A 139,174-nucleotide genomic window follows, 5' to 3' on the forward strand; every position below is an offset into this window, starting at 1 on the left:
TCCTGCAGATCGATTCCCCATCAAGGCTTTTGGATCCAAAGCCAAATCATCTCCAATTCCCTTTTACTCCAGGTTTGCACACAGGGGGTAACGTCCTGCAGGCTGTGGCAGGGGCAAAGGCTGATTTGTTTTTTCTTCATGACCAAAGACAGAAGGAAATACCAGAAAGGGAAGAGGCCAAAGCATTTCCCACTCCCTGGACTGGTGCCTTCCTTTGACAAAAGAAGGAGAACATTAATGGTCATTTTAAAAATGAGAAATAAAATGCAACATTTTTCACCTCTTGATGAGAACTGCTGTGCATGTTGCAATCAGCTACAGCAGAAATGCTCTGATTCACACCTGGAATTGTCATGGACAACAAAGATTTGATTCCAAGCCCTTCCTCAGGCTCTGACAATGCCACTGAAGGACTTGCAGGTCCCACCTCCACTGATGGAAGGGACACCCAGGCACAGGCTCTGCCTGCATAACCCCTTGGTTGGGGCAGGTGCTGCACACAGAGATGGGATGCCCAATTTTTGTTCCCCCATCCTGTTTTCCACATGGCAGGAAATTGGCATTTCTCTTTGTTCATGCTACCAGGACACAGGGCTAATGCTTTTCCCAGGAATTGATCCTAATCCCCCACTCCTGCTCAGAACAAAATTTGCACATCTGAATCACATCCCAGGGGATCCTGAGGTGCCTGCAGTTTCTCACAGGAACAAAGGTACCTGCCATGGCAGAAGCAGGGCCAGGAGAAGGGATGGCTCCCATTGAACTGGTTGCCTGAAGAGAATTAATCTGGTAAACACATGTTCTGAAAAAGATCCATTTGGATATGAGGGCTGATAGGAAATGCCACCTGGGTATCAAATATGAAGCTGAAATATGTCTATCAAGCCAGTCCTCTTTGATCCCCAGCAGTCACTCATCATTTACACATCACAGGGGGATGCTCAGCTCCACAAGGCACAGTCAGCCAAAAAGGAAGACAGATCAGCTGGGTATTTGTGTCTTAAAGATGGGCAGCCATTAAAGAAATAACAAAAAATAACCGAGTCAGCCTCCCAAGGGCAGCACCACCCTGCACTCAGACACATGTTTTACACAACTATGGGCTCCACTGCTCACCAGAGTTGAGAGATGTTTTCATTCCTGATGTCCTCTGGGCCCTGATTTCTCTTACAAACCCATCCCTCAGCATCTCTCCTGTGTTATTCACAGCCTCTCAGGAGCTGCACTGCAGCTGGATGGCAGGACAGTGCTTTGGGGACATATTTTGTGTCCAGGGACCTCATTCTCCCCATTCAGCCCATGTTTCAGCAGGATGGGCTCCTGTAGCTCCCAGACAGCAGCACCTGGTGCCAGGTTGGCACCACAGCACATCGGGCTGGGGGCTGTGGGGAGCAGCTTTCCTGCACCTCCCCAGTGCCAGGAGAGCCCAGGAGGGGTGTAAAATACAGACTTGCTCTACTTACACAATCAAAAGGCAGTGCCATGTGATGGGTTTTTAGACTATGTGGTTAAAAACACCCTGAAAGGAATATAATTTAAGGTTCAATAAGCAGAAGTGACTCAGAGGAGGGAAGAGCCATCAGCCCACTCTGACAGCAGCACCAGGACACAACACAGTCTCTGTACACAGAAACATAGAATAGTTTGGGTTGGTAAGGACCTTTAAAGGTCTTTTATTCCAACCCACTTGCAGTGAGCAGGGACACCTCCCACCAGCCCAGGGTGCTCCAAGCCCTGTCCAGCCTGGCCTTGGACACTTCCAGGGGTGGGTCAGCCAGAGCTGCTCTGGGCATCCTGTGCCAGGGCCTGCCCACCCTCACAGGGAAGAGTTTGTCCTAACCTTTAGTCTAACCCTTCCCTCTGCCAGTGGGAAGCTGTTCCCCTCTATCCTGTCACTCCACGTCCTTGTCACAAGTCACTCTCCATCTCTCTTGTAGCCCCTTTAGGTGCTGGGGAATATCCAGCACAGAACCCCAGGCTCACATGGCTCCTTTGAGGTCCAACGTTCAGCTGAGCTTTGCCCAAAGACTTTGGCTCAAGTTTTCAAACCCCTTGAGCAAACCTGGCCCCAATTTTGAGCTGATTTGAACTCAATTTCAGCTGATTTATAGTTCACCATTTAAAAAATAACAACAAAAATGTTTTTTAAAATGGCCACTTCGACCATAATTTATGTGAGGCCAGATGGAACTTGGTGTTTTTAATTAAGTTTCAGCTGGATTTTGTAATTTTAGGTTTTTGTTCAGAGCAAAACATGGAAGAAGGAATGGAAAGCAGCAATTGATTCACATAAAACTTAATGGGAGGGCAGTTATATAAATGTCTTGCAGCAGAGCAAAGTCCTTCCAGGTACATCCAGCTGCAAATGGGACACAACAGGAGAAGTCCCTGTACTCCTGGCCCAGGATTTCTTTCCCAAAACCATCCCTGATTCCGTGGTCCCCTTGCATCAAGTGTGCCATACACAATGCTGTATCCAAGCCATTTTGTCACCATCTCACATCTCCTTTCCTTGAGATCCTGGTATTTTAATAGCCAGGATTAACTCACAGCAAAAGCTGAACCTTTGACATTCCTTCCTAGCAAGTAACTCACAAATTGATGCTACTATTTGGCTGTGCTCAGCGGAGGCCACGTCAACACTCACAAAATTTGCTCCTCCCTGAGGTTCCAAGGCTGGGCATTTTGGTTTGGTTTTGTTTTGTTTTTTTAACAGGAGAAGAATATCTGGAACCTTTTAATGGATTAAAAATAAGTTGCAGTTGATCATTTGTTTGTGAGACAGAAAAGGCTTCAAAGATCCCTGAGCGGATTAAGGAGTGTTGGGATGATTCACAGACTGAGAGAGGCCACCAGGCAGGAAGCGTCTCAAATGACTTGCTCTTTTGTGCCCACTTCAAAGCCCCCCTGAATGCCTGGCAGACCCCTCCTGGCTGCCCACCTGGAGGTCCAGGGTGGCAGCAGGGACATGAGGGGTGCGTGGTTTGGGGAGGAAGAGGAGGACTTGCCTTCCTGCTCTCCCCTCTGTGTTGTGTCTGCGATTTGCAGCTTGTGCCAAAGTGTGTTTTGTAGCCACAACCTTCTCCTGGTGTGGTTTTCCTGCCTTGCTTTTCTTTCTTTGTCTCCTCATCCCTGCTTTATCTTCTTTTATTTTTCTGCCTGAGCAGGAGGAAGCCGTGTGTGTGTGTGCATGTCAAAGTCTGCAGCTGGCCCAATGCTCCTCTCTGTTCCTGCCTTGTCCCCAGGGCACCAAGAAATGCCATCCCAGAGGGAACAGGCTCCTGGTGCTGATGCAGGAGCAGCTGAGAGCCACCTTCAGGGAACTGGATTTATGGCCCACTGGGACAATGGGAAGAATCCTACTGACAGAACTGGGTTGTGGGTGAAGGCTTGGGCTGATTGACTGAGGATAATCTGAGTAAAGGACTGGAGAAGAAAATTATTAGTTGTAAAATTGCTGCTGGCACTCCTGAACCCACAATTGCTCCATTTTTCTTTCTTTCTACCTTTATTCTGAAGGTTCTGGGGATAAAATGGAGCTTTCTGCAACCTTAGTCCTCCAAACCTGGGCAGGGATGAGCAATAGTGAAGGTGTGGGATAATTCCTAATTGCAGTTACCCAAGAGCAATGCCAGCCATGGGGACCCAAGGGGGCTGTGGCTCAGGCAGAGGGTCCAGAGCTGGCCAAGGGACACCTCCTGGCTCTGAGGTTCTTGGAGCTGACATTTCACAAACTCAGGAAGGTCAAACTTTGTATCACAGAAAGTTTCCCAAACACATCCCACCCCTGGAAATGTTCAAGGTGAGGTTGGATGAGGTCCTGAGCAACCCAGTGGTGTCCTTGCCCATGGCAGGAAAGTGGAATGAGATGATCTTGAAGAGCCCTTCCAACCCAAATCATTGCATGATTCTATGAAACTCTAGCTCAAAAGCTGCCAAGAAAAGGTTGGACCACAGGGGAAGAGACAGAGAGCTCATGAGATCCTGGAGGCCAAGGACTAAGCCCACTGGTCTTTGCAGAAAGGCTGCAGGAGATGCAGGCTGTCCACTTTAATTCAAGGCAGATACACAAGCAGCAGCCACATGCACCATGTGGCAGCAAACCCTCCAGAGTTCACAGCCAAGGATGGTGATTTAATGGAGTGTCCTGTGAAATTAGCTAAGAGAACTCTGCATAAAGGAGGGGAGATATTGGATATACAGCATGTGAGATCATTATGTTACAGAGACTTTCAACACCATCTCAGAAGGAACACTGAAAAAGACCTTACAAGAGACTAAAAAAATCCTGCACCTCTTAACATCCTGCACTTTTAACCGAAGGCTCAGCTCGCACAGAGAGCAATGCTTTTCATATTTAAATCCCATCAGCACGATGGCAGGGCAGCAGGAAATATCTCCAGGCTTTGGAGCCCAGCTGGGAGGGGGAACACTTGAAAATGGGGTCAGCTGAGAGAAGAGGCTGACAGAAACCCCACTATGGCCACCAGTCCAGTGTCTGGCTGTGAAAAGGCAACAAGTCACTCTCTTCTACCAAGTGACCTTCATCCCAAGGTGGACCTGGTGCTCCAGATGCTCTGGGGAAGAGCAGGAACTGCTCTCTCAGCACCAGGGCAGAGACCCCTGTGGTTTAAGAAGGTTTAGAGCAGACTTGAGTGGAGCTGTACTAGTGATGGGAGGTTGTGCAGGTCCATGACTCTTTTCTCCAGTGATTCCAGTTCTCCCAGTGCCTCTCCCTCCTGCAGCACTGGTGATGGTGGCCAGCACAAGAGCCAGCAGGTCCCTGTGCCAAGTGCTCCAGCCCTTCTCCTCTTGGATTCATGCTCACAGTGCTCTCTCCTGGATTTTGGCACTCCAGCACAGGCAGCTTCCAGCTACTGGAGCTGATGCTGCTTTTATTTGCTGCCAGAGAAAACTCCCAGCCCACAGCCCTGACCAGCCAGTGGCTTTGCAGCTTCCCAGCTCTCAGAGGTCTTTCAGAGTAGCTTTTTCTTTCGAGTTTGGTGAAACCACTGCCTGGTGAGATCTGTTCCTTCTCTTTGGATCTGGGTATTTCCTCACAGGAGCACAACTCCCTCTGCTCATGCAGAAAGTGCTCACAAGTCACCCATTGCACACAGGCAGTTTGGAAGGGACTATCCTACCCCTCAGCCCTGCACCTGGGCCCTCCTGTGCACCTTTTTCCTGGGAATCACAGCAAGGAGAATGCCCAGAACGAAGATGAACATGCATTTGGTCCCACCCTGCACCTTCTGCTTCAGCTCTGCACACACAGAGACTGCCAGACACCTCCCTCACCCCCCCAGGAGGGCACTGCCAGACCACAGCCAGGGCTCTCTAATATATCTCAAAAGTTTACCTTTCCTAACAAGGCTAAATAGATGGCATCTTAATTAAATGGGAAAAGTACATCAAGTTCATTAACTAATTACAAGGGAAAGTCCCTGCAGCAGGTGCCTGGATTGCCTAAAGTGCTGCTTACTCTTAACTGCTAACTTTGAAAAGGATTCTGCTATTAAAGCATTATTTTGTTCCAAAAGCACAACAGAGTCATTTATTTTTTATCATGCCTCTCCAAGCTCACCCCTTGCAGTTTTAGCAAAGCTGATGTGTGAGAGGCAGGTGCTGGGGACATGGACCATTCCCCAGTGGCACCAGCTGCCTTCTGAGGGACCATCCAGTGCCTGACACACTTCCCCTGGTTTCAACTGCTGCCTCTACAGCTCTGTCAGGAGCAAAATACCAACCAACCTGAGGGCTGAAGCATGAACTTATCAAGCTGCCAAGAATAAACTCAGCCAATACCCTCCCCATGATCAGAAGGAGACTGCCCTCCTTTCCTTTCCAGTAGGAGCTGATAAGGGAGGAGGAGGAGACAAATCTTGGGGCTATTCCTCATTGCACTTGAACATAGGACTTGAACTAGAAATTCCATCCATCATTGCTCCTGAACCAGGTGGTGAGGCACAGCTGTAGCGTTGGGGCTGGAATATCTAGAGATTGGATATTGGGAAGGAATTCTCCCCTGTGAGGGTGGACAGGCCCTGGCACAGGTTGCCCAGAAAAGCTGTGGCTGTCCCATCCCTGGAAGTGTTCCGGGCCAGGCTGGACAGGGCTTGGAGCAACCTGGGCTAGTGGAAGGTGTCCCTGCCGATGGCAGGGGGTGGGAATCAGATGACATTTAAGGTCCTTTCCAACCCAAACCCTTCACCCCAATAATGTTTCCTCCCTGTTGACTGCTAATAAGAACTGAAGAAGTTTCAGAGAACTGCAAAAAAGGACCCATATTTACAACAACCTGTCCCAACCCAGACTTCCCAAAGCCTGAGGAACATCAAATTCTCTCTGAGGAGCAGCAGCTCAAGCTCATCACCAGCCCTTGAGAAGGAAGCAGCTCTCTCCATAATTGCCCCTATGCATGAGAGCTCTTCAGGTGTCTGTCTCCTGAACTACAGACAGCAAACCCTAAAGAATGTCCCTCCTCCCCTCTCAAGGCTGAAGGAATGCCTTAAAACATTTCTAATTGTGTAATCTCAGCTGTCATATGACCTCAGTGACAGAAAATGGCCCCACTCAGAGGCAACTGCTCAAACCTATCATTAGCTCTTTCCTCCCACCCCCCAATCCCTTCTGAATAAACAAACAAACAAATGAAAACCCCCACAGCCCCTAAGGGGTGTTGTTGTTGTTTTCCTTCCCCCAGAAAGCCTGAGGAATTGCATGGTCAGGGAACTCCAGCTATTTGAGGAGAAGTGAACCCCCAGGAACAGTCCATGCCTCTGCTTACGGGAGCGTTATCAATAAGGAGAGTCATAAATCGCCCGCGGAACAGGAACTTGGAGACCAAAGCCACGTAACTCAAACAGGCTCAAAGCAAAAGAGTCTCTTTAGTGTGAGGGTGGTCTGTGTAAAGTTAGGAGACACCTGCTAGCAAGTCCTGAGACACAAGCATCTGTGTAAACTTGCCCCCTCCCTGCGCCCGCAGCCCTTATAAGGTGTTGAATGAAGCAGTTTCATGAAAAAGCCTCTGTTTGGGGCAGTTCTAAGGCTCCCATGTACCTAAGGCAAACAGAGCCGGTGCTGTGCAGCCCTGGGATGGATTACCAGGGCCCACAGGGAGGCCTATTAATTATGGTGACACGCTGATCTGCTCGCTGAGTGGTGGCTTGGGTTGGGTGTCTGGGAGATAACAGCCCTCTCTGTGTGAGGGTTTGGGGGAGCACGAAAAAATCCAGAGGATCCGATCAAACCAGAGCATGAGGGGGGAACCCAAAGCTGAATGAGCATGTCCAGAGGGCTGAGTGCTGGGGGGTCAGCCCCATACACCCTGGGCATCCCTGAGCCTGCAGTGGTACCCCCAGTCCTGCTGCAGCACCATGGGGAGGGTCAGGGGTGGCAGCACAAATTTGGGCCATCCCACTGTGGTCCTTCACCCCTGGTATGAGCAGCCAGCAGGATTTCAGCACTGGTTTATTTTTAATTGGAAAGCAAAAGCCACACAGTGAAACCTTCACATGCAAGGCCATCACACCTTCTTGTGAATTAAACAGTGGAAATGCTTTAGTGGTGGCAAGGCTGAAATCTGGAAATGCCAATATTTCACCAAAGCGGGTTTTAATAAGCAGAAGTGTCATTTGTATTACTCTGATGTTTCTAGCCATAGGTGAAATCTTCTCATCATCAACTCTCACTATAATATGTGCTTATCTTAAAGGACATTTACTTTCCTGTGCTTATGGCCTGCATTTGAATTGTCAAATGACACTTTGCTGAAATTATTAAAACCGAGAGGTCACAGAGAACCTGACTTGAAAGTGGGAACACACATTCTTTTGTCTGAGCAAAAGTGCATATTTGGAATTTTAAATGCAACTTTTTTTAGAGGAAGAATCACTTTTCTGGCAGCCAAGTACAGATGTGGCATTTGAAAGAGGGTTCTGCTTTAATTTTGTGACAAGTGCTGTGAATAGACATTGCTCTGCTGTGAGAGGGAAGGGATGGGGCAGAGCCCTGACCCCAGTGGGGAGCCAGGGGTGGTGAGTGGGGTCTCACCCTCATCCAGCTCTCTCCACTGGTGTTTCTGGTGGGTGTTTTAGAGCAGGTGAGACCAAAGCAGGTCTCAGGTGACCTGGCAGCCTGGTCCCTCAGGGAGGGAGGAAGGAGAGGGGAGCTGTGTGCAGTGCTGGGTGCTGTCCCTTCCCACCAGCCTCCAACCTCTGGCTTTAGTCCCCAGCCCCAGTGGACAGCCAGGCTCCAGCTGCTGGGATATCCAAACTGCCCAGGCTGAGGAAAGGCAGGCAGTGTCTGGCTTATATACCCAGACTGCAGAAATGCTTCCTCTCTGAGGGATAAGGCTTATCTGTTCCCCTTGCTCATACTTCCTTTTAGGGTGTTCACTGAACAGATAAGGAGGGGAAAGTAAAGATGTTCAACATCTCTCTCAAAAAAAATCCTCCATGGGATGTGCCACAGTGCATTCCAGGACATGCCTGGCTGTGAGGCCAGACTGTGCCAAAAATGCTGAGGCAAGGAGCAGTTTGAGAGAGGATGAGGATGAGGAGCTCAGAGGAGCTTAGAGCACACCCTGTGTGAAAACAAAAAGCCCCAACTTCCCCGGGCTGGTGTTTGGTCTGAACCGTTTGCACCAAAGCTGCAGAAGCTGCTTTTATTCTGCGAGAGCTGCAGGGAAGAACAGCAGCAGTGCTGGGGAAAGCCTCTCCACCAGCCTCACTGCCCGTTTCACAGAGGGCTGGAGTAGGGAAGAGGTTCCACAGGACAGCCCAGGCAGGATTTGGTCCATGTGCCTTCTTACCATGTGTGTGCAGCGAGTCCATAACCACCCAGAACCACCAGCCCTTTCAAGCCTCCAGGAGCCACAGAATCACAGAATATGCCAAATTGGAAGGGACCCACAAGGATCATCAAGCCCAGCTGCTGGCCCTGACAGGACCATCCCCAAAGGACACGACATGTGCATAAGAGTGTCATGCAAACAGCAGGGCTGCTGACCTCCCTGCCTGCCTGTCCCCTCCCACCTTCCCTTACTCAGATGAAAGTGTTCAGAGTTTCAGCTCTGTGTTCCTGAACACAAAACCCTTGAGGCAAAAGGTGAAGATTCAGCTTGCTACTGCCCTGAGGTGAGTGACCTCCTGCTCCCTCACCTACAGGCTCCACGACTCGGTGTCAAAAAAGATGCTGCAGACCCAACCCCTGAAGGTGAGCACCAACAGTGCAGAGGTCACCTTGAAAAGGAGGGGATTGAGGAAGCCTGCACATGATGGCAGAGCAGAGCTGGGAAGAAATTTCCCACCATGAGGGGCCCTTCCCTTTTTTCCCCTTCTACCATGAACAGAGGTGAGGTTTGAGGTGTGCAGACTCCAGCCCTACCTCGCTCCAGCTGGTTACAAGGGGCAGTGGCACCACCGTCACTACACTTACCAGTGCACCTGCAAACATGCTCCAGGCTCTGGCCCAGGCTGTTCCCCTCTGCCTGGGTGATTCAGCTACACAACCTGAACTCTTTCACACAGATGTGCTCTCCATTTTGCTATGAATCCAGACGCTTTTCACTAACACAACACAACCTGACTTAACTACGACACGCTCCATCCTAGTGCCTGCCCAGAGAGAGGGATGCTGCCTGCCAGCTCCTCGTCCTCCTCTCCATCAGCAGAGCCTGCTCCTCAGCCCCATTTCCACCCCTCCTGGAGAGCTCCTCGCTGCTGATCTGAAGTTTGGATGCAGTGTTGTTTTTATATATAAATGACATTATGACAAATGATGAAGGATTAAATTACACTTCAATCATGTCAAACCAGTAGGGATCGAGGTCCCAGTGGAAAGTATACATGGAGTTCCTCAGCTTCCTGATTTGAATGACTTTGTTCTTCTTCCAGAGAAAAGGAGAGGGGGGGGGACGAAGGAGAAGAGAGGGAAAAGGGAGGGGGGGGGGGGGGTGGAATTTGGCCTAAAATGAAACATTTTCCTTTTAAGTTGAACATTTGAAAATGGCTGGGAGGAAAGAGCTGAAACACTGTAATGGCTGATACTGAAGAACAGCCTGGGACTTTTGCTTTCCGAGAACAGAAGCCAGGGAGAGAACTGTGGTGTGAAAAAGGCAACGCTGTGTGCCTTGAAGGGGAAGGTGTTTGCAGCAGCCCATCTCCTGCAGACACTGCAAACCCCCTGCAAGGCACTAACCCAATTAGCTTTGCAAGAGCTGTGCTGTGCAAAGGCAAAGGCACTGACAGTGGTTTTGGTAAAGGCTAAAGACAGCTCCACTCTGCCTTGCACTCCATCAGAGCTGCTTTATTATCTTTGTTGTACCAGACCTTGCAAAGGTTGGCTCCAGAGCCTTCAGCACTGCAGCTCTGTCCAGCCACAAACCTCTCTCCACTGTGGTGAGCAGATTCTGCAGACACAGCTATTCCACAAAGGAGTTTTCCTGCAGAGAGACAGACAGACTTGAGGATTTGCACTAAGTACTTTGTCCTAGAGATTGTATTAAATTCTGATTTCTGGGTGCAAATTTGGAGTATTGTGTCCAATTCATCCCGTCAGGCTTTGGAATAGGTTGCCCAGGGATGTGCTGGAGTCACATGTCTCTGGAAGTGTTCAAGAGGTGTCTGGACGTGGCACTTGGGGACATAGTTCAGGGGTGATTAAGGTGGTGCTGCGCTGATGGTTGGACTTGATGGTCTGGAAGTTGTCTTCCAGTCTTGATGATTCTGTGATTCTGTGATTCTGTGATAAGTGAAAGCCCAAACCAGCCAAGCAGAAGACATCAGCATCTCCTTTGGCTTGATGGTTGCCTCTGAGAGACAGCCAGATTGATGTAGCTGTGACACACTCCAGGTTGGCATCAGTGTGATGAGCTCAGACCATCTCAAAGGCTTCCTGGCAGTTGAGAACATTTCAGTGAACAATTCTGACAGCTTTGGCTCTTTGTCTGCATGTGAACATTGTGATGTCTGAGCCACAGCAGGTAGAAGACCCTTTCCCACCTCCTCATTTGATTATTACTGTCCTCAAATAGAAGTCACCCATTAACCTGCAGAAGGAGCAGTGGACAATTATTACACTATATTTATGCAGTTTACATTATTCTGGTCATAAAATGTGTGTCAACCTTGTGTGTACCTGCTGGGAGAACGTCTTCCATTTCAGAAATGAACACTCTAATCTTGTCAGAGGTAAAGGCAAAAAGAGCACTTCAGTGGGTCTGAAACACCAATCCCATGGCATGGCAAAGCCACTTCCCCTGAGAAAAGAAGGAAGCCCTCAAAACCACACAGGTGAACACCTGCTCAGGCCTGCACCTCAGCAGGATAAAATCAGAAGATCATCCCTTTCCCAAAGCCTCATTGCTATGAATTTGCTCCCTGTGATAACAGGATTTTCAAAGTACTTTAAAGAATAACTTCAGCCATAATTGCCAGGAAACCATTTCTTACCTATGGTTAATGTCCAATCTGCTCACGTTGCAGCTCAACTTTCTGACACAGAAATCAAGAACACTTGTAGAAATCAAGATCCAAATTGGTTCATCCTCTGAGGATAATAATGACTTAGAGATATGTATAAATTTAAGTGGGTTTGAATAAGGACAGTGTTTCAAAAAGCTCTCGAATTGTTACTTTGAAATAAGCCATTATTTTCTGCTTTTTTAAATTCTGGTCTTTAATAGGGGATGAGACCCAGTCTGTCAAGAACCAAGGAGAGTTTTTGATGCAAATGAAAAGCAGCATTTAAGAAGTGCAAGTATCCCATAATAGAGCTCAGAGCAAATTACCCGCTCCCAGATCTGCCTGGAGCATCCAGAGCTCCATCCAGCCCCGGAGATCAGAGCAGGGGGTTTAGAGGCTCCTCCAGTGCTGACCTCAGGGATGACCTGGTTTCTGCTGGTGACACCTCAGGGCTCACATCACAGCCCCACATTCAAGTGTCTCCAGTCAAAGAGGGCAGAGAGTCCAGCCTGGAGTCAGACCCAGACACCCAACGTGGACAGCTGGGGTGATGGCAGGAAAGGGATGGATGGGAGGTGAGCTCCTGGTGGCTTCTTGGGCTGGATTTGCTATCCCTGCCAAAAGCCCAGAACAAACTCTGTGTTTCAGTGGGGTTTATAAGGAAAGCCATTCTGTCCTCCAGTTCCATACCTGGAATAAAAACATGTGACAAGGAAGCACTGCTGGGATGAACAGAAGTGATTCACACATCCCTCAAGGAGTTTAGGATCTTCGTGCTCAAACCCTCCATGGACACTCACTTCTGGCAGTGCCAGATCTTCCCAAAAAATTGTCTAGGGAAGAAACTGTTCTCAGAGGAGGCAGCAGAAGGACACAGATCCTCCCTTTGCTTTCCACAGAGAGAGCAGTGGAGCAGAACTGAACCTTCCTCACTCCCAGCCATGCCAAAGGGTCTTCTGAGTTGCAGGGTCACAGTTCTCTGACCCAGGAGAGCAGAGCCAGCCTTGCCAAGGAGGAGCTGAACTGATGGGGATGAGCTGGCAGGTGGGGATGAATCATGAAGTTATGAAGTTTGAAAAAGCCCTTTAAGATCATCAAATCCAACCATCAACCCAGCACCACCACCACATTCACCTCTAAGTGCCACATCCACTTTGAACACTTTGAGGGATGGAGAGTCCATCACTTCCTTGTGCAGATTATTCCAATGTTTTATAACAAAATTATTCCTGCTATCAAATCCATCCCTCCTGCTGGTGGATCCACAGAGGATGAGGCTGCCCCACGTGTAGGGGGGCTGCCCCATGGCACGTGTGTGGGAAGAGGGTGGGATCAGGGAGGAAGGTGGGAACAGGGAGGATTCCTGATTCAGTGGAGCACAGCACAATGGGAGAGCATCAGCAGAGCAAAACTGGGAACTGGCCCTGGACAAAAGGCCCAATTATCCATCCTCCTGCAAACAAACAGCCCGTCAGCCCAACTTTTTCAAAGATGGCTCAGAAAAGAAAAAGGCCACGGGTTCGGAGGGATCAGCCTAAGTCATGTACATCTATTTAACAAGAAAACTCATTGATAAGCAAACCACCTGATGCTTGCACAGCAGAAAAGAAAACACCTGGTTCTGCCTGTGGGTTGATAAGCCAATATCTTTAATCTTTTTTTTTTTCTCTTGATGACTGAAGTACACACTCTGTGCGGCCCTATGCTCCAGCCACACTGGTAATAGTAACAAAGCTTTGATGTCCCCCTCATTCAACAGAATGTTGTTTAGTTCAAAGCGAAGAACAGAGGCAATTCTTTGCTTTTAAATTATTAGCTCCCTAAGTCTTCTGTAATGATATAGTTTGACTGAAGTGTGCAGTTTATTAACTACATAAAGACGATATTATTAGAGCGGAGAAAGGCAGCCGAAAGTTTTGCCTTTCAGCTCAGCAGCAGGGGCTTTTGATACTTTGATCTCAATCAATGCTAAATGTCTTTGTGAGATAGAGGGAGCAGCAGAAATTACCTTTGGCACCATGACTACATCAATTATTTAGTACTTTTTCTTATAAATTAAAGTGTTCTTCAACTTTTACCCCAATTTTTTCTTCCTCTTCTTCCTTTTTTATTTTTTTTCCCTTCAGTTATTGGAGAGGGAGAAAGGCTGACTGGAAGAAGTCTGGCTGTGAGCATTAATAAAAATGCCACTGACCTTTCCCAGTCTTGGTCTGGGAGGGTCTTCTCTGGGTGAGGAGATGGACTCACATGAACAACAACAGCAAAATGGAAATTTGGAGTAATGTGCTGTTTAACCAAATGACTGCGTAGACTGTTATTCCAAATTTGTTTATATATAGACAAAGTTCTGGGTTTTTTCCTCTTCTCAGTGTATTCTAGTATTGTTAGAATGAATACAGCTGGAAAAATGGGACACCTGACCAGAAAGATGAAGAAAGAGCTTGTAGCAACAGGATGGGAGGAATGGCTTCAAACTGACAGAGAGTAGGTTTAGATTGGATATTAGGAAAGAATTCTTCCCTGTGAGGATGGAAGACCCTGGCACAGGTTACCCAGAGAAGCTGTGGCTGCCCCATCCCTGGAAGTGTCCAAAGCCAGGTTGGAAGGGCCTTGGAGCAAGCTGGGCTAGTGGAAGGTGTCTCTGCCCATGGCAAGGAGTGGAACAAATAATATTTAAGGTCCCTTCCAACCCAAACTATTCTGGGATCTTATGATGTCCCATTTCCAGGAAAATCCTGCCAGTATTTAAAAGCGATGAAAAACAAAGCAGAGGGGTCAGCAGGAACCCAGTGTGGTGGGACCAGAGGTGAGTGAGGATAATACAGCTCAGAGCTTCTGCTGGGTAACAACAAATGGGTAGCTATTTCAGGGCAATTTTTGCTCTTCGAATACTTCAGGGAAGAGACTGGAGCAGAGCCAAGGGAGGAGGGTATTCCTGCAATTTTGGGGACAGAAGTTGGTGGCTGGGTTTAGTTCTGTGGTGTACCAGAGTGTGTTAGAAACCACTGGAACCAGAACCTCAGCTGGCAACACAAGCAGTGGGACTATGGAGGTGCTGAGGAGATGGCTTTAAACCAAGATTTGAAATACTGATCTCTGGCCAGAGAAATTCTTTTTGAGAGAGAAAGTAACCAGGTCTTCGGAGAGGTGTTGAGGCATGAACTGTGGGAACTTCAATATATTTATATGTAGAACGTGTTGGAGAACAACATGATTCATGGTGATCAAAGTTTTGCAAGAAGCAGGACTTGAGACAGAGTGCTGAGCTGCTATGGCAACATGAATTTTAAAAAGTAAACTGACTTGCAAGAGCTTATCTTTTTCTCTTTAGTGTGGTGCAGAACAGATCTGGGAGCCACTACCTAAAGCAGAGGTGTTCACCTCTGCTTCTGGGTCAGGCATGTTGCCAAATGCATAAAACACATCCCTCGTGGCAACGGGAACATCAGTCCTAGCCTGGGTTTGTCCCTGAGGCTCCTGAACCCCAAGAAGAGGCCAAGTCAGTATAATTCTTTCTTACTGTGTTTTTCCTGACTCAGATGTTCAGGTGTTGGGGGGTGTGTGGGATGAGCCTCTCTGGTTGGGCTGTTCCCTGTTCCGGAGCCGGGCAGGCTGTAATTCAGAGGTGAATTCCACCCACGGAGCGGCGTTTCCAAGAGCACCGTGACGTGACGTGGGCTCGGTTTGCAGCTCGGCTTTCAAGCCACCCTCAGTGAACGCAGAGGCAGCGCAGTCAGGAACTCTCCTGACAGCTCCTTTCCGAAGGGGATGCTGTGAAAGGCTGTCACGCTCTGAGTCAGCTGTTCTGCCAGGCCTGGTATTCCAGGCAGGAAGAGCCTGCTCGCGGAGTTATCCCAACCACGCCGCCTGCCAAAACCGCACTGGGAATCCCATGGGAACAAGCCCTCTCCTGAGCCAGCTGGTACTTCCTGCTCCCGAGGCCTGATCCTGCTGGATGCTGAGCATTCTTTGTTCCATTTTTAAATTCGTGAGACCTGAGCAATGCACAGTCCGAGACCTCAGAGGAACAGCAGCCCCTCGGTGCGTTCCGTATGGCCCAGCAGGAGAGTGGGCAGTGAAATGTCAGGCCTCAGGGCAGATATGAGATGGTGGCTGTCTGGAAAGTAGATCTTTAATGTGGATATTTTAACCACGTTCTCCAAGCTGGCCGTGCACTTCTCCTCTGTACCCCAGTCCTGTGGCATGGCCAGAAAGGGGCTCCCCCAAAACTGGCAGCCACATCCCACCCCTGGTTCCACTGAGAGGCTGAGGATCTGCAGCATGGGATTCGCTCCCATCCTATCCCAACAGTGTCCCCTTGAGGTTGGTGGCTGAGGCAGCCTGGAAAGAGGTGTGAGGGAACCCCAGGAGCTGCTCTTGTTTTCCAGGCTGGCCCATGCAACAGATCTCAGCAGCCGTGGGTCAGCCTGAGTGGAGGATGCAGGAGGAGCCCACCCCACCGTGGGGTGTGGGACCTCCACACCTGCGAGTGGAGCACTTGGAGATCTGCCAGGTTAAGTGTCTTTCTTCCAAGTTCGCTCTATGAATATCCGTGTTCGGCCACCACAGCCCGTCCTGCAGCACATCAGCTCGGCCCAGGAGCGTGGGAGCTGGTCCAGCACAGTCCCGAGGAGCTGGAGCGGGGCCACGGCTGCTCCGTGGGGCTGTGCAGCTGCTGTGCACAGAGACGGCGCTTCCTCAGCGCTGCCGCCGCCGCCGGAGTCTCCTTTCTTCTGCCAGCCAAGCAGCAGGGAGTTTGCTGAGAAACTGCCCACAGGGAGCCATCACTTTTTCCAGTCATTAACCTCACACATCCCTCACATTATCGGAATACCTTGGATGTCTGAGTTGCTGCAGTGAGCTGATTCCTCCAGGTGACTGCAGGCAGCATTAAGTGGGCTCCTGCACAGCCAGGGGAGTGAAGTGTGGAGCTGAAAGCGCTCCCGACTCTGGCATGCCAGGCCTCCAGCGGGGCACAGCCTCAGATGTCACCGTACCAGCACAGTGAGGCGGCAGGAGGCGCCTCGGGAGCTGCCATGTCCAACCTGCACTCAGCACGTACCTGGGGGGTCTGCGGAAGAAGGGAGGAGAGCAAGGCATGGCTTGAGATGCACAACACAAGGGACTCTCCCCTGCAGGGGAAAAAATACAGGAGTTCTCAAGTTGAAAGATATTGGGGGTTTAATGGTGGGCACTGCCAGTGCTGGCCTCTGGGATAGGGGTGGGCCTGCCTGTCACTGCATCAGGGTGTTCCAGCCCTGACAGCAGCAGTTTTGGCTCCTGAAGTCCCTCCTCTGGCATAGAAGATGAACATGAGGAGTAGAAGGCAAGGAGGTGACCAACAGGAGCCCGAAAACAATGAGAGAAATACTAAGAGTAGAACTGATCTTATCATATGTACATAACACTGAATATCGTATTAGTAACTCTTACACATCACAATGTCTTCCTGTTATGTCTCCTGGATTATATGATGTCAGTGTTCCATTGAGAGTGACTGAGGAACAACATTAACAAAAATAAATCACAAAGACATGACATTTGGCTCATCCTTTATAGGTGCCACCGCCAGTGACTGCAGAGCAGGACCAAGTCCCTCTGACAGAGCAAAGACAGTGAGAGTCATTGTGCATTTCTACAACAGAAATATCACAGGCAGTGTGGGGCATCTGCCTCCTGCCCGACCCGCAGCTGCCCTGGGGAAGAGTCTTTGGAAGGAGAAACAGCCTCTTGGCTTTCCCAAACTGCCTTGTGATGAGAAATGTCACCCCAGGCCTGCGGGAAATGGGGAGCACTGAGCGTGTGTGAGGAGAGGTTTAAATCCCACAGCAGGAGTGAGGAACCACAAGAAAAGCTCCATTTATAGTCAGAAAGTACAAAACAGCAACATCAGAAGTCACAGGTCATGGCCAAGTTACAGAACAGTGACCCACAGAACACACACCAAGGAAACTCCTTCACAGAAATGAAACACCACCTTCAGACACCGACATGACACAAGGAAGGCAACAGTCTAACGTTGGTATCAGCACAGGTAAAGGCTGTGGCAATACATCAGTCTGAGTTTAGAGAGTCCCAGAATCTGGTTTGGATCTTCCCAGGTGTTTCTGGGCTGCAGTTCAAGCTATGATTTCAAACCCATGCACTGGGAAGCTGGAACTAATGGAGGGGGGCTCTGGAGCCTTTGCTCTCCTCCTGCACTGCTTGCCCTCTGGGATCAGTTCTGGTTTGGATGAAGGAATGATGCTATGCCACACAGCTGCTCATGAGGGGGCCCTTTATTTTCATCTATGTCTTAATCAACTTGCTTTAAAATTAAAAGATTGTTATTAATAAGAGGTGGGGCCAGGCTGGGGGCACAAACATGCCCCAGCTGTAGCACTGAAGCCTGAGTCCTGCTGTGAAACCCCCTGCCAGCCCTGCTCCATTCTGTGTGCTGACACCTCATGGCCAAGCAAGAAACTCTGGCAAGAGCTTTTCCAGGACATACACACACATACATCCTCCATCTGCTCTGAGGCAAGAAACGAGGCTCATTCGTCTGCTACGAACAGGTCTGAATACACCAAAAATAGGAAAGAAAACCAGTCCAGAAATGCCTCAAGTTCTTGGATTACAAACAGATGGACACTGCAGGGTCTGTTACCCGGAGCTGTGGCGGGCTGAGTGTCCCCGATGCACAAGGATGGCTCTGAAGTAGTTCTCCAACATGGTCCATGTGCTGAGCCACCCACGACAAACATTGTGGCCGCAAGCCTGGGAAGAGCATCCCTGTTGGGGCTGGTTGTTACCCTGCTCTGCCCTCCTCCATGGGGGTCTCCCAGGGGCAGATCAGCTCCTTTGCAGAGTCCTTGCGAGCTCGGGGGTGTCTGTGCTCTCCCTCCTCGGAGCCTGCGGGGCACACTCGGCTCTCTGAGGGCGCATCCATCCTGACTTGGAAGAAGCTGTGTGGTGAAACAGAAACTCATCACACACACACACGGCACTTCTTGATGTGCTCTGAGGCAGCGAATGTGCAGCGCCGAGCTCGGCTTTGAGACCTCCACTGTTCAAACCCCAAAGCCCAAAGCCAAATGCCCAGGCATGAGCCCTAAGAGAGGGAAAGAAAATGAGGGGAATGTGACTCCCACCCCTTTGAAGCTGGAAAGCCGTGTGACACAGCTCCAGAGCCAGGTGGAGCAGGAGCCCCCAGGTATGTGCTTTGGAATTTATAATGTGGACTCATCCACTCGGTCAGCAGCAGAGGTGGGTTGAATGAGAGTGGGGACATGCTGCTCCTAGTGAGGGACATGGCCAGGGTTTGCTTCCAACAGGGACAGCCTCTCCAGGCAACAATCCTCCCTCTTAACACATCCTGCCCTGGAGCAACAAATGCTTCAGGACTCTCCCTCAAGATTTCTCCTCCTTTGCCACTTTGGCACTTTGAGTCTCCTCTGACTTGAAATCACTAAAACCAAACCTGAGCCAGTGCTTGAGGACAAACAAAAATACAAACAGTTTTCCAAATTCAGGGATTAAAAGTAAAACTTGGGGGTTTGTACCCAAAAAAAGGAGGTGTGAGCATGGCAGAGGCACCACTGGAGTGGGTTCCTGCCCTGTTCCCACCAGAAAACACATCCAATGGCAACAGCAGATGTGGAGACACGGGGAAGAGACACTTTCAGAGCCTGCCTGGGATTTGGGGCAGGTGGCACAGATGGCACTGGCAGGCTTTAGAAGCAAGGGTAGAAAAGGTGGCTGTTGGGCAGGTTCTTGGGGACCTCAGGGTAATTATAAACCACAGTGGTCCTGGAGGTGAGGATATCCAGGTGCCCGTGCAGAGCTTACCTGCTGACCACCTTGGCATCCGGGCGCAGCCGCCGCTCCTGCTCACCCAGAGGCTGCACCTTCCCGTGGGGCACAGCTGGGCAGCGGGGCGAGAGCACAGCCAAGGTGGGTGAGGTCCAGCAGCCCCTCCACAGGAACCGGCCCAAGCACCTCCTGCTGCTGGAGGGGAAGGGGCCAGGGCTGAGTCTCCGGGGGTCCCGTGGGGCGCCCGCGGTGCCATCTCTGTCCAGGGCCACGCTGATGGGCGAGGGGCAGCCAGTGCTGTGGGGCAAGGCTGGAGGGCCAGGTGGGGTGGGAGACAGGGTGGGCAATGGAGGGGTGCTGGTGCCAGCGTGGGCAGCCTGGGGAGGGGCCTGGCAGGTGAGGTGGGATGGCTGTGGGGAGGAAAAGGAGACAGGCTTTGTCAGGCCCAGGTGGCAAACTGGTGGCTGGTGTCCCCAGGCTTCATCAGGAGAAGAAATCCTCTCTTCCTTTGCCAGGGGAAACAGGGCTCAGCTGGGAGGCAGCTGACAGCCACCCCAGCCAAGCTTGTGCCAGTGTCCACATCCTGCAGCTCCATCCCCTTCCCTGCCCTCCTGCAGGAGCATGGATGGAGGTTTCACAACTTGCCTTTGGAAAGCAATGGGGTCATTGCTACCAGCCTCAGTGGGTGCTCACAGATCCAGCCCCACACCCACTGGGATGCTGGAGGAGACACCAGCTTGTATCATTCCTCACAATGATTAGCTCCAGGCATGGGGCAGTCTGTCATCTCGAGAATGTGATCTTGGTGATGAACAGCACCACCACGTCACACCCAAGGCACCACCGCTCTGGCTGCTGCCATGGCCAAGAAACAGACACCAAGCCCAAGCCCTGAGGACTGGTAAAGCAAATCACACCTTGTGCTGAAGCCCCCAGTGTCCCTGGCTGGGGCTGTGAAGGCTCCAGCTCAGCTCATTCAGCCCTCAGGACAAGCATAGTATTGGACAGGACAAATACAAGACAAGCAGCAGAGGACAAGCTGCATGCTGGGTCCCCTTCCATTTCCTAAGGTCTCACTCCCACAGAAATGAAGTGCAGCTCAAATGTCCAAGGAGAAGAGCTGAGGGCAGAGGCACACACAGAACATGTACACACACATGCAGTGATGACACAGTGAAGGATGAACACACTGAGACACAACAGAGAAGGATGAACTTGGGTTTTTTTCCATTTTCTACATTTATTTTTATTAGACAGATGAATGCATGGAAGCAATGGCCAAGAAATGAAACAACATATTGCTCTGATTTCCAATGGGAACAAACAATTTCCAGCACAAAGTGGAGTTCAGCTTGTACCAGGCAACCTTCCTCTTCAGGGACTGAGCAGCAAGGAACGGGGAGCAGAAGGCTGGGCTGTGCCAGCTCCATCAGCCTGTGGCAGAGCAGAGCCAGCTCCTGTGTGTGCCAGACAGGTGTGCCACAGGCACAGTGACTCCTGAGCATGCCAGGCTAACCCATGGCAGGGGAACAGCAATGCAAAGCAGAGATGATGAAAAATCAGAGAAAGGAACGTATACAGAGAATGTAACAAGCAAAGCAGCAGACAAAATAGAAGTAGAATCAGAGGGACTGACTGGAACACACAGATTTGTTATTTATTATTTATACCCTGACTTGATCTTCCACATGTTACTACATACTGGCAATCCCAACATGCTCAGTGCTCCATGTTACACAAAGTCTGGAGAGACTGTAAAGCTCATCACAGCCAAGTAGCTTTGGACCAGCCCTGCCAGGTTTTGGAGTATCTTTCAGTGCTCTTATGTCAAGGTAGGCTAACGGTGCTCAGCACCTGATGTAACAAAGCCTTGGGGTATTAAGCAGAATTAAAGAAAAGGCTGATGCTGCTACCCTGTAGAACACTGCAAAATGTGCCTTTTCCACCACCAGGGGTAAGAGCAGAGACTGAGCATAGACCTTGACATCAGAGTGAAAGTCTCAGGCAACTCAGTTTCAATTCCTCTAAGAAGGTCTATCACTGATAGTTTAAGGAAGGTCAGGAAACTCTCCCCAGCTCAGCTGCAAGTGAAGGAGACAAGTTCTGCAGTGACACCAGCTCAGACTGTGCAGCCCTGATTCTGCCTCTGATAACACACATAGGGAGGGCAGGAGTCACTGCTCAGGCTGCTGGGGACACAGTGACATCCTGACAGGGAATTGGCCTGCTTGGACCCTGGGACACCAGAGCTCCAAGGGGCTGGTCTGCATGCACCCCATTATCTGAGGGTCCCCATTCCCATTCAGCTTTCTCCAAAAGTGGTGGATGCTCCATCCCTGGAAGTGTTCAAGGCCAGGTTGGACAGGGCTTGGAGAAACCTGGGTTAGTGGAAGTGTCCCTGCCCATGGCAGGGGAGCTGGAACAAGATGATGTTTAAGGTCCCTCCCAACCCAAACATTCTGGGATCCTGTGATTCTATGATTCCCATTTCCTGTAAAATCCTACCAGTATTTAAAAGGGATGAACAATACAAACCAGAGAGAAGCAGCTTCCTAGACCTTGGTGCTTCTACCCAGTCCTTCTACTTCCCTAAAATTTTAACAAACAAGGAAGTTTTTCTGCACCTCCAATTACCTTTACTGGGCTTTGCTGGAATCTTTGCACTTCTGGTAATCATTGGCCTGGTCGAGACATGCTGGGCTTTCCCAGCAAGGCCTGGATTCTCCCTGACCTCTTTAGCACTAACACAGTATTTTAGTTTGCCTCATACTACAGAGCAAATAAAAAAAATACTACTTAATTGAACCAGCTCTTAACAGTTCTACCCTGTTCTCCCTTGCCTCAGGGTTACAAGCCAGTGACAACTGGAACTACCTCCTGTTGGGTTTTCTAAGAACAGAAAATAGAAGAGCAGGAAAAAGACAAGACAAGAGGTGGAAAAATTTGATAAAACCTCTCAAGGCCTCATGCAGGCTCTGGCAGAGGGGGTGGCTCTGCCACTGCACACCCAGCTCACGGCACAGGGAGAGCAGAGCTTCCCACTCATCATCTCCATCGTGCTGGGGAGATGTGGGAGTGTCATTGGAATTCAAAGGGTCAACTAAACCTTCAGAAATGCCCATGCTGATGATCTCACAAGAAGCCTACCTGGATTTTCTGCCTGTGCCCTCCTTGCACAGGCTGGGAGGTGGAGGGTAGTTGGAGTGAGGGATGTGGTCCTCTAAGGGGGTGCCAGATACCCCACTCAGGAGGGTGTACATCCTCCCAGGGGATGGAGGCCAGCATGGTCACCCTGAGGTGGGTCACCTCTCCCTGCTCCCCACGGGGACATCACCTCTGCTCCAAGAAAGGCTGGTTTGGACTCAAAGGACTGGGACAGCAGCACTTGATTTTGGTGCCATCCCACCTGCTGGAAGAGCAGGAGGCAGGGAGAGGTAGCTGAGCTGCCCAGCTTTCTGGGGGAATCTCAGGGCAGCCAGAAATCTCCTCTCCGAGGTGTGCAGGGAGGGGAACCGGGGTCCTGCCCCCCGAGCCTGGCAGGGGCAGCAGCCCGGCTCCACCAGCACTCCCTGCCTGGCATGCCTGGGAAGTGACATCTGCTCTCCAGAAGCCATGGCAACGTGCGGGAAGCCGGCTGATGGCAGAGCCAGCCTGGGAAACCTAAAGCAGCACTGACACCTTCAGGAAGGGGAGGCGAAGCTCAGCACCAGCCTCGCCTTGTCTTTTCCCTGCGCTGTGCCCTGCGGGGCTCAGAGCCTACTTGGGAGGAGGTTCCTTCTGGGGCTGGTTCCTGCGATCCAGCTTGCTCATGACCTGCGTGATGTCCACGGTCGTGGCGGCTTCCCTGGCTTTGGCCTCCTCCTCCTGCTGCCTCAGGATGATGGGGCTGGGGCTGGAGCGGAGGTGACGGCGTCCGAACAAGCCGGTGCTGGGCAGAGAGGGAGGGAAAGGAGCAGGGTGTTAGTGAGGACAAGGGCACCAAAAACTCACCCTCTGGTAAGCAAAGTTATCAGGAGGGCAAGCTCGGACACAGAGATGGTCCAAATGCAGAGGAGGTGGTTTAAAGCAGGGCTGGGTGACTCATTGTCACATGTCACCTACAGAACTGCTAAAAGCATAAAAGCAGTCCTGGTCCTGCTCCTGAGGGACTCCAGTGCCCATCCACTCTCCTCCTGCTCTTGTAAGGGTTTGCTCACAACTAACACTCCTTCTGAAGCCAAACAGTCCATCAGTGGAATTTTCTCTAGTGCCCTCAATAAGATCAAGACAGGGACCTGAATGGGTGTTTCTTTGTCTGTGATGCCCAAAAAAACCACCCACTACCTGCTTACAGCAAAGCCACTTCCAGCAGCAGTGAAAACAAGTGTCAACCCAGCTCAGGATGAGGCACCAGCTCTCCAGCTTAAGGAGATGCTGAGTAGTGAGTGTCCAGAACAAGCACTGACAGACACAAAGGCGATCACCATGATCAACCAGCATCTGCCAGTGACCTTGTGATGTGTGGCTCAGGGGAAAACCAACCTGCAGCAGGGCTTTTTCCACTGACTTGAAATAGGCTTTAAAAGAAACAACAGTGTGAAAGTCCATGATTCCTCTTTCTTGCTTGCTACGTTGACAAGTGGAAGAGGAACAGAGAAAGGAGCACACCACCCAGTCTGGCTCCGACACTGCACGCTCAGCTTTAGGAGCAACTGCAGTTCAAATGGCCCCAATTTACTGTTCAGCCTTCACCTTGCTCAGGAAAAAGGCCATTTCTAAGGCCATCTACCTTGTGCCAGCTGTCACTCACAAGCAAGATGCTGTTTGTTCCCATGTGCCTGTCACCTTCCCTACACTGGGGATAAGTGGCTTTATCCAGACAGAACTGAGCAGATCCCATGGAGGATCCTGAACCCTGGCTCTGTCTCTGCTCTGGCAGTCAATGTTCCATGGGCAGAAGTTTTCTCACAGTGCTTTCTCCTGCCAGGAAAGGAGCCATGATTAATTCAATAATCACAGCCCTTCCAAACAGACCCAACAGAGAAGGCAGCTGAGAATTGTCACGTCTCTTCCAACTGTGCACAAGCCACTTCCAAAGGGCTCATGAATAAACAGCACCATCAGTCTCAAAGCAAAGCATCTTCTCAGTGAAAAATTTTATTTAATTAAGAGAACATCTAAATCATAGTAATTTTGCTGCAAATTGGGCTTTTTCTACCCTTACTACAACAAGAAAAACAAACCCCACAATTACAGCCAGTTTCACTTGCCTTTTTTTGACAGTCTCTTGTGGCACAATAGCCTTGGCCAGCATTTCCTTGTATATTGGAGACTTTAAATAGCGGCCATAGGAGTCCTACTAGGAGTAAAAGAGAAACTGGTAGTTATGGGCTGCAAACACCCTTATTAAAATCACCACCAAAAACAGCTGCTCAGGAGCCAGGGAGGCTGGGAACTGGATAATCTCCCCCAACAGCCCAAGGGACTTTGCATCTTTCAGGCAAATGTAGCTATTTAAACCAATACCCTTTCATCTTGGTGTAAAATTCCCAGGATTTTCCATCTCACAATAAAGCTCTGAAGGTAAGACCCAGCTCAAAAGATCTGAACGGAGCTTAACCCAGGCCAGCAGGGTCTCACAGTCACTGCAAGGTGAGGAGCTTGTATTTCAGGAACCAAACTTTTCATTAAGGGTGAAAAATCAGTCTAGTTCTGCTGCTCTCAGGGCAGTGTGCATGAGCTGGTGGCCAAGCTGGAACTGGAAAGCAGGACCTCCAGCACCACCCTGGTGACACGCTGCCTTAGAGGGAAGAAAGAGCAGCAAAATACAAAGGCCTGAAGCAGCACTTGTCTCACTCAGCAAATTCGGGGGATTTTCAAACAAAGGCTCCTTGAAAGAGAGAGCTTGATAACACACAAAGGCACTGGAAAGGCCCAGAGGACTGGAATCCCCCTTAGGCTTTGGGAACAAGTAACAAACCTTTTTCATCAGCATGTAAATGTGGGTCTGGGCAGCATCTAGAACATAACGGTGAGGGTGCTTGAGGCCCTTGACTGTGATGCCCATTGTGGTGCCATCGATGTTAATCCAGCGTCGAGCCCCTGGGGCCAGGAAGAGCCTGGAAGGAGGAGGGATCCACAGTGCAATTAGCAATGGAGAATTCATGGAGATTCCTGTCTATGCATGAAAGGAAAAGTCCCTTCAGCTCCCCACTCAATTTGCTGTCCTGATCTTGGGCAATCTCCTCTTCATCAGAGACATGCAGTGACTTCCTCTTGAGCTGTGAGCACATAATATGAACCAGATTTCTGCTCACTGGAAGCAAAAAGGGTCTTTCCACTTTCCTCGTGGAAGCCCCAAGATCTTTGCTATTCCCCACTGCTATTTAAATTATATGCTACTCCTGAAGTGTAATAGTGGAGAAAAGAGAGGAAAAGCATCCATATGACAAAACAACACTTCTGCTTTCACCTCCAAAAGTTCCTTTCCTAAGTGGGGACATAAGACAGCTACATCTTACACAGAAGTTTCAGGAATAAATCATTTGGAGAATAAGAGCTGGTGGAAGGGGATAGGACTCATGCACAAAGAGTTTAAGAGTGTAAAATTTTACACTTACTTGTAAATTTCTTCTGCTTTTTCTTTGACCTTAGATTGGTCTCCATACTTGAGATCCTCACAGGCCTCCCAGAAACTCAGATTCTCTCCTGCATAACGAGGACACAATCAGCAGAGAGTGAGACTGAAGAAAATACAATCTCACTTATTAACTCCTAAGCTAAACTTGTTTGGCTCAGTATGTGCAGGTCCTAAATCAGTATCTCCAGCTCTTCAGCCAGCTGGAAGATCCTCTTGGGACTGAAGGAGGAAAACAGCTTTCCCCTGCTCTCTGCCCACTGACATCTGTAAGAGCTTGTGAATTCAGCCAGTTCCAGCTTCTCCAGGAGGAGTCATAGAATCCTAGAATGGTTTGGGTTGGAAAGGACCTTAAATATCATCTCATTTCACCCCTGCCATGGGGAGGGACACCTTCCACCAGCCCAGGTTGCTCCAAGCCCCATCCAACCCTGCCTTGGACACTTCCAGGGATGGGGCAGACACAGCTTCTCTGCCCAACCTGTGCCAGGGCCTTACCACCCTCACAGGGAAGAATTCTCTCCTAAAATTTAATCTAAACACACCGGGAATGTCCCGGGCTGTACCGTGTATCCCGTGCCACTAGATGGTACCACCTGCCCTGGCTGCACAGCCCTTCACTTGGTGACACTGTCCCTGCCTCAGCCCAGGGACAAAGGCAGGGGCACAGAGACACAGCAGACCCACCGCTGAACTCCTTCTTCAGGAAGAGCTGGAAGTTCTGCCTCCCTTTGGGGTCTCGGATCAGCTCGTTGAAGTTGAAGGCCCATCGCTCCACACGCATCCTGGTGGGGACCTCCACCCTGCACAGGGACAAAACAAACAGCACTGCCAGTTTCGTGTGGCCCACCTAATTAGCAGATTAATTAAAACCAAAATGCCCTTTGCTGGAATGCCAAGAGACTTCTCAGCACTCTCTGTTTTCCAGAATGGTGTAATGAGCTCCTGAAGTCAACCCACTAAATAAGTTGTAATTAAACAACTTGGTCCGCAGCGGGATGAGGATTTAAGTGGGATTTATGCTGCTCTCTCAGTGACAGCCCAGCTTTGCCCTGAGGTTTGACTCGGTCCCATTCTGGAGGAGGCACTGGTTGCTGCCCAAAGCTTTGCTGCTCATAAAGGCATTCAGTGAAGGCATCCTCTGGGGTGGCCTAATGGGATGGAATCACTCTAACAGGATTGAGGCGTTGTTTGCTTCAAGCCCTGAGATGCCACTGTGTAATTAGCAAATATTGCCCAAAGGAAAACCCAGGAGAGAAGGTACAGACCACCAGTGTGTGCCTCCAACCCAAAGTCTCTCCAAAGAAAGCAGCCTGAGGTGAGTAAAGACCAAGGCAAGCAAGTGAACCTGAATTAGAGTATCACTGTCAGCACCTACTCCAGGTTAACACTAAACCAAGTGCTACACCTGAGTGTAACTGGTCACATTCCACTCCTGTGCTAGTAAAGTGGAGTTCACTCATCCAAGGGGAAGATTGGACCCACTCAGCAGGGGCTGAGTGCACACTCCCATCATCAGTTCAGGAATTTCTGTAATGTTAAGGAAGGCTCCACTGGAAGAAGGCAGTGCTGGAAGTTCAACATGGAGCATTCCCAACAGTTTTTTTGGCATGGCCCAGCTATGTTATAAAGGGAACACTTCCCTGCTCATGATCAGAGAACAGATATCACAACAAGATCAGTGGTTCCCTTTCCTGATTTCTATCAGCATAAAGGTCAGTGTAAACCCAAGCTGGCAAAAGAATACAAATACACACAGCTTTGCATTGAGGTCCCAGAACTCAGGATCATCTGTTATCCAGGGGTTGCTGGGGAGACATCCAGACAGGATAGGATCATTGGAGAGGAACTGCTCAGAGTACTTCACAAGCCTGCAACAAATCCAAAAGTCCAAATAGTCATTTGAAGCCAGAATTGCAGCCAGCCCCATTACAACCACAGAACTGTTTGCACAGATAAAGATCTTCTCAGAGGTGCAGCCCTATCAGCACACGGATCTGGAACGTGACCCCTGCCTTCCTAGAAAACCGATTCATTAGCTCAGTTAATGTTTTCCATTTCCCAAACAGAAATCCCCTGATTCTCTTTCAAAGCAGTGAATTTGCCAGTTCAAGTGTAAGGAGATAAAAGTCTCTCTTCCATCACCTCCTGTTGCCTCTTCATTTCAGGGAAGTGGGACTAAGCCCCCCAATGGTTTCTGTCTCCTCCAGCCAGCTGGCAAGAGCCTGATCCTGTACCATTCTGGGAGCAAAGTCCCAGAGCTGAGGAACAGAGCTGAGCTCTGTGTTCAGTCAGGTGGGTTCTCCCCAGCCTTCCCACAGGCTGTGGGAGAGTCCAGGGAGCCCTGGGAGATTGAGGGAGTCCTGAGGGCTCATCCCAGCTTCTCCTTTCCTCCCTCACCTACCACACAGCTCATTCCTCTGCAAATGGCTCTGAGGGCTTGGCAAAGCAAAACTGTCTCTATCCCAGCAGGAACCAGACAAACACTTCTCCTACCTTCTTGGCCAGACTTATAATTACAACCCATTTCACTAATGTCCCGGAATTTCAGCTCTCTCCTCCCTTTTTCATTCTTGAAAAAATCATCTGGTTTCTGCGTTTAAAATTCCTTCCAGGCCAAAATGCTTTCATGTGCTCAGAGCTGGGAGAGCACTGCCCAGAGCCCCGTTGCTAACAGGCACCTTGGCACAGCCCCTGCAGTTATACAAAGCTCCTGCACAGAGCAAACCACAGGCTGGCACACAAGAGCTCAACCCTGTCTTCCCACTGGAAATGCCAAGGCATCCAGCACCTGCAGAATTCACTCCTGTCCCAGTATTCTAATCAAGCAAATCTAAACCTGTCAGCTCAGGTAAGACAGCACTTTCCTTTTGATGATTAGTGCTTTGGAGCTCCTCCTAACTCAATGCAATGCTCTGAAGCATGAACGCTGTCTACTTGCTGCTCATCAATAATGATTTGATTTGGACTCATTCCTGCAGCTCACATGGAGCTCCAAATTGCCTGAGGATTTTTCATCTAGGTGATAGGCATTATCCCATCAGAAGTAATGAGTGAAAAGCCCCATTGCCAAACAGTTAAGGAACCCAAAATTCCTGTAAGGTAGCCAGGTGTCCCCAGCTTCATCTTGGAAAATTGAGGCAGGAGTTTTAAGTGATCTGAAAGTCAGTGACAAATGAAATGAGCTGAACTGCTGGTGCCCTGCAAGTCACGGTTCTCAGAAGACAGACTCTTGCTCCCATTTCATTCATCCATGACTGTCTTCTCCAGGGAACAGGCCTGAGCCCCTTGCTTATCTTGGAGCTGGTAGGAATCTCTGGTGGCAATGACTGTGGAAACCAGACAGGTGCTGTCAGCTGCACCTCCAGGCACCTGGGCAGCACACGAGGCTCCAGGTGAGAAATGCTTCTGGCAAACACACTAATGGCTAATGCCAGGACTGCATGCTCTGCACTTAACTGGCTTCATCAAGAGTCTGATCAGAAAACACTTCCAGTGGGAAGAGAAATTGCTTATTAATTGCTTGGATTTTCATGTTCCTTTGTAATACAGACCAAGCAGTGATTTCCCAGCTCTGCTTCCTTCTGGTGAACATCACCATCAAACAGGAACATCCATGGAGGTGAATCCAGCCCAGCAGGCTGGGGACCAGGAGAGGAGAGTCAGCCTGTCCCCTGTGGTTACTCATCCCAACAGGACAGACACACTGCTGGATCCTCAGGAGGCAGCTCCACACAGCTGCTCTGCCAGACTGCAGAGCTGTGTCCCAGCATCACAGGCCAACCCTGAGCAGACTGAGCATCCCTTGATTTCAGAGGGAATCTCAACCCAGAGGCTGGTGCTGCTCCCAGGGGGTCTCTTCATCCTGCCTGAGACTCTGTTCCCTCCTCTGCCTCGTGCCTCCTGGCCCAGACAGCACACAGCCCAGACAGCCCAGCATGAGGCCACCCCTGGATTCCCCAGGCTGAGTCACCAGCTGCCACAGCAGACAGCTTCATCATCTCGTTAGGAGATAAGCACTGAAGACTAATTAATGTGTGGACAGAAGGAAATCGGGACTTACCCTCCAAGAGAGACAGAAGATTTCACTCTGGTCTTCACAATGGCCTGCTGATAGTACATGATCTGAGAGAGATCAGACGTGGCCATGGTTAGGAGCATGGAGATGAGAAGACAAGGCCTATTTGAACCTCAAATATGCCACCTCCCAGCTAGCAAGGCTAACTACAGCAGGGACTGCTTCTTCCCTAATTATTGGGCGTCCAAGGAATCAGAGAATCCCTAAAATGTCTCAGTAAAATCTCTGTTTTCACTGAGCTCCTTGCAAACATCAGAAAAGCATTTTGCAATGTGCAAGAAATTAAAAAGCACTCCCCATGCTATATAAAAATTGAATAATAGCTACCATCCTTGGCACCTACAAATGCTCTGGATGATTTAGCATGTAATTATCATTGATTCTTGGCTGTCTCTGCACTGGCGCCACTGGATGTATCTCCTACGATTTCCCCACCACTAATTTGGATCTATTGGGTTTAGCCCTGGTGTCTGTCCTTGCTTGAGCCTTCCCATCACTGGGAGAGCTGCAGTGGGAGGTGCAGAGGCAGGGAATGTCCTGAAAGCACACTGACCAAGAGCTCCACGGGGCAGGGACTCTTTAAAGCATCCCCTGCACGGAGGGTTAGAGCCCCCATCCTACACTGCTGTAAGCAACACAGAGAGGATGAACACCTGGAAGTGGGGGAAGCACCACTTACCTCTCTCCTATAAGCTTCCATAGTATTTTTCTGTAAAAGAAAGAAAATCATTAAATTGGGATGGGTGCTTACACTTGCTTTTTTTCTTTTTTTTGAGGCACGGAAACACCGTTGCAGGGTTGCCACTGTGCAGTGCTCTCCAATTAATTCTCATTACAATTAAAATCAAACACAGCAGCTGAGCTAATCAGGGTATCATCAAAGCTAAGAGCATCTACACACGGTAAATTGTCCCATTAGCTGTATTTACTGTTTAGCATTGCTTCTCCCATCACAGGCTGCCTGTATGCCTTCAATTAAGGGGTTATTCTAATGCAGCTAAAATAGATTCATTTACGAGACACAGATTAGATCATTCAATATTCGCTAAAGGAGACAGGAACCAACACATTGCAAAATATAAACACCACAATTAAAAGCCTCAGAAGGAGTATCTGCTGTGCAAAGGGTGTTTACGTTGTGATTTGAATAACTCAGAGTATGTTACATGTCACCCACAAATGAGCAAGCAATTGAAGGCAAGAAATTAACTGCGGGGTGTTTATTCACACAGCTCCCTTTGAAGCACAGTTACTTTGTGTGGAATAAACTGCAGAAGGGAGAAGGAAAGACAGGCTAAGTCAGGATGCTCTCAGCAAGACTTTAAAGGCTCAGGCAGTGTTTCAGTTCTTCAGTTCATGTTTTAGCCAAGATCTGCAACTCAAAATTATTCTATCAAACTGACCCTGTGGCAGGCAGGGGTCTTGCAGAGCGCCTTGGTGAAGCTTGTGAGAGATGAGGGATGAAGCATCTGGCACCAAATGTCCCTGTATGTCCCTTCATCTCCCAGACAAACTGCCCCCCAAGCTGCCCCTATTTTGGGAAAGGCAAGATGCTCTCCCAGGGCTGTTCTGTGAGGCGACCACTGTGGTGCAGATCTGCTTTCGTATTGTATTTTAACCATCATCACTAGCCCTTCTCAGGAGGAAGAAACTACTCTCTACATGGAAATAAAATATGCCCATTCTGCTGAAACTTGCTTGGTTTTGAGAGGCACACTCACCTTTTCAGCAGCAGGAGCCAGATATGCAGCAGGTCAGTCAATGTATCCAGCACTACCATGGAGCCAACCCACCTGCCCCCAGCACAGACCCAGCCTGGCCCAAACAGAAATCCTCACAGTGGCTTCGAGAGGAGAGGAAGCTTTTCCTGCTGGAAATACCATGACCAGCTCTGAATGTGGCAGCACACATCAACTCAGCAGGGAGGAGCAGGACAGCAAACCTCCCTTGCTGATTCACAGGCTCCTGGGATATCTTATAAATGATGAAGGACACATAAGAAAGGAACAGCTTTTCCCCCTTCTCTGCTCTTTGCTGCACCCTGATGCCAGGCCACCTTCCAAGCAGACACCATTTCTTCCCCCCATTTCCACAGTGTCAATTTTTCAGACAGACTGTAGAAATGGAAGGCAAAAAAATCACCTGCTTGTGCAGAAACTTTGCTGATTTACTGTTCTAGAAGATTCCTCTTTAGAGACCTGTGTTTCTGTTCCAGGCCAGCTGCTTTCTGCACAGCAGGAGTTCACTCTCCTTGGGGAACCCGAGGTACAAACCTCATCAGCTTTACAAGTGCCAGCTGAAGAGTTCCATTTAATGGAACCAATGTTTGGCTAAGGCATTAACACATTAAAATCATTAGATGTTTTTTAAAAACCCCATTTTCTTCCATTTTTTTCTCAGGTGGGCCCCAGACAGGCCTGGTGCAGTGGGGTGAGGAGAGGTGGGTGCTGGCACAGTGGCTTGGAGGCAGCTCATGTGACAGTAAAGTTGTGTTATCTTCTAGAGGGGTCTGAGAGGTTGGCAGCACACCACACACACACGAGACAAACAGCTGTGGGAGAGAAAAGAAGAACACAGTAAGAGAAATGTCATATGGAAAAGGAAAGGCACAAATTAAAATGCCATCACAATAGAAAAATTTTATGTGGGTGAGGAAAAATCAAAGCTAATGCCATGTCTGCAAACAAGGAAAGATTTTTTTTTTAAGTACACCCTACACCAAGAATCCCCATCCTGCCACTGTCTGAGTGTGGAGGGATGGGCCTGGCAAAACCAGGGGGTTTGCCAGGGTGCTCCAGGTGGGGAGGGGATTTGGCAAAGCTCACACAGAAAAAGGGGCTGAGCATCACTGAGCAGCAGCACCCACTGAACTGAGCACTCTATGAGGCTGCAGGTGCTGGCTGTGCTCAGCCCTTCCCAGTTCTCAAACCAACAGTAACTGGGAAGAATCTCAGCTATTTCAGCCCAGAGCTGTCTATCATTTCATTTCCCTTTCTCACACAGTGCTCCCACAATCAGTTTCCAGCTTCAGTGCTGGCTCAAGTGACCCTGAATACTCTCTGCATCCCACTGAGCGCTGCCAGTTGTGCCCACCATCCCACCCATCCTTACCCCCACTACTCCCTGCAGCAGCGCCAAAGTGCCCTGCACCACCCACCCACTCTCCCTCACTTGGAAGGAAATTATATTTGGAACAAAAGACTCATTTCTCATAATGAGATTAATTTTGCAATGCCCTTAACAAGCGACTTATGGCAATTAGCGCAGATGAGCTCCCCAGCCCCTCAGGCTTCAAACCAAAATGGCAATTAGGGAAAGGCCTGGGTCTGTCTCAGGCGAGTGCCACAAGCTGTTACACATCCACAGCCTCCTCCTCCTCCTCCCTGGGACACATCATGGCACTCAGGACACCCTGTCTTGTCACACCCCGCTGCCTCTGGCTGAGCACTCCTGGGGCACAAACGCTGCAGAGCTCAGCTGGGAGCCAGCCAGGACCTTCTCCAGAGCCTGTGTCTGGGACCTGATCCACAAGGCTGATGCCATGAGCTCCTACAAGAGCTGGGATAGCTGCTAACTCCCAGCTATCCGTTCACATGGACCTCCTCTGCTCTCAGCATGGGTCTTCCTGACCACACTGGGGAGATGATGGTCATTATGGTTTTGCTTGTCTGGCCACTATTCCCTGTTTACAGAGCTCATAAGCAGCTGGAAAAAGCTTTGAGGTGTATGCCCAAATGGAGCTTGGAGAGAAGAACAAGCACAGGTCATAGTTGTCCAGAGCAGGGACTGGGACAGTGCAGATACTGCCCACAGCACTCCCTGCCCGTGCTCAGAGCTCGTCAAGCTGTGAGGCTGATCCTGGGAATCCTGCACAGCACAGACACTCCCCAGAGCTCAGTGCAAGGGAAACATGTGGGTCTGACTTTCCAGCACTGCAAACTGCACCCCACACACACCCTGTGCCCCTGCAGACACCAACACCCCTCCTTGGGTGCAGACGTAGCCTTTCCCTACACACAGCCAGCTGAGAGCCCACGTGCCAGAGGCAAATCCCGAGTCTGGCACAAGATCATCTCAACACTCATCCCCACTGTGCTGGTGCATCCAGCCCAGCAGCTGGGAATAAAATCTCCAACAGTCCAGGTGTCCAGTTTCACTCAAATGGCCATTTTCCCCCATCTTTTTCATGTGCCTGATCCTGTTCTTTCCAAAGATGTGATGATGCAGCAGAACTTCATCAGGCAAACTGACAGGGACTTGGGAAATTAAAGGCCAGCAATGACTCACTGATCTGTGGCTGATTTGCTGCCAGGACATTTCATTCGACAGCCCCTGAATCCAGCACAATGATTCTGGGGGGAGCTAAAGCACCTCTCAGAAAGACTCTGGTCACAGGAGGCAAGAGCTGAGCGTGAACCCGCAGGCACTCAGCAGGTCTGGCAGTTGCCTGGTAACTCTCTAAGCAGTGAGGCTCAATCATGACTCTCAGAACTGGGTAACAAAAGGCTAAAGCATCACTTAATTAGCAGTTCGATGGATGGCTACTTCTGCCTTACTCCTCCTGCTGAGCTACAACCCTTAACTCATTATAACAGCAAGGGATGCCCATGGGTCAGTAATAAAAGTTCCCTTCAAAGGAGTTCAAGCACCTGTTTATCCCCAGAGGACTATCAGTCAAGGAGGGAGCAGCCCACCAAAGAGCCTGAGCAAGTGAAAGATGCTCATGCCAATATCAGCCTCAAAGAAGTCATTGCAATGGCAGAAATTAATTATTTTCTTTTCTTCCTCAACTCACAAGATAAAAAGCCCAATTATTTGGCCAACAAAGTGAAGGTGGATTGAGCAGGAACACAATTCAGAGCTCAGCCCATCCTTTCTGCTCACCAGAGGCTGTTGAGCCACAGATGTCTGTGAGAGCAGCCTGCCAGAAGCTAAAAACAAAGCTGCCAGTCCAAAGGTGACTCCATGGGGTCTTTTGGATGTCTCATGTGTTGTCAGTCGTTCTCTCAAAAGCAAAAGGAGGAGCAAGAAGAACTTTCCCTCTTTAGCTCAGCCTTCAGAGACCAGCTTGGAGGGGCAGTGAAGTCACCCCAAAGCTGGTGTCCTTTGGCTTATGCCCTCCTTGGAGTCTCCACTGATGGGGGAACTGACCATCTCTCATTCCAGGTAGAACTGAGCAGAGATCCCTCAGCTCACTTCCTCCTGGAGCCTGGAGCTGGCTATGGGCTTTCAGACGGTTTGCAAACCTAAAATCCTTTCCATGTCAGCTGTAAAACTGTGGGCGAGGAGTTGGCTTACTCCTCTTTCCTCCACTTCTTTACTCTTAAGATTAAAAAAAAAGGCTTTCAACAGCTGCTACTTACAGCAAGAAAAAATAAAATACACCCCAAGCGTACACTTTGCTCCTTTTCAGTCTCTATAGCAACAGAACACAGCTGGCCAAAGCAATTATCCTGCCTCTGGCTGCTGAGATGTTTAAAGGCTGTTACAAAAATGGGAAGTTGTGGGAATACCTTGAGTGTGATTACAGTAACATTTGCATTTAATTGCTGAGAGATGCTTTGACTTTGCTTCCCAATGAACACCGTTAAGTGCACAAATACAGGATCACTTCAAAGGACTGATGGAGGAAGGGAAGGGCAGCTCCAGCTCCTCATCCACTGACTGCATCTGTCTTATTGTGGACTCCCAACCAGTTCACCCAGTTACAGCCTCCAGTTTCAGTTCTTTAATTTGCTTTCTTTAAAGTCCATAATATGCATTTTTTGGGCAACATTTTGTGTCTCCCATCCACCACAACAACTTCTTCATCTTCTTACCACACATTAATTACCCATTTGGAGGTATTCTGTCATTTTAGTTTAAACCTGGATCTTTCCACTGCCCTCACAATCCCACACAATTCATTCAGCATTAATAAAAAGGCAGCAATGAGTACCTGGAGATAGAGGATTCCTTGGTTCAGTTTCAGCAGCCAAGAAAACATGTCCTGTGGCCAAGCACTCTCACTAACTGATGTGGCAAGAAAGCTGACAATGTATTTTCAGACTAGAAGAAGCTGCCAAATCCTATTTTGAAGGCTCCACCTCCCAGAAGAGATGGCCTCAACCTCTGGCCTGTTCAGCTGTTCCAGCTGAGCTGACACGCTCAGCCTGTGATGCCCCCACAAAAAACCAATCCCAGGGACACTCTCTGTGTCCTCCCAAACAAATTCAGCGGGTGTGAATAAAAAAGCAAACAACTGTCTCACCTGGTTTACCTTATTTTCATTGGGATCAGTTACACGGTCTACTCCATACTCCAGGACGTCTTGCATGCCTGGCTGTGATGAACAAGAAACATCAACAGCTTTGGAACTCTTTTGGCTTAAAGTCTGTGGTTCACACAAATGCATGAGCAGACCCCTGACCCCAAAGGACTCCACTGCCAGCAGTGCTCTGGGAAGCTCTGCCCCCTGAATCTGGGAATGCCCCGCTCCAAGCATGGGTGCTGCAGCTGGATCTCTCTCCTTTGCACCTCTGAGAGCAACAGAGGAAAAGTGGTGGGGACTCAAAGAAGGCCTGGACTGACCTACCCCTTGGCACACAGCCCAGGGGGCAGTTTGTCCCAGGTGGCTGCAGGGAGGGCACCACCAAATCACTGAAGTCACACACCACCCTCTACTTACAGGGGTTCTGTTCACAAGCCAGTAGGCTCTCTCCTGGCAGTCCAGGGCGTACCTGTCCTCCTTCTTCCGCTCCTTCCCTGCCCTGCAAAGCCAACAACAGGGGAATACATGAATTTAGCCCTCCTAAAACCAGTGGGCTGAGAAGCAGGGCACACCTCCAGCCACCCCTGCCCCACACATCCCAGCCTGACTGAGCGATGCTCCGGCATTGCCTCCTGACCACATCTTGTTTCAGCTAATTCTGGGCTGCAGCTCATGTTCACATGGCCACACACGGCTTTGGAGAAATCATCATCTTCCTGAACTGAGCTGGGAGCAGACAAATCCCCTTCTGATTAGGCAGACAGCCCTTTGGTAGCTTTGTGCTGACAATCCACTACTTGCCATCAGTCCTGCTGCTTCACGTTTATCCATCTCTGATGTCCCCAGGCAAAATATGAGGATTGCCACACAGAGATACATCCTGGACACGTCTCATCCCTGTCTCACAGCAAAGTGGGGCTGTTTCTCACAGAAATTATTTGGAAATGGCACCAAGGAGTGTTCCCAGGCACCAAAACCCAAATCACCTCTACAATTAGACAGAAGAGGCATTAGCATGGTTTGGGCTTGGACCAATTAATTCTTTCCCAGAAAAGTCCTGGGCACAATTTTGGACTTAGCATGGGGAAAGGAGCATTCCCAAGAGGCTGTTTGCATGTGGCCTCCCTGCTGTGGTTGGCAGGGTGGGTGTTGTGCCCCAGTCTGCCCCAGCAGCACCAGCACAGCCGCAGACGAGGTTAATCTCCTGGTTCAGACACAGCCTCGGTATCTGACTTTAAAACTGCATTTGGCATCTCTTAGCCCAAGTCTGACCTCAATTTACAAGAACAACAGTCTTGTGTTTAATGAGACAGTTATCTGATGAGCTGTATTCCCACGACTTGGCTGCCATCCCAGGGAAGACAGAGAGGCTGCTGAACAGCAGAGGCAGTGCCTGTTGTGCTGGGAGGTGAAAGAAGGTAAAAGGAACCCACAGGGAGTAGGAAAGATCCTGTGTTCAGAGGAGTAATCCCACCTCATGTTCACCAACTTTCCTGGGAATCTGAATGATTTGGCTCCTAAGATCAAGCCCATTTGGCTGGGTGTCTCAGTATGCATTTCACAGTTTTCTCCAGAAGTCCCTGCTGGGAACATTTGCTGCCTCTTGATCCAGGGCACTCCATTCAGCTGTGAGATGTGCAAGGAACACCTGACACAGCCCAACAACAGGCCAATGTCCAGTGGCCTGACACACAAATGCTCATGGACAGGGCTGAGCTAAATGAAGCTGGTTCTAATGAGGGCTTGCCCACTGCAGCATCAGCCCTTGGCTTCTTCAGGGAGCCACATCAGGTGCAAAATCTAAACCTCCTCTAAAAGTCATTTTAAAGCTGCAATTGATGTTTTTAAAGTGTAATTTCACTGTGCACCAAGACAGCCAAGATCTTCTCCTTGTACCCTTCCCAGTGATGCAAACAAGGGAATGCAAGTCAACTCACTTGTACTGCTCCTTGGCCTGCATAATAACAAAATCCCACTTGTAGTTTATTTTTTGATTGAGCATGTTGTAATGTTCCTGGAACAAAAATAAAAAAGCAGTTAGTGTGAAAATTCTGGCCAGGGCACTCCCAAGCCAGGGTTTTCTTGCCTCTCCATAGCTCAAGGAAGCCAAGCTGGTAAATGAGCCAGGAAATCTGGATTGTTCTGAAAGCAGTTACAAGAATTGCAACAGTTCAAAAATCCCATTGCAAGGAGAGCAATTACCCCTGTTAAAATTATAATTGATTTCACAGTATTTATCTGTACTGGCTGTTTTTACACTTGCAAAATTTTGGCTTTTGATACTGCTGGAGTAACACCTCATGCAATTCAAGAGGTGATTTTTTGCTATTCCCCATTAGCAATAGAGGGCTAAAGCTGTAACAAGTGAAGGGCTTGTAATGGAACAAGTGCAGCATCTCCTCACCTTTTCATATTCTTCTAAAATCCCTTTCCTCTTGATGTTCTTCTTTGCCAAATAAATTGCTGTGCAACAAGAAGCAAATTAGCAGTCAGTTACACTTAGACCAACAAGTGCAAGAATAATTAAAAATTTACCCACAGGACAAACACAGGAGTCTTTGTCTGCTACAACATCTTCCTGATCATAAGCTCCAAATCTCACAAAATCCCACTGAAGAAAAAAGAACTTGGTGCTTTCACTTTGCCATGGATGCCCAGGCTGGGAGCAGCCAGGCAGAGCAGGCAGCGTGTGCCTTCTTCAGGAATACCCTTCCCTTGGGAACTCAGCCAGGGTTTCATGGATCAGGGGGTACTGGACCAAATCTTTCAGATGTTGGGGTTCTTCAGAGTTTGACCTCCAAGCCTTCTGAACACAGGCCAGTGTTTTGCTCAAGTTCTAATAAAAACATTCCAATCTAAAATGGGCTTTTTTATTTCCCCAGAAGATCTACAGCATATTGTAGATAAAAACCACAGAGGACAATCTGGGTATAAACAAACCAGTCTGTGAATTGCACAGCCCACAGGAGCAAACGAAGCTGATCAGCCCAAGTTTCATGACCAGCTTTACATCCAGCTTTACATTTAAAAGCATCATAAAAGCAAAAAAAAGATTTATATGGAAAGAGCCATCAGGAGACATTAGAAGCCACTGTGCATCCTATAAAGACAGAAGCACATCTGAATGCAGGGCTTGATCCAAATGTACAGGAAGATAGTCTTGGGCTCAGATCCAGGAATACACTTAACTACTCAGGGAAATCTAATCCTGTGTTTAAAGTCTTCCCTATCCAGCAAGGCAATTCAGATGTGTTCCTGTCTGATGGATCTTAGTGGAACATAAGAGCTTAAGCACTTTCCCCCATCAATGCCACCACAGGATGGTCACACCCTCAATTCACCACTACTGAGAATTATTCATAGAATAGCAAGAAAAAAATGCAAGGGTTGGTCATTGCAGGTGGAGACACGGCACAAGGCCATGAAGAGCAAATGTGGTGCAGGACTGTGTGCACAAACCCACATTGCCCACACCTCCCAAACATGTGCAGTGCAGAACTCACCATAGTCTGTGTCATCAGCAGCCCAGCTCTGCACAGGCCAGAAATAGGGAGTCTGCAGAGAAAGGAGTCAGTGGTTGGTGCACAAAGATCTTAAACTCATGCCAAGAGGCACCTGGAACCATCCACACCAGAGGGAGCCTCAGGTCCTTAGTTGCATGTCAGCTGGCACTGCAGGGCAGCCACAGAAGGAAAATCCACTGCCAGTATCAAATCCACTCCCCCTCTCCCACCAGGTAATATGGACAACCTCTCCCTGCTGCCCAAACACTCAGACTGAGATGCTGGAACCTGATTTGGCACCATGTGGGAACCAGACTCCTCATTCCAAGTACCAATGATGGTCCCCTAACTTTGCATCCTAATGGAAACAGTCCAACCACGAGCTCTGAAAACATCCCATTATTACTGTGTTGTTGTATATTCATTATTCAGTGATCCCAGACCATTCTACTTCCAACCAGCAATTCCATTTGCTACTTTAAGACCTAGAAGGGAACACACATTTGGAAGAAAGCACAGCTATTATTAAGCTGAACAAGTACATTAACTTAGTTGAATAAACTATCACAGTTTCCCTGTAAAGTGCAATCCCAGACTTCTCAGTGGATCCCTTCCTCCTGCACAGCGTGGACTCACCACTACAGTTCCCAGGGAACTGCCCCAGCTGCCTGTTTTTAATAAAAACTAGTGCTGAACTCTCTCACAACAGCTTAGAGAAGCTGCAACTCACTTGAAACCTGTAGAGGCTGCCATCTGCCTTCAGGGTGAGGTTCTTTGGCTCCTGCAGAGGGTAGATGTACCCATATTTGACAAACAGGTCTCCCAGGTGCAGTGCCTCTGAAAATGGAGGGCAGATGTTTAGATTGCACAGAAACACTACACTGGAATTAAAAGTGAGCTCCTACACAGGAGAGAAGAATTCATCTTTTTAAAAGGTTTTGTCTATAGAGACATTAAAGTTTTATAACTGGAAGCTGAGAAAGCCTCAATTTTGACACTTTTACCCACCTTCTGCAGTGATCTGCAAGCGCTGAAGAATCCACTGCAATATATCATTACCTGCAAAGCAAAGCAAACATCAGGGGCTGGAAATCAGGAGTGTGCCCAAACCCACGGGTGAAAATGAGACCTGTCCAGCCCTCACCCCTCGCTGTGCTCTGGATCCCACCGAGGGCACAGACCCCCCTTTTCACAAACATACCTACAAATGCACCACAGAAGGAAGCAGAGATAAAATGCACTGCTGGTCTGCCACTGGCCATGCTGTCACTCCCCAAACCAGCATCATCTCCTGGGATAGGGAGCCCGAGGCAGGCAGTGACCTTGGCATGGCACAGCGAGAGTGTGCACAAGCACACATGGCCCGAGCAACACCTAAACCCTCATCAGTGGCTTAGAGAGGGCTTAGGCAACACAACAGCTTTCACATGCAGGGAAGGTGAAGTGCCTCAAGCAATGCAACAGCCTTCACACCCAGGGAGGGTGAAGTGCTCCTTGTCTTGAAAGATTCACTGCGAAGAACATCCAGATGCACAGAGCACAGTCCTGCCTGTTTCACAGAAAACCAGTGACTGGTCCTCTAAGAGTCCTTGAAGGAATAGAAGGGATATCCAAATCTCAGATCCAAGCTGCAGTGGTAACAAGATTTATCAAAGGGAGACAAAATTTCTGCATTCACACACATTTTATCTCTCCCAGTTCTTTTCTTGGAGTGTGAGCAGTCAGCACCCACAGTCAGCATAAATCTCCAGCAGTTTTAGTTTTATGTTCTGGGGGCCAAATTTCATGAAACCTCTTTCCATTTAAAGAGGGCAAAAATGCACTTTTCCCCTGATCAGTTACTGGTGTTTTCCTCCAAACCTCCCCTAGGATTGCAGACTGAGGTGTCGACCTTTCTTGACATTGCAGTGATGACTTAACTTTCTAATAGGGGCTCAGAGCTCTTATCCTACTACCTGCTTCCTGAAATAGATGAAATTAAAGGATTATCTCATCACTCATTTCTAGACAGCTCTCTCTGTAAGCACTTTCCCCCACAGGTGCACATTTAACATCGAGGTTTATTTGTGAGCCATTTTACTGACTTTTACTGAATTTAACTAGTTAGCTTCCTGCACAGGCAGATCCACTCTCTCCAGAGGATCCGTGTCCACTGCTCCAATGCCTTCACCACACCCTCACTACACATGAATCAGTCTCTCTTGAAACACCCAGAAGCCAATCAGTATCCATGCAACTTGTACAGCACTAAAAATATCCCAGTTTAGAGAGTGGTGAGCACCACACAAGGGGACTGGAACTCACTTGCCTCTCAGAAGCTGACTAGAATTTCTGACTTCTGCAAGAGGGAACTTGCAGCAATTTCAGTTAAGGAACCAAACCCAGCAGGCAGCACGCAAAGAGGATGAGTGCCAGGGGGTACTGTCCCTCCACATCAGCTAGCCATGGACTTTTAGGAAGTGGTATTTTATGTTGGGCAGACATTAAGAGAAGTTCTTGTTCCCCTGCACTTAATCTGTGTGGGACACCATCTTCAGCACAGGGGAATCTTCCCTGCAGTGCTGCCTTAACTGCTCCCTTACAGCTCTGGGAGGCAAGGCCAGCTCCTCTGTACATGCAAACCTCCACCAAATTCAGCTGCATAATAACTGTGTGAGCCAGGATGTGGTTTGGACTGCAGTGCATGGAGGGTGCAGCTGAGAACCAGCTTCAGATGTGTCTGAGTTCTCCTGAGCCCTTCACTGACTGACTTTACCCACTGCCAAGCAACTTCAGTGCCTCTGCTCTCTCATTTTTTTAAAAAAATGGGGCAAACAATACACAGGAAGATTCAGACTTTGCAAACACAGTGGGAAAAGTCTCCTGAGTTGCCTGGAGCAAACTCACTGGTTCCAGTGGGAGTTTTTGTTCTGAGTTTCAAAGTGCTGCAGAAAGACCAAAGCAGGAGGAAGAAGCTTTGGTAGAGTGTGTGTGAATATTTACAGCAGAGGATTCCTCACAAGAGCTTTTGTGGAGGCCTGGCAGTGCCTGGTGAAGGGAGCAGCAGCCACAGGGAGGCTGGGATGGGGGCTGCCTGTAACACCCTACATGACAGCACAGCTCCCCTCTGCTGCCTCCTCAGCCTGCTTGAAGGAGGCAAAGCTGTCATTTAGAGGCACAGAAGTGGGTTGAATATTTTGTGCTTTTCCTGCCTACGAAAGGAAAATTACTAGCAGCAAACATTAAAAGGCAGACTAATTGTTTATTCCTCATTTCTGAAGTCCCATCTTTCAGTCTGCCTCCAGGCTGCTTATTTTAACGGGGTTTTAATATTCATCTTTATTTGTGATCCAGCCTCACTGGGAATATGACAAGTCTGGAGACTGCAGCACCTACTCACCTCTATGCTGAAAGAAAGCAAAGCCACTTGAATTAACCCCCCAAGAGAAACCTGAAAGTGTGTGGTTATCAATCTTTGTGTCCCTGATTCAAAGAGTAGGAATGAACTGAGACACGAGTGAGAAAGAGATAAAGGGAGCAGGTTCATCTCAAAGGATGTACAGCAAATATTTCTTGGGAACACAGGCTCCAGCATTGAGCCAGCCACTGGCAACCCTGCCCGTGGGGTCCACACACAGCTTTCTTTTCTCTGCTAACCTTCCTTGGCCTGGTGCTTGCCCCTGGGAAGCTCTTACCTGTCACAGCATGTGGGATGTTGGCAATCATCACTGTCTGTGTCTGTGTCTTGATGCCCGTGTCTGGATTCTGCATCTCCATCATGAGGGCTTCAATCTGCAGAGCACAGAATGGGAAGGATTACAGGAATGGGAAGGAGGGAGCCCCAGGACCACTGCAGCATTCCTGAGGGGTGGGCAGTGGGGTGCCACAGGAATGGATACAATGGCCACAGCCCTCTCCAAACCTGCCCTTGCCATGAGAGATGCCACCTCCAAACCACACCAGCTCTCACACTGACTCACAGGGTCACTCCCTCTCACTGGACACACAGCCAGGGTTAGCAGATGAGGGACAAGATGTAATTGCTCCATGAGAGCTGAGCTAAGACAAAATAAAGAATAAAATCTCTAGTACCAATAAATGTTCCTCTCTGGCTCAGTGGGCTATTTGCTGGGCCAATTAGATAGAAAAAAGGGGAGGAAATAGAATCTGTGCTTCTATTGCACAAATCCCCCAGCTGTGCACAGACTTGTAGATATTGCACCATGCACCATAAATATAAGCAATATTTGGCTGGAGACCAAACAGCAAAGGTTCTGTTTCTGGTCTGCAGATAATCACCAGGCAGAACTGTGGAAGACCAAGAGAAACACATCACTTTGCTCCAGGGCTGAGCAAGAAGCTCAGATCTGGGAGGGGATGAGAATGGTCAGTCCTTTGAGACAGCACAGCCACCTCCTGAGCCAGGGCTTTGGAAAACTGGCCAGGGAGTGATTCCAGCAGGGACCAGGACTTCCATGTGGGAGAACAGTCTGCCAACAAACACAGACTAGAGCCCAGCTCACAGGAAGGAGGTGCACAAGGAGGTCACATGGAGGTGCATGAGGTGCACAGGGAGGTGCATGAGGGGCTGTCCAGACGTTCCTGTGGATGGCTGCACCCCCCAGCCCAGGGTCCCAGCCCTGTCTGTGGGCAGCAAAGCTCAGTCTCTCCAGGGATGGGGCAGAGACACACCATCTGGAGCAACATCCTCCTATCCAGCAGCATCTCCCACCCACAACTCCCAAGGGATGCTGATGACTCGTTTTTAACAGAGGATGAGTCTCACCCTCAGGGCCAGACTTCTTCTCTTTCTGGTTTCCAATTATCCTTTCTTTTTAAAAGATAAAGATTTTCAAGGGTATTTTCCTCCTCTTTCACTCAACATCCTACTAGCACTACCCCAAAAGCACAAGAGCCTCTGCTGGTACTTGGGATCCTCTGCTCAGATGGGTTGGATGGGGCCACACTCCTCATCTCCCCATTGTAGATTATCCGAGTGCCATGAGAGAACTGGCTTTGGGGATGATGCTCTTCTTTCTGTCTTCTGCTTCCAGAGATACTAAATCAAAACTGTTTCAACAGGACCAATTTGGTCTCTCTACACATTCATTTTGGGTGAGGCTGTAGCTTTTTAACTAGGAGTAGAGGATTTAATGAGTGTGACTTGATGACACTTATGCATAATGAAGGGCATTGTCTTCACAGGCACCACAGTGACTTTGTCCCCAAGTCTTGCCAAGTTCAGTGAGGATTTAAGCTGTAGTGACAGGGTGCACTCTGAGCTTGTCAGTAAAACTGGATTTTCAACTGTTTTCAAAGGCAGTGACAAATTAATACTAAAATGGAGATGCTGGTAAAATTTCACACAAATATTTGTATAATACTTATATAAAATATAAGGGGGCAAGATCACCTCAAGCACAGAGCACCACGAGGCATAAGAGCCACAGAGGTCTCCCTTCAGATCAGCCTCATCTCAAAAGCCACAAAGGAGCAACAGGAAAAGTGTCTGTTGCCCATCTGATTGTAAGAAATCACACAGTTCACTGAGTGCAAAGCAAAACTCAAACTCACATATGATAAGAAAAAGCATTACTGCATTTCAAGAGCATGTGGGAACTCAAATGATCAGTGATTGGTGGAGTGTTCGTGGTTCTGGAGAAGAAGGATGGATCCAGCATGGATCCAGGGACAAGTGGGGCATGGAGAAGTGAGGGTAAATGACCACTGATGGATTGCTTGGTTGGGTTACCCTGGGGGCATTTTCCATCCCTGTTTCTCTGAGCTTTGAACACCCACCACCTCCCAAGGGTCAGGCATCTGCAGTGCAGCAGCAACAGGCTCCAGGTACTGAGACTGTCATACAACAGCAAAACACTTCCAGGGTGAGGAGTTCAGCCCCCTCAGCATTAACTCAGAGGCATCTTTGCTTCAGATGTAAGAAAGATCAATTTTCCCTGCAGGCTCCAGTTCCCAGCCGATTGCCCACTCCTGGTGCTATAACTAAACATCTGCTGCTTTCTCCATCGTGGGTATTTGTTTGCTTCTAGCCCCTCTCACTGCTTGCTACTATTTACAAAGATCAGCTCTCCCTGCTCAGATTTCCAAGGCAACAACACAGTCCTTCATCCCAACTCTGGCCCCTGAAGGCTCATTCAATTGTTTTCTAGACTACAACTACCAACCCTGCTTTGCATATTGATGGATGGTCAGAAAAATGGGAAGGAATGAAAAAAATCCATTGTTAGCCACCTAAAACTTCCTGCTTTTTCTTAATTAAAGCTGAGAGGAGGAGGCCTGTTCCCACCTAGTGATCTCTGAGCCAAAGGAAGTAAATCTGTGAATGGGGAGGGCAGGGCTGTACCTGGCTGAGCACAGTGGTTCCCACCAGGACTGCTCAGATCATGTCAAGCTTGGTGGGATGCTCCAAAGAAAACCATAGCATTGACAACCCCACACATGGACAGGGAAAGGGAGGATGGGATGAGGTCAAGCTTGGCCTAAGGCTCAGCCTCAGCCATATCCAAGGTCTTGCTTAAACAGAGAGCAGGAGGCTGCTGGATTGCTCCTTCCAGTAAAAACTCAATTCAGGTGCTGACAGGCCTTGGAAAATGCCTAGGCAGGTGAGAGCCAGCAGCTCCTGGAAGGTCTAAGCCCAAGAAGCCAAGGCAGGCTAGAAAAGCCCCCAGCCACACTGTGGACCCCAGGATGGGCCCTCCCTGGTTGCTGCACAGCACTGGGAGAAGCCACGAGGGACCAGAGGAAGGAAAAGGCAGAGGAAAAAGGCAAAGAGCATCCAGTCCATCAGCCCTCTCTACAAAGTATGAGACTCAATGCAGCTCGTGTAGTACAACAAGGAAAAACACAGAGCCCTGCCTGGTGCTGCCTCCAGCTTTGCCAGGTGATGCCCAACAGGGTTAGACCCTAACTATGGGGCAGGCACAGACACCAACAGCCTGGGCTCATGGAAGGTCTCCCAGCATTCGGACAAAATGTATTTCAGGGGCTTCTGTCCCAACAGACTTTGTGCCTGCAAAGATAGTTTTTGAGACTAATAAAATAGAATAAAGCAACCTAAGTGTTAGGATGAGTATTTGATGGATGAGAAGGTGTTGCAGGGCCTTGGAGGGGGCTCTCCAATCCCCCCTGGGTTCAGCCATGAAGATCAAGCTCCACATCCAGCCCAAGTCGTGCAGAGCAGCCTCACAGCAAGAACACAGCACTACCCACCACGCCTAAAGCAACCCCCTGTCCTCTCCCCATGTCAATGGCAGGATTGCTGTGATCATGAACTTCATGCTGGGGAAGCACCACAGAAAGGGGCATGGCAGCTGCAAAGGCACCCCAGGCCAGCAGCCTGACAGCACAGCAGGAAGCCCCTGTGTGTCAGCTGGCTGCAGAGCATGAGCACAGGCTTAAGCAATTAAGAAAGCTTCTCTCTAGGATTTTAGCTCCTCGTGGATCTAAGCCTGTAAGGTGCTCACTGGATGCTGAGCATCCTCAGTTCCCACCACTGGCAACCAGTAAAGGTGCTCGGTATATCCAGACAGGCTGTCTGCACACAGACCACACTGCCATGGAAGAGTCAAGGCTCCAAACAGCTTCCCCAAGGTCTGGAAAAAACAGGGGAGGACTGAAAGCAGAGAGCCAAGGCCTTTCTGCTGACCACCTGGGAGCTTCCTTTCCTACTGCCAACAGGTCTCAGGCTTGCAAAGCATGAGCACTACTAAAAGCCCCTCACTGCCCATAGTGTGAGCAGTGCCTGCTCTGTGTGTGAGTGGTGAATGCTCCATAAGAGCCATTTGCTCTGTTCTGACAGATCTTCCCACCTGAGGAACTGGGAGCACTTTGCAAAGGCTGCTGCCCTCCTACAGAGCAGCAGAAGCACAGCTGCTGGCTGTTGTTTTCTCAAAGCCCACAGCTTCTCTTCTGCACCCCCGCATGCAACTCCACAGGGTATTACTCAGTGCAGAATTTGGCCCAGAGTATTTCCCTTGGCAGGGCTCCCCAGTCAAATTTACCCTGCAAGACACAGCAACGAAGAAAATACCCTCTTTACTTCCTCTGGCATAAAACGTAGTGCTTGTACTGCCAGGCTTATACCTTAGCATTGAACAGTCCCAAATTCCCCTCCCTTTACCCCTGGAATCCTCCTTAGGTCGTGGGCGTTGAGGAGAGCTGACTACAACTTGAACAGCCACTCACTGGCTGTACTTGTCACAGGAAATTCAGTTAATTCCACTCAACAGGATAAGCCAAAGGCAGGAGAGGTGGGTGGGAGAAAAGCTAGCTTAACACTCTGTTTTTTAAAATCTGCAGATACCAGTTATACTACAACTGGTGACGCTTTTGAATGAATGATACAGGAAAAAAACCCCCAACAAATGCTTTACAAAATTATGTTTCACACCCAAAAGCGTGGGCATAGGTGTGCCCACTCCTTCTACTGCTTCTGGTCACAAACACGCTCGTTTCTGAAAAACTGGAGGGAGGCAGAGAGCAGACATTGGCAGGAATACACCTTCTGAAAGCAGACAGGAGCTGAAAACACCGGGAACCACACGCTGGACCAACCAGCCCAGAGCTGCACTGACTGGCCTGGCGCTGCAGCTGACGGGTTTTCCCCTGGGAAACGACACCTTTGAGGGTTTTGGGGAAAAAATAAAGAAGAGGGAGGAAACCTGTCAGGAGAATCAGTCAGCTGAGGCTAAGCTGCAAAAAGAAACAAAATTACAGCGCTCTTTCCTCCGACACCAGCACGCGCTGCCCCCCAGCCCGCCCCCCGGAGCCAGCTGCGATCCACGGGGCTCTGCAACAGGTCATGGGGCTCCGAACTCCCGGGGATGGGGCTGTCACCCTCGGACCCCACACGCCCAGAGGTGCCCCGGGGAGCTGCGGTCGAGCAGGATGCTGTGAACACAGCCCACCCCGCCCGAAGCACCGCCAGCGCTGCCCCGGGCACCGCATCGCCCCGCCCGGACTGAGCGATGCCCATAACGGTGCGGCTGTGCCGGCGCTGCTGAGCCCTCACCTTTTTCAGGAAGGCCATCCGCGGGCGGTAGCGCTGGCCCTGGTCGAGCCGTGTGATGGTCATGGTGGCGGGGAGCGGTACCGGGGAGCGGTATCGGAGCGGCGGCGGCGGAGCGGCCCCGGCAGGGCGCACCTGGCTGCGGGCACCGACACCCGCCGGGGGCGGCGCCAACACTGCGCGCCGCAGCCAATCAGCGCCCGCCGCCCCGCGCTCATTTGCATGAAGTCGTGAGGCGGCCGCGTGGGGGCGCTCGTGAGAGCGAGTGGCGTAGTGCGATGGAATGGGATGGGATGGGATGGGATGGGATGGGATGGGATGGGATGGGATGCGATGCGATGCGATGCGATGCGATGCGATGCGATGGGATCGGGTGGAGTGGAATGGGATGGGATGGGATGGGATGGGATGGGATGGGATGGGATGGGATGGGATGGGATGGGATGGGATGAGATGGGATGGGATGGGATGCGATGCGATGCGATGGGATCGGGTGGAGTGGAATGGGATGGGATGGGATAGGATGGGATGGGATGGGATGGGATGGGATGGAGTGGAATGGAATGGAATGGAATGGGATGGAATGGAACGGGATGGAGTGGAATGGGATGGAATGGAATGGAATGGAATGGATTGGATTGGAATGGAATGGAATGGAACGGGATGGAGTGGAATGGGATGGAATGGAATGGAATGGGATGGAACGGAATGGGATGGAATGGGATGGAATGGAATGGGATGGAATGGAATGGATTGGATTGGAATGGAATGGGATGGAATGGAATGGAATGGAATGGAATGGAATGGAATGGGATGGAGTGGAATAGAATGGAATGGAATGGGATGGAATGGAATGGAATGGAACAGAATGGAAGGAGGGGGCCAGGGCTGACTGCAAGGGCTTGTGTCTGGGTTTGAAGCAGGGACGGGGGCTGATGGAGGTCCATAGTCCAGGCGTTGCAAACACTGTGCCTGGGGCAATGCTGGTAGTGCTTTGGGTGGGGTGAGATGTATTCACAGCATCCTTCTCTGCCACAGCTCCCCAGGGCACCTCTGGGTGTGTGGGGTCCAAGGGGTGACAGCCCCATCCCCAGAAGTTTGGGGCCATGACCCGTTGCAGAGCCCCGTGGATCCCAGCTGGCTCCAGGGGGCAGTCTGGGGGCAGCGTGTGCTGAAGTGTGTGATGGAGAAAATAAAGGTTGAAGGTCTGTCTGGAAGGATCCGGGTGCTGGCAGCTGTCCAGGAGAATTGAACTTGGGAGTCACACTGGAGATGGCCCTTCCTAAAGGAGAGTGTTTGCATAGAGCAGGTGGTGTTAGGGAGGGGGAGGCAACAGCTGGCAAAGCCTTGTGTGCTGCTCATTCCTCTGGAGAGGGAAGAATCTCTCCCTAAAGCACTCCTGGTGTGGAACCAGGCTAAACACGGGTGCCAAGGATTGTGATTTGTGCATGTGCTGCCCCTTGAGTGCCACCAGCCTCAGGCAAGTCAGCTGCAGATGCAAGAGCCAGCTGGGCAGTTTGGGGAGTTGGTGGCTTTTCCACGTGGGGAAATTGTGACCAACAGTGACAAGAGGAAGACCATGGGTTAAAGTGCTTCCTCAAAACTGAGCTGTCTCAGTCGCATGGGTGGGGGAACATTACCCGACTGGCAGCACTGGAAACCAAAAGCTACACCTTCCTGGTTTCTCCAGAAAATAGTGGAGTTTCCTCCTGCTGCCTGGGGCTCGGCCTGCCAGCACAGCTGGGCAGGAGGAGAGGCTGGACCCTCACTCATGCAGAATCTGATGTGCCAGGGCTTGGATGAGGCATTCCCAGGAATTCCTGCCAGCTGTGCAAGCAGGTTGCCCTTTGCACATCACACACCTGTATGTGGGGTGTGTGTGTGTGTACCTCCCCTCACACCACAGAGAACACACACACAGCAGTGTGTGCTCACACCTGGGTGTGCATGGAGTGCCACCTGCACACACACAGAGGAGGCACTCACACCACACTCTCCATGAGCTGATCACCCCCAGTGCTGCTGGCATTCTCCCATGTGTCCCCTGGACACACTGGCACAGGCTGGACAGGCACAATTATACCCATGAGCTCTTCAGACTTGCTGAGCTCCACAGATCCCGGTAATTTTAAATCCTGCTGATCCTCCAGACGCCCCTCATAGATCAGGTGTGGGTTTTTTCCATTTCTAGTCTTCTCTGACAAGCTATAATAAAGCATCTGGATATTTCTCTCTTTATTATAAGGCTTCTTGGTGTTGCTGCTATAGGAGATGTCCAATGTAAATTTAGCTTTGTGAACGTCTGTGAATGACCCACAGCACCAAACACACAGAGATGAACCACATTTCACCTATGCCCAGGTGAAGCACCCCAGTACTTAATGCTCTTGGGCAGATCTGCCACGTGAAGCACAAGGCATGTAAATCAGATTATAGAGGCTTGTTGAGGGCAGACACTCCTGGGCCTCTAATCACGAAACCCACACTTGTGGAAAGCAAAGAATTCTACAGTCCCTGACAGTCTGACTGTTTCTTTGGGAATTTGTTGGTAAAGAAAGCAAGGGACTTGAACAGTTGGAAGAGTAGTGGAGAACAGCTATAGAGCATCCCTGGTGACTTCTGACTCTCCAAGATCATCCTGGTCTTCCTGATCCATAGATAATGTACAAATGCATTCCCTGGGAGTTCCCTTTACCTCTCAGTACCCACAGTCTACAGTAAATGCAGTGCTATTTATGTACCTGCAAGTTTCCACAGATGTTCATACCCCATGCAGGAGGTCAATGCTATAGTGGAAATACACTCATAGTCATCACATCACGGGGCAATGGTGCATATCCATGGGCTCTCCAGAGGCCACAAATCCCTCCCAGCCTGCACACAGCTGGGGAAAGGTCTGGTGAGAGCTGGATTTTGTCTCTCTGCTCTCCTTATGAAGCCCCATAAGCTGTGATCATTCTCAATAGACCCGCTCACAACTCTCGACAGTTTCTCTCATGGAAAGCACTGTGGAGGGAATCCCCCCTTTTTTTAAAGATCACATTTCCTACGTGGTTGCCCCTTCTTCACACATCAGAGGTTGAATCATGCAACACAAAAGGCATGTGGTGAGTAAATTACCTTTCTATCTAAGGAAACTGGGGACAGCCCCGAGGGGAAGGAAGGGGTAATGTAAGTGAAGCAACGAGCATGGCAAGTGGAGGCTCAATTTCAGCACACAGTTCCTTCCAGAAAGGTTTCAAAGCAGTTTACAAAAAAAAAAAAAAAGGTAAAAATTGTGCAAACTGTGGCATAAAGATGTGACTTAACCTCAGGTCTCCCAGCAAGGCGATGGTTAAAGGAATATCTCCAGGGTCCATTGTCCTGCCTGGTGGGGCACAAGCACTCAAAATGAGAAGCTTCCTTAGCAGTCACATGGGAAGAGCTGTGAGCACAAATGGGTGGCATTTGCTTCCCGTCACTCCTGGGCTTTCCAGGAAAGCTAAGGAAAAATGTGGCAAAGAGGAAGGAAAAAAGCCCAACAGAGACAGACCTTACACACTCTGCCGTAGAGATGAAGCCTGGCTGCTGGGCTGGGAGGATGCAGCTGGGTTAACACCTGACCTGGATGATGCTGAGCCCTCTCCAGGGAACACTGTCATCCTCAGCACAGGAATAGCCCTTCCCACTGTACAGCAGGCTGAGAGCCACGCTCCTGTGCCAGGAGATTGGGAATGGTGTGCTGGGGGGTGTTGGAGAGCTCTACAGCCACGGGGAGTGGGAGGGGGAGAGCAGACAGGAAGTCAAGGGACTCCCCATGACTGAGGTGACTTGACTGTAGAAACTCAGAGTAATACAAAGGGTTAATATGTCACTTTGCTTGTCAACTTAAGGACATCCTCAGTGTATTTCTGTGTAGGAAGCTGAGTTGTATAACCTCGCTCTATGTAGGTGTAATTGACGGTAATTAATTTTTTTACACAAATGACATAAAGAACAATTATGCTCAGGGCTGGGTTGAACAAAGTCCTTGGGATTTACAGTCCCTGCAGCTCCCTCAGCCTATGAGTTGTTCTACCCCTTACCTGAAGGGCTGCCTTTGAAAATACTGTCTATGCTCCTTTTAACTCATTACAGATGAAGATTTCCACTCTCTTTTACTCACTGTCTCCGTTTGGCCCTGCCTGAGGCCAGATCCAGAGTGTTTGCTCAGCCTGGTGCCACAGCCCAGCAGCACCAGGAAGCTCTCCTTAGACAGGCAAAGAGGAAGTACGGGCCAATTTTTCAAAGTATTTTGAAAAAACTACTCTCTTGCTGTACCGAGAACAAAAACTGCTTAGCTGGCAAGCACCATCCTGCCCCCCTGGCCAAGGGCTGACCTCTCTGGGCCACTCGCCTGGCACCTTCCCTGCAGCAGCAGAGCCAGCTGAGCCTGGGGTTTGTTTTCATACAATCACAGAATTCCAGAATTATTCAGGTTGGAAGGGACTTTGGAAATCTTGCAGTACAATATGCCTGCCCAGGCAGGGTCACCTGGAGCAGGTGACACAGGAATGCATCCAGGTGTGTTTTGAATGTCTCTAGAGAGACTCCACACTCTCCCTGGGCAGATGTTCCAGTGCTCTGTCACCCTCAATATAAAGAAGTTTCTCCTCATATTGAGGTGGAACTTCTTGTGCCTTAATTCATGGCCATTGCTCCTCATCCTGTCACTGGGCACCACTGAAAATCTGGCACTGTTCTCTTGGTGCCTGCCTTGGAGATATTTATATGCATTAATGAGATCCTCTCTGTCTTCTCTAGACTAAACAGGCCCTGGTGAAGTCAGGCCAAGGCCGGGGACAGGGATGAGGACGCAGACAGGAGTGGCCATTGCTGCTACCATGTCGAGTCCTGTGCCCAGTTCTGGGCCCCTCAGTTCAGGAAGGAACTGGAGCGTGTCCAGAGAAGGGCACGGAGCTGGGGAATGGTCTGGAGTGCGTTTCCTAAGAGGAGTGGCTGAGAGAGCTGGGGGGCTCAGCCTGGAGAAAAGGAGGCTCATGGGGAACCTCCTTGCTCTCTGCAACTCCCTGATAGGAGGCTGTAGGCAGGTGGGGGGCGGGCTCTGCTCCCAGGTAATTAACAGTAGGATGAGAGGACATGGTCTTAAGCTGCACCAGGGGATGTTATGGTGGACATTAGGAAGAATATCTTCACAGAAAGCGTGATTAGCTTTTGGAACAGGTTGCCCAGGGAGGTGGTGCAGTCACCACCCCTGGACATGCTCAACAGGCACCTGGACCCGGTGCTGGGTGGATGGTTGGACTTGGTGATCTTAAAGGTCTCTTCCAACCTTGATGATTCCATGAAGTCGTTCTCCACCTTAACTTCACTCTCCATTACTGAAGCACTGCAAAATCATGATCATGTTGCATCTATAAACCTTTAACTCCATGACACGGCAGCACAGACTGAATATGAGTGTATTGAAGAAGAGAGTGGATGTGGAGGTATTTTTGAGCCTGGATGTGGCACTCAGTGCCACAGTCTGGCAGACGAGGCAGCGCTGGCTCAAAGGTCGGACTTGATGATCTCAGAGGTCTTTTCCACCCCGATTGATGCTGTGATTCTGCAAAAGGAACTGTGCCCTCCGGGGCTCTCGGAGTGCCCGGACAACAGGGCGGGCTCAATGCGGCTGTAGTGGGTGACACCGATGTGTCCCCTCCCGACCCAGCACACACATTTCCCGCTCCCTCCATGCCGGGACTGCAGTGGGTGACACCGCTGTGACCCCCTCCCAGCCCAGCCCAAACCCCCTCACTCCGTTCAGGTGACACCGCTGTGCCCCCTCCGGGCTCGACACACCACGAAACCCCCTCACTCCGTGCCGGGTGACACCACAAACCCCTCACTCCGTTCAGGTGACACCGCTGTGCCCCCTCCCAGCCCAGCCCAAACACCCTCACTCGTGCCAGGTGACACCGCTGTGTCCCTTCCGGGCCCAGCACACACATTCCCCGCTCCCTCCGTGCTGGGTGACACCCCTGTGTCCCTTCCGGGCCCGACACACCTCGAAACCCCCTCACCCCCTGCCCAGCACACCACAAACCCCTCACTCCGTTCAGGTGACACCGCTGTGTCCCCTCCCTGCCCAGCACACCACAAACCCCTCACTCCGTTCAGGTGACACCCCTGTGTCCCTTCCGGGCCCAGCACACCACAAACCCCTCACTCCGTGCCGGGTGACACCCCTGTGTCCCTTCCGGGCCCAGCACACCACAAACCCCTCACTCCGTTCAGGTGACACCGCTGTGTCCCCTCTGGGCCCAGCACACCACAAACCCCTCACTCCGTTCAGGTGACACCGCTGTGTCCCCTCCCTGCCCTGCACACCACAAACCCCTCACTCCGTTCAGGTGACACCGCTGTGGCCCCTCCCTGCCCAGCACACCACAAACCCCTCACTCCGTTCAGGTGACACCGCTGTGTCCCCTCCCTGCCCTGCACACCACAAACCCCTCACTCCGTTCAGGTGACACCGCTGTGGCCCCTCCCTGCCCAGCACACCACAAACCCCTCACTCCGTTCAGGTGACACCCCTGTGTCCCCTCCCTGCCCAGCACACAAACCCCTCAGTCCGTTCAGGTGACACCCCTGTGTCCCCTCCCTGCCCAGCACACCACAAACCCCTCACTCCGTTCAGGTGACACCCCTGTGTCCCTTCCGGGCCCAGCACACCACAAACCCCTCACTCCGTTCAGGTGACACCGCTGTGTCCCCTTCCTGCCCAGCACACCACAAACCCCTCACTCCGTTCAGGTGACACCCCTGTGTCCCCTCTGGGCCCAGCACACCACAAACCCCTCACTCCGTTCAGGTGACACCGCTATGTCCCCTCCCTGCCCTGCACTGCCCCCTCACCCCTATCGCTCCCTCCCCGCCGCTCCCTCCCGCCATTTCCCGTGCTGGGCGTGGCTCCCGCGCGCGCGCCCCGCGGCGGGCGGGGCGGGGCGGGGCAGGGTGGGTGTGGCGTTGGCGCATGCGCGGCGCGGGAGCGCGCGTCGGGCGGGCGGGCGGGCGCTCCCCTGGCTGGCGGCGCTCGCTAAGATGGCGGATTTCCTGCCGTCCCGCTCCGCGCTCGCCGGCTGCTTCCCCGGCTGCCTCCTCACCAGCGGCGAGGCCGAGCAGCAGCGCAAGTCCAAGGAGATCGACAAGTGCCTCAACCGCGAGAAAACCTACGTGAAGCGCCTCGTCAAGATCCTGCTGCTGGGCGCCGGGGAGAGCGGCAAGTCTACCTTCCTGAAGCAGATGCGGATCATCCACGGGCAGGACTGGGACCGCGCGGCCCGCGAGGAGTTCCGCGCCACCATCTACAGCAACGTGATCAAGGGTGGGTGGTGAGGGCGGCGGGGCCGGGGCCGCTCTGCGAGCGCCGGGCCCGGCCGGGCCGGAGCGGGGGGAGGCGGCTCGGGCGGGTCCCGCGGGCCGGGGAGCGGCGGGGCCGCCTCTTCATCCTCCTCATCCTTCCCATTCTCCTCATCCTTCCCATTCTCCCTATCCTCCTCATCCCCCCCATCCTCCCGCGCTGTCCCGGTGCCTCGTCCTTGCCCCGGGCCCGGCGCTGTCTCCGCACTGGGCTGATCCCGGAGGTGCTTTGCCCTTCGCTGCTTGCTGGGCTTTGCCCTTCTCTGCTTCGCTGCGGCGGCTCCAGGGAAGGGCTGGGGCAGCAGGAGCGGCTGGGGGAGCTGGGGGGGCTCAGCCTGGGGAAAAGGAGGCTCAGGGGTGACCTTGTCGCTCTCTGCGGCTATTTGGAAGGAGATTGTAGCCAGGTGGGCGTTGGGCTCTGCTCACTGGTACCAAGTGACAGGACACGAGGAAACGGCCTCAGGCTGCGCCAAGGGAGGTTCAGATTGGACATCAGGAAGGATTTATTCACAGAAAGGGTGATTAGACACTGGAACAAGCTGCCCAGGGAGGTGGTGGAGTCACCGTCCCTGGAGGTGTTTAAGGAACGACTGGACGTGGCACTCAGTGCTCTGGTCTGGTTGACAAGGTTGGCGTTTGGTCATAGGTTGGACTCGATGATCTCAGAGGTCTTTTCCAGCCTAATTGATTCCGTGATTCTGTGATTTCCTGGCAATGCGACCGCAGTAATGGGCGGTAATGGATGGGGGAAGATGCACCTGGAAGTGCGTGAGGAGGAGCCGAGCCCTGGGCTCTCAGCGTTTCTCTGCACTGCACGAATCGTTGCCATCGTGTTGGAAACTCGGCTGACACATCAATTATCAGGAGCCCACAGGCAGAGCCACCTCTCATAGATGCTTTGCCAAAACCACCACACTCGATTTAGGAGTGGATGCTTCATTTCACTGCTGTCATCCCGACTTTATTGATCATCCTCACTTGTTTTATCCCTTCCCTAAATTGCTCATCAGGTTTTTAGTCTGGACAACGTCTTAATGAACTTTCTCGAAACAGGAAGGCCTTGCCAGGCCTCAGCCCCTGAAAATGCAGTGATTCTCATGGAGAATTGTTTTACAAACCTGGAAAAACTACTGATAGCAAGGCAGGAGAAGTCACGAGCACGTATGTTGGCCAGGGTAAAGTTTGTTAATAAAGGTACTTCGAACTCACTGAAAGTGCACACGTAGGAGCTGCAGGTCTCTTGGAGGCTGTTCCTGCAGTCACAGATAGATTTGACAGATACCTGCCTTTGACGAGTAGGAAATTCATGGAAAGAGACAGCCTGGTATTCAACAAGTATGTTACTATACACTCATTTGTTACCACATTCTGATTTCCTTGATATCTCTCCCCATACTTTTGCAGTTGCTTACTCTTTCTGGACTTTTCTTCCTGATTTTTTTATCTGTTAATTTAGTACTATAAATCATTTCCTTGCATTTCCTTATCAGTATAAGCACAATGGGTTTAAGTCCTTTTAGAAGAACTTTAAAAGAACTTTAAAACTTTCTTTCCTAGAGAATATTTGCCAAAACAACCACAAAAGTGTGGGAAAGTCTCCAGGTGATACAATTCCTGCACTACTTAAGCTGTAAAAATACACTTTTTAGAAAGTGCAGTGATTTTAGTAAATGTTTTCATATCTCTGAAAATGTTTAAGGCAGTGATAGAACTACTCCCAGTGATAGAGGTACACTATAATCTGATATAATTGGATACCAAATTGATAGGAACACACAGGTTAAGGAACATTAAAATAAGCTGACAGGTGGTTTAACATATTTTGTCTTCTATTTGTGCCAAGTGAAAGAGTTTGGTAGCACAGACTGGGGAATTGGTGATTAAAAATGGCACTTTTTCAAGAGTTAAACGTGCACTGTGGATGTGACCGTGTTGATTGTGGTCATGTTCTTCATACAGGACCTGAAGGGAAGTTCTGGCCAGGTGGGGGTTGGTCTCTTCTCCCAGACACTCAGCAATAGGACAAGGGGGCACGATGGGCTCAAGCTCTGCCAGGGGAAATTGAAGCTGGAGAGCAGAAAAAAATTCTTTGCAGAGAGAGTGCTCAGGGATTGGAATGGGCTGCCCAGAGAGGGGGTGGATTCCCCATCCCTGGAGGTTTTTCAACTGAGCTTGGCTGTGGCACTGAGTGCCCTGATCTGGTAAAGGGACTGGAGTTGGACCAAGGGTTGGACTTGATGATCTCAGAGGTCTTTTCCAACCCAATCCATTCTGTGATTCTATGGATGTGGCACTGAGTGAGAATCCACCACATCTTGATCCAACCCCACTGTGATCACCAGCCCAGGGCACAGAGTGCCCTGGGCTGGTGATCACAGTAGGGTTGGATCAAGGGTTGGACTTGCTGATCTCGAAGGTCTTTTCCAACCCAATCCATTCTGTGATTCTATGGATGTGGCACTGAGTGAGAATCCACCACATCTTGATCCAACCCCACTGTGATCACCAGCCCAGGGCACTCTGTGGGGTTGGATCAAGGGTTGGACTTGCTGATCTCGAAGGTCTTTTCCAACCCAACTGATTCTATGATTCTGTGTCTGAGTTTTGGTATTACCTGCAGCTATAGTGGTTTGAGTCAATCCAGTAGGAATTGGATATTCCTTCTGAGCTTTGTGCAGAGTGTAAGTGCATTGTTTGCCTGTGCAGATTTGCAGGCTGGTGAAACAGTAGATGCTGAGAAACTCTGATCTCAGTGCTGTACCTTGTCATTCAAGGTGTGAGAGTTCTCGTGGACGCCAGAGAGAAACTCCATATCCCTTGGGGAGATCCTGCCAACCAGAGCAACGGGGACAAGGTGATGGCCTTCGACACCCGCGCCGTCACCGTGGCACAGGGCATGGTGGAGACCAACGTGTTCCTGGACTACCTGCCGGCCATCCGGGCCCTGTGGGCAGACAGTGGCATCCAGCACGCCTACGACCGGCGCAGGGAGTTCCAGCTGGTAAGATGTGGGCTCACTGCCTTCAGTTCTGCACCTGTGATTCTTGTTACTGTGCTGCTTCTCCATCGAGCTGTGTCCTTATGGATCTGAGACATTTTTCTGTGGGTGGTTGTTACCCTGTGGTGTTGCACACAGATGCATTTGTGGGTCCCTTCCAACTCAGAATAGGCTGTGTGTGATTCTGTGTGTGTGTTTAGCTACTTCCTCCCCCCCCCTTTTTAAAATAAAAAAGAGATTCTGACGTAATTACCCTCATTTCATATGTGAGAAAGCTGAGGTCTTGAGGGCCTTTATGTAGGAAAATGCTGAAATGAATCCCAAGGAGGACAGTGCTGGAGAAACACCTTGAACAACTAAGAGACTTGCTGTTAAAGTTTTAAAGTTGTAGTTTACTTGTAACAGAGTTTTTTTGTTGCAATCACCTGCCTGGTTCTGTTACCTCCTCTCTGCTGTGCTGGCAGCCACCACACCCTGTTGTGTTCTCTAACAAACCTGGTACCTGTACAGTGCCTTTGCCATATGTTTATTACCACCCTTTGTTAACTAGTGCATCAACTTAAAAAACCAAACCAACCAAAAAAAGTGGTTTGCAATAAAGGCAGGCTTAATAGTAATGTGATTTTGTTAAAGAGAAGATATGCATGGGTTAATGAGAAGAATTTAAAAACCACTCCCTTCTCTATTCCAGTTTGAGCAATCTCGCAAACATTCCCTCTGTATACTTCCTGTTTAATTTTGAATGTCTGTGTTAATACTCATGTAATGAGACTTTTCTTACATTGAAGTTCTCAGCTGAAGATGGAATATACAATTTAATAGCAAGGTTGGGATGGAGTATACAATAGTTCAGTAGTGGGGTTGGAAAAGAAAAAGAAACTTCTTCATTCTTGAGCTGCAGCTTTAACTGTCAGTGACAACTGAGGTCCTTTTGCTCCATTTCCATGCAAGTGCTGCAAAAGGAAATAAAAGTCAACTTAAATTTGTTGTTTGTTGGTTCTCATAGACTTGTGTATGCCAGGATTTTGTGGGGATGGGAGTTGAGAACCTTAAAATAGATTAAATCTGTTCTTGTAGGTCTCTCAAACCTAAGTGGCTTTGTGTTTTTATGTCTTAAAAATAACCTTTGTGTTAATGTGAATCTGAACAATAGCTCATGGTGTCTCCTGTTGAGCTATTATGAATGGTTGTGTAATCATAGAGGTTGTGTAAATACTCTATTAATACGTATTGCCCTGATTATGGGATGTCTTCTGGAGAATGGGCAGGTGCTCCTGTGGCCTGTCACCTGCTCAGCCAAGTGCTCAGCTCTGTAAATAAGTTTCTAATGAGACCTGTTGCTCCTTGAGTTTTACCTTCAGGTGATCATAAAAGGGTAATTGCTCTGCTGTAGTCAAGTCCAGTTCTGGTGCAGATGTGAGTTCTAGTGGTGTAATTGCTGTGCTGGAGGGATCTGTTCTAAAATGTGTTAAATAAAACTGTTTTGTCTTTGATTAAACATGTTTAGTGACTGGAGGCTGTGCAGCAAAGGAAAGGGAGCTGTTACTGTTCTGTCATCTTGAGTCTCTGAGAAGAAGGTTCTTTCCATAACTGAAACATGTGCAGAGTTTCACTTTGAGTGGGATGTGAAGAATGTTTCTTCTGCATCTTATGAAAAAAAAAAGCTATTGCTCTTTTCTGGGAATCCCTAAATCTGTGTAATTCTCTGCAAAGATACATTTGGATCGTGTTGTGCTTTAGGCAGAACTCGAGACTGATTTTTAAGTGCCCTTGATAGTTGAGTGCTGTCCTAATAATTTTTGAAGGCAAGGTAACTGTTTTATTTATACTTCCATTGCTTTATTTCCTAAATCCTTCCAAAATCTCAGCCGGACATATTTATGGAAGTTATAAACATGAAAAAAAAAAGAAAAACAGCAGCTGAATGATGTCATTGTGTTGATGCAGGCAGTGTGATCTGTGCTGGCCAAGCGTGAAGTCTCAGTTTTACCCCAGTAAAGCTTCAGCTTCTGTTCTGCCAGAGCTCCACGTGGGCGGCAGAATGGGGGGAATCTCCTGGAGGTTTTTGCTGTACCTGCTCTCAGGCTTTGCAGGAGAGTGTTCAGAGAGTTTAGGGCTGTGCTGTAATGAGGAAGAAGAACACAAATGGTTAAGGAGGGAGTGACAGGCGGCTCCGAGTCAGGAGATGGAGCAGGGGGAAGTTGGGAGAGACTCAGACTGATCTCAGAGACGTCAGTCCTGTCCAGGAGTGACTCTGGAAGTAAAGGCTCCAGACTGAAAAGTGTTAACCCTGTAGAACAGGGAATAAGGGAAAATTACTGCTCTGCTTCCATGCAGGGAAAAGTGCCACAAAAACAGTGTAAAGAGCTGGGACTGAGCACGGTGGAGGAATATCACTGAACTGTATATGCTCCAACTTCTTTTCAGAGTGTTGAGTGAGTTTAACTTTTTTCACTGATCCAGGTTTGATGCTGCACTGAAAAACATGTTTGATGCTGCACTGAAAAACATGTTTGATACTAGGAGAGCACAGGCAGGAATGCTGGGGAAGTGTTTGTCATGGCAATAGGACACTTTGGGGCAGAGCTGGAGGTGAGCAAATATAAAATGGAGCAGTGATGGGTGAGGAGTGAAAAATGCCAAAATTTACATAGAAATTCTGGAGGGAGGGAAGCAGGAATGTGTAGTATAGAAACCATCTGTAGCTTGGGCAGATAGGAAGTACAGAGAAAGAGGGTTTAAGATTGAAGTTTCTGCATGTGTATGGTTAAAACTTCCAAGATAGATCCACATTTGTGAGAGATCATCGAGCTGTTCCTGCTTTTTTGGTTTTCCCCACCATCTTTCACTGACAATCCCAGATATGATGCTGGGAGCCTGAGGAAACAATGTGGTCTTTTTATAGCAGCGTGAGAGGGGAAAAAACAGAACTTGGTTGTATTTTAATGGAATCAGAAATCAGCATTTCCATGCTTAGTTCACTGGAGTGTCCTTCCTCATTTTGTTAACTCAAGTGGTCATGGGATTGTCAGTATGATTTATTTTCCTTGGTATAAAAATAGGGGCCTTCTGGCCACTAGCAACAGTGTTTATGAAAATTCATTAGGTCATGCTGATGTAGTGCTTTAAAACTGGAAAGAGCTAATTACAGCTTGGTGCAATATGTGCCACTTCAGTACTTGCCTGTGGTTAATATGATGATCCCACACATTTTATTACAAACTGAAGTCCTGCAGGTGATTGTTCCACTAACACTGTTCACTACAGACTGTCCTGGCTCTGTAGCTGAGGCAGTTCTGTAACTTACACTGGAGATGGTGCTTTCTCAGGCTTCCTCTCCTTCACATACTGAGCTTGTTTCTCCTCCTGCCTCTCGTCAGGTGCCTGACGTGGCTGAGTTGCAGAATTAGGTGCTTTCTGACACCAAATTTTAGCACTTCACATTTCTCATTGCTGCTTGATTTCTGGCAAGAATCTGAAATGACTTAGATAAACATACCCCTTATCTTAATTCTCCAGCATGCAGGCTGGTTTACCTGGGCACTTCCTGGCTTTTCTGTTTCTCCTGAGGAGCTGCTCAGTGTGTGGCTGTGAGGGTTTCTCTCATGGAGCTTTGCTCTGAGGCAGCTGAGGAGGAAAGCACTAGTGAGTGAGAGCAGCCTCGAACAGCACCTCTCACGTCAGTCATTCCTTCAATTTGCTGCAAGGGCTGTTACACAGAAGCCTTTTGAAGTTGTCTCCAGGAGTCTCCTTGTTCTCCAAGAATGGAGAAGTGGGATGAGAGCCGAGTTGCTCAGATGCATGATAAGCTTTGAATGTTTTCAAGGTGTGTTCTTGTTAAAGATAACTTTTGGGTGGGTTTGGATGTTTGCTACCAGCAGTTGTTGATCTTCAGACAGATACTTCTTGCCCTACTTGCAAATTGTGTTGAATGCTGTTTTTTCTTTAGGTGAGGGCAGGGATGGCACTTTATTTTGTCTATATTTGCATAGAACTGCATAATTATTCATGGATGGTACAGTAAGGATTATAAGATATGCACTTACCTCTGATCACAGCTCCTTCTGTCACGTGCCTGCAAGTGCTAGATCAGATTATAGCAGACAGGAAAAGGCGTGTTCCGCTTGAAGCTGTGCTGGTGGCTGTGCTGCAGCTTCCCTGTGGCCTCCTGCTCTTGCAAACCAGTATTTTTGGCAAGTTGTTCAGTTTACTGGGAGCTTTTATTGTATTTTATCTTACTCTGCTTGGGCTTTTCTGGGCTCTGTCTCTGAATATTGGTAGGGCACGAGAATAATGAGTTAGCTCTGCTGAAATAATGAGTCCTCAAATGGACACTGCCAAGTTTAATAGTTTTCCAGGTGCACAAGCAACACATCATTGAAATGTGCTTGATTGTCGAGCAGGATCCTGCAGAGGTCAGTTGTGTGTGAAGCCAGGCTGGGTATACAGATATTGAGGTCTTTTTGGAGGGTGGATGCCCAACTTATGAACAGCTGAGGTCAGTGTTCAGTGTCTGAAATCCCAAGTGTAGGACCTTAAAACTTGTGCCAAGGTCATGGGTTCAATCCCCTGTCTGGGCCATTGACTTATGAGTTGAACTCGATGATCCTTGTGGGTCCCTTCCAACTCAGAATAGTCTGTGACATAAATACCTGGAAAAGGAGTATCCTACTTGTCATTCTTTAATGTGTCTACACCACGTTTGTGGCACTGACTTTCAGAAGCCTTTCAGCAGCTGTACCCTCTGTGATGTGTTTGCATTTCCCCCAGTGTCCATTCTTTGTAACCTCCCCACAACCCCAGGTTGTGGCTTTCCCCTTGGGTTGCTTCTTGTTCTGGGGTTGCATGTTCGGTTGTCCCACTCTTTGTGCTTGACTCGTGCAGGTGATGGTTCTGTCAGGACATGAGTGAGTGCCTGAGCTGTTGGGAGAAGCTTTCTGAGACTGACAGAAAAACCTTCATTACAGACAAGAGGTCCAGTCACCCAGCATTGCTGTAAACATGTGTTGACTGTTTGAACACTTAGTCACATAATTCAGTTATTTTATTGAAATACAGTGTTGTAATTACACTGAATATTGCTTAAATTTCTGTGTGGAAACCCAAAAAGATACTGGTTTTATGTATTGAAATATTTTCCCCTTTCCCTCATCAATATTTCTGCCAAAGATCAGATCACAGGTGGGCATGTGTACAGTGAGCATGACCTTAAAGCCTTGGTCAGGTCTGCTTGCCATCTTTTGGTCTTTATGTGAAAAGAATTTATCAAAGATTGTTGCTATAAGTGTGGAAAGAAAAGTGCTTTGCAAATTTGGACTGAAAAATACATCATTTAAATCCATAGAAAAGACTTGGAGTTGTTGAAGATTTGCTGTTTTTCTTGCCCCAGTGACAAGATAATGCAGGTTTTGAGTTGGTATTAATAAGACTCCAAGTAGGGATTAACTCTGGAGTTCAATAATAGAGGGTTGAATGGCTTTATTCAGGGTTTGTGGCCAAAAACCTTTCAGTGTGTGCCAGTGATTTGGTAGTGGGAATTGAGTGTAATATTTCAGTTGAGCTGAATGATCTTCAGGTGAACTTTTATACTAATTTAACAGAGGGTGCCATTTTTTATCATTTTCCAAATTGGGTCGGTTTCTGTTTCAGTTTCTGAGTTCCTGTGCCTTGAGAGGCTGTTTCTGGGACTGCCTCTTCCCTTTCCACCACTTCTCCTTTCCTGTCTGCTGACTTGTCTTGTTAGCCAGCAAAAAGCTGAAGTGTTTGGAGAGTGGACTAGGCTGGTATTGCCAATAGATTCTGGTTTGGGCTAACTGAAGAACTTCTTGGTCATATTTTTTTGGAATTATACTATAATTCTTGTTTCTATTTTGGGGGGGGTTGTTACTGTTACTTTTAAGGCCAGATGTGGCTGTGGATTGAGAGGTTGCTCTGTAGGAGCTGTCTTGGTGTGGACACCTTAGCCCAGCACACACGTGCCAGACAAAAGCATGATAAGTTGTCATCCAGCTGGGAATGCTCCTTTTGGAGTCCTTGTGTGCTTCACTTGGATTGTAGAAGTCTTTTCTGGATGGTTTCAGTGCAGCCTCTGAGGGTGGATTTCTTAATTCAGGCTCAATCCAGGTATTGAGCAGCCTGGTCTAGTGAAAGGTGTCCCTGTCTGTGGCAGAGGTTGAAATAAAATAATCTTTACAGTCCCTCCCACCCCACCACTGCTTTTAAAATGCAGAATTGCACGATGCAGTGTGGGAGCAGAGGGATGTGTTTTTATACATGCTCTGTCTTGTGTTGATAATCATGTGCCTTAGTTTCCTAAACATTTTGTTGCAGGAGACTAAAAGGTGCCTTTCTTCTTGCAAAAAATTGGGTTTCTATAACCAAGCCTTGATTAAATCAATATAAAATATAAATGCCTTTCTCCATATGAATATTCACATCTTGAGTGTGTGAACCTCTTCTCAGCAGGTTGTTTTAAATGGTTGCAAATGTGTTAGGGGAGCTTTTGCTGTTTGTGCTGGGTACATGTAACATGAGACCTTGGTACAAACATTCATTCCCAGCTCATTTCCGTGCTGGCTCCTCACCTGGAAGGTGCTACATGTTGGTACCTGTGGAACTGTCTCGTTACAGACTTTGGAATTTCAACATGGCAATGGCTGCACCATTCTGTGTCCATGCAGGAATGGCTTCATAAATACAAACCCTGCACAGCCCCAGCCTTCAGAGCTGCCAGCAGATCTCCATGCTGGCAAAACATGGGTATGAATGGGATCTTCATCTCTGTGTTTTGCACCCGAGGCAAAGAATGTGGGGTGCTCTTTTTCATGTGTAAATATGGGATCCCTCAGGGTTCAGGTGCTGTGCAGGGGCAGTGTTGGTTTGGGCTGCTGTTCCCTGGTTTGGGTTTACTGTAAGAAGACTCCAGCCTTGTTGAGTCTGGTCTCATGGAGTGTGGATTACACTGGGGTTGTACTGAATGACTGTTTGGGCTCTTTATTGCCCTGAGCTTCAGTTAATGGTAAATGTTATTTGTATCTCCTGGGTTCTTGCTGCACCTCTTACACAGAAGCAGCAAAGGGGTAGGAAACGTCAGGTTGTGGCAGCCAAGGAAGTTGCTTAAGAAAATGTGAGAAACCCCAAGTGCAGCCAACCTGCCCACGTGAGAAAAGCTCTGGATAACTCTCCTAGTGCTTCACGTGGGAAGCAGGATAATCCCCAGCACTGTCTGCTGGCACTCACCTCTCCATCCTGCCCATTCATGCCTTAAATTTCCCACTACTTCTGAGCCTCCTCAGTTAAAATAACTGGACTATTTTCCTTCTCTTAACCAAGGAACTGAAAAGACCCCAAATTTTATGAATTAGGGATACAGGAATTATGTGTAATCACACATGAGCTTTTCATCTGTTTGATGATGTAGAGAAATAATTTTAACCAACCTGGTGGTGTCTGGGCAGCCTGCCCAGGAGCACTTCTCTCTCTGGGCACATGATGGTGTTTGATCACTCACTGGTGACCAAATAAAGAGGATGCAGAATTTCCAGGCGTGGAAACCCAGTGCACTGACTCCATGTGTATTTCAAGATACTTACACAAAATTGTGGGTAAAAAAACTCAGGGCAGGGTGATTACTAAAATTTAAAGTGTGGGTGGTATCAGGACCTTTAACTTTCACTAGCAAACAGTTACATAGTTGCTCTAATAATTAATTTGTTTGTTTGGTTTTGGTGTTTTGTTTGTTTGGTTGGTTTTTTTGTTTTGTTTTAGTTCATTTATAGTATGAAATTCATGTCTGCAGCCTCTAAGATGTTGCTGCTGTTTCAGAGTTCTTGTGTATTTCACTGTTACTTTGAACTCTTCAGGCTTTTAGTAATTTTTTTAAATGCCAGCGTTCAGTGACTGGTACAGGTGGATCTTCCAAAAGACCCAGCAAATGATTGCTGAGTTTTGTCAGATGTAACAAGAGCTGGTTTATTGGCACATCACCATTTGCCAACAGAAATACCAGAACTTAATTGAAATGGATTCTGCTAATTGAGGCAGAGGAAGGAACTAAAAAGCATTTGGTCATCTGGATTTCTCATGAGGCTGAAATGGGAACCAAATGTACTTTAAAACTGAATCCTGGAGAAATGCACTGGGATCCAGTTCAGGGTTCTGCTTTTGAAATACTGTGATTTAGTGTGGAGCTTATGCAATAATGGACTCTTTGAGCATCTTAAAGTTCAGTATGGCCAGTTTTAGTGCTGATACACTTCCACATGCCAAATATTTGTCATGTTTTTGGGAGCCTTTGCCTGCCTTTTACAGCCTGGAAGCAAGTAAAGCTCTGAGTGATGGATGGCAGATTTGCAGACTCACCACTGCTCAACGTTGGATTAAATGCAGTTTGAGTTGCAAACACATGAAGTCATGGAGCCAGTGGGTCAGTGCTCTGAGAGAAGAGCAAATGTTTACAGTCTGGTTCCAGTGTGTTTTGTGTGCAAAACATCTGAGGTTTATAGAGATGCTTCCCAGAGTGTAAATAGTAACTGTTTCACCTCGGTCAGTGCCTGTTTTTGTAGGATTTCCAGATCTGAGTGTGCTTTGACTTGGAATATGGGTTTCATCAATGAAACTTGAAAATCTTCTGCAGTATCAGTGTCTTTCCTGAAGTAAACTTTCTGGAAGAGGAGCTTGGATTGTAAACACTTAGGGAGAGAGTAAAAAAAGATACTTGAAGAAACAAAGTGCACCTGATCCTTGTGGACAGCATGTCCTAATTGGGTTTCATGGATTAATTCCTGTTGAAGTTCTGGCAAACAGCAGCATCTTGGTTGGATGCTCTGGTGCTGTGGTGTGTCCCATGTGCCAGTTACAGTGTTCCTTATCCTGGCTCTGGGCTCCAGAAGAGGCTGCAGCAGCTCTGAGTTTGCTTCTATTTGGAAGCATTGGTGATCCCAAGGAATGCCATAGAATCCCAGAGTGGTTTGGATTGGAAAGGACCTTAAAGATCACCTCGTTCCAACCCGTACCTTGGGCAGGGACACCTTCGAGGAGTTCAGGTTGTTCCAGATCCCATCCAGCCAGGCCTTGAAGATTTCCACTGTGCCAGTAGCTCAACATCCTCACAGCAAAGAAGAGGAGTTTTTAATTATTGGAAAGAGTCTCAGCAATTCCTTAAGTTTTTCAGCTGTTTCCAGAATAAGGCACATCCAGGTTTCTAAGCAGTCTTGGTAACAGAGTGCCTGGCATGGAACAAGTTGTAGTCTTGTAGGCTTTAATGGAATGCTGTTTGTTACCTAAAAGCTGTAGTGATTTTGCATATTTTTAAACAAGTCTTGTTAAGAATCTGTCAGTTAAATTCCTTCAGGAGAAAGAGATTGATACCTGGCTAAGAAAAATGAAATTGGATTTTTTTCCCTTCTTAGGAAAGTAATTGAAAACTGGAACAGTTTGCTCAGTGCATGAAGTTCTTTTTAGTGCTTGATTGTGTTTTAATTAGTTTAATTAGGATGGCATGTTACATATGAAACTGTGGAAATGTTGTTCTGATGGGAGAAACTCCGAGTGTGAGCTGAGTGGAGGAGTCAGGCCCTTTGAAGGACCAGCAGAGCTGAGCTGGGTGCAGGAAGGAGCACCAGCGATGCCGGAGCCTTGTCTGGAGGGTTCAGTTCCAGGCGTGGCTCTCTCTGTGACATCCCCTCTGTCACTCCCAGCTCTGGGATGTGGCAGATATTCCTGGATTCTGGCAGGGGCTGCCGGGCAGTGGGAGTGCAGGAGCTCAGGTTGGCGTGCTCTGTCTTCATCCATTTGTTATCCACATCTTGAGAATTATGGATTAATTGGATTACATGGTAAATAGGGGATAATAGATTAAAGGGATGTTATTGGGTTAAACCCCTTCTTAAACCCCTTCACCTTTCTTTGTTAATACTGTTATGCAAGATAAAAATGTCACTAATGAAATAAACTTGGTGTGACTTCTCCCTTGGTGCTTTTGGAGTTGAGCACCTTCCACTCACTGCAGTCCAACTGTTGGGAACACAAATTCCACTCTGCTGTCACAAGGCTTTACACAAGATGGGGCTCGGTCTCTTCTCCCAGGCACTCAGCAATAGGACAAGGGGGCACGATGGGCTCAAGCTCTGCCAGGGGAAATTTAAGTTGGAGATCAGAAAAAAATCAGGCATTGGAATGGGCTGCCCAGAGAGGGGGTGGATTCCCTATCCCTGGAGGTTTTTAACCTGAGCTTGGCCGTGGCACTGAGTGCCATGATCTGGTAAAGGGACTGGAGTTGGACCAAAGGTTGGACTTGATGATCTTCGGGGTCTTTTCCAACCCAATCCATTGATGCTATGGATGTGGCACTGAGTGAGAATCCACCATGTCTTGATCCAACCCTACTGTGATCACCATGTCTTGATCCAACCATGTCTTGATCCAACCCCACTGTGATCACCAGCCCAGGGCACTCTGTGCCCTGGGCTGGTGATCACAGTGGGATTGGATCAAGGGTTGGACTTGCTGATCTCGGAGGTCTTTTCCAACCCAATCCATTCTATGATTCTAAGATGATCTGGTAAAGGGACTGGAGTTGGACCAAGGGTTGGACTTGATGATTCTGTGATTCTATGGATGTGGCACTGAGTGAGAATCCACCACATCTTGATCCAACCCCACTGTGATCACCAGCCCAGGGCACTCTGTGCCCTGGTCTGGTGATCACAGTGGGATTGGATCAAGGGTTGGACTTGATGATCTCGGAGGTCTTTTCCAACCCAATCCTTTCTATGGTTCTAAGATTGCTGCTGTGAGTCAGGACCTGAACCTTTCCCTCTTTTAGGCCAGATCCTCAGTTTGTGTGACTGAACACAGGGCAGGTTTCACTTCTACCCAGCGTGACGCAGTTCTGATGGCTGTGAGAAGAGTCAAACACGACTCGAGCCGCACGCAGCGAGCGCTGGATAGAGGAAATGGGTCTGTGCTCCCAGAGGTGGGGTGAGCTGTGACGCATTTGTGACGTGTCCTGGTGGGGAGCAGAACTCTTTTGTACTCCTCTATCAGCCAGTGTCTGAACTCTCCGGTCTTGCAAAGAAACAGGAATTAATTCCAGTGTACTGAGTTTTATCTTTTGAAATAGACAGATCAGGTTTAAGTGACTATTCAGGTGGTTGAGGTGGAGAGAAGGAAGCTGGGACATCTGAGATGTGTGGTCTTGACATGCACTGTCTGTGCTCCAGCCCTTTCAGGGTTGTTCCATTCCTGCTTCCACAGACAACAGTGCCATTTTCCAGCAGTTTGCCCTTCCTTTTTGGGGAGTTTGGGATTAGTTTCACATGGAGCAGTTGGCTGCTCTGCACATGGCCACAGTAATGCTCGTGTGGAAATAAATGGGGACTGCTCTGCTTTGGTGGGAGTGCCAGTTTGTCCTGGTTTTTACATAACTTTGGCCATAATTAACACTTAGAGAAAGGAAACATCTCACTAGGAAATGTGTTTTGTGTCAGCACACTCAGATGTTTTGACCTAGATTTGCAGTTTGGTAAGTAAATACACTGTTGCTTACCTCAACACTTTTCCCTAAATATCTTCAGCACCGTTATTAAAAATTAGTTAATGTGGATGCTTAAAGTCCCAAAATGTTGCTAATATGCTGTTTGAAGAGAGAGTGTTGTATCAAGTGTCAGTGGCAATTCAGAAACAAATTGTTTCCCCTTATCATAAAAGATTCCAAGCAAGTTGCTGAATTGCTCCTATAAAATAGGGAAAGTATATTTTAAAACTAGTTCCTTGGGCATCAGAGTAAACAAGGTATAATTGTGTAGTTTTGTCCTAGTCTGTTGAGTGGGGCATGTTTGAAAGATGAATCCTCATTAAAAAGCACTGGGAGGAGTGACTGGTAAGAAATTAATTTATAGAACCTGAAAGCTATGAAGGAACCAAGATTATTTAATTACCTCTAAGTCTGAGACCAGTAAAATAAACTGGACCAGTTCAATGTCTCAACATGAGACTTGGTTAAACTGATGCTGGTTTAACAATCCAGACAATTGTGGATTTCAGCTCATTAATGTAATTAGGGTATGCATTCATGGCATAAATACATCATCTGGATCACCTGCCTCTCTTGTGTGATGTTACAGACACCCGTGTTTGGGTGGAGGGGGTTGTGCTCTCTGAGCTCTCCCGCTGTAAATCTGCACTGATTTGACTAAAACGTTTCTCCATTCATTATCTCTGCTCATTCGTGACATTTCAGAGGACATCTGGTGAAACTTCAGTGGCAGCAGAATTGATTTGCAGTCAGTCTTCCTTTGAATCAGCTTGGGATGGGCTGGCAAGAAGGTAAAGGTTGTTAGAGAGTTTCTTTGCCAAAATCCTCAGCTATGGATTTTTCTGGATTAAGCCTCTAACAGAAAAAAACCTGTATATAATGAGGTGTGTGCAATCAGCATTACTGGGGTGCTGTGAGATGCAGAATTTTCAGGCACTGGTTATTCCTCCATCATCTTCTTCAAGCTGCTTTTCCCATGTTATGGATGGTTTGGTTTGTGTGTCAATTTGGGCATGTACACACCAGCCTAAAAGCATTGTAGGTACCTGTTCTTATTCCAAACTAGGCTTATAAAAAAGTGCTTTTTTGTGTCTGGTGTTTTTGTTTGTTTATAGGGTTTTTTTAATTAAGTAAAATAGGAAATATGTTTCTCTTTTCTAAGAAATACCAGTAAGGTCAGGAAGAGAAAATGTTTGGTGCCTCTTTCAACTCTAATCTAGTTACTAAGTTTTATCTCCTAAAATATCTGATTTATTATCTCAGATACTTAATAAGCCTTGTCAGTTCAGTATGTTCCACTGAACTTGCAGCCAAACGTAGATGGCTTGATAAATTGTTTCTTTCTTTAAACCTTGGGATGACTGAATCTTTTTTTGATGCTTTTTCTCCCTTTCTTTCCCTTTTTTAAGCAATTGCTGTTGGAAAAAATGTAGTGTCCCCGTTCCCCTTGAACAGCTAAAAAGCCATTTGGCTGTGCTAAGGTTTCAACAAATCATGTTTAGATTGCTGACATTGTTTTCATGGAAACCAAATAAATTGGTGCCACTTCCTGGGTTTAAGAGATGTGTTCATTTGGTGTGTATTTCATGGAGTCTTTTTTTTTTTTTTCCCTGCCCCCAAAATATTTTCGTGGTTACTTTGCCTGACACACTGACTGGACAGTGCTCTGTGTTGTGTTTGTTTGTAAGGGATGCCTGCTCTGGTTTACTGCAGGTGACCACACCAGCAGGTGAGTGACCAGCTGTGCTGTCACCATGTCCTTGCAGAGAGGGTGAGTTGTAAAACTGGAGGTATTTCATTGTACAGCCATGGGCAAGTGGTCAAAATAAATGCAGCGTTAGGGGAAGCTGTTGTGGGAACATCAGCACGTTGATAGGAAGCTGATTTAGGTGTGTTTTCTTGTAAATCACATTCATGCTGAACTGTCTTGGCTCTCAGTGAGGATGATGAGGCTCCAGGAGACTCACAGGCTGGTTTGACTCAAACCTTTCTGAAAATGGAATACTTGACAGTTATGAATAAAGGCATTTAACAGTCAACTTCCTGTGGTTTACATGCATTTCTGAATCAGGAGGAGGCTCAAGGGCTGCATCTGAGATGTGTTTATTCCATCTGAACAAAAAGGGGCATCTCCTACAAGCAGTCAGAGGGACTGCCTAAAATCTGATGTCACAGAATCACAGAATATCCTGAGCTGGAAGGGACCCACAAGGATCATCCAGTCCAGCTCAAGTCAATGGCCCACACAGGGGATTGAACCCATGACTTTGGCATTACTACAACCAAGTTTTGTCCCAGTATGATACATGAATGTTCAAAACAGCCAAAGCACCCTCACATAATTCCAGAGAGTCTTTGAAGGGGATGTGTGGGTTGTTCATTCTGCTGTACTGGGGTGTGTTCAAGAAGTTTGCTTTATTGCAGTGCATCAATACTCACATGAGACGTGCTCGAGCCTGTGTTTGATTCTGTCACCTGTATTGGCATCTTTGGGCTGTGCTTTAGGGCAGGAGAGGGAGGCAGGGAGGGCACAAGTCGGGTGCCTTGGCATGATTGGTTCCTGCAGTGCCACAGGTCATTGCTGACCTCCAGCCAGGCTCCAGAGGTTTGCAGTTCAGAGCTGCTCAACTGGAAAAAATACTTTAAAGAGTTCACCTGCATTAAAAAAAAAGGAACAAAGTTCCCCTGTGACTAGTTGAAGCCTGTGACTAGTTGAAGCCTGTGACTAGTTGAAGCCTGTGACTAGTTGAAGACTGTCACACAGAGTCATAGAATGGTTTGGAGGGACATCTCCCACTATCCCACGTTGCTCCAAGCCCAGTCCAATCCAGCCTTAAACGGGATGGAACAGCCACAGCTTGTCTGGACAGCCTGTGCCAGGGCCTGCCCACCCTCACAGAGAGGAATTTTTTCCTAATATCCAGTCTAAACCTCCTCTGTCAGTTTGAAGCCATTCCCTGTGTCCTGTCGCTCCAGCCCTTGTATAAATAGCCCCCCTCCATTTTTCAGGTTGGCTCCTTCAGGTACTGGAAGGCCACAATGAGGTCATCCCAAAGCATTCTCTTTTCCAGGCTGAGCAGTCCCATCTCTCTCAAAGGAGAGGTGCTCCATCCCTCCAAGAATCTTGGTGGCCTCCTCTGGACTCGCTCCAACAGGTCAAGGTCCTTCCTGTGCTGGGGACATCACTATGTATTTTTAGCTAATCTTTAAATTTCTGTCCAGTGTGCTCACAGAACACAGGCATGAAGACAACAGGAACGTGATGGAGAACTGCAGCTTTTTAATGGGGGCAGATGCTGCAGTCTCTCAGTTCTGTATAGATCCTGTCCTTGGTGTGGCTCCCCTGTGGTGTGACAGCCACAGACTGACTGAGGGACAGCCACGTGGCAGGGCTGGGCGTGGTGAGTTCCTGGGGCGGAGTGGGGAAACCCAGACTCTTTTTTTCTAGTCATCTTTGGGTAACAGAGAGTTTACAGTTTTGTCTAAAGGGAAATTTTAGGTGTGAGAAGTGCCTGTTGAATACAGACATTTAAATACTCTCACTGTCATGAATTTACTGAGGGAGGTCTAGTTCTGTATCTACCAAAAAAAAGTACTTCTGGTACAGGGATATGAATAGATAATTTTCAAACTAATTTTTAAAAATTGATGGCATTAAGACTTTTCTTGGTTGTTTTGTTTTGTGTTTTTCAGTGTTAGTGTTTTTCACACTTTGGAAAGGAATGGGAAGTCTTGCTTGGCTGCTTTGTGATGCTGCCTTTTACAGATTGAGGCCAGAATTGATGCTGAAAAAGATGTAGTTGTACAATAGGGCTATCATGGCAAGCAGGAGTTGCTGAGTGCCACTAAACTGGTTGGTGTTATTGCTGCAGTTTGTCACCCCAGAGAAAACTGGGACAGCTGAGCCAAACAGGAGGTAAAATAAGGTAGTAGATAGAGGTGTGTTGGACTCTTGCCCTGCAGGTGTGTCGAGCAGGAGGCGAGTTCCAACCAGAGTCCCAGTCTTGCCTCATTAAAAGTTGATGTTCAAATTGCACACTTAAAGGTGTGGTAGCTACTGGTATTATGTAACTTATTTTAGTGCCTGGAAAACTTGCAAAAGTACCTTGTTTATGTGTTTGCCAGAACACTTTTTGGTCTGTTATTTACCCTCCTCTACTTAGGCAGGGTAGATACTGAGGTGACACAATTTAATAGTGAGGTTTGATATTCATCCTAGATAAGTTTGCAGAGTTCTGATTGAAGTGAGGGGAAGTGATCAGGGTGTAACTCCTGTCCTAGTTCACTTATCTGGATTAGGTGTATCACCCTGGTTTGGGAGGCTGCTTGAATTTTTCATCAAGAAAACACAGTCAGAATTCTTGCTCTGCCATCTGCAGAGTGAAAACACAGGTGCTTCTTTTCTGCACATACTGTAAAGTAAATAAGTTACAGCTGGTGATAAAGAGCTCTCCAAAGGAAGCAGCACATTTCTGCTTCTGTGAGGATGCTGAAAATCATAAAGAGGTTCTGCTTTCCTCTGCAAGAAATTCCATCAGTACATTTCGTACTGCAGATGAGCTCAGGTACAGCAGTACCCATGTAAGAATTCCTCCTTAATCCCAGCACCCCAACAGAGTCCTGCAGGGTTGACTGCAGTTCAGGCTTACCATGAAAAAAACCTTTAGTTCCGCATTACTGGAGGGATTACAAACTGCATTAGTGTTTGGCAGGACAGGGCTGGCTTGAATCCAGAAGATAACCTGGAATACCTGTGATCCCTTGCAGTCCAGCACCCTGGAGCTCCACTCATTGCTCCCACAGGAAGGAATTCTGGTCCTTGATGTCTGGATGGATTCTTGGTGTCTTGACGGTGAATGTGACTAAAATGCTTTGTCTGTTGTGGTTTCTCATCCTCTGTGCTGCTCATCATTCCCTGTGGGAATGGATCCTGTGGTGCTGCAGTTATAAATTAACTTTCTCCAGTGATTAATCCCATACCTGAATGTCTGTGTTGCACACTCTGCAAAGCCTTGGAGGGATTGGATGTTTCTTTTCATACCAAGGTGTGGCTGCTTCATTGATGCTCCCTGTGGATAACACTTGGATTTATTTATCAAGTCTAAACTAGGAAAGAATGTAACTATTATAAATGTGCCTTCTTGTGCTTTTAAGCCTAAATATTAACTGACCTAAGAATAAATCATCAGTTGTGTTCTTAGGATGGCTGCTTTTAAAAATGGCAGTGATTAAAGCTTACAACACTTGGATGTAGGTTTTGGTAAATTATCAGACTTCAGAATGTAAACTGTTGGGATCGAGTAGTCACTTATTTAAATAACTGTCTGATTTGTTTTTAGGGGGAATCTGTAAAGTATTTCTTGGACAACTTGGATAAACTTGGAGAACAAGTAAGTTCTTTTTATATTTTTCTTTCCAGTCTTGAGTTTTAACTTGTCTTTGTGATCTCTGGGTTTTAAATAGATGAAATGTAATCAGTGTCTACTCCAATAACTTCAGTTAACTTTGACTGTTGCATTATCTCAGCAGTTCATCACTGACATGTCAAAAACATGAGGGAATGCAAAGGCCAGGAGACTTTCTGGAAATAAAAATTCTGTCAAAATTGAACAAAAAACAAGTTACAAATGATTGTCCACTCAGAAGACTGTTGAAGTAGCACTTCAACACTAAATTATATCCAGAAATGACTGAGTTTGGGTTTTATGTATCCATTTAAGAACACGGAGTTTCTAAGTCACAGGTCAGTAATATCTGTTTAGTAAAGGATTAAATCTGTTCTCTGAGGAAGAAGCTGACATTTCTGTAGAATAATTTTTTACAGAACTTTTAGCTTCTTCTTGAATAATAAAGTTGTACCTTAATACTCCTGGGTTGTGTTGCAGGAATGGCATGTGGGAAAACTGCCTTTCAGATGGGATGGTGCTGGGACTCCATGGGGAGGCAGTTTCTCCATGGTCATTTCCAGCCAATGGCTGAGGAATGAAGGAATCCAAACCACTTCAATTGAGCCTGGTTACATCATGCTTAATTTCATTTTCCTTTAAACAGATAATTTTTTTTTAATCTGGGCTGTTTCTCTGCTTTGAACTGTCATTGTTGTAACCAGGGCGCTGGGGATGGTTGTGCAGATGATTCCCAGGTCTGTGGCTTGACAACTCCAGCACTTGCTCTGAGAATTAGGATTTGGTCTTGAGTTACAAGACCTGCACTTAGGAGGAGAACTGCACTTCCTTTGATGAGCTGCTACACTCTCTGCCAGTGGTGGATTTCTGGTGGTCTTTGAATCCAGGGCCACTTAAGTTTTGAATGGTTTGGTTTTCTTCCCCAGCACAGTTGGGTAAAGAGTTTTGCAGATTAATTTCAAAGTTCTTTATTTAGAAACTTTGGTCAGTTCTTTGATGAAAATGTAAAAACTTAGTCCCTAGTTGGATTTTTAAAATATTTTTGTACACACACACAGACACACACAGACAGACACACAGACAGACACACTGCAGGTCTGATGTTGCTGTGGGAATGCTGAGCCCTGAATTACAGGTTTTCTGGCTTCAAATTAGGCCAGACAATATTGAGAATCAGAGGGGGACTCATCAGGACCTGCAGTTGTAGAAAATGTTGAATCTTTGAGGAAAAAAGCACTAAGTTTTGTTACTGGGTGAAAGATTTGATAAGTTCTTTTGGTGTATTCTTATCTATATGCAAGATCTGTCTAAAGGATATTTCCCCAAGCTGTATTAATGTATTTTACTGTTCTTATCTGATGCAACTGGGCTGGCCTGTAACTAAATTGCTTATAAACACATAGATCTGCAGTTCATGTGCCTGTTGCCAAAAAGAACTGATAACATCACTGATGGAAAAGAACTTAATGTTCAGATTTAATCAGTCAGCAAAATAAGAGTATCTGACGGGCATACACGTGTGTGGGATTGCCTGGATTCCTTGCAACTGTTTGTTGTTATTTCAACTGCCAGTGCAGACTAAATGTGTTCAAAATATCTCCCAGAGAGATGTTGCTTTCCATGTTGTGATTGGATCTTAGTCATGCCTTAAATTGTAATTGTAAATAGGCAAACTGTGCTGTGATAATGAAAATGACTCCTTTAGAAGAAACAGACTGCAGTGAATTGAAGGAGATAATGCAGGAAGGAGGCACGTGCTCCAAATCAGTGCCTATACTGGGATGCTTGCAGGAAAAACACTGATTGACAATGGTAAAACATTGAAATAACTTGGAAAATAGTACTCACTTCCATCCAAGGGAAATAGGAAAATACTCACATAGTGCTGCAGTCTCCAGATACAGAGAATGGCATCAACACTGAGAGAAGGGCAGGCAAGTGACAAACTGCCAATGTCCCGAGGATCTGGGCATGGGGAGGAAGCATAACCATCCTTCAAAAGGATAACTAAAATACTGGGAGGTTTCTGGGGAGTTGTGGTTGGTTTCCTGTAGCCAGATGAAGGCTGGATACCCACACTTGACTCACAGGGCACTCCTTTGCTGCCTGTTGCATCAGAGTGACCAATATCCAGGGTAAAACATGGAGTCATGGAAGGGTTTGGGTTGGAAGGGACCTTTAAATCACCTCATTTCATGATGTGTCTTTGTGCATGTGGAACATGAAAGCACTTGAAAAGAATCTCTTTGTGGTTCTAAGTGTGGTAGGAATTTTCAATGAGTAATAATAGTTGAGAGGGAATTTGTCAGGAATTCCAGGGATAAGCTCCTTGTTCTTGAAAGCTTTACTGAATAAACACTACAGGCCAATTCCCAGGAGAGTTTGCTTTGTGCTCTTCTTTCAGTATTGAAGGCACATACAGCTTTGCCTATTATATTAATTGCTTTTATTTATTTACATAATGTAATAATTTCAGTCACTCCTGAGCTCTCCTAAGACTTTCTGGTTTTGTTCTGAGAACTTGAGACTAACTTCCTGAACAACAAAGGAATACACATCCCTGTTTGAAAGCTGGAATAAGAAGTGAACCTGTGACTCTTGCCTACGTGTTGACAGTCAGCTTTGCTCAAAATCCCTTCACGTGTGCCCAGTGACATTTGACACAGTCACTGCTCTGCTCCTCTGATTGTTTTCCTCTCTACAATTTTGGTAGGAAAGACCCAAGATAAATTGAATAAAAAGAAGAGTCTTCCTTTAATCGGACAGGGGAGTGGCAGTGTGTCTGTTGCTCAGTTTGGAGAGAACTTGATCCTGCTGTAGCAGCTGAGCTCTCCTGCAGGTTGGTGGTGCAGGGTTTGATGTGCAGCAGAGGCTCAGGGTGGGGAGCCTGAGCTTCATTCAGAGCTGCTTTGTAATTTGTGCCACGATAAAAATCAGCGCCTTAGTCATGGGCAGGTCAGATAAAGGAGCCCACAGTTCAAAGCCAGCTCTCTCTGGTTTCACTTTGGAGCTCCCATGGTGAAGCAGAGTGATCCGTGAGTTTTTGGAGTGTTGGGCTCACTTCATGATTTTTAGATTTTTTTTTGTGGCTTGAACTTTCCAAGCTGCCTTAAACTTGGGACACAAGTATTGAAACAGCCTTGGGGTTGTGTTTATTCCCCCACCCAGCTGACTGGTTGAATCAGACTTTCTGGACCGTGGTCTTACACATCTTCATAAAAGCTCCAAGTCTGGGAACTGGCACTGTCAAAGGAATATCATAGATCATTCACTGAGAGGAGACTGAAATTCCAGAACCTACACTGTGCTCTCTGAAGTTGTGAGAAATGCTGGAAAAATGTGAGGAAGAGTTTCCATAACAAGTGAACAACAAGGCTTTAAACTCCAGCCCAGCCAGCTGTCTGGGAGAGATGCACTTTGCAGATAGCAGAAGGACTTGGAGCAGATGCAAAAGTGTAATTCTAGGAATGAAGAAATCCCCAAACCAAGTCTTGAATTTCATGCTGTCAAAAGCTGACTAAAATAAGAATTCCTCTTCCTGTAGCATCTGCATCCCTTGATGATGTTCATATAGCAATCAAAAAATAGTAAAAAACCCCACTTATCCTGCCTCTTGAATTCCGGGGAAAGGTGGGCTGGAGAAGCTCAGGGTACAGCTGGCTGTGTGCCTGTCCCCAGCTGCCTCTTTCTTCTCCCATTCTGCTCAAGGCACAGTAAATTTTGGACAAAGCCAGGCAGGGGGAGCTCACTGGTGTGGCACACAGCTAATAGAGTGACTTTTTGGACCGAGATAGAAGGATGCAAAAGATCCATGGCACAAACACAGCAAGTTGCTTAGGTTTTGCTTTTCAGGCATAATTGATTGCCTTAAAATGACTTAGTGAGCTCTTTTTTTCTGGAAGCAGTCACGCAGTGTGCAGGGGAGTGTGGGAGGAATGGAGAGCCCACAGTTGGAACAGCATATCCATAGTTATTGGTTTGGCAAAGCTGTTTTAGAACCCATTTGCTGCATTGCAGTGTTGGCAGCCAGTGCATTCCCAGCTTCGTGGGGAGAGGGTGAATGAAGCACAGAGTAATCCAGAACAAGGAAAACTGGCATGAGGAATTCCTGGTACACCTCCCAGGTTGTTCATGGATCCTTGTCATGTGGCAAATGGAGAGCTTTGGTTCTCTGGGGTGCATGTTTTGATGTAATATTGGGTGTGTTTCTTGCTTTGGCTTCCAGATCTTTCCCAAAAGCTCCAGTGTTAACATGTAAATACACGTGACTGTTTATTGAAAACCTCGTGCTGTTCCTCTCCAAGCTGCCCCCTCCATTGCAGCTCCCCTGTGATCACCCTGCCTGTGATTGTTTCCTAATCTGCAAACTCTCCTTGATTTGTTTTTTAGGATTACCTGCCCTCACAGCAGGACATTCTGCTGGCACGAAGACCCACCAAAGGGATCCACGAGTACGACTTCGAGATCAAGAATGTTCCTTTCAAAATGGTCGATGTGGGCGGGCAGAGGTCGGAACGCAAGCGGTGGTTCGAGTGCTTCGACAGCGTCACCTCCATCCTCTTCCTCGTCTCCTCGAGCGAATTCGACCAAGTGCTGATGGAGGATCGGCAAACAAACCGCCTCACCGAGTCCCTGAACATTTTTGAAACCATAGTCAATAACCGGGTTTTCAGCAACGTCTCGATCATTCTCTTCTTGAACAAGACGGACTTGCTCGAGGAAAAAGTACAGAAAGTGAGCATCAAAGACTATTTCCCAGAGTTTGAGGGGGATCCCCACTGCTTAACAGATGTCCAGAAATTCCTGGTGGATTGTTTTCGCACGAAACGCCGGGACCAGCAGCAGAAGCCCCTCTACCACCACTTCACCACTGCTATTAACACAGAGAACATCCGGCTAGTTTTCCGTGATGTTAAGGATACCATCCTGCACGACAACCTCAAGCAGCTCATGTTACAGTGATGTGCAGAAAGACATTTTTGTTTCAGTAACTCTTGTGTGTTGTTTTTTAAACTAGAAGTTTACAGCAGGAGTAGAGAAATCCAGATCCTGTCAGACTTCTTGATGTGTGGCTAAAAGCTGCTGCTGAACACATTATTGCCAATTTCTGCAGAAATTCAGGCTTAATCTCTTCCAGTGTAGCTTCAAGTTGACTCAAGATGTAATTTTATAGCAGACCTATGTCTAAGTTACCTGTAAGGTGGTAAATTTGACCTTTTACAAACATGTATATTATCCTAGAAAATTCAGAATTCCAAGTCCAGACTTCATGAAATTGTTGCAATTATTAGACTGTGGCAGTAATTTAAGGTTGGGGGGAGAAGCTTTTCACATCTAACTGCATTATGAGGACTGTGATACCGTAGCTGACTTACGATTTCTCAGGTCTATTTTTGGTTAGAAATCCCATCAATCCCTTGCTGGAATCATCTGTTTGAGGCACAGATTCCTGGGTGTAACATACTTCCTGTTCAAGTATAAATCTTAGCCTTGGATTTGAATTGGAGATGCTTTAAAAATACTTAAAGTTGGGAGCTTCAGACGTGTCTGGCAGGGAGTGCTGAGTCCAGTGACGAGGGATTAGTGGTTGGCACAGCACACGGATTCACTCTGGCACTGTCTGTATGTGTTGGAGCCATGGCAAAGCACAGAGCACTCTGGTCTGGTCCTCTGGACATTCTGATGTGGGAAGGGGGAGAAAGCTCAGCTTGTATTTCATATCTTCACTAAGCAGATGTTACTGGTAGGTAACAACAGAAGTGACACGCAGGTAACCTGTTCTCGAAGCGCTTTAACTTAGCACTGGTTTGTTTTAATCCCAGCTCCTTCCAGGGTGCCTCCTCTGAGTCAGTAGCTTGCAAACCTAAGTGCCTCCTTGTGTTCTGTCCTCCTCTGGTATTTTCAGTGGCCTTACGAGTTCCCAGCAGAGGCCTTGTGTAGCTGACACAGTGGAGATGAATGTTTTCTTCTGGAAAAAAAAATTGTGTCCCAGCAGAAAGTGCTTCTGCTGATGAGGTTCTTTCTGAGACTTTCCAGTTGGGTCTAAGCAATCCTAAGTGTACTTGAGCCAAATATGTTGCACAGCATCTTCCAGAGTGCTGCTTGTGACTATTTTACCCAAAGTTCCATTGCAGTTTTGTTTATTTTTTATTTTGGGAGGAGGGAGGTATTGTTAGTGTTGCCATGTGATTAAAAGAAATAATAATAATAATAATAACCAGTGAAAATTAAGCTCACATATCCCACTGCAAAATGAGAGTGAGCTTTTGAGCTTGTGTTTTAAGAATTAGTGTGGCTGCCACATTTCCCCCAGTCTGTTGTGTCCCCTGGGCAGCTCAGCTGCCACTTTGCCCCGTGGAGCCAATTCCTGTGGATCATGAGGGTGGCCAATCCTTCAGTGAGTTTTTATTCCCATCCCCTGCACGTGGCGAGCGGTGGGACACGACGTCCCTGCCAGGACATAGGAAAGCTGCCTGTCTCCTGAACTTAGCCTTTACTTACTGTGATTGTAAGTTGTATTAACATCTCTGTACCTCATTCTCCTGCCAGTAGGAGGGGAATTGTGTATTTTTATTTAGTTAGGTGCTTTGAAAGACCTCTATTTTTTTATATCATCCAATGAATTGTCATAGGTTAGTCTGTGATTCTGGTGATCAGGCACTCTTTTGGGAGGAAAGGACTTTGAGAAGAGCTTGGGAGAAGTCACAGTGCAGAATCTAAACATAATCCTAAAGTATGGATGCAGCACGGATGTCAGGAGGATTAATAGAATCTTAGATGGGGATATTTACTGGGCATGGATTGTTTCTCAGTTGGTGAGTTTACATGTGAGCAATTCAAAGGAGAAGGATGAACTAGAGACCATAGGACAGACTAGTGATTGCTTTCAAGGACTGGACAACATCCCTGTGATGGGAGCAGAAGTTCTTAATTTCCTTCTTTGGAGAAGGATAATGGTTGATTTGGTTGGGCTTCAAGTGCTCCATGAGCAGACACAAACCTCTGGTGGCCTCTGGAAAGCAGAAGTGGAACAAATCCATGCCCTTGGTTATCAACAAGATGAGGAGTTGGGTTGGTTTTTTCCTTTGCTGACAATTGTCTGAACAAGATTCTTTTTGAAAAAGAAATTGTCTCTGATTAAAACAATTAATTTGGAGAGGTCTGCAGTATGTGCTTTGGAGAATGTCAGACTAGATGATTGCAGAAAAGACTAAAGACTAGTAGTGACTGACAGGAAGATTATCAGGGATTGGTCTAAACAAATCTATGTAAAATATTGATGAGTTTTGTGTGAAGGGACCTGTTAATTTGCTGAAGATCCTCCAAACTGATGTCAGTCTAAGATGCAGCCAGGATGCCCAAGGCACTGGGCACTTCTGACCTTGGCTAAAGTGGGGATAATTCTCAGCAGCTTCTCCCCTGAACCACCACAGAAATCTCTGAATGCTTTTGGATCACTCTCCCTGTGAACCCCAGGGCCTGTCAGAGAGCAAGGGAGACCCCAGTGCTGGGTCACTTGTAGACCCTGGTAGATAAGGATAAGCACTATATGAATCTCAGGCAGAAATTAAATTGATTTAATGAAATAACTGAGTCAAATCACTCGTCTTTCCCACCCCCTGTTCTTGAGAGGGGTGAGGCAACGTACCTGGATGTACCTGTTTACATGGTTCCTGTGTTAACACATGGCCAAAAACCCCAAATCTGCATCCTTGGCCACCTTCAGACTCACTCTGCATTAGCTCCCTGAACAGAGCACAGTGGGGACGGTTGTCTTTCTTTTTAGATTTACTTCTAAAAATCATTTCTTTATAGCAGGGTATCCTTTGGGTTCAAGGAACCAAACAAGTTACAGTTGTGTAGTGAGAGTGAATCTTCCTCGTGGTACAAGGTCGGGCTGTATTTCTAGTGCAGATGGGAAAGCAGGTAGAAAATCCAAGTTTTTCAGAAAATCAAGTTTTCCTAAATTTCCTAGTTCTCTGCTGAAGTGAGCTCTGTTCAAAAGATCACTGACCCTGTGGAGATAAACCACTGTCTTGTACAACGTCCCTGTACTTGAAGGTGAAATTGGTGTTTCAGTGACTGTTCCCTGCTGCAGGGTGTTAAAACTGAGATGGTTGATACCTACAAACTGTGGCTGTTCATCAGGGCTTGAAAAATTTTGCTTTTTTTAAATTATATTGTATGTGGGAGCATAAGCCATCAGATTGTGTGGAACTTCAGCTTCCTTCTGGAACAACTGCTCTTAAAGAGAAGTCAAGTTGATCTCAAAGGCTGTTTATTGGACTCACTTGTAAGTAGCTTTAAATTTTGCCCATTGGGTGGGTGTTTCAAGCTTCCTGACTGACCCTTGGCTGGGGACAGCATTCCTGGGGAGCCCCAGCCATATCCAACATATCCATGGACAGCAGAACAGCCCCCTGGTTATTCCTCTTCCAGGATGGTTGCAGAAGGTTCATGTTCCACCACCACTCCTGTCCCAAACCCATCCAGAGTCTCCTGCCGTGCCCAGTTGTTCACCACTTCACTTTACAGGTGTTGTCTCTTTGATGGTACCATTAACATAGTTTTTAATTTCACAGCATTGCAATCCAGTGCCATTTTGCAATTTCTTTGCGTTGTACTTGAAAATAAGTTGAATTGCAGACTATTTAAAACGGCTTTCCTGCGCTTCCAGTAGCAGTGAGAGCTTAACCTGACGTGAAGCCTTTATGTAAAAATATATTTTGTAACAACCTCATTAGATCTTTAACAAAACCGAGATTTGTATTAGCTTTGTATAAATGTTTGTGGCTTACGATTTTATATGTTGTTTAACTTTTTATAAACTTTCCAGGGACTACTTTTTATTGTAAATTTTTTTTTCTCTTTGCTTTAGTTTAAGATTGGCAATAAATTATTTCTAAGGGAGGTCTTAGAAGAAAAAGCATCACTTCCTTTTTATAAAACGGTTTAATTGATTGGTAGTTTAAAACCTTACACTTGCTTGTACATTGCTCTGTACATACTCTCCAAAAGTGTTGCCTTTCAGCTATTAATATTTGCCTTGTGTACAAAAATTACTGACGATGAATAAACATATACAGCCTCATGCTGGTGTGAGGAAATCATCCTTTCAAATTAACAATGAGTGGAGGCAGCCAGCTGACTTTTTTGGGTGGTTGGCAAAGGCCAACTGGTTTGCTCCTGCCACATCTTGTGTTTCAAATGAAAAATGTAAGAGCCAAGCAAGTTCTCTACTAAAAGGGCTCCTCCAGGTTCTGCTCGGCCTGATGACTTTGTCCCTAACAGGGAGGCACCAGGAAAATGCTGAGTTGCATTTGACAGCCAGTTTGGTGCTCAATATTTAAAATATTGATGGCACTGGGGTGTGTTCTGCGACAAACCTCTATGAATTATGGATTTCAGTATTGCAGAGTTGATTGCCTTCCTTTTTAAGCTCTGACTAAGCCAGCCTCTGCCTCCTGGAGACATGGATCACTGGCTGCAATATGAAGCAATATTTTGCAGAAAAACATTGGTTTCTCCTTGTCAGTTTTTATAGGCCTGAGATGCTTTGTTTTCCACAGCAGCCCTCGGGTTTGGCTGGCGTGCTGTGGACACTAAATCCCTGGAAATACTCACCCCAAGTCATCCTTGTTTATAGAGTTGGTGCTCAGCATTAGCATTTGTCTTGCTCATGGGGATACAGGAGCTGTGGGAATTCTCAGGAGTGTGAGTGTTGCTGTGGATGGGTCAGAGCCTGGATGTTATCCTGGCTCTCCCTGGCGTTGTGGGGAGCAGAGTGTGGTGTGAAGGAGCCACCTCTGCTCACCCAAGTGAGTTAAAAACCTGCCGATGCCCTGGAACTGAAACCAGCTCCATGATGCCCTTTGCATTCCAGGTCCTGCCTGTCCTAGGGAAGCTGTTCCTGAGGAATCACCACCTCATCTCTTGACTGGTTTTTTGCACTGGAGCACTCACATCAGCTGAGCACTGTTTTGATATCACTCTGACTTTGAAATCCAGTCTCTTCAGGGTTTTTTTATTGCATCATTTCCTGAGATGCCACCAGCCCCCTGAGGAGTGAAACTAAACCCATCTAGAACTCAACAGGTTGTGCTTGTTGAGGTTTTAATCCAAACAAAACAGGTGTAATTGCACCACTTTAAGTTGGACTTCTGGTTAAGCTCTTGTTGACTAAAGGTCTGAGCAACCTGGTCTAGTGGAAGATGTCCCTTGCCCATGGCAGGGAGTTGGAACTGGATGAGCTTTCAGGTGCCTTCCAATCCAAACCATTCTGTGATTCTCTGGTGTTGCTGTGAACGCTCTCCTTAGAAGTGGGTTAGTGCTGTTGGACCACCACAGGCTCTGATAACCTTGATACTGATGTGCTGGGGGCTGAAGTGATGGATGGGAGGAGCTGAAGTGGGAAGGAAAGTGTTCCAGGACTGGTGTGGCCAAGTGAAGTTTCTTCATGTTTGCAACTCCTTTGATTTAACAGAACACCTCGTTGCACGTCCTGAATGTAGGTTGGGTGTTGAAGCCTCTTCCTTCCTGTTAAAGTAACTTGGTAATTACCCAATAACTGACAGGAATGAGCAAAAATGGAGTGGGGCTGTGCCCAAAGTGTCCCTGGCAGCCCTGTCAGCTGCAGAAGCTGGTTCTGGAGCCCACCTTAGTCCTGTTCTGAGAGGAGCTGACCAGTGAGCTGTGCAGCAGCTGAGGGAGAAGTGCTGAGGAGCCAGGCCCTGGGAACAGGAGTCTGCATGGCCCAGACCCTGCTGGGTTTTCCCTCTAAAGCAAAAAAGGTGTTGCCATTGAGGTTCTTCTGGTACTGAATGCACTGACCAGTTGTGTGTTGCAACAGAGATGTTTTCACTGTGTGTGGATAGGAAGTACTGGATGAAATTAATAAGAAGGATCCAGATATTCCAAGTCCTACAAGGTTCTGCAATGGTGTTTTCTTTGTGCCTAACTTCAGATTCTCTTGGATTTCCTTTCTCTGCTTTCTCGTGTTTTTATGCACATGAGAGGCAAAACCTTGGCTCCTGCTGGAGTGCAGGTTCCACAAGCAGCAGCTTCCTGGGCTCTGGGATTCTTGCTCACTGTCACTCCAAAGAGAAGCTCCTGTGACTTGGAGCAGTCCCTGCTCCAGGCTGTGAAACACTCTGTGACACAGCCCGTCCTGAGCCCTGCTCAGCAAGAGGCTCCAGATGGGTCGGAGATAAGGAATCCAAACATCCCAAAGGAGATGGAGAGGGACACGCAGCCCCTGCCCCTGGTGTGGCCGCGCTGCTGCCTCTGCTCAGCTCTGCAGGGAGCCGAGGGTTTGATTGATTGCTGAGCACTGGATCTGACAAACCTGGATTTGGGGCAGGCTGCTGCCAGCAGAGCTCTGCTGCAGTGCCTCCAGCTCCGTGTGGAGGTTAATATTTAAAGCCTGAGTCCTCCCAGGTGCTGGCTGTGAGCAGCAGGTCGTGTTCGCTGTTCCTCGGGCAGGGAGGGCTCCGAGGCACCGCGGGGTAAGGCAGGAACATGTTTGTCAGCAGATCCAGTAAGTGAATAAATCCCATTTCTCTGCCTGGATGGTTGGAAATGTGGTGAACCCAGTTAAGATGATGCTGATCAGTGCAGACTGGGTTTTATTAATTTAGGGCTTGCAGAGCAGAAGGAAGCACAGGAAGGACCCCATGCACCCAGAGGTATCCCAAGTGAGTTTTTCCCACTCCCTATTCCAGTATTCAATATAGTGGATCTTGCCTGTGTAAAAGATGCTGGCTCCCTTCTCAGAATTCTCCCTGTGGACAAGCAGCATAGCTTGGAGTCCAAATCCCTGCCCCATACCCAAGGGAATGACCTGAAGTTGTGTCGGGAGGTTTTAGGTTGGGTATTAGAAAAAGGTTCTTCCCCCAGAGGGTGGTGGGCACTGAACAGGCTCCTCAGGGCAGTGGGCACAGCCCCAAGGCTGCCAGAGCTCCAGGAGTGTTTGGATGATGCTCTGGGGCACAGGGTGTGACTCCTGGGGATGGTCCTGGGCAGGGCTGAGGGTTGGACTCGATGACTCTTGTGGGTCTCTTCCAGCTCAGCATACTCTGGTTCTGTGATTCTCTCTCCAATCCAGCAGCAGCCTTGGGTGGCTGCAGGTGCTGTCCTGTGCTCTCTGGTGCTGTCTGCAGCCTGGAAGACAGTCAGCTTCTCTGATGGACAAGGCAGACACTCCTTTGTCAGATCCAAAGGGGAAACAGTAGTGGAAAAAGAGAAGAAGGACATCTCTTTGAACATTCCCACTCCCCCAGACAGCCTTTGTGCTGGTTAGGGAATGAGTGACTGTTTCCAAGTTGACCACGTCCCATGTAAAGGATGTTTGTGGGAGGACAGCAGTGTGAGTAGCTCATCCCCAGTGAGTAACTCACCTCCTGCACTCCCTGCATTGGGCTGTCCTGGCAGTGCCACAGCAAGGAGGTGGCATCAGCAGCCCCCACGTGAGGTTCAGCTCCGAGTCCTCTGTGCACCTTCAGTCTGTGCATGGGATTTGTTCATTGTTTTCAGCTTTTATTGAAAGAAAAGGCGATATCTATAAATGATACAGATCTTTCTGGGGTTGCCTAGGCACAGTGTTTTGCATTTTTTCTGTATGAGCTGGATTCTCTTTATTGATCCAAAGTGTAACGGTGGGAGTAGCTGTGAATTGATGACTCTTTCCTGCTGCAGCCTCCATTTTCCCTGAAGAAAAGGGAAGCAAACAGAAGAACTTCAGTTAAATCAGCATTTTCAAAGAGTTATTAAGATCAGTATTTGCAGGGGGGCAAGTTGAGCAAGGCTGCAGCAGCATCAGCCTTCTTACATCATGTCTGGCACTTGTAAAAATTGTCTAGAATTACAGGGAAAACTTCCTCTTTTCTTCCTGCAGATGACCCACACAGACTCTCCTTCCCCCTCTCTCCCATCCCCACTTAGGAAACTTGAAGGGAAAAGATGATGTTTCTCATTTATCCTCTGCTGTGCTGCACAAGCTGCCTGGGAAGGGGACACCAGCCTGACATGACTCTGCAGCTGGAGCCTCTCCAGGTCTCCTTCCCTCTCTGCTCCCAAAGTCCCTCCCTGAATGGCACTGCATCTCTGCCCACAGCAGGAAACCTTCCTGCTGCTCCTTCTCTCACCTCTAATACTGAAGGTGAAATATTACTAAACACTTTTCTCACCAGCATGTGGCAAAATCCCAAATCCTCTCATTTCCAGTGAAATGTTGGCTTCCATTGCACTGCAACAAAGGAGTGCAGAGTCATCTCTGCTGTTATCTGGGGGTGCCACTGGGGGAAAGGAACATTTTTACAGGCACAAACATCATCAGCAAGTTTCCTTGTTTAGCTGAGTGACACCACTGCAAGGACACAACTGTGGCCTTCCAGTCTCTGGGGAGAACCTACAAGGAAGATGGAGAGACTGTTTACAAGGGCCTGGAGTGACAGGACAAGGGGAATGGCTTCAAAGGGACAGAGGGCAGGGTTAGATTGGATATTGGGAAGAAATTCTTCCCTGTGAGGGTGGGCAGGCCCTGGCACAGATTTCCCAGAGAAACTGTGGCTGCCCCATCCCTGGAGGTGTCCAAGGCCAGGTTGGAGAGGGTTTGGAGCAGCCTGGTCATTAGACCAGGTGTCCCTGCCCATGGTAGAGGGTTGGAATGAGGTGATCTTTTAGGTCCCTTCCAACCCAGGCCATTCTGTGATTCTATGATTTTTCTCTTTTAGAAAGGCATTTAATATTCAAATTAATTGCCAGAAGTAGCTCCTTTCTAGAAGGCTAGCAAGGTAAACTGTTGTTTTCCCCTCTTCACTGAAGCAGCAGTGGAATATGAAAGGATCTGGCAGCCAGCCAGCCTTTCTGCTGGAGCCAGGCTTTCCACTCTGTCTCCATACCCATATCACTCACTTACAGCAAGACAAATGCCTGTGATGATGCCAAAGAAAGGAGAGCAAAGGAGGCAAACACAGTCTGGCACCTTCTCTTCCTGCTGTGGCTCTCCTGGGAGGTGGAGGTTGGTGATTCCCAGGGCAGGCTGAGCCTCTTGTCCTTGGATGAGAGATGCTGCCCACACTAGGGAATGTTCCTGGGAGCCCCAACTTCAAGGGTCACCAGGAGAGAGAAAAAAGCACCTCCAGAGAACAATCCTCAGTTGAAGGAGGGTCCCTGGAGGTGGGGTGAGTCACTCTGCAGAAGTGACCAGCCCAGCATTTGCAGATACTGCAGTGAAATCACCTCCGCCCCACACCTTTGTGCTCCAGTTCCCTGATAAGGAAAGGCAGAATGGTGTGAACGAGATAGTGCAGAGCACTTGAGAGCCCTGGAGGAAAGGTCTAGACTGTCTCCTCGCTAAGGGTGACTTACAAAGCCACCTATGACCCCTTTGTGACAGGATTTCATCCTTCTCATCTCCATGTTCACTTCTGTAACAGTCACGAGCCATTGCAGATAAAAAGCACCAGATCTTGGCAGTTGTGTGGAATGTAACCCCACATATTTCACAGTTCCCTAAAAGCAAAGGAACAATTAAAATATCTAAAACTGAACTAAAAACTAAATGTGATTTCACGTTTCCAGAGCTGGAGTTCTTTTGCTCACCCATTTCTTTAGAATAGGCTGGATTTTTTACTTCATCTTCTGGATTTCTGTATGTGGAACACAAATGTCACCCCATCCTTATGCCCCAGACTGCTTGGGAAGAGCTCCTAATGCAATGCTTATGGAGCTGAATGTATTAGGAAGAGAATCAGCAGATCTTTGCTTGACTTCCTTGGCAAAATTATTCTCTGCACTCAGTTCTGTTTCAGTCCCATTCCAGTTTGAAGCTTCAGACCAAATTATTGTGGAGGAGCTGCAAGGCTGAGGGAGAACCATGATCCATGTTCATGATCCTGTGCCATGATCTGAGTCCAGGGTGGATTCCAGGGACATCTGAGCACTAAATATAACAGCCATGCTCGCTCAGCAGCTTTGGGTCCCGCAGATACCATCCTGCTTCAGGACAAGGCTACAGGACAGATCATACCCCAAGGAGGGTGTGAAACTCAACCTCTCAGGAATCCCAGGATCCCTCTTTTCCCTGGTTTATGTCTCTTTGAAATGCTTGAGAGAATAATGAAATTATTAGGGGAAAAATAGAACATTAATATGTGGATATTTGAACCATGGGCTTTACTCTTCCTCTACCTCCCACCAAGCTCAGTCATGTTTGTAAAAGCTTGTCCCTAACCCGTGTGTCCCTGTCCTGCATGTCCCTGTCTCACCTGGCCCTATCCTCTGTGTCCCTGTCTTGCATATTCCTGTCCTGCGTGTCCCTGCCCTGCATCTCTCTGTCCCCATCTCGCATGTCCCCAACTTGCCTGTCCCTTTCCTGCATGTCCTTGTCCCACCTGTCCTTATCCCATATGTCCCTATCCTGTATATCCTTATCCTGTATGTCCCCATTCCTTATAACCCTATCCTGTATGTCCCCATTCCTTATAACCCTGTCCTGTACATCCCCATTCCATATGTCCCTGTGCCACCTGTCCCCATCCCACCTGTCCCTGTCCCATATATCCCTGTCCCATATATCCCTGTCCCATATATCCCTGTCCCATATATCCCTATCCCATATATCTCCAACCCATATATCCCTATGCTGCATATTCCCATCCTGTGTGCCTCCATCCTTTGCATCCCTGTCCTGCCTCTCCTTATCCTGCCTGTCCCCATCCCATATATCCCTATCTCGTATACCCCTGCTCACGTGACCCCATCCCGCGTGTCCCTGTCCCGCGTGTCCCCATCTCACCTGTCCTTATCCCGTGTATCCCTATCCCGTGTTTCCCCATCCCGTGTATTCCCGTCCCCCCTGTCCCGGTGCAGTTCCGCCTGGGGCCCGCAGGCGGCGCGCGCGGGCTGCGCAGCTCGGGCGGTGCTGCGGGAGCGGGGGGAGATCGGAGGGGACAAACTGGGAACCCGGAGGGGGGGACATGGGGAGGGGACACGGCCACCTTCCCCCAGGACAGCCAGTCTGTACCCTCCATCTCTGAATCTCTATGTCCTGGGTCACGCCAGTGGGTGTGAAGTTGCGCAGCGAGATGAGGTCTCGCAGGTGGGGATGGTTTCCCGAGCGCCGGCTCGTTATCAGTCCCTGACTCCTGGAATCGGGATGGGTTTGGTCCTGGTCGCGGGCAGGGCGTGCAGGGTGGGATGTAGGACTCCAGACACCGGCAGGAGTGGGGCTGGTGTCCCTGGACCTTGATCAGGTGGTGTGCAGGAATGGAATGGAATGGAATGGAATGGAATAGAATAGAATAGAATAGAATAGAATAGAATAGAATAGAATAGAATAGAATAGAATAGAATAGAATAGAATAGAATAGAATATCCTGAGTTGGAAGGGACCCCAAAGGACCATCCAGTTCAGCTCCTGGCCCTGCACAGACACCCTAACAATCCCACCCTCTCCCTCAGAGCCTTGTCTAAACACTCCTGGAGCTCTGGCAGCCTTGGGGTCGTGCCCACTGCCCTGGGCAGCCTGTTCAGTGCCCTGACACAGTGAGCTGCAGACTGCCATGTGCTCTGACATGACAGAAGATACAGGACACAGAGACCAGGCAGTCACACAAGCTGTTCCCAACCTTTTCCTTCCTCCCTTCTTCAGCACTGCCACTGTGCTGCTGGCACCCACCACACAGAGAGAGCCCTCCCACTGCTCCCCCTCTGCAGGGCATTGCAGCCCACCTGCAGGGCTGGTTCTGTTGGCACAGGAGAGCAGGAAGAGCTGGACCTCTGTCAGGTGTACTGGCACTGCCAGGTCACCCACTGCCCTGCAGAACTCAGTGTCACAGCTGTGAGAACCACATCTCAAAGCCAGCCATTCCCAAGGCCTCCTGGAGCCAAGGATTTCCAGCAGCAGAGTGGTATCAGCAGGATGCTCTGAGTGGCTTTCTGGCCACCCTGCTCCCCTGGGGCCTCGTGCCTGGCTGGATGTGTGGTGGCCCCTGCTGGTGTCACCTCTGCCTGGGAATCATCTCCTCACACCTCAGCCTGCATTTCACCACCATGCAGTGCATCACCCTCGTGCATCACCCCAGTTTCTGACTTCCTTGTAGGATGCATTTCACAACTCCTGTGTTGGTTTGTGTCTCAGCTGTTGCTGTAGATACCACATCTTCTGCCTGTGAGTGTTTGCTTGTTTTTCTCATCTTTCTACGGGCTCCCAGCACATAAGTTCAGGGTTTCTAAAGGAAACTGTGGTCTGAGACATGCAAAGAAATGTCAGTGGTAGAGAGTTACACTCGTGGTTAGTGACTGTTTGTTTGTTTTGTTAAGTAGAAGCAGGTGTTACAGAGTCAGAGTATTGGGGGTTGTGTTGATCAGAGGGTTAGGGGTTGGAAACCTTCTCTCCAGTGTTAATCATGTTGTTTTTAGACACAAGAAGTAGAACACAGAGGACAGAGAAGAAGGATTTTGCTTTGGTCTTTCGACATTAAGATTAAAATCTTCCAACTTTCTTCTTTCATTTTCATTTTGCTTGTTATATCTTGAAAACCTTATTATCAAGGAATGCATGAAGATGATAGTGAAACAGTTGTAGGAACCCAAATGTGTTCACCCAAACCCCTGCAAGTGTTTAAGGAGAACCACGAGTGGTTATTAAAATGCCCTGAGGTGCTGCTGGATGTTATAAGTAGAATGTATAATGTATGTAGAAAAACTCATGTATTCAAAGGGTTACTTTCTGCCATTTACTATGGACTATTTTAAAATTTACTGTCTGACAGGGAACTACCAGCACACTAAAAATTCTTCACTGGAAAGCTAATGTTTGTATGTCTTGGCTGACACCGGTTGCTAACAGGATGCTCAGTATTTGGTCTGTGCTGATGCCTCCTGTATCCAGGAATATTTGTCTTCATCACTCTTGAATGCTCCTAAATGGAGGCTGGGGTGTGCAGTGTCCCACACAGCTGCAGGACACGGGCACTGGAATTCTTTGGAGTTTATAAGGCTAATAATAAAGTTGCAGGAACGTGTAAAAATCAAAGATAAAAGGGGTGACTGAATGGACAGCTGGGTTTGGGGGGCACTGGCACTGCATGGGGAGAGCACACAGTGTGTGATGTCCTGGCAGAGGGTCTGCCCATGCCAGGATGTGCCCATAGCGTGGGTTCTGTGGAGAGGAGACAAGTCTGGTTGCATCTAAGATGTTTCATGACTTTTAAGATGTTTTGAGTTTGATCCAGGTTATCTACATAGTTTCTCTCTTTGCTTTTTGTTGTTTGGGTTTTCTGTAAATCAGGTTCACGGATTTAATTGGTGCTTTGTGTGAGAGGTTTAATATCCTGTGTCAGGATGTTATTTGTAATTTCTGTACCCCGAGCTTGGGTAGATTTCCGTTCTTTACCTCACCCAGGTAGGACACTTCCTGCTCTGTGCTGGCAAATTGACTCCCCTGTACCTGGGCCCCAAATCAGGCTAACAGAGGAAAGTTCCCACTGGGCACAATTTTCAGGACTAATTTTTGCTCTCTGCTTCACAGATCTACTTTTGTTCTCCCTTCCTGGCCTTACATACTGTGAGCAATTAAATTCTCTAAACCGTGTGAATTATCTGCTGTTAAAAGCCCACACCAGAGTGCAACTACATAGATGAAAAATATTCCTCTTTCAAAATAGAATCACTTACACATTTTAATATTTATTGCTATTGTTTCCATGCTTGATAAAATTGAATTTGATATGAAGTTTATGTTCAGTTTCCACTTTACACAGTGACCAGTTTGGTGTCTCTGCTGTGCTGAAGATGCTTTTAACCAAGGACAACTCCACAGGTAGGTCAGGCTGCAGGGTCAGTGTCTTGTCCTTGAAGACAAACCCTGAGGTTGAAATTCTTGACTCACTCAAAGCTGTGCAAAGGAAGCTGAATAAAAACCTTTAATCTGCCAATGCAGATCTGGGGTTGTCTCCATTAAACCACTTTGTGAACTAAAGCTCAGAGGTGGTTTTGTGCTGAACAGTTTGGGTGATTGTTTGCACCTGGGTGTGCTGGGAGTGCTGATGGGGCAGTGGGTTCACCTGCTGGTTTGTCACTGTGACATTGGCCAAAGCTGGGAAGAGCTCTGACCCCTCCCCAGGGAGGAGAACAGCAGCAAAGAGGAGGAGAAACAGAAATTCCTGTGCCTGCAGACACCTTCCAAGGTACAGTTTGTTTAAGGTGTGTTTCTTCTGGATGGGGAATTGCTGAGTGACTGAGGAGGGGGAGCTCTGCAGGGCCAGCAGCTCTCTGAGGGCATGAGCATTTCTGAAGGTGTGGTTGGGGGATTTTGGGGGTTTACCATGTGTGTAGAGCACAACCCCTCGCTGGGTTATGAACAGCTGAGCTGATCAGCAAAGGGCTGTGTTTGTGAGCAGCAGGGAATGCTGTGTGTGTGCTGTGCCAGGGCTCGCTGGAGGCTGGGAGTGAACCACTGCAGTGGCACTGGGTGGGTGGGGTGGGACATGCCCCTGTCCCCCGTCTCACCCATGGGGGAGGACGGGGGACCCACTGGCAGGAGCCCAGGCCAGCAGAGCCCCTGATATCCCTGAGGTGCCCCGTGGTGGGGCAGGAGGTCTGTGGCCCCTGATAGCCCTGGGGTGCCCTGGCACAGGGCAGGGCTGTGCCTGGCCAAGGCTGATAAGCATTGTGGCTGCAGCCTGGGGGGTGTGTGTGAGGGAGATTGTGCCACAGGGGGTATTTGGGGTACAGGGACAGTGAACCCAGGGCTCAGCCCAGGCCCTGGGGCTGCAGAGGAGGAGGAGGGGAAGGGAGTGATTTCAGGGCAGGCAGGGAGCCCTGTGGTGTGTGGGAAGGAGCTGGCTTTTCTGGGGTGCAGCTCCAAGCTGTTGCTCCACGTTTCCAATCTCCAGTTCCCCGCTGTGCACACTGCAGTGTTTTGCAAAGGTTGGCTTGGGGAGCACAGCAGAGGAACATCCTGTCCCTCATCCACAGGGATGCTCCCCATCCTGCAGAGCCTGGCTCCTGGTGCCAGGGTTGGAGGGCACCTTGCTCCACTCTTCCCTCCTCTCCCTGCAAACCAGAACCTGCTTTCACTCCTGGTTCTGCAGGGGAAAGCAATGGGAATGTTGAAGGACAGCAGTTGCTGTGCCAGCTCCTGCCTGCAGACACAGCATCTGGAGCAGGAGTGGCCTTGTGTGCCACGGTGTCCTCGAGTCACCGCCGTGCTCTGGTGCCAGGGCCAGCTCTGGCCGGGACAGAGAGCCACGGGGTGGGCACTGCTGGCAAAGGAAGGGGGGCTGGTGACCTGTGAGGGGAAGGGCTTGGGTAGCTTTGCTCAGAGGCTGAGCCTGGAGCAGATTGAAGGTTCCAGCAGGTTTGTCCAAGCAGGGGTTCCAGAATTGCACCTTTTCATGCGTCTTCATCCATCACTGTGTTATTTACTTGTTGGTTTATGGTTTATACCCACTGAGGGAAACCTTCCCTCCCATCATGGTGTGCAGGTGGATGAGAGGGTGCTCAGCAGGACTTTAGGAGGGTGCTTAGGCAGGACCATCCCCCTATTGCTGTGCATGGGCAGCAGTGGGAATGGAAAACCCCCTGGCAGTCCTGGTGCTGCCCTGTGCCCCCCTGTGCCCCCTCTGCCATCCTCCAGCCCCAGGTATAACCACAAAAATGTCCTTTGCTCTTCACTGGTGATTTTGGGTCTTTGATTGTGCAGCCTCTGAACAGAATTATCAACCACATCACAGCAAAAGCCTTGAAGTGCTAAAAATGCCTAATTTTGACAACTTCCCAAGCAACATGGACAAACTGGTGGAGATGAAAGGGAATCAGCAGAGCAGAGAGGCAGGACAGGGGGCACCAGCCCTGCTGGGAGAGCATGTCACTGAAGCAGGAGCATGGGGTGATGCTCAGCACCCTGGTGTGCTGTCACCCCACTCAGCCTTGCTGCTCTCAGGCTCCTTGGGGCTGGTTTGGGCTGTTCCTGTGCCAGGCTGAGTGTGGCAAGCACCCAGCAGTGGGTAAAGCAGAAAAAGACGTTCACAACATTAATGAAAGCTTTGACAAAAGGAAGCGAAGGGAACTATTGTCTCCTTGGCCTTCTCCTCACAGTGTCTGTGTGTAATAAGTCTTTTGGTTATGCTTGTGGCTTCTGTGACAAAGCTGTGATTTAGGGGCTGTCTGTGCCGAGGCAGAGCTGCCTTGCACGGGCCAAAGTGCTGGTGAGTAATATTTTACCACAAATTGTTGAAACTGGAGCTGCAGTAGGAAGGAGGAGGGGGTGTGGGGGGGTTGCATTTGATTTATTAAATGACTTACTGCAATTTGCAGAGTGAGCTTTATGCTGGTGTGGCCTCAGTCCCGCAAGGAAAAGTCCATGGGAATGAAATGAGGGAGGGAGAACTCCCCGTTTTGCTGCCAGGATGCCCAGAGGAGTCTTGGATCAGTGAGAAGCACAAAGGTTATCAGGGCTGCAAACCCACTTTGGGAACCAACAGCAGCTTGGAATGCCCAGGAGCCTTTCCTGTTCATGTCTGGTGCAGGATCCCTGTGGGAACAAGGGGTCTGGAATCATAAAGGTTTGAAAATACCTCCAAGACCATCAAGTCTTTGACCAAACACCACCATATCAACTGAACCACTGCACTTAGTGCCATGTTCCTCAGACACCTGCAGGGATGGAGACTCCACCATCTCCCTGGGCAGCCCCTTCTAATGCCTGAACACCCTTTCCATGAAGAATTTCTTCCTGAATTCCTTCCTGAAGGGTCCTGTCATTTGATGTGGGCATCACATGTAAAACAATCCCCCTGGGCAGCAGCACTTGCTCCCTCAGCCCTCAAACCAAGCCAGGAGTTAGAGGGATGTTTTCCTAAACCCAACCTGTGAAGCATCTTTGAGATGAGTTTTGAAGGGGAAGGCAGGAGGGATGGCTGAGCTGGGCTTGCATCACTGTGAGAATTCAGGTCATGTTTACTACAGGCAGCTGGAACACGATGATCTCAGATGGTAACAAGTAACATCTGAAGGGACGCCTTAAAACACTCAGGCTGTTTTGTAAGCACCTACTTTGCTTTCTTTCCAAAACCAGTTTAGCTATTTTTTTAGACTGATTTGTCCCCTTAGGAACCTGGTGTCAACTTAGCTAAAATAAGTAAAAAAGAACAAGAGGTTCCCGTTCCTTTTAATTTTGAATGAAAAAAAATGTTTTGTCTTTTGGTTGTTTTTTTCTTAAAAACAGACCCCAAAGCAACAAACCAAACGCTGCTTTCCAGCTTCCTTTCTGCTTTAGAAAGGACAGATGCCTACGGTCTGAGGGCTCCTGGCCTCCCCCAAGCTGACCTTGTGTAATTTCCTCTATTTACATTTGGCTGGCACCGGCCTCATTGACTGCAAGAGTTTATACAACCCCTTTTGAGAGGAATAGCAAGGGCTGCTCGAGCACGTCCTGCCCCACGTTCTCCTCTTATTTACCATGCTACTAAGTAGATATACAGTGCTACTGAATAAATAGGTTCTTATCCTATTTTGTTCTGGCCTTAGTGCCTTTGTACCAGAGTAACAGAGAAGGTCACAGGCAATTAATCCAAACCAGGTGGGAAAATTGACTTTAAAATCTTTCTGTGCGGGGAGATACTTGATAGTGCTACAGTTAAATGTGCTTTTATTTATGTGAACTGTGTGCAGCCTTTGTAACGCCTATTTTTGGGGGGTTGTTTTTGAGGAAGCTGTTGCAGATGATGTTTGTTGACTGCTGCAACCGAGCCAGATTTGGGCAGATTGGCTTCCCAGAACTTTGGTATTTGTGCTCGAGCCTGTTCTGCTTGCATGCACGGATCACCTCTGTGCTAGGACTTTTGCAACCAGAATGAAAACAGATTGTACTTAATAGACATCAGTGGCTGTGATGATTCCTTCAGCAAGCAGTACATTTGCAAATCTAATGTGAGCAGTGATATTTGGATGTGGAAGTTACTCCTTGCAGGGTTTGGCGATGCTGGGACATACAGGGTAAGTGGGGAAGGGCGTCTCTCAGCTCGTGTAAAAAGAAATTAGGTTTGGGGGAGAGAAAATTGCTCTTTAGTGTGACTATTCTGCTATTTAGTGGCTTTTTTTCTTTTTTTAAAGTAGATTTTCTGATACACAAGTTGCTTAGTCTGGCGTGGGGAAAGTATTCAGCAATTCAGAGATGATAAAATAATTACATGATTGCGTTCTTTCTGAAGGCACGAGGGTAATGTTCTTAAGTGCCACCAATTCAGGCACCACTCAGGAGAAGAAAAGGCTCCCTCTAATCAGGGCTCCCCGGGTAAGAGTTTACAAGAGCACCCTTGAGGTCAGTGCTAATCCACAGCTTCCAGGCAGCTCATTTAAAGCACTTGGATTGCCCAATGTGCAGGGAAAGCACAGCCACTCCAGGCTGGAGAAGTGGCATGTGACAGCCACGCTGTGAGAACCCTCTGGGAGGGGAAGCAGCCACCGGATCCTGCAACAAACCCACAGGGTGAAGGCTTGGGACATCCGAGGGATGGAGAAGAGGGAGAGGAGGAAAGTTTCTTCATTGTGTTTATTATTAAAAAAAAAAAAACAACAAAGAGAAAAAAAAAAGAAAAAGTTTATTGCAAATCTCAGTGTTTAGAGCATTTCCAGAGTCCACTGGGTACGGTACAAACAAATCAGTACATCCTGCTTGTGGGTCTGCTGCCCTCACACACACATACTCATCACTCGCTCCCCTGCTCGTGCTGCTACAGGCAGGAACAGAAACGGGCCGTGAGGTCAGTGACAAACATATTATTTGATCTGTATTGGAAATTGTTGTAAAAAAAAAAAAAAAGAAAAAGTTACAGTAGAACCTCTCGAACCTGCAGAACAGGGAGCTTCCACACACACTCAAACCCTGCAGGCCTGATTCCACTTCCAAGCAGTTGGAATAACAAAGTGCTGTAGTGAGGTCTCGTATCGCAAAGACTTCGACAACCTTACAATGACAGGCTACAGAACATTTACCCAAACGCTTGAAGTATCATAAATTAACAATAAATTAAAAAAGCACATCTCAACGCGACGTGGTTATGTGTTCATGGATTGCTGGGTCACACCACTCGGGTTCTCTGCAGGATCTTCCAGTCCTGGGGAAGGCGGCGAGTAAAGTGCTGAGGCAGAGGAAGGTCTCAGGCAGTGAGGATGAATTGCTCCAGCCACTTGCAAGAGTGCCTGTTTCTTTTTTTTTTCCTTTTTTTTTTTTTTTTGGACATCCAAGACAGAAAAAACAAATCAAGCACCTTCCCAAAAAGAGGTTGTTCTTTGTTTGTTTGTTTCTTTTACAGATTGTCCCACATTTCTATGGCTGGTAAAACACAGACAGGTCAGCGTAGCAGTTAATGGATGATGCCACTTTCACTGAAATACACAGAAATGGTGGTTTGGGTTTTCTTCCAAACCAAAACAGACTTGTTTGATTTGTCCCCCTGAGTTGCCTAGAGGCGAGAAGATGCATATAGGTGGGGTAAGCAAGCTCGTGTCACCGTGAGCAGGAATCTCCCCTGTTAAGACTGAATGAACAGCTCGTCCATTGTCTTTTGTTGTTCCCTTCACACCATCGATGTGCACAGGCTCCACTTCATCTCTCACTGATGTCAGCAGCGAAAAAAAAAAGCCTCTCGCTGACTTTTGGGGAGCAGGGAGAGCTGGGGAAGGGGGTCCAGCTCAGCCTATCCACCCCAGGACCCTGCAGATTTGGGGAGCAGGGTGGGAGGGGCTGGGTGATGTGGGGGTCCCACATTCCATCGGGGATGCGGCAGAGATTTCCTGGTGCACCTGGCAGAGGTTTCAGGTACATTAAGACACACTGGGCCAAATCCTCCCCGTGGGGTGGGCTGGTCCTGCAGTGGTGCCACATCCACTGCCACCTGCTGAGCCTTTTTCTACGGAAAGAGATGCTGGATCTGTAATTTACTACTTTTTTCCTTTTTAAACAACTGGGTTATACTTAAGACTTACCTATTACAAACCAGCTACACTTTATGCTGTAAGAGTAACTTCCCCAACAATTTCACAAGCAATACAAGATAGGCATTGAAGAGAGACTGATGTAAAGACAGCTTTCCCTTATGCAGAAGATCATTTTTCCTCTCCAGTTATTTAAGCTAACCTCCATTAACAATCTTAATAAATTAATAAATACTAGTTAAATTAGAAACAGTACATCAGATCTGGCTATCAATAGAAAACAGTTCTAGGGATCCCAATCAGGAGAAGAAAAATGATCTTATGAAATATGTGCAGTAATAACTGGCCATAAAGACACACGGAGCCTTTGATTTCCCAGCATTTGTGACATTCAAGTTAAGATCATTAGCAATGGTTTCTAATTGTCAGCTATCTAGCCTAGCCTCCTCCTCAAAGCTAGAACATGAGTCTGTATCCCTCCAGAAGAATATTCAGTTGGCTACTGGTGGTGTATGAAATGTTTGTCTCCAGTTTGTATCATCGGTTTCTTGTCTGTGTGGAATTTGTGGTAGGGGATGGGTGACAGTCAGAGGCTGAGCTGCTTCTGCTGTTGCTGTTGTCAGTATTGATGGGATCAGTTGAACCTTTACCTATGCTTGTTATCAGGAAAGCAAGAGTGTGCATCACATCTTCATGCTAGACAGAAGTTATTTTTACGTGGCTATTTTTAAGTATTTTCTATGGAGCTTTCCATTGTTGGTTAAAAAAGTTCTGCCTAAGATAAAAAAAAAAAGTTGTTGGTAGCAACTCTTCACATTTAAAATTCACATTCCCTTTAGAATGTAGTTTTAAAACGTGGAGCAGAGCTGACATTTTCCCCAGCCTTACGCCGAGTACATTGGATGGAGAAAGGAACAGGGATGTTTTTATACCACGTTGTCAGAGCCTTTTCCTGAATTTTCTGCTTTTCCAATATCCATGTCTATAAAGTCATCTGGTAATTCTGGTGCAGCCCTTGCCAGGCTCTCCTCTGCCTCCTGCTGCTGCTGCTGCTGCTGCTGGTGGCACAGCCCAGTCTTGCACGGCCTCACCAGAGCCAGAAACACGGCCCCCAGGACCATGCCAGCAGCACAGGAGTAGAAGGCTGAGCTGTAGTTCTTTGTCGTATCCACTAAGACACCTACAAAAAGAAAAATTACAGCAGTTAGTCCCAGCCACCTCCCCCTCTCCCCTGCCCAGCCATCCCTCCTGCAGAGTTTTAATCCTGGTACCTCTGCATCATTTTATCTGCAGTCAAAACTCGATGATAAACAGATGCCACTTGAAAAGAGTAAACCTGTTGTGTTCAGGGTTATGCAGTGTCATCTTGAGGCAAGTCAGAAGCCTCTGGGCACCGTGGGGATGCTGAGCCCGAGATGCATCAAGCATCTGTTTGTTCTGAGAGAGACTTCCCCTCTCTGCAGTGCGTGGCACAGACACAGGCACGGCGAGAGGGATTCGCCTCTGCCGGTCGCTGGTGCCTGAAGTGGTGCCAGGTTTGGGTTTCTAACAGGATCAGGGTAGCACTGCAGCATTTCCCTTCCCTCTGAGGTTCCTCAGTGGAGGCTGCCTCATCCATGGGACTCTGCAGAGCTGCATTGCAGTAGTCTCCTGGCTCTGAGACTCTCCTAATACCAGTTGCAGGGCTTTTAGGATAGTGCTATGATTAGCGCTGCCAGAACTCTTTCTAGACAGAGATCAGCACCAACAGCTGTCAAACATTTCATAAACGAATTGAGATGAAAGTTTTAGAGTTACCTGCAATGGGTGGTCCAGCCAACCCAGCTAAGCTTTGAATGAAGACATAGACTCCAGCTGCAGAAGACATCTTTTCAATGCCAACCACATCATCTTCTGCCAGGAGGGGAATATGTGTGCCCGCCACCGTGCCGAGCATGAACCCGAAATAAATGCTACATGTCATCAAGCCCCAGAACTCAGAGGCAAAAGGGAAGGCAAACAATGCTACAGACAGCAGGATGACACAGATGAGTTCGATGTAGATCTTGCGGATGGGCTTCTTGTTGAGGACCCATCCTGCAAAGATTCTTCCAAAGACCTCCGCGATGGCCATGGCTGACAGGATGTAGGCAGAGTGGTCTTTGCCGATGCCCAGGCTGAGGCTCAGGGGGATGATGTAGAGGGAAGGAGCGAAGAAGCCCAGGGTTGCAAACAGGCCAAAGAATGCATAACAGATAAAGCTATAGTCTCTCATCACAGAGAAGTCCAGTAGTTTGGTTTTTGGTGCTGGAGGGGTGCTGTTATTTTCAACAGGAATCTGTCCGTGTTGCTTTGGTTCTTCACTTTTCGGCTCTGCTTTGGTTTTTCCAGGCACATTGCTGGGTGAGGTAGTTATTTCGACTCCTGAGTCTATGGACTCTATTGAGGTGCATGTTTGCTCATTTTCAAGCATGTACTTTGTCTCTGTGGACTCTTCTGGAGGCTGTGCTTTCACTTCTTCTTGCTCTTTGATGATGATGGGCCTCAGCAGCGATCCACAGACGGTGATGCCAAGCTGCAGCACCCCGACAGAAAGCAGGCTGTATCTCCAGCCAATCTGCTCCTTCAGAGCTGTGATTGCTGAGGGGAGAGGGCAGAGGAAGAAGAAAGTGTAACTAGGAAAGCCTGCAGTTCCACCAAGGAGTTGAATTTACAGCTGGGGAAGTAACTGGAGTTTTACCACTGGAGGGTTCCAAGCACGTTGGCTCTCCCAAAGGTTGAGCAGGGAGTCCCTCCTGCCCAGTGGTCTGGCACCCACCTTCCACCCCTCAGCTGCAGCAGATAAAAGCTAGCAGCTGCATTTACCACCTGGCCAGTAGAAGCCACCCTCTAGGTAGCCCCTTCTGAGTCTGGGGATGAAGGGGGTGTTATTTTTAGAGAAGGAGAGCAAACTCAAAGCTCGAGTTTCCTCTCGCAGCTGACCCCACCCTGAAACCAGCTAACAGAGGAAGTTCCTTAGCCCTACTCAAAGGTGCATGTCACTGCTGAATTACCAGCCTTCATTAGCAACCAAAGCAGCTTTGCAGTGGGGATTAGCTGAAAGCACACATGCACAGCAGGACCACCTGAACTGACAAAGACAGGAATGTGCTCCCTGGGGACAGGTCCCCAAAAGGCTGGAGCAGTCTGGCAGCCCATGCTGAGCACGAGCCCACTAACCTCTAGGAGCAGTTCTGTGTACTGCGTGTGTTTTAAATAGCTGAAGTTTCTTGGTCTTATTTTTAGCCTGCCAGATCTATATAGGGAGCCCACTGGGCTGCATATCAGCCAGGCATGTCCTGTGCTGGCAGGGCCCGCTGGGGACAGCTCGGGCAGTGTTAGACCCGTCTCTGGGATTACTTGTCACCCTGCCTGCAGGGCACGAGTGCCATGGGCACGTGAGAAACCACCTGTGGGCTTTAGCAGGTCCCTGGGCACCAAGGCAAATTTGCTTGGGAAAAGCATAGGAGCAGTGTTGAGCTCTAGGCATGCACATATGAACTCCCAGCATGTGGGCACCGTACCTGGTGCAAAGGAGAAGACAGCGAAACATTCCCCTGTAGATGCCACTGCTGTGACCAGCGAGCGTCTTTTGTCAAAATACTGTGATAAAATGGTGACAGTCGGGAGGAAGGAGAGGCAGTATCCAAGGCCTGTGAATAAATGCCAAAAATTGCCATAACAACAAGTAAAGGAGGGGGAAACACCGATGCAAGAACACGTTAAGTCGGTTTTCCCGGTGATTACAGTGTCATTTCGGCCAACTCAGCAAGTCACCCTGGAAGAAAATCATTGGGGAAACCAAAATGTTATTTTTTTGTAAATCGGAGGGGGGAAAAGAATAAAGGAAAGTAAAAACCCAAGAGACCCAGCCTCCCAAACCTGCTAGATAATGCCTTCTGCTCCAAAGCAGCCAGTGGGGTCCACTTTGAGGACCTCATCTGCCTGAAGAGTTTGAGCCTGCAGCAACTGCTCCCCTAAGCAAGGCAAGCTCCTGGCCATGGACAAGAGCAGGACACCAAGGCCAGGCTGGAGAGGGGGAAAAGTGTCAGGAAAAGAAACAAGAAACAGAGGGAGAGGTTAGAGGATTTGACCCCATGAGCAGCTTGGTCTCCCCAGCGATCCCAGTCCATGAGAAGCGACCAGTAGGGCTGCACAGGACCAAGGCCTGGGGTGGTCCCCAGGGCGAGGCAGAGCAGAAAGCCAAGCCTGGAGCGCAGCTCACACCCCCTCCCAGGAGGCTGAGGGCAGCTCAGCAGGGGCAGCAGCACTAAGCCCTCCCTGTGTCACAGGGGGTAAAGCCCCCACGGCTTGTGGGGAGCTGCAGGAGAGCACTGAGTGTTTGCCAGGTGCAGGACAGGGTGACTCACCGGAGATGATGCCGATGGTGACATACATGTCCACGACAGTGCGGGCGAAGGAGGCGATGACCATGCCGGTGCTGACGAGCAGCCCCCCGGCCATCACCACCAAGCGGTGACCGAAGCGGTTGCTGAGGACCGTCGACAGAGGAGCTGCAGAGGGACAGAGCCGTGGTCAACACCCAACTCAGCAGCTTCACCAACCACCATCTCCTTCAGACGCTCTTCTCATGCTCCTGCCCAGGTGCCCCTGATGTGCCACCTCCCCGCACAGCAATGTCACCCGGAGCCACCCTCGGAGCGCTGCACAGCTCACGGCACTTGGGGCGTGCTAAAAAATCATCACAAGAGACTTAAAGACGAGTGCGTGGGAGCCTGGGGCAAACCTGCAGCTACATCCCCAGACACCAGCGGATCTCAGCAAGGCTCCAGTTATTTCTAATCCTTTTCACTGCACAGTTTGGTTTCAAAACTCTGGGGTGAGACCTGAATGGCCGGATCAAGCCCAGTGACACGGACCATGGACACAAGTCAGGGCTCAAAGGGTGAGACAGACATTTCTTAGCATTTCAGGAGAATGCAGCCTCTGAACTTTATGGCTGTTATTTAATATGTAAGGGAGCCATTAGAGACAAGAAAGTCTCAGGAGCCAGGTCCTTGTTTGCTGAGTCAGCAGCACAGCTGCCCCTTGCACCTGTGCTTCTTACCTGTGAAGGTCTGTACAAACACACATATGGATATTATCCAGGATATCCTGCTGTTGGTTTCATCAAAGCTTTCCATCAGGTCATTGAAGAAGACTCCAAATGATTTTATGATGCCGTATGTCAGGGCTTCCACAACAAAGAATGCAAAAGCAACTGTCCAGCCCCATCCTCCGTCAGGCACTTTAGTATAAACGTTTGCAGAGGTGCACGGCATTTTTACAGCTTTGACCGTCATTTTGGATCTGAAAAACAGGAGAGAGGGAGCCAGGGATCAGTTTAAGCTGAATTTTGCTGGAAGAGGCACAGCCTGGGAGCTGTAGCACTCCCCAAAGCACTTCAGGCTGGTCCCTTTGCTGCTGAGGGATTAAATGCAGGAGTTGGACTGACACTTCTGTCACCCCACAGGCTCCTTCCCGTTGTTCCCCTGTGAGCCCAGGACCAGGAACTCTCAGCTCAGCACCAGGGCGAGCTGTTCCCAGCAGCCAAGCCCGGGAGCTGTCATCTGTCTGTTGGTGCGTGGGGGGTGGGTGGATGCAGTTCGTGAAAGATCCACTGCAGAACCCAGTGCGGGCTGCGGGAGCGGCAGGAACACCCCGGGGCACCCGTCCTGCCCGCTGCACCCATCCTGCCCACTGCACTCCTGGTGCTCTGGGACACCTCAGTGACACCCATCTGCAGCAGGGTCAGTGGGAGCTGTAGGAACCCCCCAGGGCACCCGTCCTGCCTGCTGGTGCCCTGGGACACCTCAGTGACACCCATCTGCAGCAGGGTCAGTGGGAGCTGTAGGAACCCCCCGGGGCACCCGTCCTGCCTGCTGGTGCCCTGGGACACCTCAGTGACACCCATCTGCAGCAGGGTCAGTCAGTGACAGAACCCAGGCACTCAGCAATAGGACAAGGGGGCACAGGCTTAAGCTCTGCCAGGGGAAATTTAAGTTGGAGATCAGAAAAAAATTCTTTGCAGAGAGAGTGCTCAGGCATTGGAATGGGCTGCCCAGAGAGGGGGTGGATTCCCCATCCTTGGAGGTTTTTAACCTGAGATTGGCCGTGGCACTGAGTGCCATGACCTGGTAAAGGGACGGGAGTTGGACCAAGGGTTGGACTTGATCTTGGAGGTCTTTTCCAACCCAATCGATTCTATGTTGCAGTGTCCAGACTCTCACAGCCACGGGCTCTGGGACCACAGTAACTCCTGGGGAAGACCCCAGAATGGCAGCTCAGGGCTGCCCACACTTCAGAACAGGGGGTGGGGACACCCCCCTGCTGCCACCGGCACCCCTACAGCCCTTGGGGCCACTTACACCCCCCAGGGCAGCAGGGAGGCCTTAAGGCTGTGGGGGGCTGGAGGGGATCACCCCATATGGCATGGGGGGCTCTTCAGCCCTGCTCTGTGTCTCTCAGGGGCAGCTTTTTTCCCCCTTGTGGAACTCCAGCGCTGCCACAACTGGGGGGGATGGGGGGGGGGGCAGTGCCAGGGTCACTGCCATACCTGCAGAGGGCATGGCCAGTGCCAGGGTCACTGCCACACCTGCATGGGGGGACAGCGCCAGGGCCACAGTCCTGGGGTCAGTGCCGCACCTGCACGGGGGGGACAGCGCTGAGGTCACTGCCACACCCTTGCAGGGGGTGCCAGTGCCAGTGTCACCGTCACACACCTGCGCGGGGGGGACACGGCAGGGCCAGGGTCAAGCCCTGCGCTGGGTCCCTGCAGCCGCTCCTGGGGAGGAGGGCACGGAGCGGGTGTCGCGGGTGTCCCGCCCGGGGCTGCCCCCGCGCGTCCCCCGCCCCGCACGGACCTGCGGCTCCCTGCGCCTTCTCCCCCCGCGCCGCCGGCCCCGGCAGCCACCAGGCATTTCCCTCCTCCATTTTCTGCTCCGATCCTCGGCACCGCGTTCTGGGCACACCGAGCCCCGGCGGCTCCGGCCACGCCGCCCCAGCGACCCTCGCGAACTTCTCCCGGCGGACCAGGCGAGTGCGGGGCATCGGTGCCCACCGGGGGCTCGGCCGGGCTGGGAGCCCACGCGAGGGGTCCCCGAGCGGGGCAGGGGGGTTCCCGCAGCCCGCAGACCCCGCTGCGGTGCTGCATGGCGGGTGCGCGGCTCCCGTGGGATCCTTTCTCGCAGGGATGGAGCGAGGCGTGGGCTCCTCCTGCATCCCTGCGGTGCTGCCCGCGCCGGGCTCCGCCGCAGCCCCGGGCAGGGCGAGGGACCCCCGGCGGCTGCCCAAAGTTTGTGGGAAGTGCCTGGAGACCCCCGAGAGAGGGGACGGGGCTGCCATGAATTCCTGTGTCACTGCACGAGGGATTGGGAGAGAGCACATTGGGAGGAAGCACGCTTGGGAAGAGAAAAGAAAAAAAAGAAAAAAAAAAAGGAAAGGAAGAAAAAAACCCCGAAACGACAAACCTGGACGTATGTTTTGTACATTTAAGGATTAAAAGAAATGGCGGTGAAGGTGGAAAAAAATTGGAAATTAAGAAGCCGGAGCGCAGGGGCCCGGCGTGGCCCCCCCTTCCCTGCATCACTTTCCCAACATTTCAGCCCTGATTCCTGCATCGCGGGCTAAAAATACAGGGATGCGGGTAGGGGGAGGAAAAATGAAGGATAACGTTAAAAAAACACCAGAAAGGAAAATTATTAATTAGGAGGAAAAATATAGAAAAGAACAAAGCCCTCCCCCCCACCCCGCGCGGGAGGAGGGGAGGGATGGACGGACGGACCCCACTCACCCGGTGCTGCGGCGGGGTCAGGGGCTGCCCATGGCCCGGGAGGGCGAGCGGGCGACCCTCGGCGAGGAGGCGGCCCCCGCTTGCCCCGCCGGCCTCCGGGCGCTGCTGCTCCCGCTGCCCGCGGCTGCTGCTGCTGCTGCCGCCGCTCGGTGCTCGCTCCCAGCCTTATATACCGGCTGCAGCCGGTCTCTGCCGGCGGCTCCGCAGCGCCCATGTGCGCCGCGCCGGGCCCGGCTCGCCCCAGCGCCGGCACCGCGTGTGCGGGAGGGGCGGGGCAGGAGGTTCCCTGCCTGTTCTCCCGGGCAGGAGGGTCGGGAGGGACCTACTGGCCACGCACCTGCCGCACAGACCGCGCTCCGGGGAGAGGGAGCAGGTGCCGCTCCCCCCGCCCGGGCTCCATGCGGTGCGTTGGTTGGGGATGCGGTGGGATGGGAAAGGCTGGAGCGCATACAGGAGCCCCCACCTCGTGCTCCTTGAGGATGCCAAACTGCCTCCCACCTTGTGCTCCTTGAGGATGCCAAAGTGTCGCCACTTTGTGCTCCTGGAGGATGCCGAAGTGTCCCCACCTCGTGCTTCTGGAGGATCCCAAACTGTCCCACACCTTGTGGTCCTTGGGGATGCCAAAGTGTCCCCACCTCGTGCTTCTGGAGGATGCCAAAGTGTCCCCACCTCGTGCTTCTGGAGGATGCCAAACTGTCCCCCACCTCGTGCTCCTTGGGGATGCCAAAGTGTCCCCACCTTGTGCTCCTTGGGGATGCCAAAGTGTCCCCACCTCATGGTCCTTGGGGATGCCAAAGTGTCCCCACCTCGTGGTCCTTGGGGATGCCAAAGTGTCCCCACCTCGTGGTCCTTGGGGATGCCAAAGTGTCCCCACCTCGTGGTCCTTGAGGATGCCAGTGTCCCCACCTCGTGGTCCTTGGGGATGCCAAAGTGTCCCCACCTCGTGGTCCTTGGGGATGCCAAAGTGTCCCCACCTCGTGGTCCTTGAGAATGCCAAACTGTCCCCACCTCGTGCTCCTTGAGGATGCCAAAGTGTCCCCACTTTGTGCTCCTTGGGGATGCCAAAGTGTCCCCACCTTGTGCTCCTTGGGGATGCCAAAGTGTCCCCACCTCGTGCTCCTGGAGGATGCCAAAATGTCCTTGTTCCTCCCGCGCTCCGGCGCATGGTGTGTTTTCAGGGGAGCACATGTCACTTGGTTGTGTTTTCAGGGAAAACGTCTCCTTTGGTTGTGATTTTAGGGAAAAGCATCTCTATTAGTAGAGTTTTTAGGAAAAAATATCTCCCTGTGTTGAATTTTTGGGGAAACCATCTTTGTTAGTTGAGTTTTTAGGGAAAACCATCTCCCTGAGTTGAATTTTTAGGGGGAAACCATTTCTATTAGTTGCGTTTTAAGTAGAAAACATGGTTTTTAATCACATTTCTTTAGGGCAAACCATTTCCTCTAGTTGTATTTTTAGGGAAAATCATGTTCTTTAGTTGCATTTTTAAGGGAAAACATCTCCTTTGGTTACAATTTTAGGAGAAAACATCTCTCCTGCTTGAATTTTTAGGGGAAACATGTCCCTTAGTTGCATTTTGGGGGGAAAACATCTCCATTGGTTGAAATTTTAGGGGAAACCGTTTCCTTTAGTTGTATTTTTAGGGAAACATCTCCCTCATGTAGGGAGCTTAAAAAGGAGGGATTTGTGAGTCAAACTGGAAGCAGCAAAGCCGACTCACCACCTACATGGATGGGGAGGAAGGGAGCAAGAGGTTCAGTCATCACAGTCATAAAATATCCTTAGTTGCAAGGGACTGACAATAATCATGGAATCAAACTCCTGGCCTTGCACAGGACACCCCAACAATCCCACCCCATCCCTGAGAGTGTTGTCCAAACACTCCTTGAGCTCTTGGTGCTGTGACCATGGGGAGCCTGTTTAGTGCCCAACCACCCTCCTGGGGAAGAACCTTTTCCTGAGATCCAGCCTAACATCTGGCCTGGAGAACACAGGGCAGGGTTTCTTCCTGTGCCCAGCAGTGCTTGGCAAACAGAGATGGAACTAAAGCAATGAGTGCTTAAGGGTTTCCCTTAAATTTCCTTGAAATCAGTAAAAGAGAGGAAAAACCTGCCCAGCACTGCAGCTCACTGTGCCACAGCCACTGCTGCCACTGCATCCCGTGCTGGCCTCCAGGCAGATGCTGTCAGGAGGTTTTGGAGCCTTGCACCATTCCTTGGGGCTCATGGGCCAGTGGCTCTTGCCTGCAGGGAATAGCAGAGGGTTCAGAGTGGGGTGGTGACCAGACTCCTCCTCACTTGCCCTCTTGGGGTCTGCCCTCCATGCTGGCCCAGGACCCCCCTACAGTTTGCTGGGTTAATGTGGAATCTGCTGATCCTGGTTCACACCTCTGGAAAAAGTATCCAGGTTAAAATGTCCCTTCATTTCAAGAGCTGCTGTGTTTGGTTTGGCCAGAGTCCCTTCTCCTGCTTTTTCCTTCTATGGGATTGCTAGTGGGGTGACATGGCAAAGGGCAGTGGGGGCAAAATTCTGCAAATTTCCCAAAATGAGGCAAATTAGCTGCTGCTTTCATTAGGGAACTTAGGGAAAACTGCCACTGGTTTCTCATGGCGATACTGGTCCACGAGCCACTGCCTCCACCAAGTGCTGCTGCTCACAGGGGTGTTCCAGCAGCTTTACTCCTTGCTGTCCCATTCTAAATAGGCTGAAATCCAGATGTTCAGGCATGAGACTGTGCCCTGTGTGTCCTTGGGAGCCTCATATTGCCCTGTCCCATAGGAGAACCCCTTCTTCCAAGGGAACCTGAGGTTCCTCTGAGGTGGTTGCCCTTCAGGGTAACAAATAAAGGGCAACCACCCCTCTGACCTGGTAGAGATACCCCGTTACACAAGCTTTTCCTTGGGAATGGGTCACCCTCCCCTTGCTGAAATTCTTCCTGGCAGCGACAGTGCAAGTGGTTATGGGACAACAAAAGAGGTTTGTGCCTCCAGGGGAGAAATAAGAATGCAAATATCTTTGGCATGAAAAACCCAAAGCTATTTACTCCTTGGTATTTCTTGTCAGTAGTTTGCATCTGTCTCTGCCTCACCTTCTCATTCCTTTCCTTTGGGCCTTCCAAGAGCAATAAGGCTTTGGGAGCGATGGGGGCTGGAGGGGCCCTGTGGGGGGAGTGGGAGTGGTGGCTCCAGACTCCCCAGTCTGGGTCTTCCCATCTCTGCTGTAAAATCCTTTTTCCCCCAAGTTATTTGCCCACTTTGGAGGGATTTCCCTGCTGCTTGCCTTGGCTGTGTCTCGCCAGGATTCTTCGCCCCGGCACATCCCTTGTGGGTCCATCCCATGCCTGGCAGCGCTCGCACCAGGACGTGTTTCTCCATCATCCTGGGCACTGCTGCAGCCCCGGGTACATGGCCGGTGTTCGAGAGCTGTGTAATCCCCAGGGAAGCAGAGCAAGCATCCTGTCAGTGGGCATAAATCAGCTGGGAGCTGGGAAACGGGGCGGGCTGGGCAGGGAAGGGGAGCGCGGGCCCCTGCGCGGTGCCGCCGGGTGGCTCCGGGACTTCCAGTTCATTTATTCTGCTGGGGTTTGCCCAGCTCTGCTCGGCATGTGAAATGTTTTCTCTGAAAGACGCGGCAATGAGATGGGTGAAAAACATTCTCCTGTCCCAGGAGCTGGCAGAAATCCTGGTAAATCTGCAGAAGTATGTTTTTGTCGGTGCTGCTTACTCTGTTAGGGGAACTAGTATAAACTATTCCAGTAGAAAACCTTTTCCTGGAATAAAGTCCTGACTGTGTTCAGAGCATTGTCAGGACAGTTGTACCGGGAATGGAACTTAGCTGGTAAACATGTTGGGACTGAGGAGGGCCCGTAGGGCAGACACAGAGCTCCTGCATCCTCTGTCCCACAGACAGACCCTTCACAAGGCACCTGCTGCCCTTCTCTGTGCTCAAATCAAACATAACATCTATGCAAGTTTAATTTGTAAAGAAAACACAGACTTTTTTATTTTCTCCCCCTTGGAAGCCTGTCTGTCCCACTATCCATCCCCTCCAGGCTGTGGCTGGCCATTCCCACTGGGGTTGGGATCAGCTCTGGGAGCCACACCATGGGGACATGCCCCCATCCTGAATCGCTTTGGAGCCGTGGGGTCAGCACACAGCTTGAGCTATCACTTCTGCTCACCTGCCTCAGTTTCCCTGATGCTGGCTGGCACAAGGGGCAATGCTGGGAGCCCCTGGAGTGGTTCTGGAAAACATCAGGTGCCCGCTCCAGTTTGAATTCCTCATGCCCTGCTGTGTCCTTATCTCCCTGCCCCTTGCAGCCAGGATGGCGATGCCTGCTGAGGCTTTCAGGAGGAGAGCAGGGCCATTGGTGTGGGTTTGGGCAGGGGATCAGGGCTGTGACACCCCGGGGGGGTGGGTTGGTGAGCCCCGGGTGCTGGCAGGGGACAGCACAGCTGGACGTGCTTCAAAGGGCATCAGGTTTGTCTGGGCTGCAGCCTCTGCTTTGCTCTCCAGGCAGGCGTGAAAATGTGAAAGAATGTGAAAAATGTGAAAATGATCTTGCTGGCCCCAAGATTTGTAAACTTTCTGGTTAATGTGTAATAAATACATGACAGATACTGCCAGCACTGGGCGGGTGACAGCAGCCACTCAGCAGTGGTACCACCAGCAGTGACATCCCGGAGAGGGATCTCCCCTCCTCTGCCCTGGGGTAAGCCCTGGGGTGTCCTGGTTGGAGACGATTTGAGGCTTTTCTAAACTGGTTTATCTGGTTTGGACTTATCCAAGTTTCTGTGAACCGCCTTGTCTGCCTTGCAAAATGCACTTTATTTATTTGTTTAATCCTTTCCTGGTACAAGGTGCGTGCTGTGACGCTCAGGTGCGCCCTGTCCACCCCGAGCGATGCCCACATGGTGTTAACGCCGGTTATCCTGAGGCCTTGGGTCCTTGGAGTGATTCCTCCCAGGTGGCTTATCCCGCTGTAACCACCTGGGCAGTATTTCCTGCTTGGCACAAGGTGAGGTGCTGTCAGAGCCATGTTCCTGCCACACTCAGCCTGGGGGAATCTCTTCTGAGTCATTTGTATTTTTTTGCATGAACAGCTAAAGGTTGGTCCTTCAGTTCTGGGTGGGTCTGGCTGTAGCAAAGCTGGAGGGGAACTGAGATACTGCAGGTCCTGGTGTGGTGGAGAATATGAACTGGAGCTTATCCCAGGGAGGCTCCTGCATCCACCCGGGCACTGAGGGACTGCACAGCACAGGGGCAGAGCTGGCACAGCCCAGACTCATCTGGGAATTCAAGCTGAAAAGGGTCAGAGAGGAGCCTCTGCCAAAGGGTTTGGAGGAGAGTGCAATGGAGTTGGTGCCAAGGGGTGGCCTCATGCCCTGCCAGGGTTGGGATGTGGTCTGGATGTGGATGGTTCCACCTCTCCTTCAAAAGGCCTCTGAGCATCAGGGATCAAGAAGTTGTGTCTGATGCTAATGCATAAATTTCAGCCCTGGATGACTTTCCCTGTAATTTGGGGAGAAGAGACTGTCCTTTGAAAATGGTTTGGGTTGTTTTTGTTAGCTGTGTCATCCTGGCATCCCTCCCCAGAGTAAATGAAAAGGACAGAGGTTTGTGGGTGAGCAGTGGTTGGGCTCCCTTGGGATTTGCTCAGTTTTTCCAGGTGGCTGCAGGTGCAGTTGGGGGGTGCCTGGTGCATGTTGTGGTGTGCAGGGCCACCCCTCATGGATGGGACAGGGTCCAGGATGGTGCTGCATGGAGGATGCTTTGAGAGGCTGAGGATGGTGCAGAGACCACTCTCAGCCTGGTGAAGGAATTTGGGAGCTGCTGGATGCCAGCAAAGGGAAGGATTATGTGGTGTGGATTCCTGCATCACCCACCTTAGGGGATCAGCTGAACTTTGTTGCTTTGTTTTTGCCCAAAAGCCAGTTCCAGTGCTGGGTGATATCCTGATCCATCATCCTGTGGAGAACCCCAGCCAGGAGACTGGGATTGGGCTGGGCCCAGCCTGGCCATGCCCAGGTTAGTCCATGCAGTTCCTATGAAGCTGGTGGCTCAATTCTGTGCTGTCCTTGGCCCAGCTGGGCTCAGCCCCTGTGTGGGGTGTTTTGGGCCAAAGCAGAGCTGCTACTTTCATGTGCAGAAAGCACTTTCTGTGAAGAAATCCCAGTGACTTTCAAAGGAAATTGCAAAGTGATTTTTTTGTTTGAAGACAAAGGTGATTTAGCTGCCACCAGACATGTCCAGATGCCTGATCTCTGTTCTTGGAGCATGAGGGGCAAGCTGTGGGGTTGCAGAAAGGTGCAGAACAGGAGCTGGGCTCGTGGGCTTTGCTGGGACAGGGCTGGGCAGCCTCTCCCACAGCTCAGCCCCCTCCCATGGCCCAGCCCCCAACCCACCACATCCCACCCCCATTAGTTAATGTACCAGGAGCCTCCAGGCATTATAAATTAACAGTGTGAGCTATGAATTATGAATGGAGTCACATTTCTGATCACTTCAGTGCTACGCTGACAGCCCTGGAGCTGCTGATCCGAGTGACAGCCCAGAGCTTTTAAAGATGTGAACAGCAAAATCTGGGAATGATTTGCTTTGCGAGCTGCAAACCTCTCGGCCTACAGATGGGGCTCATCGTATTCCCTGTCTTGCCTCCTCCTGCTCCTTCTCCTCTTTTGTTTCCTGGCATTGCCTTCTCTACTTGCCTCCGTGGTTTGTCTTATTGGATGTTGTCCTGCTTGGCTGTGTTGACCATCCCATGGGAGGGGCATCCCTCATGGCATGTTCCTTTCCCGAGGTTGCTGGTACCCGGCACAGGTCCCCACACCATTCCCGTGACTGGTACTGAGCTCCTGGCACAGGACTCAGTGGGGTTTTGGCAGATCTCTGCAACTTCATCTTCCTTTGGTCATAACTTTGTGCTCAAGACGTTGTATTCCACAGCTCCATCTCTGCCACTGCCCTTTGGGGGGTTTATCCTTGAACCTCTCCACCACTGGAGGCCAAATCCTGCCCTGAGCAGCCAGATGTGCCTAATCCTGTAAGCGTGGCTATTCCTGGGGTTTGTTGCCTTCTGGGTCTGTCTGGATTCCTGCATCCCTGTCTCTGGGAGCAGCTCCCTCTGGAGCTGGGCTGCACTGCCTGCCCTGGTGCACTGGCAGCAGGAGCAGAACTAAATTTAGAAAAGGAGCTTCAGACACTTGTAAGTTGTCACAAGTGAAGGCAATACCCTGCATGTCCCCCACCATGCTGGGCACCCTGCAGTGCTCAGGAGAGCCCTTGGCAAGGTGGGAGGGAGCAGTGCTGCTCCTGGGGATGGCAGGAGCAGGGGAAACCATCCCAGCCAGAGTGATGGGCGCAGGGAAGGGGTGCTCCTCATTCCCAACCCTTTCCAGCTGAGCCATCGTGAACCAGGCAGCAAAAAGTACAACTTCAAAGGCCAAGCCTGGGCTGTGGGGAAGATGTTCTGCCCCAGGTTGGGGCACAGCCTGACTGCAGCTTGTTTCTCTTGCACAGGGGATGCTGTAGCCGTGTGAGGTGAAGGATGGACTGACACAGCCCCAGCAGCTTTTACTCTTCCTGAAGACCAGACCGAGGGGCTCAGCCTGCAGGGAAGGAGCTGTTTGTTGGACACAAACATCCCCCCTGGCTGTGGGGAGGGGAGAGCAGTCGCCGCCACAGATCCAGCCACTCCTGGAGGGGAAAATACCGCTTTGGTTTGGTGTCTAATTAGATATTTACCAGGAAGGAAGGAAAGATATAAATAGGGTGACAGTGACTTCAAAGGGTGTTTTTGACTTCTAAGAATAACACCTTTGCTGGCGCTGATTTCGGGAATATCAGCTGTGCCTGGGTGTGAAAAACGGAGGAGGTGTTGCAGCTCGGTCGGCAGCCAAGGGAGCAAACCCAGACCCCAGCCCCCCGGGACCAGCTGAGGAGGGGACATTGGCATCACTGCAGGGTCCTGTGGAGAGCTCAGCTGCATCCACAGGGACACAGGGGACGGTATCTGGGCAAGACGAAGCGGCCGGTGCCGCAGTGCGGGTGGGAGGGGACGTGTGGCACCATGAGGACCCCCTCCCCGTGGGCAGTGCTGGTGCTCACCATGGTGCTGGTGGAACTCTGGGTTCCTCGTGAGGTGTATGGGCAGCCCAACTTTATTGTCATCCTGGCAGATGATGTGGGCTGGGGGGACCTCGGGGCCAACTGGGCAGAGACGAAGGAGACCCCACATTTGGATCAGTTGGCTGCTGAAGGGACAAGGTAATGTCTGTCCCCCTTCCCTGCCCTCTCCAGGCATCTCTGGTTACTCTGTCCTGAAGCAAAGGGGAATTCACTCCCATGGGACTGGCAGGGATGTACCAGTGTGGGTTTGGGTGCATGGGGAGGTCTGCCAGAGCCCAGTGCCTTGGGGTGCAGGTCCATCCACCCTGGTGAGACCTGAGAGCTTCATCCCCCACTCCCAACTCTCATGCTTGGGGCAGAAGGGGACGCATGCAGGGAAGCAGGGGGGAATGGGGCAGCATTAGAGCATGCAGGGACTTGTGAGCAAAGGGTCCTTTGTCTTCCCAGGTTCGTGGATTTCCACTCAGCTGCATCCACGTGCTCCCCATCCCGCGCCTCGCTGCTCACGGGGCGCCTTGGGGTGCGCAATGGGGTCACCCACAACTTCGCCATCACGTCAGTGGGTGGCCTCCCCCTGAATGAGACCACCCTGGCCGAGGTGCTGCAGGAGGCTGGGTACAGCACAGGGGCTATAGGTAATGCCAAAGTACCAAGGGGGCAGCTGGGGTGGGGAAGGTGGCAAGAGGTGACAAAGATGCTGATGTCATCCCTGGCAGAGGAGGGGCTGCAGGTACTTAAGTGAAAGCTGGTAATGAAAGGAAAGTCTGAAGGATCACGTGAGAGAGATTTCACACATCCTCCTTGGATTTTGCAATCCCAGGATTAAAATCTTCCTTTTCAAACATACGACATTGACTGAAATCCAGGCTTCTCCATTTAAGCTGTATTTGCTTCACCTCACAAGGAATGTGCTGGTTTTCCTCAGCAAACATGACTGTGCTCAGCAGCTCTGCCATCCTGTATCCCGTGCCATGGTCGGTGCCACTGGCCCTGTGACTTTGGGCACCCTCCTGTCACCATGGGTCCCCTCAGCCAGCACAAGCCCTTGGCACCTCCAGCTCCTACCAGTGCACACGTTGGGCTGGCAGCAAATCCCTCAGTTTCCCCATTCCCCCACAGTTTTTGTAGTTCTCCCTCTCGGATCAGTGCATTTGGTGGGAGCAAGCACATGCTGGAGGTCAGGGGATGAAGCTGGCTCTTTGGGAGGGGTTGGAGAGCTGTCTGCTCAGAACACAAACACATGAAAGAGCCTTTTAAGGCTGGAAACAGTCGCTTTGCACAGGCATGAGATACCTTATGCATTTTTTCTGGGTTTCTGCAAAAATAGACAGCATTCTGGAAACATGGCCAGCACAAACAAGGAGCCTTTCTTGTAGCAAGAGTAAGGCCCCCAGCACTGTGGGCACCTCGTGGGTGATGGCTGGTGGTGGCTGTAGCTGTGTAACCTCTGAAATGATGTTCTGTGGCTTCCACACAGGCAAGTGGCACCTGGGACACCACGGACTCCATCACCCCAACTCGCGCGGTAAGGGCTGTGCCAGCAGGGACTTGCTGAGGGCCCTGTGGTCACCTTGGTCCTGCTGACAGCCTGGCTTGCCTCTCAGGTTTTGACTACTACTTTGGGATCCCCTACAGCCACGACATGGGCTGCACAGATACTCCTGGGTACAACCTGCCACCCTGCCCATCCTGCCCACGGCACAGTGCGGATGCCAGGTATGGGGGCATGAGGGATTTGAGTGCTGGCATGGGAAGGTGGGTGTTTGCAGTAGTGTCCACAGCCCCAAGAGCTGCCCTTTGCTTGGTCACCTCCCCTTATATTCCATGTATCCCGTTTCACCCCTGTGCATCCCACAGGTCAGGGTGCAGGTCAGGGAGGTGGATCAGTCCCAGGGACATTGGTATCACCCCCTTTCTCCTCCCCTCCTTGGCTTTCTGAAGGCCAGGAGAACAGCCAGGCTCTGTGCCTGCTCCCATGCCTTTCCCTGCTCCGGTGATGGGTGTGTGGTGGCTCTTCCCAGCAGGGTGGTGAGGAAGGACTGTTACACAGACATTGCTCTTCCTCTCTTCGAGAATGTCACCATCATCCAGCAGCCTGTCACCCTCAGCAGCCTGGCCACGCACTACGTGGAGGCGGCTGCGCGGTTCATCCGGCACGCGAGGTGGGTGACACTGGGCACCTCCTGTCCCCCTCACTGGGACAGCACGTGGGGCACTGCATGAGTCCTCTGCATTGTGCTGGGGGAGATGGGTGTTACCTTGTGGTTCTTTGGAAGCAGATTTGGGATCTCAGTGGCTCAGCTTCCCGCTGGAGGAGGGAGAAGCCACTGAGGCTGCAACTGCCGTGCTGTAGGGACACTGTGGAAGCCTTTTGGTGAATCTCCTCTAAGGGATTGTGTGCTTGTAAAACCACCATTTATGAGGAAGATCAAAGCCTTTGAGCTGTGCTGTGCTGGGGGGAATGTGCAGTGAGGTCCTGGCTAGTGGGAATGGGAGGGAGGGAAATACTGCCATCCCTCTGTCCTGCATCTCTCTGTCCTCCTTCCATCTGTCCTCCATCCCTTCATCTCTGCAGTGCCTCTGTGGGTGTGAAGTGCTGACAGGGGTGTGGGATCAGGTGCTGAATGGCTGCCCATGGCAGCTCTGGCAGTGGGACCAGAACATCACTCTGAGGTGTTTGAACCTGCCCTCTGTGAGGACTTTGATCCATCTTGAGGACAAAGCACTCCAAGATCCCTGGGCTTGAAGGTCTGCCTGCCCCAGCCTCACAGGACATGAAGTGCCTGGGTGTGCTCATCCCAGAGGAGCAAAGTGGCTCCTCCAAGTGACAGCCCTGAGCCCTGTGGACAGGTTGTGTAATTTTAATCCCTATTATTGGTGGATTATGAGCTGTGACTTTGCAAAATGCCTCCCTGCAGTGCGAGGAGAGGAAATGCTGCCGGGCAGCTGTGTCCCAGCCCATCCCTTGTCTGCATCCAGGGATAGAACAGACCCAGGGAAAGGCCACAATAGAGGAGTTCTGGGAGTAAGGTTTATGTAATGGGAATGAAAAAAAAGCTGGGCAGGCAGTAGCCTGCAGAAAATTGCTCCCTATAAACCTGGGTGCTGTTTTGTTGCACAGTACCTACAGTTTATCCCTTTGGGTACCAAGCATTGTCCATGACATGACTTGTCAATGTCATTGGGATACTGAGGGTACCCGGGCTCTGAGCTGTGGGGCAGCAGCAATCCCCACTCCTGTCCAAGCCCTCATGGCTGCCAGGATGCTGTTCAGCTGTGAAACCAAGTGTGAGAGCTCCAGGTTAATAGGAAAAACCTTTAAACTCCCAGGAGTGTTTTGGGGTTATCTGCGTTCACAGAGAACAGGCTTAAGCAGGTGCCTGCCTTTTCTCTCCTTCCCTTTGATGGCTCATTCCAGTTTTCCTCTGCCTGACTCATTCATTACAGGGCAACAAAAGAACACCAGATTTGCCATCTTGGTGTTTTTTTAACCAGTTGTGTCAAGGTTGAGCTATTTGTGACAGCGAGACGTGGCACTGCTGGAGCACAGCGAGCCTGGGAGCAAAAGTCAGGGATTCCTGTCTTCAGTTATTGATTAAATGTGTGCTTGATCTTTGGGGCACTTGGTGTCCTTGTGACAATCAGGCAGATATTCAGCTAAACACTGTACCCATGAGTTCATCTGGATGCTGGAGCAGTGCTCCCAGGTGGGATGTGAGCTGGGGGGAAGCAGCTCTTCCTGCTCCAGGGTCTCTGGCATCCCATGGGAAAAGGTCTCCAATGGCTTTTGCAGGGGCAATTTGCAAGGGGCACATCTGAGCCCCCATGTTGTGCCAGGGGGACACAACCCTTTGCAGGGCTCCAGTGCCATTGGGGAGGAAGGGGCAGCTCCAGGTGGAATGGGCTTTACTCATTTTCCATCCCAGGTGATGAGTAAAGGAAGGAAGTGCCAGAACACACGTCAGAGGGGCCCCGAAAGCTTTCTGGAGGCAGTGATGGTGCAGCCAGAGCCGGGCGCGTGCGCGGGCTGGGACATGTCCCCAAGATCCGGCCCCTCCCCACTGCTGGCCATCCCACCCTTCCCCTCAGAGGTCCCTGAGGAAGAGCAGGCCTCGTTGGAGGAGATAAATATAGCTGTAAACAAGCAAACAGGACATGTCCTCTGATGATTTAGGAGTGAGCAGCCAGTGGGGCAGCGCATGGCGGGCGAACGTGCCGCGCTCCCTGTCTGGGGCTGCTTGGCAGTGCCAAGGCCATGTCTGGGCTCAGTGTGGATGTCCTGCTGTGGCTCATTCTCTGCCCACATCACTATTGGGACCAGGCACTTGCTGGGAAGGGGAAGGAAGGGCCAGAAGAGGGAGGGGCATGGCATGGATGCCTGGGATGCACCAGCGCTGGGTATTTGGCCGCTGGGGATGGAATCTGTCCCAAATGGGAGGACAGTTGACAATGGTGGGGAGGCCACAGGGAGAGATTTAACCAGGAGCAGAGGCCAAGCATCCCCCCTACAAGGGTTTACAGCCTGCTGATGCACGTAGGGTGTTTTTCCCTCAGGACCCACGGCAGGTGGAAGGGCCACTGGTCTGTGTCCACAGGCTCAGGAGTGCCACCACCCCAGTGACCTCCTGACACTCCCTGAACACTCTCCCTCTCACCCCTGTGCAGCGACAGTGGACGCCCCTTCTTCCTCTACGTGGCTCTGGCCCACATGCACGTCCCACTGTGGGACCCCCCAGCAGCCCCTTCCTCGGGCAGGGGCATCTACGGAGCCTCCCTGAGCGAGATGGATGCCCTGGTGGGACAGATAAAGCAGGTTGCCGACAGCCACGGGAAGGGCAACACACTCCTGTGGTTCACAGGTACAGCAGAAAAAGCAGCTGTAGGGTTAGGGGTGACACTGGTGACCAGCCCCAGCACGGAGGTGGCTTGCGGGGCAGGACCTGTGTTTGTCCCCTGCCCTCTGCTCTGTGGGTGGGGAGCGGGCACGTTGTGGGGATGGGGGTCCTGGGCTGCTGCGGCCACTCAGCTGGGTGCCCACCCTGCCACCCTGCCTTGGCTGCAGGGCTGAGCCCATGGGGCTGTGCTTAATTAAGCCACAAATCCTCAGTCATTAAGAAGCCCAAATCCGCTGTCACTGAGCAGCCTCCCTAATGAGGATGTCGTGCTCCAGAGGACAGGAACTGCTCTGCCGCTCATTAACGCCCGAGGCTGGTGGCACCCGCTCGCCTTCCCCCCCTCCTGTCCGCCAGCTCCACTCCTTCATCCAGGGCACATCCCTTGGAAACAAACTATTCGAAATCAAAGTCAATCATCCTGCTGCTCTTGCTCCTATGGGAAGGCATCCCAGGGATGGGAAGGAGGGATAAGAAGGGTCACTTGTCCTTGCCCACCCCCCCACCACTGCAGAGGTGTCCCCTCCCACCCTCCGGTCCTGGTGTCACTGATGGAGACATTTCTTTCTCTTACAGGTGACAATGGCCCCTGGGCACAGAAGTGTGAGCTGGCAGGACGCGTGGGGCCGTTCGTGGGGGCCTGGCAGAGGCAGAGAGGTAACCTGGCAGTGTCGGGGTGGGGGGTTGCCAGTCCCCAGGGGTAGGGGGACTGCTCCACAAGTCCCCTCATTGCCCATTGAGGGGCACCTGGGGAGCATTCCACTCCCAGCCTTTCTCTGGCTTCTGCCCTGGCCTTGAACACACCCCAGAATAATTTTTTTCTTTCAAACAGTCAAGTTTTCCCCTAAAACCACTGCTGGGGGTGGGGAGCAGGGGCCAGGGCTCTCTGTTACCCCAGAGCTTGAGTGAGTGGTGCTGGTTTGGAGACTGATGTTGCCATCAGCTCCAGCAGGGTCTTGCTGGAGCAGAGCCCCTGGTACCCTCTCCATGCCCTGGGACTTTGCTTTTCTTTCTCTCCACCGTTTTCTTGGGTTTTCTTTTTTTTTTTCGTCTTTCCTCCTTTTCCGGCCAAGCCATCTGCTTGGTGGGTTTATTTCGGCCGGAGTGGGCCAGAAACATTCATGAGTCAGGCGTTTCCCACTTCTGCTTGTGTTACGCAGTGTAACGTGCCAGGCTCGGCTCACCCCATGCCCGGGGTCAGCGGGGCGGGAGCGCCTCATCCCTCCTCCGCTTCCTGACACCCAGCACCGTGACCGCTTCCCTGGGCAAACGCTGCCGGCGGGCTGGCTCGCTGTTCCCATTCCCAGAGCCCTTCCTTCTCCGGCTGGCCCCGGGATGAAATTTGTAACCTTTATTTTCTAGTAAACAAACTCTGCCGACGGCTCACGCTGCTCTTGAGCAACCGAGGGTCACACGCCGGAGCAGATGGCACAGGCAGCGTTTGGGAACAGGGCGAGGAAAACACGGCCCCAGCTCCAGTCCCTCGCTGCCCTGTGGGAACACCCAGATCCTGGCCCTGGCTGAGGCTGGGCAGGAGGTCGGGCTGGCAGGGCGCTCCGAGCTGGCTGTAAACACCAGCTGGAAGGGTGACTTTGGAAATCCCTGGGCTGGTTGTTGCACGGATGTTTTGAAAGCCAGCCTGGCATTACGGGGCTGCTGCTGGCCGGGCTGGCACCACAAACACCCACCTGTGGGCGCTGAGGGAGTGTTGAGAGGGTGGGATGCTTGGCAGTCCCATTGCAGGGGAAATCATCACCCAGCACAGAAAAGCCCCTGAGGAGTGGGAGGGCAGGAGAGGACAGTCTACTCCAGGGTCTACCTGGTTACTTTTAGGGTCCAACCCACATTCCAGGGGTGTTTTCCATTGATTTCAGGTGGTTACTGGAGTTGGTCCTCACTGAGAAAAAACAGCATATCTGTGTGTGCTGCCCCTTTCTCTGGCTGGGGAACTTCCCACAGTCCTCAGCTCACCCCAAAAACTTGTTTCCCACCTTAGGCCAAGAGCCCAGTGAGGGGGGATACTGGGATAGAGAGAGGCATTTTGGAGATGTGATGCTGAGCATGTTTTGAGACAGGTTTGGAAGGCTCCAGACCTGGAGTCTCTGTGCTGAGAACCTGCTGTGTGTGGTGGGACCAAGGTTTTCATCCCACCACGGGAATGCACAGTTCAGCTTTCCTGGAAAGCCTGGAAAGTCCCCACAGCAGCAGGGCTGCATCATCCCCACTCTGGAGAAAATTCCCTGGTTGGGTTTGGGTGTTTCAGCCCCATTTACTGCCCAAAGTGTTAACGTGAGCTCATTCATGGGCTGCTTTGATGTCCTGACCAGCCAGAGGCACTGGGGTGGTTGGAGGGAATTCCCCCCTCTGCTGTCCTCCCAGAGACCCCTGACCATGCCTGAAAAAGCCATGGAAATGCATCCAGGAGGATGAGTTATTTAATATATGTACATAGATGGGGGTTGATATTAATTACTGTAATTGCTGTGGTTTCTTGGGCTGTCTGAGGGCAGGGGAGGCACCTCACATGGATGTGTGTTAGAAGCACTGTTACGTTTTTAGTAGCCACAAGAGATCCTGGTGCCAGCTGTGTCCCACTGCTGAGACCCCAAGGAGATGTTCTTTGAGGGGAAACACCAAAAGTTTAGGTGGGCAGTGGGAGAGATTGAGGATGTGCTGACAGGACGGGCAGTGAGGGCAGAAACCTTTTCCCTGGACTAGCCTTTGTGGCACCAGCACTGCGGCATCCGTGCCCTGTGTGTCCTTGTGGGTACAGCAGCATTGGATCAGCCTGTAGGATCAGGGAGTGACTCCTGGAGAGGCCGGGCTGGGCAGCGGACCGGCACAGGGGCTCGGAGGAGCGCGGGGTGGCCGTGCCTCTCTTGGCTGTGCCCGGAGGAAATGGCTTTGGGCGAGCGCCGTTGCCATGTGCACGCTGAAAGGCGGCGGACAAAGGCTGCTCCTGGGAAGTTTGCTCGGTGAACCGGGTTGGGATTTTCTCTTTGCCCCATTCCCAGCCCCTTCTCCTGCTCAGCTGCCCAGGGCCTTTGGGCTGCAGCCAAGGCAGAGGCTCTCCAACACCCTTGCACACGTTTTGATGCTCAGCATCCCTATTTTGGGGCTCAGCCCCCCTATCCCAGTGTTCAGCACTCAAGGTGGAGGAAGGGACTGGGCAGCTTCCCTGTGCCATGCAGAGCATCTCAAACCCAAGGGTAGAGCAGGGGTGCTTTGGGTGCTGTCAGGGAAACAATGGATCAGGTTCATTAGCTGGCAGAAGGGTTATTAGCAGGATGGTGTTTTTAATGAGGCAGGTTTGCAGCAGGAGAAGTGGGGGGGAGCTGTCAGTGCTGTACCTCGCTGAGATTCCTAAATTTCCTGTCTGCTCCATTTTCTCACCTGACATCAAAAGTGGATGGAAACGCGACGGCTCCGGCAGCAGCTGCATTTCTCATCACTCGCTGGAGAAACACAAAGCAGTGCCAAACTGAGCCCTTTTTTTTAATCCCTTTCCCTATTTCATTTAAAAACTCCTGTAACTCTTCTCCCTTCTCTAACCCAGTTCCTCTCCCACAAAATCATCCTTATTTTGGGGTAATTTATGCCATCTCTGCCTTTGAACGGTTTCTTTTCCAGGGAAATTCCCGGGGTTAGGAGGTTTTCCCATCTCAGTAGGGTACTGAGTACTGCCCTGTTCTCTTGCAGGAGGGAGCTCAGCAAAGCAAACGACCTGGGAAGGAGGGCACCGAGTGCCAGCACTGGTGTACTGGCCTGGCCACGTCCCTGCCAAGCGGACAAGTCGTGCTCTGCTCAGGTGAGAGCCCGTCGGGGAGCAGGGCAGCCCCTCCACCCCCTTTGGAAGAACCCACCATCCCAAGGTCACCATCTGGATTTTGGCAGCAGCAGCTGCCTGCACTAGTTATTTCGTGCCTCGTGCCAGACTGTACTTTTGTCCTCTCCCAAGACTTAATGCTTCAGCAAAGAGGAGTTGAAAGGGCTTTTTGTGAGGCTGCTGGGTTGGCGTGAGCAGCCACCGGGTCCGTGTGCCTCCTGGCCGCGGTGGCCGAGGGCCTCCCGATAATTAAAAGATGACGATGTTCTCTCTCCCCACCAAGGAGCAGGCTCAGGCTTTGTGGTTTGTGAATGGCTTTATGTGGAGGAGGGTGCGGTTGTGGGAAAGGCTGGCTGGGGAGATGGCGCTGGCAATCCATGCAGGATGTGGCCGGGCTGGGATCTGGAGGGAGCGGAGGGGAAGGGCTGTGCCCCTGTGCCCCAGGGAGGGTGGCATGGAGGGTTTCTTATTGCAGCAACACTGCAGCTCTGCATGCAGCAGCTGCACCACTCCATGGGGGAATTGCACCTCTCCTTGCATCCCTCCTCTTGCAGCAAAGGGGGCAGTGTGGTGGGATGCCCTGTTTCTTTTCATCCCAGAAGCACACGATGGTGGAGGTCAGGGTGGTGGGGCCAGGGCATTACTGGGCATTTTGAAAGAATGTCCCAGCTGCTGGAAGCAGGTCCTGACTGGTGGACCCTGGAGTGGTGTTGGGTGTTTCTAAGGTTCTCAAGATAAGCTGGAGCCACTCACTCCTTACATGGCCTGAGGGCAGCTCTGGCAGCTGGATTTTTGCAGGCAGGGGAAGGTTTGAGCCATAAGCTGAGTCATTGGTGTCTGGCAGAGGGGGTAGGGTGCATGTAGCACTCCATGCTTTCACCTTCAAACCCTTCCCCTCCACAGGACGTGGGACAGAGCTGCCAACTCCTGCCTACTGGGGCAGCTGGGGCAGCACCTTCAGGGTCAGTGCCTGTCCCCATCCACCTGTCCCACCAGCCTCCCTTGCAGCCCTACCTCCAAGCCCAGGAGTTGTGGTTATCTCCTCAATGACCTTACCTCCTGCATTTCCTGGTGCTGGTCTGGCAGGTTGGACAGCTGCAAATCCAGCAGAGGCAGGGGCTGTGCTGCACTGCTTGGAAAGTGACTCTGTAGCTCTCCAGGAGTCACAGCACACCCAGTGTCCCTTGCAGCACAGCCTGGCATTGCCTAGATGTGTGGGATGATGCCCAGCTGTTCAGAGTGCTGGTCTGGCATTGGGGAGAGGCACTGCCTCTTAGGGAGGCAACACAGAGCCAGCCTGGGGAATGGTCAAGCTCAGAGAGGTGTCACCACTGTGGTCCCAGCCATGGCCTGAGCTCATGGTCAGGGGATGTGGAGGGGTGCAGAGGGATATGGAGGGCAGGAGTTTCTTGGTTCTCGCAGTGTTTCAGGACAGGTGGCTTTTCTCTGACTTAGAGTCACCCTTGGGGACATCCCCTGAGGATGAACATGTGCAGTAGGGAAGTTGAAATTCCCGCACTTGATTGAGAAGGCCAAGAAGCTGGGGAGGGAATGAAAGCTGTGTGCAGGTGTGGCTGGGAGCCCTCTGTGCAACCAGCAGGATCTCTGCCTAGTGGGATCCCTGGGAAGAGCCGGGGCTGGGCAAGGGCAGGTGTTATCCATCCACATGAACCTCCTCTGTCCCTGGGGTTATGGAAACACTGACAGCCTTTGCCACCTGGCCCGGGCAAAGAGCCTGCCAGGACTGGGCAGGACCACTTGGCTTGGTGTCCTGCAGGGAGGTGAGTGAGGGTGAGCGTGCCCAGGGGCTGGGGAGCCGAAGCCAGCAGGGAAGTGCTGATGTATCACCGCAGACCTGCACCTGCACGCTGGTTTCTGCAGAAAACTGCTGTGTTGGCTTTTCTTAATTATATTTAATTGTTGGAGCCACCCGCTGTGCTTCTGCCCTTCCCTGCCCCAGCCCAAAGTAGGGCATGGAAGAAGTAGGTCAGGAGGGTGGTGAAGAAGCAGATTGCACCATCCTGACTGTGCCAGCGGCGTGGGGCCGGGCAGGCTGGGCGAGCTGGCAGAGTGCAGGGATTGCTGGTTCAGCTGCCTGCAGCTGCCTGCACCCCATCATTGCCGGGCAGAGCAGCATTCCCTGCCACACTGTGCCCAGGATGCTGAGCTCATCAGCATGGCAGTGCTCCCAGCACGTCCTGCCTGGCATGTTGGGATGTCCATCACCCCACGCAGTTCTACTCTGTGGGCTGCAGGCAGGGAGCTGCTGGCCCCTGGGCACTGCCAGGCCCTTTTCCCTCGGTGTTCAGGCAGCAGCAGGATGCTGCAATGATTTAATGTGCTAAACCCCTCTTGGCCAGGACAGGGCTTGGCAGTGTGGCTTTCCCTTTTCCTCAAGAGTGGTTTCCCCACCTTGGCTTCCATGATGTGCTGCTGATGGGGCTGTTGCTTGGATGCCAACTTTGACCAAAATCCTGCTTTTCCATGCCTTTTGCCATGGGTTATATGTACCCATGACTGGAGGGATTTTCAGCCTGTCCTCAGTCATGTTGCCCTCCCATCCCTTGAGGTGATGATTTCTAGAGGTCCCATCTGCTGTGTCAGGGCCACTTGGTGCAACCATGGGAGCAACTGCATGCACCGTGCTGGGGGCCTGATCCCGAGGGTGCTGAGCACCCATGGGACCAAGGGTACCCTGGCCAGGTGAGCTGCCACTTTGGGGGACCTGGCCTGACCCCAGTGAGATGCTCCCCAGTGAGATGCAGGATGTTTTTGGGCGCCTCCTGGCTCTCCTGGCTGCGGGGCTGTCTCTGTGAGCGTGCCGGCCGGGGCTGCCTCGCAGCAGTGTTTGTTCTTATTTGTTCTCTCCGTCTCTTAGCAGCTAAATTAAAACTTGTTGAATGGGAGAACTGGGGGCCGTTAAGCCCAGGGCTCTTTTCTCTCCACTCACGCAGCTGCCACCTCACTCTGGGCAGGAGACACGTGATGAGAGGATCATGGTGGGGGGAGGACTGCAGTGGCAGGACCATGACAGTCTCCTGGTGCCCCCGAGTTTGGGACCTGGTGCTTTTTCCTCCTCCAGTAATTTCCTTGCCCCAGCTGACCCCCGAAGCTGCCAGCACAGTGGTTTTGTAGCCAGAGGGGTGTGAATTGAGTCCCTGTCGGCCACAAAGGGCAATGCTGTGATGTGTCACTTGGCCACTCTGATGTCCCTCTGTCCCCTGGGGCCATGGGACACCCTGGTTCGGGTGGTTCCTTTTGGAGGTGTGAGGTCACCCCATGACCATGTCTGTGAGAGGAAGGGGTGTGCCCAGTGGTGCAGGGTGTGCTCCACAGGATGAGGGGTATGAGGGTCAGTTATGGGGACTGCGAGCGGGATGTCCCCATCCCAGTATGTCCCCATCCCACTGGAATCGAGTCACGTCCTTACTGGGCAATGCAGTCCGAGGAGGGGGAGCCTGTGCCCAGGCTTTGAAGAACTGGCAGCAGGGCCAGGCGATCCCTGTCCCACCCCAGCGGTTCCTGTGCTCGAACGCAGGGATGTGCCGGAGAGTGCAGAATTGCCACAGCCGAGCCCTCGGGGAAGCAGCGATTGTCCCTCTCCGCATCCCCAGAGCCAAAGGGACTGTGGATCGTCCGTACCTTCCCCGTGTCCCTCCACACCGGGAAGGACCGAGGCTATACCCCGAGTGCTCTGTCGTGCCGGAGGTCCCTGCGGTCGCGGGGGGCTCTCGGTGGAAGCGCGGACGGGGCTCGGTGGGACCCGCGGGGCAGCTCCGCTCCCGCGTCCCGTCCTGGCAGCTCGTGCTGCTCCGTGCGAGAGCCAAGACCGCGTTTTCCTGGGGCCACGGGATGTGCTGTCGTTGGCACAGAAACTCCCTGTGCTTGCACTTTCTCCGGAGGGTGACCCGTTGCCTTCCCCGCGTATGCGGGGGCTCAGGAGGGGCTGCCCCGCGCCCCCCGTGCCCCTGCCCCGCTGGTGCGGGGTTTGCCGGGCAGTCACATCCTGGCTGAACCCGCAGCTCCTGGCGAGCAGCTGGGGGTGGGAGGTGGTGAAGCCAGGGCTTGCCAGGGCTGCTGGCAGCCGGGTTTAACCTTTGCAGTTGTCGGGGTGGGTGCTGGGAAGCAGCTGTCCCCCACCCCGAAAGGCACTTTTGAGGTTCTGCAGAGTTGGGGGAACACTCCAGGGGTCCTTGCTCCTTATACTGATGACAGTCACCTCTTTCCCCAGCACCCTGGACATCTTCCCCACCTTGGTGGCCCTGGCTGGAGCAGTGCTGCCGCCAAACAGGCGCTTTGATGGCTTGGATGTGTCCCCAGTTCTCTTTGGGTGGTCGGATGAAGGGCACAAGGTAAGGCAGAGCCACCCCCCCCTCCAAGTGACACCCCACTCTTGACAGCAGGTACCTGAGCTAAAACAGGTGAGTGGAGCATGGAAAAAGGCTCAAAACTGGTGATGTGTGAACCTATGGGACCCCCTGGCCCAGAGGAGGAGGAGGGCAGCTGGAGATGGCTGGGTGCTGTACCAGGCTGGGCTTGGGATATCAGGGTAAATGGACTTTGAGTTAATGAAGACTGCTTTGTGCCTTGTTCACAAATCTGGGATTATAGGTAGAAATGCCTGTGCACGCAGCTTGGCACCATCCTGTGTGCCAAAAGGCTGTGCCCCTGTCCTGGGGATGCCATCCTGGGGATGCTCAGGATTGTGGCAGCCCACAGTGCCCAGCACAGCGTGGCTCCTTCCCAATCACAAGAGAAGTGTGGGGAGAGAAGATCTCAGGGGCTCAAACCTAGTTGTATCCCTTTATTTGTCATGCCAGATTAGGCTGTAATGAAGCCCTCCTTCTCCCAGCTCCATGGCTGGGGAATATGCCCATTATGATGTTCCAGCAGGGCATCCCACCCCACATCCCACAGCTCTGTCCACACAACCAGCGGCTGGCAGCTCCTTTAAGCCCAAAAAATGCAGTTTGCAGCACAAGCAGGATGGTCACACACTCATCTCAGTGTTGCATGAGATTTTTGCAGAACCAAAAGATAAAGAAAGGGGGGGAAAGTGGCTTTAATAGCAGTCCCATGGATAAATCCTGGGCTTGCTTTTAAAGTCCACCCTCCTGTGAGCACCATGAGCCAGCTCCCAGCGGGATCTTGGATTTGCTTTCTGTGTCCATCAGGGGTTTGGTATTTGCTTTGTATTTATGGAACCCTGTGCTGAACTGGGAGATGAAGCAGGGAAGTGGATGGGATGTGGCCAACGTGCTCTGCTGTGTTCCTTGGGATTAACCCTCCTCTGCACGTGCAGTGCTGGGAGAAGGGGACTGGTGGTTTACTGGGGGTGATGGTTTGCTGGCAGCAATGGTTTGCTGGGAGTGGTGGTTTACTGGGAACAGTGGTTTCCTGGCAGCAATGGTTTGTTGTGAGTGATGGTTTACTGGGAATGATGATTTGCTGGGAGCAATTGTGTGCTGAGTGATGGTTTATTGGGAATGATGGTTTGCTGGGAGCAATTGTGTGCTGAGTGATGGTTTATTGGGAATGATGGTTTGCTGGGTGTCAGGGCTGAGTGGGAGAGGGATGCACACCTGAAATAGCCCAGAGCACCGAGTTCAGGCAATGGATTTCCTGTGGAGAAAAAGCTTTTTTTTTCCTACTCCTTTTCTGGTTTTTTATTTATTAAAAAAACAAACTCACAGATTAATGGAGGAGTTCCAGACCTGGGAATGTTTCTTGAAAGGGCTCAATTGAAACAAGCTACTTAATTATGCAGTAAATTACAATAGATTTTCTTAGCATAGGTTTTTAAGAGATTTAGGAACGTGGTTGTTGGTAGGAAGGGAGGTTTGAGTGCTCTTACACAGGGCTGGCAGCATCCCAGTTGTGCTGCTAAAGGTGTAGGCAAAGCTTTAAAGCTGGAGGCAGATGAATTGTTTCACTTCCCATTTTTGGCTTCATGGGGCCTTGAATATTTGCTGATTCCTGCTTTAGAGCTGTTTTATTCTGACCAAGGAGTGTCAGCAGAAAGGGACTCTGCTGCAGAGTTTCCTCCTTGCAGCAGCTCACACTGCACCACCTCTTCCACTTTACACCCTTCTATTTTTTTCCCCTAAAAGTTAAATAATAAACCAAATCACAAAAGATGAATTTTACTTTTTACTTTCCCTTACAATGGAGGGCAATAAAGGAAACTGAGAGCATTTGGAAATCACCCCCTACCCTGAATCCTGGCATTTCTTGGATGAGGTACCCACTGGGCCCTGAAAACAGTGGCCACATGCAGACTAGGCAGCACAGGAGGGACATCTCTGGGTGCCCAGGGTGCCTGGAATGCTCCGTGCTGGGCAGTGTGGGATGGACATCCCTGGGTGCCCAGGGTGCCTGGAATGCTCCATGCTGGGCAGTGTGGGATGGACATCCCTGGGTGCCCAGATTGCCTGGAATGCTCCGTGCTGGGCAGTGTGGGATGGACATCCCTGGGTGCCCAGGGTGCCTGGAATGCTCCGTGCTGGGCAGTGTGGGATGGACATCCCTGGGTGCCCAGGGTGCCTGGAATGCTCCGTGCTGGGCAGTGTGGGATGGACATCCCTGGGTGCCCAGATTGCCTGGAATGCTCCATGCTGGGCAGTGTGGGATGGACATCCCTGGGTGCCCAGATTGCCTGGAATGCTCCGTGCTGGGCAGTGTGGGATGGACATCCCTGGGTGCTCTGTGCTGGGCACCTGCTGAGGCATTGCCATGCTCATCAGCTGTAAGTGCTGTTACTAAACTTGGCACCACAGCTGCCTACAACTCCAGCAGATGTTTCTAATTTTTAGCACAGTGGAAATTTCTTGAATCACTTTTAAACTCGAATCCCAGGGAGGAAACCTCAAGTGACTCATCCCTCAGTGAAGCCATTGGCTCCGTGGCAGATACGATCTGGGAAGAGGAGCCGCTGAACCCTCCAGCTCACTTGTCTCCTCGCTCCCGTGTGCCAAAGCAGCTGTCCTGTGTGGATCAAGTGTCCTAAATACCGAAAGGGAGAGATTCGACCCACCCTTCCCTCCTTTCCTTCCTTCTCCCCTGTTCCCTGTGCTGTTGTCAGGGAAGGGAGCCCTTGCACAGCGGGGTGAGTCAGCGGCGGAGACGGACGGGACAATGTTCCAGCACCTCACCTTCCCGTGTGGCCTCTGCCTCGCATGAGCTCACCCCCAGCTCAGGGCTGGCTCCTGGCTCCAGGCAGGGCTTCAGATCCCTTGCTTGTCCCCACTGCTGGATGAGCTGGGAGCACCCAGGGAGCTGGTGGGTGACACAGAGAACCCGAGACCATCCTGGCTCCCAATATGCAGGCATTCTGTGGTAGGACACAGGGAATGGTTTTAAACAAAAAGAGAGATTTAGATTAGGTGTTAGGAAGTTCTTGATTGTCAGAGTGATGAGACCTGTCGTTGCCCAGAGAAGCTGTGGCTGCCCCATCTGTGGAAGGGTCCAAGGCCAGGTTGGATGGGGCTTGGAGCAACCTGGGCTAGTGGAAGGTGTCTCTGCCCAAGGCAGGAGGTTCGAACTGGATGGTCTTTAAGGTCCCAAACTATGATTCTGTGATACTCTGTCTTGCTCTGCTGAAAGCTTCTGCACCTTTGTGATTACTTTCTTGACATAGAATTGGTCTGAAGAGGGAAATTCAGGGGATCCTGCAGGACCAGGAAGGCACAAGGGAGATGTTGGTGTTTCCTGGTGCCCTTCTGCCATCATCCCACCCTTCAGCAATCAAAACTCTGTTGGTTACTTAGTGCAGGGGTTGAATGGTGTCTGTACATGTGTGCATGAGTGGGACATGGTTCATGTGGGGAGGGAGCAGGTCTCCTGGAGCAGGTTTTCCCTGCATTGGGCTGACAGGCACTTTTCTGTCCTTCCTTCAGGTTCTGCTCCACCCCAACAGTGGGGCAGCTGGGAAGGTTGGCGAGATCGAGACATTGCGGCTGTCTCAGTACAAGGCATTTTACACCACAGGTAGTGTGTCCTTACTTGACATTGTAAAGTCTGGGAAAATGCTTCTGGAATTCTTGTATCTCTGCAGATACAGATGAAAACCAACTCAGCCTAATTCAAGCAAGAGCCAGAGACCAGGAGCAGTAAGGATGTGCCCACAAGTGTCTGCAGGATGGCTCTGCAGCCCAGGGTTGTTAGCTCAGAAACACTCTCGGACTAAGAGCTGGGACAGGGTGGGCCTGGGCTGCCACAGGTGGGTGAGGAATGCAGGGGTTGATCCCTGGGCAGCCCATAACTCCAGGGTTTTCCCCTCATTTCCTCCTAGGAGGGGCAATGGCTTGTGATGGGAGCATTGGGCCAGCTGAGCATCACCAACCACCCCTCATTTTCAACCTGGATCGTGATATGCAGGAGCAGGAGCCTTTGGATGTGGCATCCAGAGAGTACCAGGCAGTGCTACCCGTCATCAGCAGGGCTTATGCCCAAGCTCTGGAGGACATTGCAGCAGACAATGTCTCAGTTGCAGACTATTCCAAGGATCCAGCTGTGATTCCCTGCTGCAACGCCCAGCACGTGGCCTGCCGCTGCCACGCGGCTCTCGCAGCCACGCTGGAGCTTCACACGGAGAGAAGAACAACACGGCTTTGTCTTTGAGCAAATAATTGCTCAGACTGCTCCTTTCCCAGGTCTGGTATCTGTAAATGGGATGTGCTGGCTCCAGGCTGGAGGATGGCCATGGAGAGGGATGGAGGCTGCAATCACCTTTGCTCCGTGTAGGAAGCAGGGAGCTGAGTTACTTGTGGCTCTGGAGGAGCACCCAGAGGGTCCCCTTTGCTGCACAGCAGGGCACTGCAGGACCTGGTGGCTTTTTGTAGGGTTCTTTAGCTGGGAAAGAGCCATGTCTTGGATTAAAACTGCCTTCTGTGAGAGCTGCCTTTGGGATAGAGTTCCTCTGAGAAATTTTCTTGGCTTTTCATCTAAAATGGACCATACAGGAGTGGCTGGTGGGAGCACAAGGCAGGGGAGGATGGGGCCTCTGAGCAGACATCCCTTCTGGTGCTGAGAACCTGGAAGTCTGTGGCTGCAGAGAGAAATCCCCAGCTGGCACAAGGTGAGTGCTCTGGGAAATGGAGCACCTGCCCCACCAGCTGCCTGGTGAGGTTTGTTAGTGGGGAGATGGTAAGACCCAGCTGTCTGTGGAGGGAAAGGGGCTCCTGGGCTGTCCCTGACAGGTCTCTCTGAGTGGGCAGGATGCTCAGCTTGTTCTGCACAGCAGAGCTCAGGGACTGTGCTGTGACACACACCAATGTCCCAGTGTCTGGGAAAGGCTCTTTCTGAGAAGGTGTGGGGTGAGAGGTGATGCCAGGGGCACAGGTGGGGTGAAACAGCTCTTATGGGGCCATTTCTGGGCAGGTGTAAAGGCCTGGGGAGCTGCAAAGGCAGAAATGAAGGTGCAACTGAAACTTAAGAAACCACTGGGTATTCTCAGCAGCTGAGTGAGGGTTTTCTGAAACCCTTTTGGATTCTGATTTATGCACCCAGATCTTTCTTTGGCCAAGCCAAAGTGAACTTGTGTGGACTTGGCCAGGTGGGTCAGGTCATGTGAGAGCAGCTGGCATCACCCCAGCTCCCAAACCCACTCTCCCACTCCCAAAACTTAATCCAGACTGACATCTTTAGGGCCCCACAAAGAACAGCAGAAGCTGCCAGGGACAGACTGTGACTTTATTCTGTCTTTAAACATAGCAAATGCATCTTCTCTAATATCACTGCAAAAATACTTTGCCTGGGTTAAAATAGTATGTATATACTGTACAAAGACATAAGTTTAATCTTTTCCTATAAGTACATTTATACACATAAAACAGCATAAATTAGAAAAGGGACAAATGGGTATATAAAATTCTGGTTACATACAAATCTGATTAAATTAGCATTTACACTGTGGTTCTAACATAGAGTCTGTTAAATAGAGCAATGTGCATACAGTACATTGACACCCCACCCAGACACAAATTAAAACAAAGGCTAACAGGGCCAGGTACTCACACAAACCATAGGAAAGAGCGTGGCCCACCTCAGATTTATTTTTTTTCTCATCTTGGGGACTCTCAGATGTGTTCTTCGAAATTCCTGGCTTTCCCAGAGCACTCCCAGCAGTTGTCCTGCGTGGCTGTTTGCTCCTCCTCACGACCTCTTCGCTTTGCCCGGCTGACCTCCACGGCACAAGATTATCTACCAAAATCAAAACAGAGCAGCCTTACTTTTCCCAGCAACAGGGTGTGTTTCCAGTTGGGTTTACGCACATGGGAGGAGAAGGGGGAGGGATGTCCTGCAGTGTTTTACTTTCCACTCAAAGGCAGATTTGTGAGCGGTTTATTTATTTGCTCTCCCCCTCCCCAAATTTACAGTCCTGGGAACCATCTGGCTTGGTGATAAATGTGTCCTGCCTCTGGCTGGTATTGGGCTGAGCACAGCCACGTTTGTAGGAGTCCAGTTACTGAGGGTGAAGTCCATTTGCCTCGCTGAGTCCTCCCAAAAAGCACAGCTCTGGCATGGCAGGAGGGGACACGTGTGTGCTCTGCATCACTGCTTCTCTCTGGGGCCTCTGGATGGATCCCAGAGTTAAACACCAACATGTTAGACAGGATTAGGAGAGGGGAAGCCCAGCCTAAGTACCAGCAAAGCCTCTGAGTGAAAGAATAAAGCAGGAGCAGAGAAGAACAGGCAGCAGTGAGGACCCTGATCCAGTTCCCATCAGCTACTCATGCCATGGAGACCCTGGGTAAGATGTACCCCTTCTCCTGGATGAGGCTTGGGCAGTGCTGTGGGGCTGCAGCAGCACCTGAGGAAGTGCTTGTGGGCAGCAAACATGAGTCCAGGCACAGATCCCCCCTTTCCAGCTCCAGCCTTGTCAGACATGACCAGTGAGGGATGTGAACCTGGAGCTGCAGCTGTAGGAAGGTCTCTCCCAGCTCCTCCTCCCAGGATCTGTCTCTCCTTGAGTTTCATGACCATCACTTGCTGTTTTTGAGGCATTGACACAGGATTGCATGATTCCCAAAGGACCTCAGATAATGTAGTGATAAGCTGGGCTTAATCCTGCAAGCCCCAGCTGCTCAAAATGCCAGTCTGAGCCACCAGGCCAGGAGCAGGAGGCCATTCAGGCTCTGCCAAAGTCACTCATCCCTCATGAAACAAAATTACAAGTATACCTTCATTGGAAAATCTATGGCCTTTCCCCTGCTAACAGCCAGCTGTTAAAAAAAAATCACTTAAAGTAATTACTGTCCATATCCATGCAACAGAATGAGTGAAACACCATCCAGCAAACAGTGAGGACACACTTGGGCAAATGCTGGTTCCAAAAGCCAAAGATGTATCTGCAACATGGTTTCTTTTAAGATCTGTGGTTTGGAGCAGCAGAGGTGCCTGTGGACCCCATGCTGGGGCACTGATTTCTCCCCCTTGGAGACTCCCCCCTGATTTCCTCCCTCCTCCAGGCAGCAGCATCCTTTGGCTGCACAGCAAACTGCCCAAACCATTTTGGAGTAGCTAAAAATCAATATGAAAGGGATGGTTTTTAAGAGTGATGGAGTATCAGTGAGGGAAAACTGTCTTTGAAGGGCTGACCACTCTGTAATCTCATCTGACTTAATGAAATGGCTCTTCTGAGAGCCTTCCCATCACCTCTGATCCCTGCAGCCTGGAAAAGCACCAAGCAACCTGCTGGGAGAAATCACTTGCCCTACTGATTCCCAGATTTAAGAAGATCCTCTGGTTGCACTCCTCAAGTTGCACACAGGGCATGCTGCTTGGAGAATCCTGTAGGATTTCATTTGCCAAACCTCACAGCACTGCCCCAAAACTGTTCTGCCCATGCCCTGCTGGGGACAGGAGCCAGTAGGGTGGCTCCCAAAAGTGGAGCTGGCCAAGTGATGCCCTGCCTGGCCCAACACACACCAATAGCTCCCAACACCACTGGACTCCTCACTCACTGATACACCCACAGAACTGGGGCAGCTGCTCAGGCAGGTGACCAGAAAACAGCTGTAATTGCCACAACCATTTGCAGCCAGAGCTGGGTTTGCTCTTCCCACTCTGTGAAACCTTCAGACCCCACAGGGTAAGGGCTCTGCAGCCTCCTCCCCACACATCACCTGCTCCTCACCCACAGCTTCAGCCCACTGTCCACCTCAGCAACACCTGAGTCCTGCCTGTCTCAGGTCAACAGTGACTTGGGAGTGTTCAATCCACCCCATCAATGCAGGAGATGCCACTGAACTGGTTTAACCTCTTGCCATGGGATCCTTCCGCAGTCCTGGCACAATTGGCAGCAACATCCACATTCCCTTCTGTGAGGCCACTTTTTATGAGTCCTCCTCGGGCTTCTTATCTCTTCTCTGATCTGTCCCTCCTTCCATTTAATGAAGAGGCAGTTTTTGACAGACTTTATGCCAGGGTGAAGCTGTTTTTCCTCGCTCTTTAACAGCTGAGCCTCTGAAGTCTCACTTGAGGTCAAGAGAAGACAAGATGTTTCAAAGTGGAGAGGAACTGTGGGGTTTGAGCACTGCTGTTTCTCCAGAACCATGTCTCAGTTCAAAGCCATACCGTGGGCTGCGGGTGAATATTCCATTTTGTCACAAGTTTTGAGGTTTTTAAATGTCTTTTTTGTTGCACACTGGAAAACAAACAGAACCCTTCCCATGTTTCCGCAAAGCAGAATGCTGTCAAAACATTTTTGTTGGATAAGGTCAAGTTTTCTGTCCCTCTTTCTCCACACAGGAGTGACCGATGCCTGAAACCCCCCTTGGATGCATCATTGAGACTGAATATCTCAGTGCTGAGAAAAACAGCCAAGTGCAGTGAAATTCAGAGCATCAAAACATCCTGCCCAGCTCTTTGTGTGCACTCACACTGCGAGGGGCAAACCCAAGAGCCCAGTGCAGGGACTTTATCTGGAAGCTCCATTTGCTCTGCCATCGTATCAGGGAGTGTTTCCAGCCAGCGCCTTCCCTCCCACACCACCTCCTCCCTAACATTACACATGTCACTTGCTCTGTCAGGTTAATGACTGGATTTGGGGGAGATCAAAGGTCATTTAATAAGGCACCTGCTGTGGTGCAGCAGGGGTTTGGGGCTGCTTTTGTACAGCACAGCCCCAGCAGGGAGGCTCATCCAGGAGCAGCGTGATTCCTGCTTGCTGGCATTTGCTTGTCCCCAAACCACAAGTTCAAGAGCAGGTTCAGCAGAAGGAAACAAAGGATTTCTCTCTGGCCCTGCTGCTCCTTCCAGCTGCTCCCAGAGGGAGACATTTTGAACTTCCTTCTTGGGTAATGGTGTGGGACAACTAGGAAACTCCTGCTCCCAGCAGTTTGCAGCAGGTTGTGTCAGAGGGAAAGAAAGAGAAATAGGCTGAGGATTATGTGACTGGAGCTGGGTTTAGGTGGTGTTGGTTCAAAGGGAGTAATGAACCAGTCACCTTTTATCTAAGTAACACTTTGCATCAGTTAATAGGAAGGTGTTTCACAGAGGTCAGCTCAGCACATGGAACAAATCCTGGGATAAAGTTTTTACTTT

The 139,174-nt window shown here is 50.0% G+C and overlaps 6 protein-coding genes and 1 long non-coding RNA gene across 11 annotated transcripts in view; 3 read left to right on the forward strand and 4 right to left on the reverse strand.

The window, feature by feature from the left end:
• Positions 1 to 16,660: 16,660 nt before the first annotated feature.
• On the reverse strand, positions 16,661 to 20,043 carry LOC139680935 (regulator of G-protein signaling 9-like). The gene is made up of 3 exons (XM_071573986.1): positions 20,010 to 20,043; positions 19,293 to 19,782; positions 16,661 to 18,409 (listed from the first exon to the last, which is right to left on the reverse strand). Exons 1-3 carry the CDS (start codon positions 20,041 to 20,043, stop codon positions 18,253 to 18,255), a joined length of 681 nt encoding a protein of 226 aa, XP_071430087.1. The 3' UTR covers positions 16,661 to 18,252.
• A 428-nt stretch (positions 20,044 to 20,471) lies between these two features.
• LOC139680722 (regulator of G-protein signaling 9-like) lies at positions 20,472 to 48,857 on the reverse strand. Of its 2 annotated transcripts, XM_071573605.1 has the most exons (17): positions 48,714 to 48,857; positions 43,378 to 43,474; positions 40,712 to 40,762; positions 40,434 to 40,540; positions 39,704 to 39,755; positions 38,605 to 38,663; positions 38,138 to 38,214; positions 36,618 to 36,699; positions 36,210 to 36,272; positions 30,630 to 30,659; positions 29,936 to 29,997; positions 27,630 to 27,743; positions 26,560 to 26,675; positions 25,856 to 25,943; positions 25,216 to 25,354; positions 24,506 to 24,591; positions 20,472 to 23,184 (listed from the first exon to the last, which is right to left on the reverse strand). In XM_071573605.1, the coding sequence occupies exons 1-17, from the start codon at positions 48,774 to 48,776 to the stop codon at positions 23,013 to 23,015; spliced, it is 1,458 nt and encodes a 485-aa protein (XP_071429706.1). In that variant the 5' UTR covers positions 48,777 to 48,857; the 3' UTR covers positions 20,472 to 23,012. The 2 variants fall into 2 exon arrangements, with proteins under 2 accessions (XP_071429706.1, XP_071429707.1); XM_071573606.1 differs by lacking the exon at positions 20,472 to 23,184 and having other exon boundaries at positions 24,516 to 24,594.
• Positions 48,858 to 55,731: 6,874 nt separating this feature from the next.
• On the forward strand, positions 55,732 to 85,123 carry GNA13 (G protein subunit alpha 13). The gene is made up of 4 exons (XM_071573381.1): positions 55,732 to 56,058; positions 58,868 to 59,094; positions 75,967 to 76,017; positions 80,422 to 85,123. The coding sequence occupies exons 1-4, from the start codon at positions 55,776 to 55,778 to the stop codon at positions 80,992 to 80,994; spliced, it is 1,134 nt and encodes a 377-aa protein (XP_071429482.1). The 5' UTR covers positions 55,732 to 55,775; the 3' UTR covers positions 80,995 to 85,123.
• A 14,498-nt stretch (positions 85,124 to 99,621) lies between these two features.
• SLC16A6 (solute carrier family 16 member 6) lies at positions 99,622 to 108,942 on the reverse strand. The gene is made up of 6 exons (XM_071573790.1): positions 108,785 to 108,942; positions 106,061 to 106,302; positions 105,363 to 105,506; positions 104,517 to 104,645; positions 102,772 to 103,593; positions 99,622 to 102,154 (listed from the first exon to the last, which is right to left on the reverse strand). Exons 2-6 carry the CDS (start codon positions 106,293 to 106,295, stop codon positions 101,901 to 101,903), a joined length of 1,584 nt encoding a protein of 527 aa, XP_071429891.1. The 5' UTR covers positions 106,296 to 106,302; positions 108,785 to 108,942; the 3' UTR covers positions 99,622 to 101,900.
• A 4,465-nt stretch (positions 108,943 to 113,407) lies between these two features.
• LOC139680841 (uncharacterized) lies at positions 113,408 to 116,738 on the forward strand. Its single transcript, XR_011699423.1, has 3 exons — positions 113,408 to 113,495; positions 113,644 to 113,801; positions 116,303 to 116,738. It is a non-coding gene; the product is annotated as an uncharacterized lncRNA (long non-coding RNA).
• A 37-nt stretch (positions 116,739 to 116,775) lies between these two features.
• On the forward strand, positions 116,776 to 135,596 carry ARSG (arylsulfatase G). 4 transcript variants are annotated; one of them, XR_011699422.1, is made up of 11 exons: positions 116,776 to 117,049; positions 117,359 to 117,546; positions 118,389 to 118,436; positions 118,516 to 118,627; positions 118,933 to 119,073; positions 121,577 to 121,770; positions 122,380 to 122,460; positions 125,503 to 125,611; positions 129,861 to 129,981; positions 133,525 to 133,784; positions 133,920 to 133,997. XR_011699422.1 is itself a non-coding variant. In XM_071573787.1 (11 exons), exons 1-11 carry the CDS (start codon positions 116,853 to 116,855, stop codon positions 134,246 to 134,248), a joined length of 1,611 nt encoding a protein of 536 aa, XP_071429888.1. In that variant the 5' UTR covers positions 116,776 to 116,852; the 3' UTR covers positions 134,249 to 135,596. The 4 variants fall into 4 exon arrangements, 3 of the variants coding, with proteins under 3 accessions (XP_071429888.1, XP_071429889.1, XP_071429890.1); XM_071573787.1 differs by having other exon boundaries at positions 133,525 to 133,615; positions 133,920 to 135,596; XM_071573788.1 differs by having other exon boundaries at positions 118,936 to 119,073; positions 133,525 to 133,615; positions 133,920 to 135,596.
• The window catches only part of WIPI1 (WD repeat domain, phosphoinositide interacting 1), a 20,663-nt gene continuing 16,787 nt past the window's right edge, over positions 135,299 to 139,174 (reverse strand). The window contains exon 13 of the mRNA XM_071573791.1: positions 135,299 to 135,829. Coding sequence (XP_071429892.1) covers positions 135,782 to 135,829 — 48 coding nt within the window. The 3' untranslated portion in view covers positions 135,299 to 135,781. The remainder of the gene's footprint in view (positions 135,830 to 139,174) is intronic.

This window comes from Pithys albifrons, chromosome 19 (assembly GCF_047495875.1).
Source record: "Pithys albifrons albifrons isolate INPA30051 chromosome 19, PitAlb_v1, whole genome shotgun sequence".
NCBI classification, from domain to species: Eukaryota; Metazoa; Chordata; class Aves; order Passeriformes; family Thamnophilidae; genus Pithys; species Pithys albifrons.

Bases quoted from the DNA above. Each gene is read 5' to 3' on its own strand.
- GNA13 (XM_071573381.1), top strand. From the start codon at position 55,776: ATGGCGGATTTCCTGCCGTCCCGCTCCGCGCTCGCCGGCTGCTTCCCC. The intron at 59,095-75,966 runs GTAAGATGTGGG...ATTTGTTTTTAG, and splicing joins GGCGCAGGGAGTTCCAGCTG to GGGGAATCTGTAAAGTATTT. The intron at 76,018-80,421 runs GTAAGTTCTTTT...TTTGTTTTTTAG, and splicing joins TGGATAAACTTGGAGAACAA to GATTACCTGCCCTCACAGCA.
- LOC139680722 (XM_071573605.1), bottom strand. From the start codon at position 48,776: ATGACCATCACACGGCTCGACCAGGGCCAGCGCTACCGCCCGCGGATG. The intron at 36,273-36,617 runs GTAAGTAGAGGG...TGTTCATCACAG, and splicing joins GGCTTGTGAACAGAACCCCT to CCAGGCATGCAAGACGTCCT. The intron at 26,676-27,629 runs GTGTGTATTTGT...GTCCCTGTGCAG, and splicing joins TGGGACCTCAATGCAAAGCT to GGTGGAGGTCCCCACCAGGA.
- ARSG (XM_071573787.1), top strand. From the start codon at position 116,853: ATGAGGACCCCCTCCCCGTGGGCAGTGCTGGTGCTCACCATGGTGCTG. The intron at 119,074-121,576 runs GTGGGTGACACT...ACCCCTGTGCAG, and splicing joins CGGTTCATCCGGCACGCGAG to CGACAGTGGACGCCCCTTCT. The intron at 122,461-125,502 runs GTAACCTGGCAG...GTTCTCTTGCAG, and splicing joins GGCCTGGCAGAGGCAGAGAG to GAGGGAGCTCAGCAAAGCAA.
- SLC16A6 (XM_071573790.1), bottom strand. From the start codon at position 106,295: ATGACGGTCAAAGCTGTAAAAATGCCGTGCACCTCTGCAAACGTTTAT. The intron at 105,507-106,060 runs GTAAGAAGCACA...GTCCCTCTGCAG, and splicing joins GTTTGTACAGACCTTCACAG to CTCCTCTGTCGACGGTCCTC. The intron at 103,594-104,516 runs GTACGGTGCCCA...CTCTCCCCTCAG, and splicing joins TGTCTTCTCCTTTGCACCAG to CAATCACAGCTCTGAAGGAG.
- LOC139680935 (XM_071573986.1), bottom strand. From the start codon at position 20,043: ATGACAGACTGCCCCATGCCTGGAGCTAATCATT. The intron at 19,783-20,009 runs GTGAGGAATGAT...CTCCCAGCTGAG, and splicing joins CATGCCTGGAGCTAATCATT to CCCTGTTTCCCCTGGCAAAG. The intron at 18,410-19,292 runs GTAAGCTCTGCA...TTCACCACACAG, and splicing joins GATGCCAAGGTGGTCAGCAG to CTTCTTCCAAGTCAGGATGG.